This window comes from Ptychodera flava, chromosome 19 (genome assembly GCF_041260155.1).
Source record: "Ptychodera flava strain L36383 chromosome 19, AS_Pfla_20210202, whole genome shotgun sequence".
Classification (NCBI taxonomy): Eukaryota; Metazoa; Hemichordata; class Enteropneusta; family Ptychoderidae; genus Ptychodera; species Ptychodera flava.
This window is the reverse complement of record NC_091946.1, coordinates 35944740-36082775: the sequence shown is the minus strand read 5'-3', so window position 1 is coordinate 36082775 and position 138036 is coordinate 35944740. Positions and strand designations below refer to the sequence as shown.

Genomic DNA, 138036 nt, shown 5'->3' with positions numbered 1-138036 from the left:
CAACAGCTTTGTGAAAATATACAACCCTTCCGCCCTCATTTTGCTGTATATAGGCTCTTGTAATCTGTTTAAAAATGAAAGGATGTACCAAACTCGGATGATGGAAGGGTTAAAGGTCACATACATGACAATAAACACTAGATGGTTAAAGATCACATACATGATAAAGGTCACACATCACAACAAACCATTGTGATAATCATAATGTTACAGACATATGTGTCAAAATTTAGGGCATTATATTCAAAGTCGGTCTTTTTTATTTTTCTGTAGTTCTAGAGTTTTAACAGACTTAAATTTATGTCTGAGTCAGTACATAATTACACTAGGGGATTTGTTGGTACTTGAGGGCATTCCTGCAACATCATAAGAAAGCTGAGCAGGAAAAGTGTCATTGAGAGATGGATCTCCAAATCTTTATGACTCCTCATCAGTCCGAAGTTAGAAATGAATCCATGGAAATACATTTGTGCTGTAATTTGATGGTCGGTCTCATCAATACATATGTTGCTGTAGATTGCAGAGTTTTCAGCCTATGTAACGGAATGCTCTTTTGTGAAACACTGAGAGTGAATGACTAAGAAAGATATGGAATATGTCACGACTTTTCTGCATATCTTCCATTTTCTTTCAGAAGAAAGTCTTCATATTGAGCAGGAGCAGCATAAACTTCTCCTGATAAAGTAAGTAAACCCTAAGCTTTGTGTTCATAAATTGCCAATATGGTGTCATTTCAAAATACTCTGTCATTGATAGGTGTCACATCCCCCCAACTTGTTGAATGGTAGTGCGCCCTCAACGGTGAAAGTATTAAACCAAGTTCTGCCAGCCTACAAAACTCCTGTTGGGGTGATGTGCAGCATCTCGGAAGCTGTTATCAAATGGGGTAGCCTAATCTTACCGTTATGATTGAATAATATAAATGGACTCCCTAAGTCACTGTGAATAGTGACAATGGACCAATCAAATATAATCTTCCGAGCACGCTACACATCAGCAGCTCCTGTTGACTTCTTCCTGTCATCTCTAGTTTCTGTTCACAATCAATAAATTTAATATTTCAGAATTAATTTGTAGAAATAGGTAGGGCTAACCTGAAAATAGAAAAAAATGATATACTTAGACTTCACTGACACTTTTAAATGTCAATTTCTATTTTACTATGTCAAATTGAATTTTTGTTTTGCGTGTCAATAGACAAGAAGAAGAGAATGCACTGAAAACATCCAGCAAAGAAAAGATGGAGAAAACAAGACAGTTAAAAGAAGACTTGGATGCTAGACTAGAGGTAAGTGGCAATCTGATTGTCAACAAATTGCAATATTGAAATGTTAACATGTTGATACATCTACAGACAGTTTTATTTGTGCTGAAAAAATATATAAAATAAATAAATAAATAAATGATTTCATCTCTTTTTCAGTCTGTGTGTGAAAGTTATTCCAAAGGAATTCACCTTTGGTGTGGCCTTGTGTGTTATAAGCCAGTGGCATCATGAAAGCCATTTATATGGGCAGAGAAGAAAGTGAATTAGAAATATTTACTCATTGATGTAAAAATGCTATTAATATTGGCTTATTATATTACACACACACACAAAGAATGACTCAATCAACCGTGATAAATAAATGTATAGATAAAACATTATCACACACATTATACTCACATGCTAGTATCTTGAAGTTATAGACATTGCCAATTCACAGTCTGTTAAATATGCAAAATACTTATTAATATATTCATACGGATGGATTTTCGTATTATGGATTGAAAGTAAGCCATCTATCAGCATTTTGCAGTTGCCAACGATGAGTATGATCACTGAATGTGTTTTGGCATCTTATTATCAGCTGAAATGTTTTTTTCACCTTATGCGGTGAAAGACATATTTATATTTTTGGCAAAGTCACTTAAAGCTGATCAAGTGGTCTATCAATCACCAGTGGAAATCTGTTAAATTTCAATCTATAAATGTGATATTTTCAAACTTACAGATCAAGAAGAAAGAGGATGATCAGCTGTTGGAACATTTGGAGAAGTTACACAGTATGGATGTTGATATTACACAGTATCTGCTCAGTAGAAACCCACAACCTGGTAAAGTGGTACGAGTGGTTGCCCCTGACAACAACAAAGCTGCGATCCATTTCCATCAAAGCTAATGGACTGACTTTTTTGCTGGTGCCATAAAAGTCTCACATCAGACAGGGCATTCATCCTTACTTGAAAACTGGGCTCTTGTGGTTTACATGAAGTAAACAGTTCTCATTGTTACATGAAGACAGGGTTTTCATGGTTAAATAAAGATAGGGTTTTCATGGTTAAAGGTAGACAGGTTTTCATGGTTACATGAAGATAGGGTTTCCATGGTTACATGAAGACAGGGTTTTCATGGTTAAATAAAGATAGGGTTTTCATGGTTAAAGGTATACTGTCACCTGTTCGAATTTTGCCACAGTTACCATGGAAAGAGAAAATCTAACCACAGATTTTGAAGGCAGATGGTTGTCGGAACTCTGCTGAAAGGTTGCCAGGGACCCCCACGACTGATGTAAATACTGTATCTAGGGTACTTTGGCGATTGGTGAAAGTTGAAACATGCTTGTTAACAATGAATATCATTAAAACTTTATATGTTGCAGCTATGTTGAAGTGATGGATATACCGGTAGATATCATGCATGAAATACATTGTTTGTGAACAAGAAAGTTGCACACACGCAGTTCTGACGACCACCCCCTTTAGGCAGGTGGCCGCTTTTTAAAAACAGCGCCCTCACATGGGCATTTTGAATACCAAGGAACACCCCTTTGACCATTTATGGGCATATTTAGATTACAGGGTGACTGTATACCTTTAAAGAAAGACAGGGTTTTCATGGTTACATGAAGACAGGGTTTTCATGGTTACATGAAGACTGGGTTTTCATGGTGACATGTTTAAAATATTTGCTAATGCATACTCTTTCAGGTACTTTTATATACTATTTATACAAGATTCCTTTGTTAGAAAAACTCTTGAAAAACTGATGTCCCAGTGGACTTAAACTAGTATTGGCATTTTAAGCCCCTTTGAGAAGTTACATAGAGAAATAGTGAGAGCCAGTACAATTAAATGTAAGTAAAACATTGTCAAAGGTCACATTTTAGTGATGTAAATTGAGTTTACTGTATGAAATGGTCAAAAATCTGTTGTTTCCTTGGAAGGCAAGAATGCTTTAAAATCATTCATTATTATGGGGAGTTAATTTCACTATATTAATGTTTGAGACAATATCGCTGATTTGTTTGTCTTTACTTTCTGTGTACATGTATTTGGGAAACATGGCTGAACAAGTTTATATAAGATTATCAATTCTGTAAATATATACATTGTGTTGCATTGCTTAATCATAGTCAACATTGTTGTAACGTATTTTTACTGAAAATTTTAGATGTGTATGTAGGTTGAGTTGAAGAGGAAGTCTAGAGTTGTATGTGCCTTCAATATTATTATCAACTGTGTAATATATTATGTATATTGATATGGTAATAGATGTGTACATCTATATATGATTGATGGAATATTTTAGATGATTTTATGATGAAAAAGATGCCCTGTATGATTGTATGTAAAAATGCATTCTGTAAAATAAAATTGCATGCATTTTATTTTCAGATTGTAAGCATGCTCCTGTATTGTTTGCTCACGTGTTCACACACGTGAGCATATGTCGCAGCGATGTCTGTCTGTCTGTCTGTCTGTCTGTCTGTCTGTCTGTTGGTCCGATATCTCAAAAACAGCTGATCAGATCAGAATCAAATCTGGTACATAGATTCAGTTAGCAAATGGCAAGAACTGATTAGTTTTTGGTGGGTGTGGCTTGCATACTTTTTGCTCATTTGCATAATTAATGATTTTAGAAAAAACGGATATACATTAAAACAACTGCACACAATTTGATGAGATTTGCTACAAATGTTGATCACACCAAGATATATCAGCAGTGGGAATCATTAAGGGGTGACATGAAAGATAGTTGCTAATTTGCATATTTAATGAACTTTCCTAATTAGGGATATATATCTGAGTTGACACGATCAAAATTGACCAAACTTGCTACATGTATTGAAGATACTATGATACAATATTATTGAAAGTCATTTAGCATTTTCTCTTCAGCCAATTCCTAATTTGCATATTTAATGAACTTTGCTAATAAGGGATATATATTTGAATTGACTGGACTAAAGTTGATGAAACTTGCTACATGTATTGAAGCTACTATGATACAACATTCTTGAAAGTCATTAAGCATTTTTACTGCAGCCAATTCCGAATTTGCATATTTAATGAACTTTGCTAATTAGGGATATATATCTGAAGTGACTGGACCAAAATTGATGAAACTTGCTATATACATTAAAGATACTATGATACAACATTATTGAAAGTCATTTAGCAGTTTTACTTCAGCCAATTCCGAATTTGCATATTTAATGAACTTTCCTAATTAGGGATATATATCTGAATTAACTTGATTGTAGTGGTTGAAACTTGCTGTATACATCAAAGATACTGTGATATAACAGTATTGAAAGTCAAAAGACATTTTTACTTCGGCCAATTCCTAATTTGCATATTAAATGAATTTTCATAATATTAGGCATATATATCTGAATTGACGATCAAAATTGATGAAACTTGCTATGTACATTAAAGACACTATAATACAATATTATTGAAAGTCATTAAGCATTTTCTCTTCAGCCAATTCCTAATTTGCATATTTAATGAACTTTCCTAATTAGGGATATATATCTGAATTGACAAGCAAATTTGACAAAACTTGTTACATGTATTGGAGATACTATGATACGACATTATTGAAAATCATTAAGCATTTTTACTTCAGCCAATTCCTAATTTACATATTTAATGAACTTTGCTAATTAGGGATATATATCTGAATTGACTGGACCAAGTTGATGAAACTTGCTATATACATTAAAGATACTATGATACAACATTATTGAAAGTCATTAAGCATTTTTCCTTCAGCCAATTCCTAATTTGCATTTCAATGATCTTTTCTAATTAGGGATATATACCGGGATTTACTTGATCAAAGTTGGCAAAACATGGTGTGTACATTGATGATTATACCAGGTTAAAACAATATTGAAAGTCATTTCACATTTTCATGTCAGCTAATTTATAATTTGTATATCTAATGAGCTTTCACAGTTTGGCATTAGGGATATATACTGGATTTACTTGATCAAAGTTGGCAAAACATGCTGTGTACATTGATGATTATACCAGGTTAAAACAATATTGAAAGTCATTTCACATTTTCATGTAAGCTAATTTATAATTTGTATATCTAATGAGCTTTCACAGTTTGGCATATATGGCTTGAAGGACTTGGCTAAAGGTAATTACACTTGCTATATAAAGTGGTGGTACAATGACAGCAGTCAAAGAAGGTATTTTTATTCTAGCTAATTACGTATTTGTATACTTCATGATCTTTTAGAGTTAATCGGCGGCGAATATTGTTCATTATGTCAACTGATCATAATACTTTCAATGAAGTTGCAAACATGTGCCAAAGGTTCAAATTTACACATAACTGCAATAATAATGAAACACGTGAGCATTTTCAGTTCATATCTGGTTTGTATGATTTGTAAGAATGAATATTTGTACCCTGTTGGTTATGAATCACAGAATGACACATGTTAATTTTTCAGGGAGCACTGTCAAATGGATTGTACTTTCATTTAACCCTTTCACCACCATGGTTTTACCCAAACCCATTGTTATCAATGGTGATCTTGGACCTGTTTACAGGCAATTGGGAGTGAACTTGCATTTAATCTCACATTGGTGGTTAATGGACTGAAGAGATCACACCAAATTGAGGGAGTTTACCTCAAAAATATACAAATTGCATCATCAACTGTATAAGCTTTAATTGACTATTCGTAGGGACCTAGAAACAAATTTCCAAAGCAATCCAGCATGTACCTTCACAGAGGTTTTGAGGTTGCTTCAAAGAAGACATAAACCCCAAATTTACATATGTAAATGTTTATGCAAATTTGAACTACATGTAGTGTGGTCTTTTTGGACAGACTGTAGATATGCCTTGTCTGAATCAAGCAATTCACGAGTTGCCATAATGTTGGACACTGGCACAAAACAAAAGGAACCCAAAATGCTGATACACTCTCATACAAACTTTAAAATGTAGTACGTGCATTGGTTTTCAAGAAATATCAGTAGAATACATACATACATACATATTTGCATACATACATACAGATAGACAGACAGACAGAAAGACAGGCAGACAGACTGACTGACAGCAATACAGGCAATTACAATCATTCAATTACTTACAATATTGGTTGGGTTCACCTTTTAGCTTGTCAAGCAGTCATAAGTTGTATGATAAAGAAGTGTAAATTTATGCAAATGTATGCAAATCACCCAATTTGTAAACTTAGTACTATAGTAGTAATTTATTTCAGATACCATCACAGGGTATTGCAAGCAAAATTCGTCTAGAAGTCATGAATATGATCAATAAATGTCATGTATTAAACTTTATTTCATTATACAAGCCTTACCTGTGTCTAGTGTGAGCCTATTACTTTACCCTAGCTATCTGTGTTAAGTATTTCAAAGGAAACAGTCCATATCTGTTAATTGCCCTCCCTAATCTCTTTCATTAATTTGTTCTGCCGATCACTGACGCAGGGGGGGGGGGGGGCTTATCACCCTGACCAAATAACTCGTTAGCAGCCCATCCGTCTACTACCTTATGAGCTGCTAACGAGTTATTTGGTCAGGGCGATAAGCCCCCACGTTGGTGATCGGCAGAACAAATTAATGAAGGGGATTAGGGAGGGCAATTAACAGATATGGACTGTTTTCTTTGAAATACTTTCCAGAGATAGCTAGGATAAAGTAAACGGCACACACTAGATACAGGTAAGGCATGTATAAAGAAAAAAGTTTATAAATACATGTCATTTATTGATCATATTCATAACTTCTACACGAATATTGCTTGCAATACCCTGTGATACCATAGGGCAGTGGCCTCAAAGTATTCCATGACTTATTACAAAGTCTGATGAGAAGAACGCAAAATCAAAACCTCCAAATAGCAGAGAAATTGTATTTAAATAGACAAACATCACGTAAAAAGATTATCAAGTATTTCAGAGCGCTTTTTCATGGCAAAAAGACAAATTTAGCGAGATTGCGCAAAACAAGTTAACTCTGGGACTGCATAAGAGAAATAAATTTATCACAGATCACAGGATGGTACTGCATAAAAGTATCTGGAAATATATTTATCTCGTAAATCTTGACAGAATGGACGTAAGATACATAAATGAATTTTGTCTCCAATGTTATTCCCCTTACAAAGCATATAAATTCTCTCATCACCTTTTTTGCGCAATCTTCGATCTCTTTCAATCTTCAGTGAGTGTGCTGAGATCCTTAGTCGACATACGGCCTCTCTGCAGTGGTCTTTCTCGATAATTCTACAATACAATTTTTGCTCTAAAATAGATTTAAAGTTCCTATTACAATCCAATTTAGGAAACAAATGCAAATTACTTTGCCAGTTTTGAATGTCGATATCCTGACAACGCTCCTTGAATAAGGTAATATAGTTTACATCACTGCCAACCCCTTAAACCATGCTTCACCCATCCCCAGAGAAAACAGCAACATTTAGACGTTATACGCCCACCATGATTTGCCCTTTTTGCTTTATCATATTGAAACAAATAACATTTGTAGGATAACCGGTTTGCTGGCATCGAAAGTAACCAAATCCAATTCTGACAAGCTTGTTGGTTCGAACAGAAAAACGACCTAATTCTCCTTTAACCGCAACAGTAGCTGCATTATCATTCAGTGTTAAGATAAAACGAAAACATTTGTTTTATACAATTTCAACTTGATCGCCTCCGTGTAATCCCCAGATTTCGCTACCATACATTAAGATTGCATTGGAAGTAGTTTAGTGTCATAGATTTTGAATGCCAGGTTAAAATCAATATTACCAAACCGTGCAATCGCTTTCTTTACTCCAAATAAAGCCATAGGGGAAAGAAATCAGTCCCCTGGGGTGGGGAGGGAGGGTTTTTTTGTGCAACGGTTTACCTTATTTGATTTTATTAATTTTGACTGTGATATTTCAAATAAAGAGTTCAACTCCACACCGTCTGACTGTTTTCTTTATTGCTACAAGTAGCCTAATTTTATTAATTTTGACTGTGATATTTCAAATAAAGATTCAACTCCACACCGTCTGACAGCTTTATATATTACCGACAAGTCCTTATCTCCTCTCCAACTTGTGTATACACCACTGTAATTGCTCCGAAAACATTGCCAACTTGCTAATCCGCTGTCCGTATCAGCGGATTAAGTGATTGAGTCAACACCACAGCCGTCCCACACGCATTATTTTACTACGTGTGTGACGTGTGTGACGGCTGTGGTGTTGACTCAATCACTTAATCCGCTGATACGGACAGCGGATTAGCAAGTTGGCAATGTTTTCGGAGCAATTACAGTGGTGTATACACAAGTTGGAGAGGAGATAAGGAATTGTCGGTAATATATAAAGCAGTCAGACGGTGTGGAGTTGAACTCTTTATTTGAAATATCACAGTCAAAATTAATAAAATCAAATAAGGTAAACCGTTGCACACAAAAAACCCTCCTCCCCACCCCAGGGTCCTTTCATCTGTTCCCTGTGATAAAGCCTTAGATGCCTTACTTGCTAAATTACTCTGTGCCCTATACCATAAACCAGAACCGCTAACAGAAGACCAAGGTAGTTGTGTACAGGTACAACTAACCCTAACCCTAACCCCTAACCAACTAACCCTAACCCTAACCCTAACGTGTAGGCAGATGTCACGTATGAGCCACTTGTCACAATAAAATGCAATGTGTGTATGTACTTGAATCAATTTGTTCAGGTAGTGATTTCTTGAACATATTTCTCTATTCTATGTTCCATATGGCTACTTCCCACAATTTGTTCATTTGACTTCGTTTTTTTATAGTATGTGTGTTTGTTTGTCTCTTTATAACCTCGCTCGTTGTGGGAAAGACCGAAAAGAGGGGAGATAAATTCAGTAAACTGAAGACCTCTATATATTCAGACTAGGGAGTGAATAAGTCTAACCCTAACCCTAACCCTAACCCTAACCCTAACCCTAACTTAAGCCTAACCCTAACCTAACCCTAACCCCTAACCCTAACTTACAGCGAACGTCAAAATGAACCGGAGACCAACTTTGATAAGCCCCTATCAATTTCCCTCGTAATCTTCCAATACCCCTTGGAAAACACCGAGGTACTTTGGTTAGTGTTACTATAAACAGGCCAATAAACATACAAGGCGCCTGCTGTGTTACTGCCATTCGATCTCCCTTCTATCTCTGGCTCCCTTTCCGAAGAAGAAACCATTTTGAAGCCCAAAGTGGTTGACAAGAAATGAAATAAAGCATGCGATTTTAAGACCTTTAATTGTAATAGTAATTTCAAACTCGATTACGTGCGTCGATCCTGTTATCGTGAAGTATTTCCCGTATGCAGTCATGTCACACGACATACTTTACCCAAATTGAATAGTAAATTCCATGAGCTTGCAAAGTAAACAACTGTCAGTGTGAGAGCCCATAAAATTAGAAACATTCACATGGAACGACTGAGATACAGCCAGTTAGGTTATCTAGTGAAAGACAATGTTGTTGTACTGAGTGAGGCCCTGATTTGACTCTCGGCGGCTGGTGAACTTCTACTCGTGGAAATGCCCAGTTCTACGGTATTTCATTATGACATCGTTCACAGTGCTGACCAATGCATTTCTGTGTCGATACTGGTTTGGGAAACGCCTGTCAACCATTTTTCTATGATGCTCTTTCTTGCCTAAAATTCCATTGCAAGGCAAATCGATGTCGACAGAAAAAAAATATGCTCACGATTTTATGAACTGGCATACCTTGATTACATCAGGGTCTCTCTATACAGGCCCTAATGCAGTGCACATACTGATTGACAACCATAGATAAGACAGCAAAACTCAGCCGAAATTTCCAAGATTAACTGACACAGTGTTTTATATCGCTGTTTTAAATCAAACTGATTACACAATCTCTGGATACAGAAATGGTATTTTGGTGAAATTTCAGCATAAAAAAATCCCAAAACTTGACATGAGGACGTCATGTGCCGATCAACAGCATAGTGCACGTGTGAACTGGCATTTATTGACTCATGGACTGTAGAGTGTAGAGAAACTGTCTATGATTGACTGCACGGAAAAGCAGTCTGCATCTTGTGAAAACAACAACATAGCAGTGAAAATTGTAATAGTCACCAGTAAAACTCTTCACAGATGAAAGGATAATTGCTTCAAACTAATAAACTTCATGTTCAGAGGATGAAAATTAACATCGCTGTGGTCCGTGAGTGAAAATAAACAATGGCGGACGTAACTGTGTAATGAACTATACTATTAAGGTGACGGGGGTGGGCAGGGTCAAAAGATCAAGAAAGTACTGGGAAAACGTGTCATTTTCCTAACGATACTGTCTCGGGATCTCCAGCGTCCCATTGTTTTGTAATATATAACAAGTATGCCATGAGCTTCGTTGAATACACTGATATCAAACAGCCATAGCTGTAAACTGGCGCAAAATGGTTTGATCCATGCAGAAGCTTGCATAGGGAGATCGAATGGAGATAGCACAGCAGGCGCAGTGTATGTTTACTGACCAAAGTACCTCGGTGCTTTCAAGGGGGTATTGGAAGATTGCCAGGGAAATTGATAGGGGCTTATCAAAGTTGATCTCCGGTTCATTTTGACGTTCGCTGTAAAATAATCGCAATCATACCAATCCATAATCCAATAACACTAGGTCAAAATTTGTAAGACAATAGTTGTAAACATAGACACAAAACAGCACAGAACAGACAGTAAATAGACGGTACAAACAAAGTCAAATTCATGAAAGAAAGATATATGGACCTCTGGCCAAAAGACCAAGAAGTGATGTCAGGTGTTTCGAAAATAGTAAGCGCATCCTGCCCCACATGTGGCACCCGCCATATATCAATCTGTAAGTCAGATAGGTAGTGGTCACTAACTAAGGCCCAATGTCACCGATGCCATCAGTGATCATTTGTCGAAGAGAGATATTGTATTTATCTACCAGCTTGCGATACCTGCCAAAAAAGCGTTTGAAAGTAGAGACAAGTCTTGCTCTGGTGTAACCTTGATTTAAGTGTTTGAAAGAGAGATGGCCATGTCTCTCTACAAAATCACCATATGAACTGCATGCTCTTGCATATCGTATAAGCTGGGAAATGTATACCCCATAAGCAGGTGAGAGTGGAATATTACTGAGGGTGTGGAAAATTAATTATACTAAAGTTGAAATCATCTCTCTTGTCATATAGCCTAGTAGAAAGGTGACCATTGGAGTCAAATTCAAGTAAAATGTCCAGATATGAAGCAGAAGAGGCCGTTTCTGTAGTTTCTTTAATCTCCAATTCTTGAGGATAAATCATAGCGAGATATTTACTGAATTCAGAGTTATTCAATGAAATAACATCGTCTATGTATCTAAATGTTAGGTTGAAAGTACGAGCTACAGAGACCTTTTTCTGCTTGATAAGGTTCTGGATAAATTCTGCCTCGTATGAGAACAGAAATAAGTCGGCAAGTAAGGGAGCACAGTTAGTGCCCATGGGAATTCCTATACACTGTTGGAAAATGTGTCCTCCAAATTCAACAAATATGTTGTCAATGAGGAAATCAAGCATACTGATAATGTCTTTCTCGGTATAAAACACTTTAGCATTAGTTGTATTTTTAACAAAATATGTAGAATTATACCCTAATACCACATATTTGTAACGGCGTGAACCGTTTTTGTAGAAAATGCTTGGTTGATGATGTTTTTCAAGCGTTCTTTCAATTTATCATGTGGTATTGTGGTATACAATGTGGAAAAATCGAAAGTTTTAATAGATGTTATTTTTGAAACAGATCTTGATTTCAAATTTTCCAAGAGTTCCTTCGAATTTTTAATATCCACATTTGATTTATACCACTCCGAGAAAAGACAACATCACAGTATGATTGAAGTCCCCGTTTAACAGTACAAAGAACAGAAGTCAGTATCTTCGATAACTCTGTTGTTGAACATTTTGAAGATCCTGCGATAAACCTAGCTTTGTAAGGTGTTTTGTGGAGCTTTGGTATCCAGTATAAGCTAGGCAACTTATTATGGTCATCCTTTGTTGTAATATTAAAATTATCCATGAATGACTTATGGTTGCCAAAATTTCAGATTTGTGAACATTGATTGTCTGTAAGTGGAGTTGGTTGAGGTCTTAGTTACACCAAGTTCGTCTATAAGACATTCAAAATAATACTTCTTACAGACAAATACAATGTTATTGGCAGCTTTATCAGCAGGGACGACAACATATTTGTCATGGATATCATTCAAACACTTAACAGCATCAGGATCTTTAAATACAGAATAGGGTCTTCTGCAAACATGTGATCTTAGTCGACCAATACGGCCACGCACTATTTTCCTCACAGATTTGACCCATTCTGACAGTGTGTCCAACTCTACATCCTCCCTTTTAGCCCATTTCCTGGCATAATCTTCAACTGAGTCCATAATGATCTTAAAATTATGGTTCCAGTTGATCCTGCGAGGTTCTCTGAACTTGGGTCCACAAGATAATATCTTACGAAGGTGGTGATGTTCAACCAAGTTCAGATCACCAGTGATGACATGGCCAACGGAGTATATTTGAAGGGAGATGTAGAGCAGTCACAGGATGCTGGTGTTTGAAGGAATTCATCAATTTTTAAGTGCCGCAATGCCTTATTGTAATTGAATATTTTATTGGAGATTGTCTTGGTGTATTGATATGACAGAATAGGTACAGACTGGTTCTTAAAGTATACAGGTATAGTTGATGTAACCTTTTTGTTGTGTAGTATATTGCTGATATTAATGGCATCAATTCCTTTGTTAGTAAATGGAAGATGTATGAAATGACGATGATCATCAGTCATAGGTTCAGCACGAACAGGCTTGTATAGTCTGTATAGTGCAATGTCAGCAATAATACTAACCAGTCTGTACGGTTTTTGTTCGGATCTGTCAAAGACAATCCCAATGCATAGACATGCAACCTTCTCAAGTCCTTGATGGAAAGAGCAAATAATGAAGTACGAATGTGATGGAGACCTAAAGGCTTCTGCAATAAAAGAAGCAGTTCATGAAATTTGTCATGGCAATTGGATGTAGCTGATGTATCCAATTTAGGCCTATGGTAACGCCTATGTCCATGACTACTCTTCTACGGACAGAAGACTCAAATAGGCCCATCACATTCACTTCTGAACAACCAGGACTTGAGAGATTGCCTATATCTTTGATGTTGTCATTACAACCATAAGGCATTGCGGTACCTAACTGTCTAATCCAGTGGTATTCTCTCTGTCTACGGAATGGTGAACTAAGTGTGGGGCTGTTGGTTGGATGGTATATCTTTTCAAGAATACGGACACGCATAGACAAAGTGGAGTGATCGTCCTGGTTAAAATGCTTATAAAGTTGCACATCCAAAGATCGATTCACTCCACTGCGATGTCCGTTCATTCTAGATCGTAAGCTGTTTCCTGTTTCACCAACATAAATGAGCCCGCACAATGAACACTCAATTCCATAGATTACGTTTTTTGTTGTGCAATTCAGAGGTTCCAGACATTTGGTAGAATAGGTCTTACCTGTCAAACTACTACTGAACTGTTCTGTAGTGATGAGCATACTACAGGTTTTGCAGTTTTTAATACCACACTTTGTGATAGAACCTGTATAATCACAACCTGGAGATGACTTTAAACAGTCCGTCAGTAGCAATTTGCATGGTTTAATTGTCTGGTAGCTTTCTCCATTTCTGTAAGCCTAACTCTAACCCTAACTTAAGCCTAAGCCTAACCCTAACGCTAACCCTAACTTAAGCCTAACCCTAACCCTAACCCTAACCCTAACTTAAGCCTAACCCTAACCCTAACCATCGGAAATACATATCAATAAACAAACAAACAAACAAATAAATAAACTGCTCTTTATTGACAAATATTAACAAAACAGCTTTTCGCTGTTATTTTATTAAAAATAACAAATAAACAAACACATACACACAAACAAACACAGACACAAATAAACAAGGAGTAAGAGCCCCCTGTGGACGAACGAAAGAAGTTGGCATGATAATTCATACATATTTTCCTGTTGTCAGTCTGTTCGAATGACACGACCTTAAGTCTATTATGGTAAAGTGCAACAAATTCGGACGCGCACACGCTTTAGAACGTTTCTGCGCAGATTCAACTCCAGCCTTCCGCAAATGGGTTATTTTGTAGCGCATGTATTTAACATCACCTGTCATTGTTGAAATTGCGCTTTTACCAAAATTTTTGACCCAGTCTCTTAGAAATACATGTGACCTATAACCTTGTCATATTTTTACCCCTAGGAAGCTGGTTTTTATTCAATATGAGCGAAAAATTAACATTTCTCTCCCATTTACATGGCGCATATTACCTATTCACCTGGAGATATTGTAAAAAGTAGCGTGGTGACACCCTTTTATTAAAAGTGTAAACTAAATGGTATTATGTCAGGATTTTATTCGCCAAGTTTGGTCAAAATGACACCATTCAAAGCGACAGGAAGAAAGTTCGAAAATTATGTAGTGATATAATTTCGATATCGTCATTTTGTAATCGATACTTATGTTAAAATTTCTTTACAAACATCATGAAAACTACTATACATTCGATAGATATGGATATTAAGTCTTGGTATTTATTAAAATTAAATCATTTGCTAAGCGTTTTATAATTGCTTTCTTTAGTTTAAGTGAATTATATCATTTTTATTTATTTCTAACGACGCCATTTTAACTACCGTTTCCATGGAAACGAGCGTGGTGACCCCCATTTTTTATTTCATTTTTGCACTTGTACAACTCCCAAGAATATTTGTGCAAAGTTTCAAGAAAATGACACCACAACCTAATTTTGACGTAATTCGTAGTACTTTACCTTAATCGTGTCTCAACTGCATGTGCCTATATTTGATTTCTTTCAAAATAGCATCACTCTTTGATTGGATGCTTGGTTGCTTCGCCCTCTGATTTCTCAATCTTCATTTGAATTCAAAGTGTAAACCGCCTCATAAACCCTGGTACAACCCTTATGCAGAGCTAGGCTATTTACGCCCTCAGCGTCAAGCGAATATTTTTCTCCTTACCTGTCAGCAACGCTCATGCTATCGTTAAGATTACGGTATAGGTTTCAGTTAAGGATCTGGCGAGGCGCACTGGAAAAGCTTAATTGCATGTCCTAAGTAAATATACAAATCAAACAGCTAAAATGTTCAAGGTTTCCTTTAGGTTACCTTCTGAGCCTGAAAACTCAGCTTGAATGGCCCATACAGGGGCCTCTTCATATGTGATTGTGTTCGTAGAAAACCAATTCTCAGGTATTGTGAGACTAGCTAGCTAAGGATGTACGGCATCTCTGTGACGCATGCTTCAAAAATATGTTATCAAGTTACTTCAAGTAACCGGATAACGTTTTCAATTCCCACAATATATAGTTTTCTCGCTTTACGAGGAGGTGGACCGCCTTCTCTCTCTGGTTGCTAGGCAACTGCCTCAGTATCTTCTTCCTCAGAAGACATGTACGGTAAATACAGTATCTTTCTAACTTTGTCTTTCTTTTTTTCACTACTCATGATTTTTTTTATCAAAGTGAGAGTCTATGTTTGCTCAACAAAGGGTAATCAATGAATATTGAGAATGTTGCTCTGATGATCCTGGGTCTACGGATAGTCAGCAAGGTATCACAATAGATTTCGGTCATGACGAAACAAATTAATCATGCATAAATGTGACTTGAGATTCGTGGTAGCTGATTTAAGCTTATTTGTAGAAACCTAGTGCTTAGTTTAACCCATGGGTTTGTTTGACGAGGTTGTTGAGTAATGTTAGCGATTAAAACGTATTTTGAAATTTAAGTAGTTACGAGAGGTTTTCCAGTCTCAAGTGTGTATCTTGTTTCACGAGAGCTCGCAGTCTTGCCTCTGCGAGCACCTGTCTCTTGTTTGTTTCTTGAGTTTCAAACATTTGACAGTTTTTTTTCTATAAGATTCTATATAGTTTTTGGACAAACAATATATCTCTGTGATTTTGATAAATATTTTATCTGCTAATGATATCAGCCGAAGAAACATGTCCGTGTACCTACGTAATAGGATAGTACCTTCTGTACAGTCACTGTGTTAAAATTCTCCTAAGTTGCAATTCTAATTACTGTGAGTATTGAGCATGAAATAAAATAAGACAAAAGATAGCAAAGTGTCAGAAAATTATGCTTTTATTTCAGTGTGAAGTCTAAATACATGGCATTGGAATTTAATTATGTCAGTGCGAATTAAAAAGCTTTATTAAATTAAGTTACCATTCAAAATAGAGTCAGGTGGAACATACTTTAGAGGCACTGATTCTGACTGAATTGTCCAAATAAAATAGCAATATTAGGAAATATAAAACAGTATCAACAAGGTAAACAAATATCATTTAATTTTCGGTCCCTTATTTCTCTTCTTGCAAGTAAGCTGTCAGTTATGAACTGGACAAAAAGTCATTGAAAACTTTCTTTGCTGGTCATCCTCTTAAATTACGTATTTGCCGAGTCTACGAGCGGCAACAAATCTTCGAAGTAAACAATAGCAAAATCGCAGAGCAATATATAAATTTATGATTAACCCATTGATAGGTTTCCCATTTAGCTTTGTATTAAATTGTTTATGTTGTACAGTTATGTATTTTTCTTGAAATTCGTTTGCATTAGAAAGGTGTGAGCTGACACATTTTTAAAGTCTGTGAAAGTTATACCCCAGAATATTCTTTTAGCAACATCTACAGCCACAGTTCAATGAGAAAGGTAGCAAGAACTTTTATCCTAAAGTCCCCTAAAACAAACCGGCACATAAAAATGTTTTTATCAATCGATGTTGTTTGTTGAAAGTTTAATCCTGTTTCCTTGACGATGTTTTCCTTGGTTGTGTCTGTGTTTTCTGTTCATCCGACATGAATGATATCGCTGGATACTACTTTTTCACTTTACATTTTTCTGTTTCTTATCTTCTTGCTTCTGTCGGACTATCTTCAGTGAATCGGCACTCTTCGGATAGTTTGGATCAACTTGTAGACTTTTTTCCAGTGCATTGATAGCATCGCTAGTCTTCCCCATCAGATCGTATAAGATGCCCAGGTTATAATAGTCCTCCGCCTCGGTCCTTTTATCCATTCCAACAACCGATTTGAAGTACTTTTCGGCTTCCTGCATTGTAATACAGCAAGTCCTGTTATTGACTGGTCATTTGTAAATGTTTAGAAACGAACCAATCAAATCTGGCGTTGTATAAAAGGTCGGGACCCTTCAACATCAAGAATGAACGATGGGTTTCAATGATGTAAACGGGTGCCGCTACATTTCAGCCATGTGTTGACTGAAAACTTAACAATGCAAGGGAAAGTATGAGAAAGCTGTTTTATTAGACCAGACAACGTACTCCCGAGAGGAGTAGAGCGTTGTGCTCTCTGGAAAGACTGCCAGCAGAGTGTAGACGCGTAACCATAACCAAACAGCTACATCTGTTTACAGGTTCACCTTGCAGGTATGATGTTGCATATACTGTATTTACCCCTGTAAGCATCCATACTCGGGTGACCGTCCTTGCCAACTTTCAATGAAAGTTTCAAATCGAGGCACCGATTTTTCAGTGTTTTGGAGGGATTGGAAATAAAACATTCGAAAGCACAGTGTTGTCAAAAAACAGTTTGAAAACCACGAGCGAGGCATATGGTGAGATCCAGTGCACCAAAGTTCGTAATTAAACTAACCTTTCTAACCGAAATGCGACAGATTTCAGTTTTGGAAAGAGAGTTGGACTCACCTCAAGATTATTTTTCATAGCATACATTTTACCAATCATTGCCCGGATGGAGCGTGTGTTCTTTACGGGTACGTGTTGCAGCGCCCTCATACCAATCTCTAGGACTTCGTCGTGCTTTTCTATATATATTATATGAAAAAAAATCCTATCCGTCTTGTTATGTATAGCCAATGTTTTGATAAAACAAAACATTTCCCAGGTATGGAGTGATCTTCTGACGGCTGAAGGTATGTAACATGCATATCAATAAACGTGAATCTTTCATCGATGCCCGGGTACGAGTTTTTTCTTTCACACGTATTTTGTAACCGATGTTGCTCGGGAGTATCATAGATACTAGTAATAGTATTATAAATTTTGAGTCAAGAAAGCGATTATAACACGTTTTAATCATGTGAGCATGTATCAAAGCGCACAACTACTTTATTTTCTGTGTAATCTATGAATGTTGGAACACTATGCATTATCCTGCGATGAACTCAATTTTTCCATGTAAATCATAAACCTACCCTTCATTTCTAGAGTCTCCATCAAAGCAAAGTAAGCCGTGTCGTAATCTTTTTGTAGGTCAACCACTTTGTACCACAATTCTATCGCTTCATCGATCTCACCAATTTCCCTTTTCTGCAGAATAACGAACATTTCAGTTGATAAAAATGATATGGACCATACCGGTGCCCCTATTGGTCACTTTTGGCGGGAACGTTTCACACACATAGGTTTGTCAAATTTACAATCTCCATGTACTCAAAATTTTTCATATTCTTTTGTGACTGGTAATTTTATGGTATTGAGAACAAGTAACGGCATTTCTCGTTTTTTGACAGTAGAAGTTTTCTCGCCAGAACGAAGTTATCAAACTGGTGAACGATATTAATTTTGTATTGTAAGTGCGATCAGCAATTTTTGAAGTTCTTACCAAGACAGCTTGGTTATTGTAAATTCCAGCTATCGACAACCTCTCATCGGCATAGAAATATATCTTAGCGAGTCTTTCAGCCTCTTTGTAGTGGTACATCGCTGCGGGATAATCTTTGTAATGGTCTTTGTAGAGATTTCCAAGGGTAAGCCACACAATTGGTCTCGTCGGTCTGTAGAGGAATGTTGGTAAAGCGGACAGAAAGGATTGTAGTACTGTATTTGTTGCAAGTGTTAGATAAGTCGAGATCTGCTTTGCTTCGGACAGACAACTTGACGGTCATTATGCTATCAGTAATATCTGGTGATTTAAACTCGATCCTGTCTTTATGGAGACCGTTTACTCAAGTAAAAAGGCATTTCTGTTAGTACGCAATAAAACAGAGCTAGATATATTTATAGCTTATTTTTTTCATTTAAACCAATGTTTGGAGGAGGCCGTCTTGCTAATAGCCAGGAAAGATCGAAGACAACAATTAAGGACAAACTTTCGCACCATTATATGATCTTCCAATGCCATGTATAGTATATGCAAAAACCGGCAAGCGAACAAATATGCATCTTACCCAAGCACGCGACATTTCTCTAAGAGCATTTTGGCTTCTTCGGCCTCGCCGTCCGCCATCTTGATATTTGCTAGATTCAACATGGCACCTCTGTTATTCTGATTTATCCTGGCAAAACGAAATATTATAAGTGCACACATCAGTAAGACTGAGACTTGAACTTAGGGCTCAAAGTACAGAGTAACATAAACAGAGTGGCAACACTTGCATGCCTTTTGTTCCATGGTCGTCTCAGTAGACTATTGGCTTTTCATATTAAAATGAGCTTCAAAGGTGTTAAACTTTTTGGAGGCTTTGTTTGTGGTTGATAATTACACGAGATTATGCGAAACATACTACGAGATGGCATCGTACTGCCAGTCGCGTAGCAACCATAGTTACTTTGTGAGCTCTCAGGCCAGATACACTGCTTCACGCCAATCAAAACATAACACGCCAGCAGTTTCATAAACATGTCCTTTTTTGACGCACGTGTAAAAGACGGTATGACTGACCGTAAGCCATTGAGTAAAACCAGACAGTATCGATAAAAGACTTTCAAATTTTGTTCAAACACACTCATTATATATTCATAAAAATATGAGAGGAATTTTTAAAACGGTGACACCCACTTTCCTGAAGCTCAAAACACTCCCGTTTTTGCCAGCACATCGATTCCGATCAGCACCACACGACAACAACAACACAAACTTGTCGAACATACTTTCGCTTAACAATTGGTGAAAATCCGAAAATTACCGAAGGGTGCATGGTCGGCACTCTTCGGAAAAGAGAGCCAAGAGCTTCGTGAGGCGAGGCAAACATGGATTGCTTACGTAACCGCTTCACGCCTTAAACAATAGGTGTTGCCACTCTGTGTATCTTACTCTGGGCTCAAAGTTAACATATTGCTTGATATGTAGATAGTTAAGGTAGTACGAGCCTCGAAAGTGAAATACTTAAAGCTCAAACTTTCCACAAGAAATCTTCCAGCTATTCTCTTTCAAAATCAAGATTCAAATAAAAATCGAGGATCACCGTGCAAATTTTGGTACTAGAGAAACAAACGACCTAAGATTTACCGATATTTAAAATTCAAAACTGCCGCCATCCATATGTTAACTCTATGGAGAAATGTGGGTATATGGAATATATTTTGAGGTGAAAGTACCTTATGGCCTCTCTGTACCATTTCTCAGCTTCAGTTTTGTCACCGGCATCGTCCAGATCTTTCGCAATATTGAATGGAACCTTAAAACAGAGGAAAAATTTAGAAATCACAGCAGACAGAGAATAGACAATTCTCATTTAATAAAAAAGCGTGGAAAAAAAAATAACAAGAAAAATAAAAAGCTACAAGAAGAAAAATCAGATTTTACGTCACGATGTAAAGATCATAATCTTCATAACTCTGGTATCAAGCATAACTCGTCCGCAATGAAGCTAAACTCCTTCGAAATATAGTAAAGAACAATTTCCTAGCTGTGTTTTGTTTTGAAGATGTCACAGAGTGACGTTTTTATTTTATTCATTTATACGCAAAGGAACCACGCTAAGGAAAATATCATAATACAAATGCAACTTTTCAATTACCTTGGAATTCAACGGGCAGACTTTGATGGCCGACAGATGGAGTTGGTTGTCATTTAACCAATCTCCACTACGATGAATACTCCTTAAAACGTACAAGACGATCACTGAGATGAGGATGAAACGAATGATCTGAAATAGATTTAAAAACTTGCCATTTTCGATTCTCACAATCAAACTGAAGCTTATCTTTTTACCACGGACATATACTTAATTGTTCTTTTTAGTACATTTGCGTATCATAAAGTGTTTCATCATATTTAAATTTTCTTCTGCGTGGAAGTTTTGAATTATCGCCAAATCTTTACATTTACATACTCGTAACAGCAAATTGTACCAAATTTTTCGTTCGAGAAAGTCACTAAAACAAGCAATGTACATATCAAGTTCATGCACTTATTCGATAAATTCTTGATTACGAGTAAAACGTATCAATGTGATATTGACTACTTCGTTAAAAACGTATTTATCGATCACTATAAAAAGCTAGTCTGTGATATGTATTCCTTGTGGCTATCACGGGCAAATGCGCCAATATTTTATCTAGTGGGTATTTTTTCCCGTATATATACCATGCAAAATGCGACGTTCTTGAATATTCCACATTGATAAGGAATCATTACCATACAATTTTAATACCCAAACAATTCTCATTAATATAATTTGCATAAACAAATACTAATCCACCTTGAATCTTGCACAAATGCCCATATAATATCGCGAGATTGTCAGTCGAACGCAATGAACAGGTAAAACACTGCCCCAACCCCCAAATGCTCAACGAAATGTCCTCACACGTACATTGAGGGTGCAACGCAAGATGGAAATAGGTTGAGTAATAACATCATCTGGTGACAGAGATAGTACTGTAATATGGGGAAATGATAAGATGAAATATTCTTACAATCACAGTTCATTACACATTATTAATCCGATATTTTCAAGATCCGTCGCTCGAGGGCGCTCTTACGCCCTTCCCCCCTTAGGGGAGAGGAGCGAAGGGAGCGTCCTCGAGAGACAGATCTTTCAGTCTACTTGATATCCAAAAGTACTATATTTTGTTGTCCATGTCTTTCCAGACAATAGCGTCATAACAGCAGACAATTTGAACGAAAACGTGACAAAATGGAAACTTAATACAACGAATTCTACTCACTTCACGCGTACTTGTACCACACTTTTCACAGAGTTTGACGACACCTAGCGTGAATAAAATAGCGTACCCGAGCAGTGGCACGTAAAGCGCCCTCTCAGCGATAACAAATCCCACATAGAAGAACATATTTGAAGCGGGAAGGAACGGAAAGACCAGGAAAAGCAGAGCGACGAAGACCATCCTGTGAAGAGAAATTATCTGACTTTGGTATCGCTTTATACTCGCCAAACACGATTGGAACTTATTTGGGATAATTGGATCTTCATATTTTCCAAATTCTCAAAAATGTTAGGTGCCCTATAACTGAATGTTGCATGTTAAAATTACTCATAAAATCAAGTGTATTTTTTTTAACATAAAAAGAAAATCAGATAAGCTTACATTTGCAGATTAAACCGACATTACTTCACTATCCAATTATCCCAAATTAGTTCCAATCGTGTTCTCGCCAAAAATTGTTATATACAAACAACCAGGAACGTTAACGTTTCTGTTGCATGCGTTACTGGTAAACATAAAAATCACCTAATGTAGAGGCTTTATAGGTTATTGTGGAAAAAAAAACTCTTAAATTGACCGAACAAAAGACCCTCTAGCTATCCGGGGTTAGACTGTGCGAGCGAATTATTCCTAGAATACCGGGTATGTGTGAAAGATTGGTTTAATGTATGGAAGAAAGCCACCACTATCGACATCAAATACACATGGTTTTGTCAACGTTTAACATACCTGTTGTCCGCTCTGTGCCATATTAATGCATAAGTAGAAAAAGACACTAGAAAAACAAAAAACAAGATGACGGCCAGAACTCGAGGGTCTGATGGAGTTGGTAGAAGTTGAATGCACCCTTCGCCCCAGTCATGACACAACCACCATGGATTTACGAGTATCCAGCAATTCAAAGCGTAGAGATAGGGAAACGTCAAGACCTACAGATGGATGAATGGATGGATAAATGCATAGATAGATAGATAATACATTATAAATAAATAAATTAATTTGATAAACAAACAAACAAACAAACAAATAAATATATGTATGTATGTATGTATGTATGTATGTATGTATGTATGTATGTATGTATGTATGTATGTATGTATGTATGTATGTATGTATGTATGTATGTATGTATGTATGTATGTATGTATGTATGTATGTATGTATGTATGTATGTATGTATGTATGTATGTGTGTGTGCGTGTGGTTGTGTGTGTATGTATGCATGCGTATTGTGTATGTGTGGGTGTGTGTACGAATGTGTACGTGTATGCATTCATTTGTGTGATTTAAACGTTTGTTCCAAGACAGCGTTATGGCATAATGCAAAAATTAAACATAACACAATTCTCGTCAAAAGTCAATGGAACACATACCCTCGATAATATTGGAGCATGCGCAGCTGGATTGATGTCTTTTGGAAAGTCAGGTGCACCAGTTGACATGATGACGTACCGAAAGACCAAGAGAAGGAGGACCGATGACGTCAGCATTATGAGACGTAACAAAAATGATTTCAACCATGAAGAATTGTTGTTGCGGTAAGTACTTGAGAAAACGTTGAGAATTTCGAAAGGTGTTCTTCTACAAATGATCATGTAATCATATGCAGCCAGTACGCCCTACATTGACAACAAAAGGAAAATGACGAAAACGGTATCAACAACAGAAATCATTATCATCATCATCCTAATGCAAGTTATAATAATTTACATAATATGCCCGAGGTGTACACTATTGTCGAAAAAAACACAGCAAAGTGTAGCAACACAACTTATCTGCTAATTTCTTACTTATTCTACTTTCATGTTTGATATTCACATCACCGCTAATCATACTCAATATTGAGTTTCACTAAACATCTTCGATGAAAGACCATCAAAATTCAAGAAATGTTACAGTTTTCAGAAGAAGGAGCATCGTTTGTTAGCCAAACTGATAATTTGATTTGAACATTTCTCTACTGTTTATGATTTGACTTGTAAAATGATCACCTCATTTGACCAGATTCAGTAGGCTAAAAGTCCCGGCTCAAACGACATTATACCATAAATACCTCTGAACAACTTACACTGGACAAAGAGTGTTAAGGTTCTGAAAAAGGGTCTTTGGTTACCATGCCCACATGCCTGAGTGTGTGCTGTGAAATTATACAATCAACAGGTTGTTGAGGGCGCTTTCTGTTGAAGCAGGTAACATGTCTAATGTTGAGACGGCAATCGGTTACTTCAATGTTTCTCTTCGCCATTAATCCGGAAAATTCTAAGATCTTACCAGAGCAGTGATCCCCTGTTCTTTGCTGAACATGGCCAGCACAGCCAAGACGATTGCAACCGTAATACGTCCGAGCGAAAAGCGACCCGGGGGCTTGAAACTGTCGCTAGAATCAGTTGGCATTTCGCCAGTTTCTGGTGTAATAGGAAAACATCTGTATGGAACATCAAAATGCACTTCTCTCCAACAGATGATTTGATTGAATGATTAGTGATACTCATTGTAAATTGTATTATCATGAACTTCACGCAACAAACAGAAAATTTCAAATTCTTTGTGCAAGAATCACTACGTCACACTGTGGGAATGCCAAAACTGCGACATGTACAGCAGGCACTTTTTCTGGCAAATAGTAAATGCAGTCGTTTTCACTTAAATATTAGACTTTGTATCTGGATAATGTGAGAAAGTTTGATAATTGGAGAAATCTTGAACAAATATTGATAAAAATACTAACCATGGGAGAGAGATTTGCTGTACATCCACACAGATAGCAGGAAAAACAGCGCACACAGCAGATCCGCTCGGCCAACATTTGCCGCCACCTACGTGACAACAGTATTATGAAATGAATTTGACCTACTTTTAAGTTTTGCTGAGATGACCTTCAAATACTCATAATATCACACAAGATCAGCATGTCATAGTACTTGTTCAACCACTTCCATTTTTGCGCTTAACATGTGACTCTTTGCACCCATAATCATAAAGAGTGCGAAATAAAGTTAAATCTTGTAATAAATGTGTCCTCAGGTAGCATAAAGGTAGTATGGGCCTGGATTCGAATAAAATTTAATTTTTGATCTAAACCTGTGAAAACATTATTTACTCAATGAGTTTCGAATGAGCCCCCAAGCGGTAGACCAAAAGAATATTGTGAACGTTTGGGACTCTGAATACCTGTCCTTGAAGCGCCCCCTACCTTAACGCATATTGATGACGTAAATACCAGCCTGAGACAAAACGAAAACAAAAGTTTTAAAAAGGAGTGTAATTAAACATACATGTTGTAAATCTAAATATCCCCGTACAAACTAGTGTTAGAAGATTTCAGGGATGTCAAAGCTAAAAATAATATTCACAGAATCCAAGACTGACAACTCACACTTTCCGTGTGCACCGGGTGTACTGCGAACAGAATGGCGGTGACTAGACTGGCCCTTGGTGAGTGGAAGCCATTACTGCAATCACCAAGTATTTCCGCGTAGACGATTGACACGGTCCTCAGGACCAAAACACACACGACAGAATGTAGAACGACATTTATAAGGTGAAAACCAAATGGATGGAGACCTCCGGCCATTATATAATTCCATCTGTAAATGAAATGATGGGATTAGTATGTAGGTTTGGATTTTGATGTGTAAGACATTGAACTGTTGACGAAAGAGCTACTTTCAGATTGATCTTCGTTTCCATGTGTAAACAATTGTGGAATTAAACAATGTGATAGTCTGGAATTATAACAGGGCGAGTGTTTGTTTATTCTCTGTTGTATGCCAATAACTGATGGCGGTCGGATGATACGAGAGTGTATTTCGTGGATCAACGTGCCTGTCAGGAAATAAGTGGTATTTTCCCTTCGTAAGAATGTCGGAAATTCGCGTGATTTTGAATTATTTGTTTAGTACAGCCTATAGGGCCTATTATGGAACGAAAGTTGTCATTTTTGTCTTTCTATCTCCAAGGTTTTGTTTGTGATGAGAAAATGGTTTAATGGCGTCGGATTTGAATGGTATACATCGAGTTATTTACAGGAAACGGATACTTTAAATTTTTAGCTTAACTTTTGATATATAGTAATACATTAAATATAATGATTCTACTTATACTTCAAAGGTACGATGGCAGTTTGTCCCTTGGACAGTTGTCACCAATACATTTTCAATCCACTAGTCGGGTCCCTAGTCAGGGAGAGGACGGAGTAAGTGTCCCTTGGGTGTATTTTAGGGGTGACTGTCCTAAAACCGCTTCGAAGACTATTTAAATTCGATTATGCAAAAATTGTTGACATCTCGGAGCTAGGCTCTGAGTGCTTTGAAACTTGCAAGGCATGGTAGTTCGATCCTAGTTCCAACGATTTATAATATGATACAAACATGCCACGTCCAATTATCTATAATGCTGTGTTTTCAGAGATTGAAGCAGCCTCGACGGGAAAACATTAAACAGGCAAGAAAACAACTTGATACCCACCTCAAAGTCAAAACAGTGAGTGGACGATAGGATTTATGACTTCCATTGAGAGAGATATTGTAACCCCAAAAATCGTGCGCTAAAAGTTGAGTTACAGGTGTTTCGGGCCTTAAGTCTCTATTGTGAATGAGAGCTTCACGGTCGTCCAGGGTAAAAAGTGCCCAACAACTCCGATAGAAACAAAGCGCCCCCAACGTGGCAACCAGGGCAGCCGCTGTTAGAAAGGAAAACTTCGGCAGAGGTAAGACGGCGTCCCAGCTGGTATCCGAGTCTTCCTCAGAGACATTAATTTTCCCGTAGGTGTCATTGTCTGCGTATTTTATTTTGCGTCTTGGCCTGTTTGGCATGGTCTTTCTAACCACTTATACGTCGAATTGAAGTCTTCTTTTTCTGCAAACAATGAGCATCGATATTCTCACAACGGGAGCTTTCACACACCAAGGAATTACGTTATGTTAATGATGAGAGAACTAAAATTAAAACAGGACGAAAAGTGCCTCGCTGTTGAACAGATTCCAAAAACGTTGACTCTATAAGTTTTATGCTTTCTTAGAAATATCTATGCAAAATGTCGTATTTATTCCAATAAATTCAATGTCAAAATATTCATTAAAACACTTTCTTATATGTGAGTCTGCCTTTACGCTACAAGCAAAGACGCCCAGACGCTCAAATGAACAAACGTATTTAAGAACATAAAAAACAAAGATACATACACCATACATGCATACTTATATACATCAATACCATCCATTCATCCATCTAGCCACCCATCCATTCATCCATTCATCCATCCATCCATCCATTCATCCATTCATACAGACAGACTGACAGACAAAGAGACATATCAATCCATCCATCCATCCATCCATCCATCCATCCATCCATAACAGACAGACTGACAGAAAAACAGACAGACACATATACACACATACATACATACATACATACATACATACATACATACATACATACATACATACATACATACATACATACATACATACATACATACATACATACATACATACATGCATGCATACATACATTCATACATACATACATACATACATACATACATACATACATACATACATACATACATACATACATACATACATACATACATACATACATACATACATACATACATACATACATACATACATACATACATACATGCATGCATGCATACATACATTCATACATATATACATACATACACACAAACTTTAATACATACATACTAAAGCTTGCATGGTCGTTAGAGTATAATGTATGTCACAGATCCTGTTTATCGACTTTTAAAGTGGATAGGAAATATGAGAGCTTAATGGGTCAATATTGGCCGTTTCTCGATCTGCGTTAATTTCAGTAAAAAGTTTTTAGTTTACTGCCCCAGGTGTAGTACACCTTGGTCTTTCTGAAATTGTGACGTAAAAGGTATGTGTTCTGGACGAGAAGCAGGACTATAAGCATTATATCAGCGAATTGCCACAAACTGGCTTGAAGATAAAGTGAACTATTTAGATAGTACGTTTGCAATATCGGACTGGCCATACGTGCTGCCTCATCTGCAATCGCTGATCGAATTATACGTACAGTTACCGTCTTTGAACAGCATACAAAATGTCTACTTACTTTGTCGACTTTTCGTCGATGGCTACTCTCTAGCGACGGTGAAGGGACTCTTAAATGATAGGCAGAAACACGTGATACTGTAGTTAATAGGAGGAAACTACCCGATTTCGTGATAACCTACAAATGGTGTGGCACCGGTTCTCTCCAAGAACTTAGCTGAAAGCAAGCTAAGGCAGCAACGTGCGCGGCCATTTTGTTTAGATTGGGACCTGACCTATTGGTTCATACTGTTAACCTTTCACGAACTACTCAGTTCATGAATTACCTGGCCTCTGTGTCACCGTGTCTCGTACGTGTGTCCTTGACCTAATGGGAAGAAAGCAGTAGATTGATTTGCCGCTGGAGGGCGTACTTCAACATCGAGCGGAGTCGACACAGAACGTGGAAGGGCAATGCATGTCTACTACATAAATCATAAAATAGTTATGACGTATTATGTTGACAGCTCGGGGATTATCACTGCAGCTGTTACTGACATCAGCAGCATCCCTTGGGCAGACATCAAATGCATTATCATAACTATGGTCCCTTTGATGAAAGCAAAAAATAGTTTTTTGAAATTCATTGATAGTTTAAAATATCCAAAACCATAGGGTACAGCAGTAAGTCACCAGGGGTGGGGGAGGGATGGGGAGGGATATGGTTTTTTTGTGCACAGGTTTACTTCATTCTATTTTATTAATTTTGACTGTGATATTTCGAATAAAGATTTCAACTCCAAACCGTCTAACTGCTTTCTTTATTACTACAAGTCCATATCTCCTCTCAAACATGTGTAATTGCTCCGCAAACACTGCCAACTGGTTAATCCGCTGTCCATATCAGCGGATTGATTGATTAAGTCAACACCAAAGCCGTTTAGTAAAATAAGAGCTCTTATTTTACTACGTGTGTGACGGCTATGGTGTTGACTTAATCAATTAATCCGCTGATACGCCACAAAAATGGGCAGTTTTAGAAGAATATGAACCTCTTAGGACACCGCACTGTCTGAATTTATGATGGAGTAACTTTTGGTCTGCATTCTGTCAGAAAAACGAAAACAAAAGGTTTAAAAAATACTAAAAACTTGTTTATTTAACATCAAAGTGTACATAGAATGAGGATAAGTAAATATTATCGTAAAACATTGCAACCTTAACATTAGAATATCAGCAGCTGGAATTCACGTGGAATTGTTACTAAAGCCTGTCATAAAGATCATTATACATGTTTCAAAATGTTAACATGCTGCAAAACACGGATTACCTGAATGTCCGAATATAACACTAATTCCCTCCATTATCTAGATGAAATTCATGATTTATGTATAAAAATGCGTTATCCAATAAAAGCTGCTTTTGCACAAAGTGATCATGGTTACTCCAAATCGCTGTGATCAATCCCTGCAATTACCGGCATGGATCACTGTTCCACCTCCTCAAAAATTCCGCCAAGCTCTATCTCCTCTCCAGCAACACCGACGTCTTCGTAAGCGACGCCCTCATCGTCGAAAGCGAAATCGACATATTGGTCGTCACCATTGCCGAGATCATATTCCACATCCTCTTCACCCTGGAACTCGTCGTCTGGAATATCAATGTTTTCCTCGACACCTTGTAAGGCTGTGAAAAGAAAGTCACGTATATTTACTTTGGCTCAACTTGGCTGCTATTGTGAGATGGGAAAAGATCTTTGGATATCATGAACATAAGATAACTATTGGCCGTAACACAAGTTTCAGGCCCTGCAGCATCGTCAGAAAGATGAACTTGAACATCCAGTGATAAATTATATTAAGGCAGTATGCGCCTCGAAAAAGGAAGACTTCAACTTTTGCTCGCACTTTCCTCAACGAAACTTTCACACATTCTCTTACGTAATCAGGAATAAAATCAGGGGTCACCGTGCAAAGTTTGGAACTACTGAGAAACAAATCACTTAACATTTACCCATATTTGACATTCAAAATGGCCGCCATCCCCCGTGCTAACTCTATGTAGAAATACAAAATTTTCGATTTTCGATAAAACTAAGACTGAATATTTTTCTTTTTCCAAGAGCTTTAAAATGAGCCCCCGCAAGCTGTACACCAGAAAGGTTTTGGAAAAAAATTGAGTCTGAATAATTATGTGTCCCCCGAGACGCATTCTACCGTAAAAGAGTAGTTATAACTATAGATCCTAGAAAAAGATGTCGTACTTTCGATAATTTCTTCTCAGTTTTAGTTTTAATGTCAAAAGTTTCTTGTTTTGCTCCCTAAAGCACGTTGAGTTACACAGTATTCAGCTTGACAACTCAGCCTGTACATGTGTAAACTGTGTTTTCTTATTGTTGACAAGTGAATTCCGGTCAGGACTAGAATTCAGATATGAACGATTTCAGTGCATTTTACACGTATAAGCGCTATGGAATGATGGTAAGCTGAATAATGGGTCTTTTAACATGCTTTGGAAACTTATATTTGACATATACAAAATAAAGAAGTGAACAAATCATCAACAATAACAGCTACTGATCCTTTAAACGGGAACCTCTCCCATAAAAGCCGAATTATTGAAAGTGTATGCAAATGTAAATAGTCAAGCTACTGATCGGACGGGTTGTGTTTCGTCAAAGACTCGCGTAATTTTATCATGCCTAAGGCGTTAATTATCTTTGAATCTTGCATATGACGTCTGTAATTGTATGGCGACTACAGTCGAGTCGAAAATAAACTGAAAAACTGTTGTCTTTTTGGCCAGAGAACACATATGTTGATTGAAAGATCATTTGACCCCATTTGTAAATGTCTTTAATTCATGATTATTCAAATTTATCACATGGTCCAAGCGATGTTTACCCCGGCTGGTATATATAACGCACGTACTTATTATTAGTGCAATACTCTTAGGTACACGTTTTCCACGCAAAACACTAAACGAACATACAGGCATCTAGAGAATGCACGAACGGATACACGGTTTTCCGTTTTTGGAGTATGCGGCGGTATGGAAAAGGACCGTGTGGGGGCATCTGGTTCTGAGAAGGACCGTTTTTGTGGTTCTCATACCACCTGTGTCCGACACATGGGATGCCCGGGTAATTATTTTTTTTGTCGTAGCCAAACAGGTTTCCGACCAACATACCTTTCCTATTCTCACGAGCAAGAGCATGATTTCAACTCCGCGGACCTAAGCAAAAATTATTGCGGTAGCGCAAAGCTCTTGTCGTAAAGTGGCGCTTGGTTTACGACGATGACCCTTCCTAATATGAGCACGTCACGTTATTTCTGTCAGGCATATTCATTGGTGAAAGTGACGTACATCATTTATATCGGAAGTACGTCAACGGATCACTGTCGGGCGGTGATCGTATCATCGATTGAGTCTTCGGTATTCCCGAAGAATATCTTGACGGGATGTGTACATTTTTACTGTCGTTTCCGTGCTGCATTTCGTTTCACCAAATGTATGTTTCACAGCGCTGTCTTTGTATCGGCCATTTAATTTTAACCTTTAGAAGACATCTGAATACTTCTTTGCTCTGTCTGTCTGTCTGTTTGTCTGTGTCTTTGCCTTTCCCTCCCTCAATCAATCCCGATCAATATTACCCATCCCTTACACCTCTGATGGTAATATTACACACACGTTGTTGGTTGTAAATTCGAGGGATCAACGGTGTAATCATGATCTTCTTAGAACCTATTGACGAAGTAAGTTTAACGGAACTTTTAGCGTAATGGAAGAAAACTGATCCCACACAAAACAAGTATTTTAAAAAGCATTACAATACCTTCAATACGATCAGCGAGATCAGCACCCCCAACGTTGACACCTCCCATAAAGTTGCAGGTCAAGTCACCTCCTAGGCCGTCAACTTTCAAGACAAAATTGTTCATGTCTAATTCACGTTCAATGTTCACCTCGAATGGTCTCGGCTGTCCTTCCTGCTCAATTAAAATTTCTTCCTGTTTCTTCATTACATCTGAAAAAACCAAAACTTATTGCTCAAGGAACCCACAATTTACGTCAATTGAAGAAATTCAAATGATTCTGCTTATTGACAACAAATAACTATGTGAAGGAGAGATGTTAGCCAATATACAAATCATAGATTACGCCATTCGTGATTCTTCTTGTCGTAAGAAGCCTACTGACCAAATACACAAACTTATTGTTGAAATATGACATAAGAAATTACTCACGTCTATACACCACCACTATGGTCACCATGGCAACCATGGCAATTGTGCCAGCTCCTACACCAATGCCAACTGGTAACTTTAAATTTACTTCTGAAATGCGAATATTGTGAAACATTAATTCTCGAAGCATTTTCATGTCATTTCTTATCTTAAATAATAAGAGTTAAGGGAGTATTAATCTATCTATCTATCTATCTATCTATCTATCTATCTATCTATCTATCTATCTATCTATCTATCTATCTTTCTATCGAATGTCTGTCTGCCTGTCTATCTATCTATCTATCTATCTATCTATCTATCTATCTATCTATCTATCTATCTATCTATCTATCTACCATCCATCCATCCATCCACCAACCCACCCGTCCGTCTATCCATCTATCCGTCTGTCTGTCTGTCTGTCTGTCTGTCTGTCTGTCTGTCTATCTATCCATCTATCTATCTATCTATCTATCTATCTATCTATCTATCTATCTATCTATCTATCTATCTATCTATCTATCTATCTATCTATCTATCTATCTACCTATCCATCTATCTATTTGTCTGTCTGTCTATGTATCTATCTATCCCTGTAATACACTTATATATACAAACACACCCCTGTCAAAAGCTTTCAGATTCAACCAACCTGTGTTTATTGCAGGCCTCACAGTCACTGTCTATCTATCTATCTATCTATCTATCTATCTATCTATCTATCTATCTATCTATCTATCTATCTATCTATCTATCTATCTATCTATCTATAAATCTATCTATCTATCTATCTATCTATCTATCTATCTATCTATCTATCTATCTATCTATCTATCTATCTATCTATCTATCTATCTATCTATCCATCCATCCATCCATTCACCCACCCACCCGTCCGTCCGTCTATCCATCTATCCGTCTGTCTGTCTGTCTGTCTGTCTGTCTGTCTATCTATCTATCTATCTATCTATCTATCTATCTATCTATCTATCTATCTATCTATCTATCTCTATCTATCTATATATCTATCTATCTATCGATCCATCTATCTATTTGTCTGTCTGTCTATGTATCTATCTATCCCTGTAATACACTTATATATACAAACACACCCCGGTCAAAAGCTTTCAGATTCAACCAACCTGTGTTTATTGCAGGCCTCACAGTCACTGTCTATCTATCTATCTATCTATCTATCTATCTATCTATCTATCTATCTATCTATCTATCTATCTATCTATCTATCTATCTATCTATCTATCTATCTATCTACCTATCCATCTATCTATTTGTCTGTCTGTCTATGTATCTATTATCCCTGTAATACACTTATATATACAAACACACCCCGGTCAAAAGCTTTCAGATTCAACCAACCTGTGTTTATTGCAGGCCTCACAGTCACTGTCGATGCTGAAAGTAAAGGTAAAGAAGAGCATGCAACCTTATAAGTTCGGCGAAACTGGTCGTTGGCAGCTCAGTTCATTTTTGATAGTAAATTGCTAGACGTTTCACTTTGCCTTGATCACAGATAGCTGCCTCATAACGTCAGCGTCTTTTTAAACAAATTCACTTTACCTCCTGGAATGTAAACGACGACTAACAAATGCAGTGTATAGCGAAAGAATTGACTCGAAAAATGTATGACTAGCAACATAGCGGAAAAAAGGCAAAAAAGTCGATTGGAGAGTTTGGCCTATGTATGAGAGAGAGAATAAAATAGGAAAAGAGTGGACGAAAATACGGGCCATTTATGAATACAGACAATCGGTGACTGTGCTATGATATCACATACCATGCTCAGTCTGTGTTCCCAGTTGTATGTAGTACTACGTATTGTCAGTTTATTCAATGGCCTTGGCCAAAACTTCAGATTAGTTTTTTACTGCGCAATATCGGTGAAACGCTGTTTTAGCGCGATGTTTGGCGTATCAGCAATTTACATATAGATGTCGTTGGGAAATCAATGTCAGTCTTTTCCATTTTTTTGCATTTCAGGTTGCAAACTTCTTGCACACTGAAATGTACGTTAAATTTGCCAACCAGGATCTTATATCTGCATCTTTTGGAATTTCTTGTGTCTTAAAAGCGTAAACGATTTAATCAAACCAGAAACACATTTTTAAATCCTCTTAAGGTAAAGGCTTCTTTCGGTCATTTAATGACGTCACATACCAATCGTGTGTCTGTGCCGGTCATGTGATTAGATGTTTAGTACTTTGCAAGTCACATTCCAGGAATTGAGAGAGAGAGAGAGAGAGAGAGAGAGAGAGAGAGAGAGAGAGAGAGAGAGAGAAGACTCACAATTTTTACATTATTCACTCCCGGGCGCCTGTAGGGGAGGGGTAATTTTTGTGATGGGAGTAAACTTACTGTTGACTTGTAGGAAGGCGCCCTCTGACGTTGCAATACCTAATAAGTTGGCGACGTGACATACGTAGTTTCCTGCGTCTTCTTGTAATGTGGAATTGTAGTAGAGATTGCTCACAGTCCTTTCTCTTATTATCGTGAATCGTGTACTGCAAACAAGAACAGAGGTACTTGACGTCAAACAGTTTGTCACACTATTCAGTATCGGTAAATGTCTTCACCATTTATAGTCACATATAATATCCCTTATTATCTTTGGTTCATTATAGAGACGTACTGTTTTGCGTCATTATCGTATTCACATAGAGAGAAACATCCGATATTCTTCATTTCCAAATGACGTTAAATCGTCAGCACAGGAGTGTTGTCATTGTAAGCCGGGGAATCACGACTTTTACATTTCACAGCACAGCGTGAATGTCTGTTTGATCGTTGTACAGTAGACTTGACAAAGCAACGGTGGTCTGCCTTCGGGAAACAGCACTGTACCAACGAGGATCGTCAAAACATGAGACGAATCATATTGCTGTGACGCCCTAAATGAAGATATGATATACTTACAGGCACACCTGTCGATCAAAAATTGGTTGTGCCTAAAATGAGACATGGAAGGTTTCATCGAACTACAGCAACTAAGATGCAAAGGAGGAGGAAAGTTTGGCATACCATACCCTAGAAACTGAGGCGATACTCTTTGAGTACTTTTAAATCTAGCTTCGTGTTCATTCCATCGATCGGGGGGGGGGGGGGGTCATGAAACTTCATTGCTGGTGAATATCATGCGTACCTGTTGTTTTCGACGAGCAACTCTCCATCTTTAAACCATGTGTAGTTCACATCAGGGAATCCAGTTGCTTGGCATGTTAGTTTTGATTCTTGTCCCAAAACAACAGTGGTATTCTTGGGACCCAACACTATTTCTGGTTTATGGACATCTTCAATGACAAGATGGAACAAAAAGCTGCTTTGTTATATTGTCTGAAGCTTCTTTTGCGAGGCCTCGCCAACCCACGCACCTTGAGATTTCATATGTCTTATCGTTGTCATATGACATGACACATGCATGAATAGACAGTGACAAAACAGAGAAACGAAACTCTAGAACTAGCATTAAAACAAAATAAAACGTGCAAAAAGGACAGAAAAGCAAACAAACAAACAAACACTCGTATTTACCTGCTCACTCCACAAACGTACATGCAGTACTGTACACAGATGCATAGATGCATAGATACAACCATAGATACATACATAGATAATAGATACATAATGGATGCCATAGATAGATAGATAGATAGATAGATAGATAGATAGATAGATAGATAGATAGATAGATAGATAGTTAGATAGATAGATAGATAAATAGATAAATAGTTACATAGATACATAGATACATAGATACACACATACATACATATATACATACATAAATATATACGTACACACATACATACACATATACATACATACATACAGACAGAGACAGACAGACAGACAATAATACATACATACATACATACATACATACATACATACATACAGACATACAGACAGACAGACAGACAGACAGACAGACAGACAGACAAACATACAAAACGTGTTACATTTCACACACTTATGTCACTCACCTCGCACATTGACGTTGACTTCGGCAAATCCATGTACATGCCTGCCGAAGGATAACTGTACTAGACAATAATACCGATCTGAGGAACTTTCACTCACGTCCGACATCGTGTAATTCAAACTTATAAACATGGAGTCTCTCGTCTGAACATACTTTATTGGGTATAGTGTTCCTTCTGATTTTGCCGTCGTCTGGGGGCACAGACACTGCGCAAGCGTGTCAGATGACTCTTGACACAGCCACATGGTGACAGTGTACCCTTCCTGCAAAATAGAAGAATATGTACGTTTTAAAATTGAGCAGCACGATCTCAGCGAAATAAAGTTGCAATTGTCTTTATGTGTTTCTGAAACCTGACAATGTGCTATGTGCATATTGTGCTTTGTTATTTATCGGCGACGAAAACGATCCCTATGTGTTTTTTTTTTGAAAAAGACATGACCGTTTCGGCATCCTGCCTGTATCAGATGATCGACCTTCCGGATTGTGCCTACCAATCCTAGGTCAGAATCCGGGGTCAGAATATGAACAGAATACCCTATGACATATGCATTGATTTGTTCTGAATACGGTTTCGCAGGGTTAGTATCAGTTCAACCTTTTCTATGGAATGAATCCTGTTTCCTGTAGCGATTTTTACTCTGTATAAGGCCAAGAAAACTAAAAAGTTTGTTTCTCATCCTAAACATATTGCAAAAATTATGCGGTGACGCGGTTTTTCCCCCTTCTCAATGTTGTTTTTTTTTATTCTTCAACCAACAAGAACGCGCAAAAAACATGAAAACAGCATAGGAATGGACGCAGAGATAAATGCACAGCAGTGTTGCTTTAGTATTTTTGTATAGCAATAGTTCTGTGGTTTGACTTTTAAGTGCAGAAATGCACACTCATGACAGCATAATATAACATTGACATATGTGTACAGTTCTGCATGGAATGTTAGTGTAAGTTATTTTGTTTACAGTGTTCTGTTTTATACAGCACTGTGTTATGCACTATCGTCGCGTATGCTGTTTTTTTCATTTTATTTCCGCATGAGCAGAAAAGAAAAGTTGACGCGGCGGGTTTGAATTGACGCGCGCGAGGATGAGAAACAAACTTTTTATTTTTCTTGGCCTAAAAATCCACATTTTTGTGTAAACATTAAACGGGCAGATACAACGTTGGACAAGCGGCATCTTTATATCGTTTTACGTCAAACATAGGGAGAATTACTGCGATTCGAAACTCGGTCTGTCTTTCATACAGTTCGACTTATATCTACTCTCACGTGAAAGATCACGGAGACGATGGTCAGTTTTTTTCCGGCCAGGCGGTCGATGGATTGGTTGGAGAGGAGTTGACCACGCTTTTTTGGAAAAACTCGGTGAGGGTGCTGTCAACTTTCTTGAGTAATATTCAGTGGAGGGGTCACTTTATTATTAGTCGCGCCAGCGGCTTACTGACTACGCATGCGCTTATTCATAATATACTATGCGAGTAACCGGAAGTGTACCCTTCTTTCGTGGGCATGGGCGCCGCCATGTTTTTTTTTTTTTTTGAGTACTCGTAAATAAACAAAAACGAAACAAATTAATATTATATAACATGCATTTTATAAAATATACCTCTTTTATTAGCCAGTAAATGTTATTATGCACCTTGTCGCTGATACAAAATATCGTTAATATAGATAAACGGAGAAAACTGTCGTGCATATGAACGGGGGCATACACAAAGAATGCTGGGATTGAATTATAGAAGCGCGCCCCCTGTGTCAATAATTAGATTCAAAAAATTGCCAGTTTTTGGACGGAACGCTATAGTTTTCAGCTTGCAAGTGGAAGGTGGGCAGTGCGGTTACCATTGCAATGATAATGATTGGATAATACGTCCGTTGTTTATCGCAATAGGCTGTTATCATTGTAAAAATTGCCAATTTTTGTCCAAAATTTTTACACGCTACAGAAAATCTATACCTGACCTGCTGCAGGGTTTTTGACGTCGTGTACGTACTACTGCTTTCATCAGAGGGAAACTGGGCATAGTTGTCATATAAACGTTTATGAAGTAACAATTACAGTTTATCATGAATCAATACAAATAACATTGCCAATCTTTAATAACCCCTGGCGCGACACCAAGGGCTTAGCCCTATATAATATTATTATTATGGAGTATAAATTTCATGTCATATAAATCCATAATTGGATCACATGAATCATAGTAACCATGTATTGCATAATTCTGTTTCAATTTTGATCTGCCCTTCAAGCCAGTGATTATTCAGATTAGCAAATAGAGATGCGTACAATTTGTTCCTTTGTTTAAGCAGTTAAACTGCAAACATGATTATTTACATTCTCTGCTATCATATAGATTTCACTTGTCCACCCCAATTCCCTGTAAACAGGGCCACAGTAACCGTCGATTACACTAAAATTGGGTCAAACCATTGTTTTGAAAGGGTCACTCTAAGACGTCGGCTTCGTTTCACCTATCCCCTTCTTTTTACGTTGTACAATAGTTTTAATGTATTTCTTGAATATTGTCATCATTTCAGTGCACATATTTCTAAATTGTGCAAATCTTTGGAGGGCAACTTCAACTTGCCAGCAAGCCAACTCCGAACCAAACAGTTTCAAAGTAGCTTTTATAATACTATAACAATGCAACTTACTGTAACGTTTCTTCATGTCCTTAGAAAAAAACTGGATTGTGGGGAGGGGGGTATTCAATTTTCATGAAGGGATGGGGTCGGATATTTTTTGATAATCACAGTATCAAATTGACGTACTCTCCTAGGCCGGAGAAACTGACCACTCTTTATCGAGTGGCAATAAAATACTTGTACTCACAATTCGTGCCTTGGCCTCGCAGTAAAGTTGTAGTTGATCACCAGTTTTTACGTCAACATCGCCTCGACCAACGGAAGTTGAGAAGGACACATACTCTATATATTCGATGTAGTGGTTACAGCTCGGCTTCGGATAAATAAGATCTTCAACGCTGAAGTCGTCGTATTCGTCTTCCGCCGAGCAGACGGCGAAGTCTGTTGTAACTTTATTCCAGTCACAGTCACCGACTGCAATGCAAATCAATAGACATGATTGTTTCGAAGTCAGTGCACTAGTGTTTTATGCTTACGTATTTGTATGGAGAGAGAGAGAGAGAGAGAGAGAGAGAGAGAGAGAGAGAGAGAGAGAGAGAGGGGGAAACTGTGGACAATCCCTAATAGGTTTACACGAGTAAATCTTTACATGTTGTACTATGGGACTCATACGACCTGTGTAAACACCCTATCCAAGGTACATTGATGAAAGTGAAAACATGTTTTCCATAATAGAAACGTTGCAGCCACGGTAAGTTGATGTGGTACAGCTTGATATCGTGCATGAAAAATACATTGTTTGTAAACAAGAAGGTCGTACATACGCAGTTCCGACGACACCCTTAGCCCCCCCCCCCCTTTAATCATACAATCTACAATCATAGAGGCCCGTACTCAGAGCCTATTGATTGAAAGGTCCAACACCCGGGTCCATCACCAGACTTAGGGATCACCGGGCTCCATTTATACTTACTTGAAGTACCAACATGTAGCGAAAGATAAACGAGCAATGAGATCCTGATCCACATCCTTCTTCGGCCACTCGATGTCTTTTAATAGGTAAAGCTTACTCTCACACAAGCCCCAACACTGGCAGGAAATAGTCCGTGAAATCTATCGTTGTGTGCCCTGTCCGCTGTGTGGCTGAATCCTCTGAGTTGTGTCTATACCTGTTGGTTCTAAATCTTAACCGATACACAATCTCGATCCACAATGTCAGTACTCAGTATCCAAACCTTTCGCAATCTAAGCTTACACAGGAAATGTTTCACGCAGGTCTCTCCAGTCACTCTCTTCGGAGGTAAATGGACACGCCCACGCGCACTCACGGAACTTCCGTGTTCTATTTATACGCGTCTACGCATCAGTCATTCATTTGCATCGCCTTTCATACCGCCCTCTCAGAGAGTCGTGACTCTACCATGGCTGCCTGGAAGAGGGTAAGTGTTTACGTTTATATCTATAGTTATTTTTATGCGTTCTTGCCCCCCACGTTCGTTATCGAATGACATCTGCTTGTCACATCGCATTCGTTCTGTACGGGCACGGTTTGGGTGGGGTGGAGTAACAGTGATACGGGCAGAAATACTGTATCGTGATCGTGGCAATGAGAGCATTTAAGTACAGCGTCCACATAATAGCCATACCAAACAAATGAAAGACGCGACAAACAGATCAGTTTCATTTTAAAAGACAAAAAGCCCTTCTGTTTGGTTCTTCGGAAGTACATCACACGTCAGAGTGAGCCAAAAGTGCGCCCTCGTCATCTTGTAAACTGTAACTTTGCATTACAATTGAAGTCCCGTGACACTGTGGTTACAAAAATGTTCCCCTATACCTAGGCTTTCAGAAAAGGTATAATTTACAGGGGTTCTGAGCTTATTAACCACCAGAGAATTGTTAGATTAAAAAGGTCAATTTCTTGTCTTGGAAACTTAATGTCACAAGTTTATCCCAATTCCCTGTATAACAACAATATACTTTGGTCAAACCGTGACGACGTGTTTAACTATAGATGAGCAATAAAGCATGATATTCAACGTCAAACTGAGAAAGACTCAAGCCGTCCCAGCAAGCATCACAATTCTCAATTCTGGCAATCAAAGTTAGGCAACAGCGTAGGCAGAAGTAATCGTATCGAAAGCTTTGTGCGTTTTATTTCCAGCTAAAAAGTACAACCACGTGACAAAAATGCCAGGATGACAGAAAATACTAAGAAGATAAAATATATCATTCCTACAAACATTGTGATATATAAAGTGTTTTCTTGTATTTCTTGAATTCATATTATTTTGTTACCTACAGATCTTTCTGCTGGACTCGATTATTCTCACACTCACATAAATTACTATTCTCCCTCCCTCCCAATCTTTCTTCATCTGTCTGTCTGTCGCTCTCACATGGTAAACTTGAACCGACTACTTTTTTCATGTACTTGAAATATCGACCTAACTTACGTACTATTGCGTGCGATTGTGCGCGACGAAATATGTCTGACATCAAGACGCTTGTATTGCATTGGTTTTACTTGATGTATGTAAATGATTGGCGATGACGAAATTTTAAACTACGTAGCTTTCTGCAGGAAAAAATCATGCTCTCAATTTTTAGATTTGTCTTATACATCTTTCTACAATGACATATTTCTTGTGAACAAAGATCTGGATAATCTGTCAATAATGCACTACACTTACAACGAAATTGTGTTTACCGTTGTCATGAGTTAGTCACGTGATTTGTATATTGTTAAGTAATGATAATGTTACTCAATGCAATATTTCAAAAATATCCTTGTTTCCGATCGGAATACACCAACGTTTTCCAGATTTTTAGATGTGTAGCAATATTGGGAAAGGCAGGGGTTTAGAGCTCAATCAGAGAAACTTTGCATTACTTCCATATGACATATAGTGTAGGACATTTTGCTGTAGTACAACAGTGGTGGCCAACTTGTTTCTGCAATTACTGAATCTTCTTTATTCACATCTACCGGTTGCAGGAGTGTATTCAAGAATTCGGGGATCGCGGTGTGTGATATGGTTGTTCCCTTTTCGCACATGGGCATCGACGCATTCGTCGCAATATCGTGTTCTGTTGAGCCTGGGGACATGTCAGAAAATAGTGGTAGTGGAGTGATTCCAAATGATCATGATAGTTAACTATAGTTCCCCGGCTAGGATATCAAACTGTCTGTCTATTGATAGGTCTTCGTCGTTCCATGCCCTGCCCCCCCCCCCTCTCTCTCTCTCTCTCTCTCTCTCTCTCTCTCTCTCTCTCTCTCTCTCTCTCTCTCTCTCAATTCCTGGAATGTGACTTGCAAAGTAATAAACCTCTACTCACATGACCGGCACAGACACACAATTACTGTGACGTCATTATATGCAAATTTTAGTACATTAACCGAATTTTTAAGAGCGTTGCTATCGATGTTTAGGAAATGACTAAAAGAAGCCTTATCTTCGGAGGATTTTAAAAAATGTATTTCTGATTTGATTAAATCGTTTGCGCTGGTTAGGGAACGAGAAATTCCAAAAGATGAAGATATTACATCCTAGTTGTGCAAGAAGTTTGCAACCTGAAATGCAACAAAGTTGAAAAGACTGACATTGATTTCCCAACAACATCTATATGTAAATTGCTGATAAGCCAAATACCGCGCTAAAACAGCATTTCACCGATATCACGCAGTAAAAAAACGAATCTGAAGTTTTTGCGAAGGCGATCGAATAAACTATTGGCCAAGGCGATCGAATAAACTCAGTCTGACAATACGTAGTACTACATACAACATGGGAACACAGACTGAGCATGGTATGTGATATCATAGCACAGTCACCGATTGTCTATATTCATCAATGGTGTACTTTCGTCCACTGTTTTCATATTTTTCTCTTCCTTGGGATCGTTTTTACTAGATCGTCGCTTTTTCTCCTCAGCTAGTGTATCGTCCCCCGGTCTTTCTACATCGCCTGCGTCACTGCTGACGTCATCCCTTGCGTCACTTGCGGGGATCATTTCATTTAGTGTCTCCTGTTCGTCGTTTTGATTTGGTCCGCCATATTGATCTCCCCCGTGGTCAGTTGGATCACCAGCGACTTCGTTGTCTGTTGAGTCAACTGAAAATAAACAAGAAATTGTCTTTTATTCAGATGACAATATTCAAGACCTGCGCATGACCTCACATTCGTATACTTGTCCTTGTATGAATCCACCTGTTTGATTCATAATTCTGCAACAGCCATCAAGAATGTTGTACTTATTTGCATCTTTGAACATTCATTATTTCTCTCAGCCAATCTTGAAATTTTGAAAGTTTCACACCACCGAAATCGTAAACTTGAAGATATACGGCTACATACAAATCGTGGAAGGCCTTATAGAATTCACAATCTACCTAGCATTGTAACAAAAAACGAAAGTTCGGTTAAGGACAGAATTATTTATCGTCGCTGCTGTAATAAACGAAGACATCAAAGACAGTGAAGTAATGTTTTGTTACAGTTCAGAACTTGCAGAAAACCCTAATTTTCTTCGTCGTTATCCCTAGAGCTCAGGTATTTTGCAGAAGACACAGTCGGACCTGGCATATTTTGTTCGGCCTCTTAGTACTTGACCAGTACATTGTACTGAGTTCATGGCGACTCTGAGTCAGCCGTTTTTTAAACAAAATGTGAACATTATGTCGGTCATAGGCCGGTCTAATTCATGTCGGGTCTGCGGTATGGTCCTTGGCCTGAATGTGAGCATAGCAATGAAAGGTCATCGGGACTGCCCGGGTACCAATCATTCAAAAGTCAACCATTCAATCTTGGAGGGGTGATCCAAATGAAAGAAAAGAAATCTGCAGAGCTAAAATAGTAAAAAGAGTCACATTCAGGCTGCTTGTAATTAAATATTGACGCAAATGTCTGCCGAAAACAGATAGAGCGTAGAAATATTTGGATTCAATGCAATATTCAGAAAACGATAGCCGGTCACCATATTCACCGTACCCCTCTGGTGTAATGGTCATCCCTTAGATGGACGGGGATTCTTTCTTGAAGTTTGCAGTCATTAACTGCAACTGTGGTCTTAAACATACCCTTACCGACTTTGTCGCCTAGAGTTTTGCCTCCTAAAGTGATGTCCCCTGTAATATTAATCTGCGCTCCATCGCCCTCCACATGAATAATGAAATTGTTGGCTTCGACATTCTGGTTAATGGTTGTCTGGGCTTCACGTTCACGCTGTCGCTGATTTTTCGCCCTCGCTCCTCCTAAGAAACGCCGAGAAAGACAGAACAGAGGTTTTGCAGATTAAAATATACTTTGTTGAGTGTAACCGATGGATGTCAAAGTATATCCCAAAATGCATTTGTGACCATCTCCAATGTAGGTAATGTTGGCAAGGTAGACATAGCATAAGATGACCACACACAGTCTGCAGTACTGACTGTAGAACGGGTTTATAAAGGTAACGTAACTGTTTAATGCATGTGTATCTTCATATACATTATCAGATGATGACTGTAAATGGAGTATTACCGAGATGTTTATTGCCGATAGGCGGCGCTAAAAGTCTATGGGGCCCGTGCTTCCATACTTACACTCTAAAATATAGGTACAAACTATCAAGTGGCAAGAAACAAACAGACAGACAAAAGCTGGTGACAAAATTTTCATCTCCGTGCCCAATTTTTACGACATAGTTACAAATGTTTGTTTGACGGTTACTCACGTTTGCGAACGACAAAGCCCATTACAACCGAAAACAACGCGACAATCACAACGGCTGCTGACCCGCCAATGCCGATAGGTAAGGCTGAGGGTGCGGGAAAATAAAAAGCAAAATATGTGTCAATGTATCGCCTTCTCTTCCTCCAACGCAATGATATGCTGATGAAATGTAATTTTCGCTTATATCGAGGACACAACAGAATATATATTTTACATGTTTGATCAGGAGGAATAACAAGTCATGAATATTGTAATTTATTAATAATGCGTGACTTGGTTTTTTTTATTTCATATCTATCCCCAGTTTCTCACCTTTTTCTGACGGTGATGGCTGGGCTCTGAAGAACGATCAAAATAATTTGACAGTAGTCAGCCTTACCTAACGTTTCTCGGCCAGTGACTGGTGTTTGACTTGGCATGCTGTCTGTAGAGAATTCAGAAAGATTAGTAAATTAGACCACTTCGCCATGAAAGTCTGCAGAATTTGAATCAGAGTTTCCACAGCAACGATCTCAAACTCTTGTCCTACAAAATGATCCTGCCACGAAAGGATCACCACGAGTCGGAAAATAACACGTTGGGAACAGATTCGAGACCAAAATCCGAAATACTTTGCCTCAAAGCCCATCACTATTTAATCCAATGGATTGAGACCTGTCTGAAGCTGAGCCTGTTTCCAGTCATTAATTCACCGTTGCACGGTCACACTATACCATTTGAAATGGCAGAAATGAGAAATGCATCGCGTTGGACAGTAAAATAGGTAAAGGGGACAAGTTTATGGCAGAGTAAATATTAAGAGGCGAATAATGAATATATCGGACTAACTTTCGATTTTCAGAACAGCGCCCTCTGACGTTTCATTGCCAAGTGAATTTACAGCTACACATGCGTAGATGCCTTCATCTTCTTGTGACGTCATATTAATTTGAAAGATGCTCATCGAAGTATTAGATATTATTGAAAGCCGAGTTCTGAAAACAATGGAGTAAGGGATAGCAATAGTACATGCTACGTGCACAAAAAGCAAGGGATACCATCGGCGACAAAATGTTAACTCGTTTTCAGAGATATACAATCACATGACATATTTATACAGATAAAAAATCACAAATTTCTGAACCGTTTGTTGAAATACAGCTGACTTTGAAAACTACATTAAAATATCCCGAACTTTTCCTTATGAACAATTTAGTCTGAGTCTGTCGAGACAGTGACAATCGATTAAAATGATGAAGTTTCAGCGATCGAGTTTTCCGATCCAAAATATGAAAAAACCAATCTATTTATGTGTAGGTAGGTAAGTATGTATGTAAACCATACCACTATTACGAGACGAATTTTTTAGTTTCCCTATCATAGAGAAATCACCATGCGCTGAAGATGAAACGTTTAACATTCTGATGAAATACTAAAAGCTACTATCTGGCAACATTGGTTCAACAGAAAGTTACTAAAAAGAGTCTATATGTCTGACCTGTTCTTGTCATTGAGAAGGTCGCCATCCTTCACCCACTTGTAGGAGACTTCTGGGAAGCCAGTCGCTTCACAGCTAAGTGATACTGCTGCGCCTACCGTACTACTCACATTCTTAGGCCCTTTTGTGATTTCTGGTGTGTTTGTATCTACAAATAGAACCATTTGATAAAATAACGAACCCAGTTTCGCTCTTTCTCCCACATCATGTTCAATAATTTTAATTTATGACCATGGATTATAAAGAGTTTCATAACAAAATAAACATTTGCGTGCGTGCGACGTGACACACAATTAGGGCAAACATAAACTTTGAGGGCGTACTAACATTACAATGAACAGAATTACAATACTCGACATACAGAAGCTCTGGTCGTTGACTTCTTACAAAGGTGATGCGATTTTCACTGCAGTTCTTTCTTTAGATAACCGCTGTGGTATCAGAATATTACCACAACAGCCATTTTTTATCAACTGTATGCACTTTCTCTCCAATCTTAGTTTAGCTTGGGGGTATTTAACTCCTCACGATAAGTGTAAAACATTTATTGATACGATCGGCAAGTCGTCGTTTTGTGGCCATTTGTTTTGAAATACTATGGCAAGGATTTAATTGAACATCCCTATGAAGAAAACACAAACAAACAACAAAAACAAACAAAAAAGCAAACAAAAACATGGCATTCATATTGCAAAGTGTTGGGCGTGATGATTAGGAACGAATTCTGTTTTGATCAAACGGAACATTTTTATGCAGTCAGTTTCCAAATTTCTACTCACCTCGTACGTTGATATCAACATCCACAAATCCACTCACAGTTCGGCCGATACCGACTTGGACCAAACAATAATAATGATCTGTAGAGTTGTGGGTCGCATTAGTTATTGTGTAATCCAGACTAAGTGTCGTCAAACTTTTGCTCGAATTATACGCTATGGTGTAAATTGCTCCCCTACCCCTACGGGCTGTTGTTGGACAAAGGCACTGCTCCAGGGTCATCGACGATCTTCGGCAAAGCCACATCGTAAAAGTTAGTCCCTTCTGAAAGATGATCGATATGATATATGGTGATATGTATTGTATATTTGTTATATAGGTATATATACCCTGCTCAGTTGACTTGGTACAAGTACGTGAATGAAGCTATTTTAGACGGCTACGATGTAGAGAGATCGCGACGGAGTGGATTTATCGCGGGATTCCGGTTGAAACCATCGTGTTCACCCACACATGTGCAGATACTACGCGTCTATACACAACTCAGTGAAGATAGTCATTGTAGTCATCCAGCTCCAGGTTTTGCATGGCGAAGTAACGAATGCGTAACAACTCACTGAAATGACTTTAATTTACCCAATAACCGAACTGAACCAAATCTGCCTATTCAGTTGAAATGGATCACGCCTCATTGACTTACAGAAAGCGACATGTCGCCGGTTTCTACTTACTATTTTTGTGTTAACGTTTGCTTCACAGTGTAGCCTTACATCGCCGCCAGTTGCTATGTCAACGCCCTTGGCACCGTCTACTGTGAACGACATTTCTTGAATTTCTATGGCATCGTACAAGTCACATGATGGAGTGGGAAACACGACGTTGTTGAAATCGTAATCGCTGTCATCTTCCGCCGCGTCGCAAAGACCGCCGGGTATGATTTCGTACTGGCCCGTTGCACAATTCTTCACTAAAAAGCAAATGAAGCGATAGACACTCATTGAGTCGGTGAATTAAAGAAGAAGTCGCTAGAGATAGCCATTACTGTCTCTTTATTATTTCAGCTAAAGCCCTTTGACTTGGGATGAAAGCAAGTTTGCAGTTGTGCAAATCATGACGAGGGCATCAGAGCGGAGTCTGCGCATTAGTACTGAGTGCAATCTAACCGATAACTCCAGGAGAAATTGCTAAAATCACAAAATTGAGCTGAGACACATGCATGAAGCAACTCAATGGAGCTGACGTAAGTAGGAGGAAGCTGCAACCGTGTAGTGTGCAAGATTATTTTTTTACCTCCAACTATAACACAGCCATGACGCCTCCTCAGCAACGCTTGATAGCATAGATTAATTCATCGGATGGTGGGATGAATTTGTGAGTTTAGTTCGTTCGTTCGTTCGTTCGTTCGTTCGTGAGTTAGTTAGTTAGTTAGTTAGTTAGTTAGTAAGGTATCAATGTATCTATGCATGGAAAAACAAATCAACAAACAGTATCAACGTTATCTAACATCGGCCGTAGTGATAATAACATTTTCCCGCAGGTTCCTTAAGTTAAGTACACATACACATCGTGATCGAAGAAACAAGCATGGTGCCATTGACTTGAATGTACAACATAAGATGGGTGTATTCTTAATTTTCTCTGTCACGTGATTAGTTTTCGAAAATGGCGAGAAATCTAAAATCATGTTAAAACTTTTGAATTTACATGCCACTTTCGACACTGATGGCAGTGTTATACACTTTTTCAGTTTTAATAGGACTTATTCAAAGAAAACTTTTGGAAAACTGTGGATATTTTTCAGATTGGTTTATTACACATTCGCAACTATTGTGGCTTTAATTCATACACTGTACCCGAAATTCACTCGCTGTAGTGTCAGTTTCTTCGGAAGAGATTACAATCAACCAATATCCTGTTGAATGTCATGTAGCCGTGTTCATACAAATATTGAATTGCCAAAGACGGATTTCTTACTAGTTTTCACGTCGTTCTTTTGACTCATAGAAAGATTATATTCAAAAATAGGTCAAAGTTCGATGAAAGGTTTCGTGGCGTATTGTTTTAGTTTTATCTGAATGACACATATTCCTGATTGTTTCTTTCATTTGAGTATGGAGGAGAGAGACAGAGACAGACAGAGATAGACTGACAGACAAACAGACAGACATACAGACAGACATACAGACAGACAACAGAGACAGGCAGACAGAGACGGAGAAGCAGAGACAGACAGACAGACAGACAGACAGACAGACAGATAGCCCGTAGGAATGACGACAAGACATAGTTACAGCAATAATCCGGCAGATGCAAAACAACGGTGTGTTTTATAGACGAATGGGGAGGCAGATAGGAAAACACACAGGGAGACACACACACAATAAAAGGTAGGAAAAACATTACGTGCCTGGGGATTAAGTATAGACACTGAACTCAACACATAAACAAACCGAGCTCCTCGACAGCGCTCTGTTCAATGACGTCAGTGCTCTATGGGTTGATCACCTACCTTGAACTTTACAATGGACGGAAGTTGCCCATAAAACAAACCCGGCGATGAAGGAAACGCGATTCCACACTCTTCCCATTGTCCAGACTGCACAGGCCCTGTCCCACGGAATACCCCAGTCACGTGGACTATCACGAGATTCTCATTCCTCCGATGAAGTCTTTCCCGTGGTTTCTCCTCTTAATAACTACCAAATCGACCTGAACGAATAGGCGACAATTTACACAAGAGCAACGTTTATGAAAGACGACCACCACGAAACTTTGTTTTGCTGTGAAGCGTCTTCAATCCGGGTTAGCCGGAACAGCCTACGTATAGAATAGTGTAATTGAATATTATGAAGTCACTTTTTCTACGAAAAGAGGTCACTCCAATACTAGGACCTCTTCCGGGAAATGATGTTTATTCATGTTCTCCAGAAATGATAAACTTAAAGGGTGACGTCACAACTGAGGAAAGTCTTGGTAGATATTAAAACAATCGGTTGTAATAAACTTTATCTCAGAAACCTAAGAGTTTGCATTTTCTAATTTCGGTTTCTTTTGCTATACAGCCGTTTACGAACGCCGGTCAGCGCTCCTTCATTGACACCGTCTTTGACCTCAGTAAACCGGTCATCAACAAACTGCCTCGTCCCAGACAACTATATCTGTATAGCCGAAGTTTGACAAAAAGTCACCCCGACTTTTAAATGTACAAATAGTTTTGTACAAGAAGTTTTAGGAGCGATCATGAAGATTTATTACACTGCTTTCATGTTCCTGAAATTGACATGTTCTGTTACGGCGAGTAAAGCAAATCCAAGTCTGAGAAGTTAAGTATGAGTGTCGTAGGTTGACATCGGTGAAGCCACGCCTTGCATTTACAGACATTTGTTTGCTGTAGTGGGAATTTCCCAAGTCATTTCATTGAAAGCGAAAAACATATAGAGTCTAGCCTGAATGCAGGAAGCTGGCCAATATCCGAGTCGTGTCTGTGTTGTCACAGTAATTGCGATAAGTCCTAGAAAAGCTAAAAGTTTTACCCATTGCAGTCGCTAGTCTGGTTCGATGAACTACTTGCACGCTACAGTCATACAGTCTAGGCGCAGCTGTGGGCCCGTGATTTCATCGAGCGGTTTTGGTGAACAGAGGACAAGGTCAATATCGTGTGATCGGTAAGGTCAAGGAAAAATCGTATTGCAGACTAGTCCCCATGCGCATGAGTGCACTGCAAAAAAGGTATGTCAATGAGTTTTTGCCTGTGTGTACAGGCGTGAGATATAACCCTGGTATATTATATATAGCATCTGTGTTGAACAGCGTATACATGTGTGCTTGATTTAGCAGGATATGTAAATGTTCATAATATGGCCAGTACCCCATCAAAGTGTACTGAACAATATCAAAAACATGACTGCATGCCATCAAAATGTGTTTATTTGGTTTTAATTGAGTTTTTATGACATATTATAAACCTAGCGCCTCATAACAATTTAGTACAAGTCAGATTTCGCATTGTAATCAAAGTTATCAGCGTGACGGTACCTCTATTTAGTACGGATTGTTATGGGAGACAGATTTTGCCGGAGTGTGATATCCCAAAATTGCAAGCCCTGAATTTTAAACTTAAAAATACTTTCAACATGTGTAGACAAAGTTTACATTTGAAGTGTTTGCACCATGTTTGCTTTGCTTAATCAAGAGTAAATCAGAAACTCAATATACAAACCTGATTGGGAGTTTGATTGTGGAGCACTCGGACGGCCAAGACCGTATTAGCGACTCTGAGAAGAATATTTTCCTATTGATTTTGCGTGTTATAAATATTTTTGATTGATCGATTGATTAATTAATTGATTGATTGGCGGACCAGTTACAAAGTTATCTTCAGTATACACCATTTCCTATCATCTTTTTTTTTTTTTTGAGAAATGAAAAAAAGAGACAAAGTTCCCAAAAGTTTTCCGGGTTACGGTGGGGTCACCTGCAAACAGTGCTCTCTATTGAATAGCTTCATTGTTTTCTGCCTCTACTCAACAACGGAACGCACCAGTGAATTTGATTGGGTTTTAAACGCTAAATGCCTCGAAGAGGGTTCTTCACTGTTTAGGCTAGCCTACGAGTCGCTTTGTGTTTGTCTTCTATTGACTTGCTTCCTGATTTCAATAAAGATCAGGGAGTGTATACTTTATCCAACCATCTTCTTTGTATGGGCTTCCTGTCCTTCCGCTGCGCAAACTTTCACTTTCATCACTTTTGACACACGTGGGCTTGTTGTATAATTTATACATTGTCGTGTCGTTTTTATTTTTGACAAATGATTAACGGTTTGTCAACTTTGTTAAGGAGTGTTTCAGTAGATCTAACATATTCTAGTGTATCGAATCCAGAAATTTCTTTCACCAGCGAACTTTAAGGTCATTGGCAACCGGGCGTTCCATTGTATTGTTGTAGATGGACACAAGATGTTATTCCGCTTGCGATTGATAAACTGAGCAAATCTACTGCAATTGTCATGAAATATTAATCTGTTAAAAATAATCATTAGTTTTAATTCCGTGGCCTCGCCTATCCTACATGTTGACATCAGCATATTGAAGGTAGTACAACTGATACTACATAACCCGTATTGCCTACGATCAACCAGGAGAGAGGCTGTATGGGAAACCATGGATGTGCCAAAATAATCGCTCTAGCATTCAGAAATTCTTCTCATGTTTACCCCAATAATATTCGATTACGGCTTGTTTATAGGCGGGGATTTTTTTTCAAAGTGATTTTATGTTTTCTCAAGTTCTAGAATTATTACAAATTATTAATGATAAGGCCGGCCCAGTTCCCATTTACCGTTTGTATCTTTCAACTCAAAACTGTTGTGTACAATCCCTTTCTATAAACCGATCGGTGCAATGACAAGAAACCTTTGATTTCCAGTGAAGCAAGTTCCTGATCACACAAACGGTAATAATGAACCAACTATCGAGGGCGCTGTTTTCATCGGTACGTTGCATACCTGCTGCACTGACGAGAAGAGATACTAAGTTAAGTCGCCTTAATCCTCACCAACGGATTCTTGGCAGGCGTGCATGCTCAACCGGTGAAGATGATCAATCAAGTGTAAGTTATTCTTTCAGACACACTTTTGTTACACCTTTTAAAACTCCAGTAACTATACTAACATTGACCGTAACTCATTTTCCACTAATTTTAAACTTTTTTTCTTAACTGTTAGCGAAACGTAGCTGTATGTTGTACTCCAAAAATAATGCCAAAATGCTTGCTTCTTTCGACTCAACAAACAGGAACTTTATTGGAGTAAAATTCAGAGTTATCGTTAACAACAGGATTTCCTTCCGGACTGCAATTCATAAATCAATAATAACATTCTATATTGCACAAAACGTAATGTGTTTGCGTGGCCTTTTTATGTATGTCAACACAATATTGACCTCATTCTTCAGGAGGAATATGTTGTTGACGTGAAGATGAAATATAAAGCGAGAAGTAATACGTACGTTATATCTTTGACACCTGAAACCTATATGGTAAGTAGAGTTTCAATTTTTACTGTTGTTGGTCACCTTGGAGAAGAGTCGTGAAGGGTAATATCTTTTCAAGGAAAGAAATCATTTTGAAATAAAAAAAACACGGCTGAAGGCTATGATGTAACTTTAAAGGTATTCGGTCATCTGTTTTTTAATAGACAATCACAGTTTTTACGCGGGTGGCCGCCTTTAAAAGGGCGCCTCCACACGATCAGCCATGGCATACTCAGCAGCGTCGTCTGCATATTCTTTTCAAATATGGAGGACCGACATTACAGGTGTTACGGGATAGTACGCTAAGCCCCACCCCTGTACCATATATGGAAAATGCGAATTTACGGTGACCGTGTACCTTTAAGCTTTGGACAGGACACCGTATATCACAAATTTAATAGAGTGCTTTGTCAGTCATCACGTGACACTCACCAAAAGGTGAACTCTGGTTGATTAAAATTTGAACCCATGTATATTTTGTTTCTATCTCAATTTTTTCTTCTTTCCATTCTTTGCCGTGTCACGTGACGGTAATCTATGACTATACCGATATTTGTGCTTGTGCTAATCTTCCCTATTTTGCTATCTTTCTCTCACTAATTAGCCATTTGTTCCCGAACCAAAGGTAAGTTTGACACTAAAGTTTCAAAATCATTGTTCAGATGGATTAACCGGCAATAATCTCAAATGAGGGGAAACAGACAATGCACTCAAACCAAAGTAACCTGGTTATTTCATTTTTTCAACATTTTCGTTAAAACTGTAATTTGTTTATTTGAATTTCACGACAGAGTTATTGGGTTATTGTTAAGTTGTGTCCGCAGTTCAATTTCATAAATTGTTAACAAGCTGCTTTTAGCATAACAAGCTGCTTTTAGCATCCCATTTTTTTCAACAACGAAGAAAATTGAAACCGTACTAAACAGTATAATTTAACACTATCTTGGAGGCATCTTCCTATTTCTTTACATAAAAGGCACCCTCAGACTAGCAGTAATTTCTACCGTTAGGTAGGATGTGGCTCAATGTCCTCAACTTTGCCTCGGCCCGTCGCCCATTCTGAGACAGAAAAGGATAAGACAAACAACAATTGCAGTTCAAGGGACAGTAACTGCAACTTTGATGATTTTTTCACGATTTCTGTTTTGTGTGTAGACCAGTTTTTCCTTCGAATGCCCAAACCATTTTGAGATACATAGAACATTCAGCTTGTCAACTCAGCCTCAGCATATGTATGGACTGAATTTAGACAATTAGCCTGGACTGAAAGACAAATGCAAACAACAACGAATACATGGTACTCGTGTAGATGCTGTGTTGATATGCTAAATAGTCGGTTTTTCAAAAACAAGAACTTTCAATTGACAAACAAAAAATTATTGTAAATAATCATCAAAAGTTATAGCTACTGACCCACAGTGACGTCACAATTGACGTCAATACATTTATGAATCTTTCTTTTACTGACAAATACAAGTGTTTTCTCGAAATTCTGTGAGGTCTAGGAGTGAGTGATTAAGAGTTTGAGCTCGAGTCTGTAGAATTTGACATACTCAAATTATTAACGCAAAATTTTGGGTTGGCTAATGTGTGAGACCAATACATTTAATTATCTTGAAACTCATCCACTAACTTCCATATACATTTCGAAGAAAACAACTGTAGATAACATGAACTAGAAACGACAAAGTAGTATTTGCAACATAACAGTATATGCAACATAACAGTATTTGCGAAATAACAGTATTTGCACTATAACAGTATTTGCGACATAACAATATTTCGACATAATAGTATTTTCGACATAACAGTGTTTGCGGCATAACAGTATTTGAATTTGCCACCTAACAGTATTTTCCACACAACAGTACTTGCAACGTAACGGCATTTACAACATAACATCATATGCGACATAACAATATTTGCAACAGATCTTGATAAAACTTCGGTTGGTTGATTCACAGAAATTCATCGCCGCATTACTGGTGTTTATATGCCAACTCCTAACAACTCCAACCATATATAACTGTTGTTTACACTTGGTTCAGACTCTTGTCAAAAAAGGAAAAAAATAACAAGTGTCCGCAAATCTGTCTCTTGTGATTTATTTTTCTAGCCCACCTACCGAATAATCTTGGACGCGTTGACAAAGTCAGAGGTTCGAATCTGGTCGTGTCTTAGCCATAGTAACGATGGTTTTCTGAGAATCAGACAAGGCGATGCCCCGGGTGATTCAAGCGATTACAAGATCGACGCTTGTGGGTACCTTAACACTGCGGATGGTAAGCACGCGATAGTTTGTACGCAATTTACGAAAATCTTTCAATGATATGATATGATACGGTATGATGTGATGTGATATGATATGATATGATACAATACAATACGATACGATATAATATAATATAATATAATATAATATAATATAATATAATATAATATAGTATAGTATAATATAATATAATATAATATAATATAATATAATATAATATAATATAATATAATGTAATGTAATATGATATGATATAATATAATATAATATAATATAATATAATATCATATCATATCATATCATATCATATCATATCATATCATATCATATCATATCATATCATATCATATCATATCGTATCATATAATATCATATAATATCATATAATTATTTGGATAGTATTGTGGATATTATTCCCGTACTAATCTTGGTTGTTCCATTACCATCGCAGTAGTGTAGCATCTTGATTCTTGGTTCGTGGAAAAACGAAAGTTTAGTCATCTTCACCTGTTCGCCAAGAAGAAAAAGGTTTAAATTTGCTGGAGCCTCAAATTGTACATGATGAGAACGCTTTGTTTCGCACAAAGTGATTAATGTGGGTTACTGCACAAAAGTAAAAATAATAAGGGATTGTTATGAATTGGCCACCTCTCGTGGTCTGTTTTTTCGAGCGATCTATTAGTTTGATAATACCCATACAAAAGAATACATTTCCACAACCAATTAAGAATATGCAAACTACACATTCATATGTAATTTGGCCATCCCTTTCGTTTTGCAAGATAGCCGTAGAGAACAATGCAAGATAAAAACACGATGAGAAAAAGTGGTGTTCCCATCTGATTTCATTAGATACATCCGATAGAATTACGCTATACCCTATGATTTTTCATAGGTCTCGGTACTTTAAGAAAATTTCAGTCCTCAAACATGTTTGGAGCTGATCGAGACTGAAGCGTTGCTATTTCCAGCTGCGAAGAGTCCTAAAATATTTCTTTACAAATGGGTTTTAGATTATTATGTGTGTTGTTGATCACACAATGAAAGCAGACAATAATATATTAACCAAAGCGGTACGAAAAATTGCTGAGACAGCATTTTTCACAGATCGTATATTTGGGTACAAAAAAGGAGTGATCTTGCCGTTATATGCTGAACCTAGCACTGTACAATGGCACTACTGTTTTGAATACATTTTTTAAAAATGGGACTTCTCTTGGTGAAAGTTTCAAGAAAATTACAATAGTATAGAAGGATGTTTTCCTACATTTCTACATTGCAATGCACATTCTCTGGAGAAGTTATATTTCTGATGTCTTCCCAGGTCTGTGGAAAGTCTACAACCAGAGTGAACACAAATTTTCAGCCACAAGACAGCCTGAATTGACAATTCCAATCGCGGATGCAAGATTTTCTCTGGGCGTTCTTGGTAAACACGTTGACGAGAAATATAGAGACCACGTGTTTCTATTGAAGGTCTGCGAGGGACAATTAGTCCCTGAGGTAAGATTTCAAGATCATTTTCTCTTATACTATGGTGATTCTCTTCCGCTGTCTATGGGTCTAGAACTGCTCCGAAAATACTGAACGAATAAGAGCAATGGTTGCGAGCCATAATCTACGATATATATAGTCATACGTTCCATAGTGACAAACTCGATATGACAAACACAAACAGCACAGAACAGATACACAACGAACAAGTACCGGTACATAGAACAAAGTCAAATCCGCAGAAGAAAAATATATGAGTTCCGATAAAGAAAACCGAGAAGTACTGTCAGGTGTTTTGAAAATGGTAAGCACATTCTGCCCCATATGTGGCCCCCGCCTTGTATCAATCTGCAAGTCAAAATAGGAAGTGGTCTTGATCTACAGATAAATGTCACTGATGTCATCAGTGATCATTCGGATAAGTGATACATCTTACCTATCTATCAGTGCATTACACCTGCCAAAAAAGAGTTTGAATGTAGAAACAAGCCTTTTGCTTAGGTAACCTCTGTGTTATTTGGTACATGTATCTGCATATTTAAGGTTGAACGCGCCTCGGGGACAGATATTCGGACTCTCAAACTTTTGCAATTCTTTTCTCATCTACCACTTGTGGGGGATTATTCTAAAGCTCTTGGTGTAAGAAAACTTCACCGATTTAGTTCTACGAAATTCGAAATTTATTTTCTCCACAGAGTTAACACAGGTATGGCGACCATTTTGAATTTTAGATATCCGTAAATCTTGGGGTATTTGTTTCTCTAGTACCAATATTTTCACGGTGACCCCCGATTTTTATTCTTGATTTGGAAAAAGAATGGTGGAAAGAGTCCGTATTGCAAGTTTGAACAAAAGTTTAAGGCTTTCATTTTCGAGGCGCATACTACTAGTACCTTAAATGTCACAGTCTTCTTTATGTCTATAGCAGTGTAATTATAGTCAGAAATTTTATGTCACCTATTTGTACACCTGTTGTGATTTTTAAACACGAAATAAAACAAGGGATAAAAGCTCGACAAGTGAAGACATTTACTCCAATTTGGAAGTTAGAATGCTTGAAGTTCTTCGACCAAAAATCCTTAAGCAAAAATCCTTAAGCACTGCTTGTGCCAGTTTAGGGTCGGCAAAATTACTGATTTAAATATGTTACCAAGCCTATGGTGTTCTGATGTATGCGCACTCTTTTCCGTCAGATGTCGATATAAGTGAAATATTTGTGCATTTATACTACAACCGTGTTGATGTTGAAAAGAATACTATTCTCGTTACAAAAGTCTGTTTTAGGTAAAAAAAAGAGATTGAAATCTAACAAAGTAACACATGAACAGAAATACCTGCAATATTCGACATGTACATACATACATAACATACATACATACACACACACACACACACACACACACACACACACACACACACACATATATATATATATATATATATATATATATATATATAATGTATATATTGTATATGTAAAGGTTTCCCCCGCCCTCTTCCACACGCGCGCGCACACCCCCCCCCACACCCCCACACACAGTGAAATGAGTAAATTGACAGTAACTTCTATTTCTGCTTGAAAAATAGATAGCAGTTGATTTCTTTAAATACCAAAGAATGTCGATTTCTTATGATGTCTCTCTTTTCTTGTAAAATATATCTGAGATCACACTTATGCCTGATGCATACATTGTGCCACATGAACTTATATTCTGATTTCCTTTTTTTCCTGCACAGAAAATGAAAATTGGTGAAGGCGAATGGTGGTTGAATCTTAGTAAAGAGTATGTTTTCAAAGTTGTATACCACTACACCAAAGACGCTTTCACCATAGTACAAAAAACTGGGAAAACAGATCTGTATTTTAGTTCGTCTGGAAACGGTGACGTCACCCTGCTGACACTACGCAATCACACGGAATCATGGCTTCCTATTGGCTTCAAAAACCCTGAAATATTGTTTTCCTTCGTGACGTCAGACATCTGCCCGAGTATCATTTATTCTCAAGAATGACCATGCGTGTAAAATGTTGAATGACTTCCGTCGTCATCGATAGACTTCTTGCCGTTGAGCCAATGTCATATGTTAAATTATACTTTTATGAGTCCCACTCACAACCTGTTCACAGCTTGTCATAGGTATACTGTCACCTGTTCCAATTTTGCTAGAGTTACCATAGAAAGAAAAAAATCTAACCAATCAAAGATTTAAAGCGGGTGGCCGCTTTTTAAAAAAAGCTCCCTCACATTGGCATTTTGAATACCGAGGAACGCCCCTTTGACCATATATGGGCATATTTAGATTACAGGTGACTGTATACCTTTAAGCATTCTGAAGACCGCCATATTACTGTGCATACTTCTGACATTTTCTTTAGTCAATCCATTTTAATGTTCCCATCTCTTAGCAGCACAGATTAAATTCACTTTTTCTGTCATTTATAAACTTGAACTCTTATTCATTGCTCTTACGCAAACAACCAGGGCATGTGTAGTAATCCTTCTAGCAAAATGAAAAGTTTTTAATCGCTCTCCTTAGTTTCGAATTAAAATATCTCGAGGGAAAAACAATACACAGTATTTCACGAGTTTTCTGTTGGCTGTATGTTAAAAAGACGCCCATCCATTATTCCCCAAGGACACATTTAAATAATTTTGTTAGTATTTTCGGAGATATTGCGGAAGTAACATAACTGAAGAGCGTGTGTTGTTCCCTCTAACCGATGTTCTGCCGAAACGTATCTGTTGTTTTCGGTATTTTGTGAAGCGCCCTCAATAGCTCATCACGAAATTCGAAAGCGGAAAATGACAGCAGACCACTTATTTTCCTCGTCTGATAGCTAAAAATACTGGTAAGCTCCTTTCAAATAAAATACAATCTTCCGCTTAAGGTGTTGGTGGCAAAAAAGATATAACTTCCCTCTCTTTGAGAAATCCAATGAAAATGTACGTTAGTGTGTGTCTGTGTGTGTGTCTGTGTGTGTCTGTAGTGGTGTGTGTGTCTGTGTGTATGTGTAGGTATGTGTATGTACACAACCAACTCTACGCCATTCTACTCTTCATATTAAAATTATAATTATGACGTTTCATGTGCTAAGTACCACTTCATCAGATTCAATGCGAATAAACGAAAATCACAGATAGCACACAGAACGTGTAGGGAGAGTAATATTTAAAATACAAAAAAATAAAAAAATGAAAAAAATATCGGTAACATGAAACAGTACGGAAAGTTTTGAATTCTAATTAACATATTTTAGACGTACAGAATAACCGGACAGTAAACATCCACATTTCTCAGAAAAACAGCAGTGTGCTTGAAGTGTGATAAGGAGGCCGGTATACAGAGGTGTTCAGCTGACGTAGAAACACAACTACTTTGAAGATATTAAATACTTTGAACAACGCACTAACAATTTGAAAGTCTAACGGTCGTCGACGAATTTGGATAAAAATCTAGAGACGTGAGAAAAACATCTGGGGGTTTATGGAATATATATATATATATGCAAATACTTATATATACTGCTCTGTGTTTATACTTTTAACGCAGCTTCGCTTTTGGGATCGAGACACTGTAATTTCTCACGAAGATGTCTGTTTACTGAGAGAGAGAGAGAGAGAGAGAGAGAGAGAGAGAGAGAGAGAGAGAGAGAGAGAGAGAGAGAGAGAGAGAGAGAGAGAGAGAGAGAGAGAGAGATATAACGCCTAACAAGTCCATCCCGTGCAAAGTACATGTATATTCAGAGAGACTTTCGTGATGGACTGATACATCGTTGCTCGTTCAAAAGTTTTCGGAGTTTAGAAAAGTGCCACTTAGTTTTATTGAAACAGCTATTTCAAAAGCAACGGAAAATACGGATAGCCTGTGTCCTGCCTGATTTACGTCATTTTCAGGACCAACAAAAGCAGTTTTACCCAATGTCAAATATAAGCCAATTCGTGGTAAAATACCGTGTAATCAACCTTTGCACGATGATCCCTGATTTGAATGCTTGGTCATGAAAGCGAATATTTAACAGTTTCTTTCAGCCAAGTTCAAGTCAAGATTAACTCTCCTATTGGAGGTGCGATTTGCCTTAGAGGTAAGTTTTGAAGGGCACTGCTAATATTTGGCAGGGGAGATTAAAAGTGCAGCTGATAAAATAGAATAATAGATGTACGTGAGAGTGAACGACTTTGACGGGATTTTAGCTTACTTGTAATCTCCTTGGAATGTCAGGTACAATCAGACTTAGTATTCACGAGCGAGGACGACCAGAAATTTGCAGACTAACGTCATCGGTTTTGTCTTCAACCGAATGCTGCAGCAGATTGCAGAAAACTGGAGATTACCTAAGCGGGGAGGTTTTGATGTGCTAGTATTAAGGTAAGATATTGTACTCCGTGACCTTTTATTGGAAGAATGTGTAATTCTACTGGCAGTAGTAACGGATACCGTTAATCAAGGTGAAGTCACAATCTGCTGATGTTGTGATTTATCCTTAGGATATAGCCATTTTCTGTGTTCACCCGGTATGGAAAATTAAATTGTCGTAAACCCCAAGCACAGTAGAAAGTAAATTTTTGCCTCCAGTTTCCAAATGAGTGCACGTATTCCGTGGATTAGTGGCATAGTGTAATTGTTAGAGTCACTGCAGAGATAAGCACCCTTAAGATTGGCGTTTTTGGTTCTAGCCTATGTATGTGATACGTATGAGAGCGCCCTTGGAAATCACTGATAGAAACAAGATGGTACACGAATTTCGTATTATCTTCTTTTTATTACGGTAATACACCAGTGACATCCATCTACGTAAATAAATACCGAGTCTTTGGGATATAGGCACCTAAAAGGAAATAGGTTGTCCGTTGAAATACCACTATACGAGTATTGAAATGGCCCACATGGTAATACTACATAATCCCGACGATGCATTAAAAGTTAAAGTAGAGTTTAAGTCGGAAACCACAGAAAACACTGTCACATCGGCCATGGAAGAACTAGGATGAATTCTGAATATGTAGTCGATCTATAGTAGCAAGGCAGTGATATATATCAGAGTTTACATGTACCGCAGCAGTTTACCTCCGGGTCGTTAAATTTGTGTCTGATTAGAAAAAAAGAGAGTAGATTCATGATCCCGTGTTGAGAAAGTTTTCGTGACATGCCCCTCACCGAGGATCGCAAAGTCAAAGAAAGACTAGAGAGATAAGGTTAGAGTACAAGTTTATTAAAGTCAGCAATAGGTTCTACGGTTACAAGAACAGTTGGTTTTTTTATGTGATTTAACGACAGAAGTGGTAAATTCATGAGTGTGTGTTAAAAAGTAACTTTTGGGACTGTAACATCAAAGAGAGATGTTAGGGTACAAGTTTATTCATGAGTCTGAAAAATTCTGTTTGCTCAAGACTTTGACAGAATTATAGGTCCCTGATGCAATTCAGAAAGAAGCTATAAAACGTACTCATCCTCCTCTTCTAATTGTGACAGCTCGGCACGTAGCCGTCGACCCCGCGCCATGAATAACCCATCGTCCTACTTGAGAATTTGAAGGTCGCCATTACTAGATTTTCTACCGCTGTGATGATTACGTTTTCAGACAATGGGTCTTCCTGTTTTCTGTCTGCTTTGAAGGGCACTTCCTTTGTACACCTGTCTCAGACGATTTACTTTGACAAGTAGGTTGTCAGTATTATGAAGGTAAATAACACCCAAGAATGTGGCATACGGACTTTGAGTTGAAGTTGCGTCTGGTCACGTGGCAGTCCGTCTGCCGTCTGGTAAATGTGGATGGCACGAGAAAGCCGGCATTCGCAATACTCCTTAGTCTGGACAATGTCGGTGATGTCATGAGAAATAGCGTATGCTATTGTCACTGCAAGCAAGCCAGCCTGCAAACAAGAAAGCAGACAAACAAATAAACAAATAAACAATAAATATATAAATAAATAGGGTAATAATTGGGTCCCAGTGGTTTAACGCCTTGTTTATTTTTTTACTGAAGATTTGACATGATTAGTATGAAGTTGTAAAGGTCGATTTACATACAGTTCTTCTTGTTTGTGATTTACGTTTAAGCTAATGTTGTACCTTTTAGAAAAGAAGAGAGAGAGAGAGAGAGAGAGAGAGAGAGAGAGAGAGAGAGAGAGAGAGAGAGAGAGAGAGAAGTATGGAAAGAGTATTTATAAGTTACCGAAGCAACAAAAACAAGTAAGACCAAACCATTAAGCTCGAGTTCACTTCAGTGTTAAACTCCAATGCTTGGCTAGGACAGCGAGCAAAGTAAAGTTGTAGGTATCCTTGACCGACTTAACCTAACCATGGACCGGGACCATGGATTTCTTTCACTGCATCCATGACCTTATAGAGTTTAATATTTCACTTTGGCAACATCGGCGACATCGCATGTTTTCACGTTGACGTAGTTTGTGTAGACAATTAAGTATTATGCGGCAATAGTATAGATTGGATTGGGTGTATTCACCAAAATGACCATCACAAAACATAACTACGCATGATGTTGTCCGTATGTACCACGTTACTCTTTTCTCCTGTATATTTATGAATTTTGTCAGAATGGTACGGGTCGAGTATTAACTGTCGACTTCAGCATTTTGCTTAACAGATAAAGAGATAAACTTTAAATTATCGATGGAGGATGGAAGAGGTCTCGCTGCTACTGTCTGTGATTGAAGACTTTTTATTTTGTTTTTTTTTGGTACCGGAACGTTGATAGCAGGCCTTAGACTATGCGTATGTTGGTAAATGTTGGAAATTGAATCATCTTGGTCATAGTACAAACTCTGTTCAGTCGACCGCAACGTTCAATGAGATCCATCGGAGCGGAGGGGCGGTTGATTGCTAGGGGCTGTACTTGGGCCCTTCAGGAAGTCATACTTTTAGTTTGAAGATGCGGGCATATTACATTAAGTACACAAAGGTGCTAGGGCGTGTCATAATGATAATGTAGGCTCTCTATTTAGGTTGCTGATACAGGTGCTAAAATTATGAAAGAGTAAATATTGATATGATGGATGGAGGGAGGGGGAATATCCGGTCTGACAGAATAGCAGCAGTAAATTACTTTGTTTCAAAGGGCTATTGTGTCATGAGGGCACAAAGTACACCTGGTTGCACATCGCTTGCTACCTCAATGGATGCAGGCACACCTTTGCTATGCGGTTTCACAAAAACGAGCACTTCGATGCACGTCGCATAATCACAGAGGTGGAATACAGTATAAGGCATGTATGATTTCATATTACCCATAGACATTAGAACACTTCACTGAGCGCAGTCATGTTCACAACTTCTATCTATATTTTGAAGGGTCAGGTCACTCATGGAGCTAAAAGCTCCATGGTTCAGTGAAAAGTAAAATGCGTCGTCGCATTGAGAATATTGTAGGCTGAAGATAAGTCTTGAACTCGTCGCCTCACTTAAAGAGTTACTTCAATCCTTGGAGGTAGTGCCGAGGCCCCCATGTGTCAATCATAGATATGTCGACAATAGTAATTAACCGAATTGCAAGTCACTGGAGACTGAGAAACTAGTCATGCGTCTCTAAACGGACGGACCCTGGAGATACGGAGTTTGAATCAACCATTGAACTTGTACCGTTTGGACAAACAACATCAACACTAACACCAATTAATGAAGATAAACGTCACCATGACAACAGGTTGTACTCTCTCTTGGCATTGGTCGGCTATGGGCGCGCACACCCTTATATGGGGAGGTGAAACGCGATATCAGTAGTCTTTACCCTGCTTGTGCCAGTTTCAGGTAGTAGTATATAGAAGACTTGTGACAGAGCAGTTATCAAGCATTCCCTCTGGTGCCAATCAGGGCATAGGTGGGTATTGTTGGTTCGTGAGTTCCACCAGTGGCCAGTTTTCCGCGGGAAATCCGAAACGCTGTTACTTTGACCCCACATAGCGCCTGCCACGTCCTATCACGTAGCCAGCTGAAAAGAAGCCTGCACAACCGGTTTCAGCGGTTATCCCGAAGGAAGACAGACTTGAGCAGAGCGTACCGGAGTAGCTAAGACTAGCCGGAATCTCTCAGTGTCTACCGTTTGACCTGTGCCTACCCCGTGCAATTATTTGCCCTCCTCAGGTAACGGCAACAACAGGAGCACGATGAACTATACCACAGCAGTCTGGCTATGTTTGCAAGTCGCGTTGTTAGTCATCGGATCACAGACACCGGCGACGGCGAGAGGACATGGTGCCCGGGGCAGAGAAAAGGGGCTAAAGTCGCCACGAATCCATCGCAAGAATCACCAGAACAACGCGTACCGAAGCCAACACCATAACAGAGCACAGTTAGCGGACGATTCAACCGAGATGGTGAACGTCATTGATCCGTGCCCGGCTGAAGGTAAACATCTACCGTTTAGCAGACAATCGAATATCTCGGCTTTTTTAACAGTAATCTTTTAAAACTCGAGGTCGTGTTTATAGAAACTGCCAACTACATGTGTATTGTACCCCGATAAATGTACAACCTTGAAGGGGTGCCTTTTGAAAGCCTTTTATGTCATCTTATTTTGACACCTGTCCTTAATGTTGTCGATTTAGTGTACTTTATTCAGAGTATAACAGGGATTTGTCTTTCAGTACAACGTATTCCAGATGTCGAAATGTTTACAAAAACGTTGACGACACTCTTGTTAGATTTGGCACGATTCAGCAAGCATACCGGGAGCCGGTGAAGCTCGTCGAAGAATACTGGGGAGGGGGGGGGGGGGGACGTTTCACCGCGTCACGATGGTCTGTAGGGACCGAAATATGATGCCGGTTTCAACGGGTGCTTGAAGCTGAGGTCAGTGCGGTCTGGGCAGCTGACTTCATTGCATACGCAGACGTTTATCGTCTACCAAAACACTATTGCAAAGCTTTAGTCAAAGTGACTCTGGAGGTGAACAGAATGCCTTCAAAGGCAGACGTTGCCATCACGCTTCCCTACCGACTGTCTCTCACCTTGCACACCTTGACAAGGTTTCTGCAACCTTTTCATATTGTCGTTTATATGTTAGAGTTAGGACAGGCTCTGTTTTTGCTTTAATGCAAAAACACTGGCTTCAACGTGTTGACACATTTACAAGTTTGTCAACACTGCATTATGTGTGGTGTGCATTTTTCTCAATGACATGACTGTGTAATCAAGAGCATGATCCATTTTAAAAAGTTAATTGACTCATGTAGATGCTACATACAGAAACATGGAGGCAGGGTCGCTGTGATAGAAGCATGGACGTAAATGGTCCATGGCAGAAGCAAGGCTACTAATAAAGGATACAGACTATATCTAGTATATGCAATGGTCTATCTGGCCAAGGAGGTAGAAGAAGGGTGAGCTCTCCCTTCCTTCATCCATGGTCTGGCTGATCTATCAACCCGCAACGTAAACCATGCAACGTGGCGTTTTTTCCACATTCTTTCTATTTACATACTTTTTTCTTTCATTGCTATTAAACATTTCCTGTTGACATCCGACCGGGCGTCTGTCTGGGACAAACACTGTTTTTCTTGCTTCCATTGTTCAGTCGACTCATGGTCAGCCCCGCTTGGCAGTCTTTGTGCGTGATCACGTGAGAGTGTTGTCAATTTCGGAGACCTTTAACTGAGACACGTATTGTGGTATTCGACCTTGCTCATCCCTAAGTCGTCACGAACAACGCGTCATCTGCTACATATATATTATTTTGTTTTCTTCCTTAGTTTTCCTACGTAAGTACGTACTGGTCCATCATCGTGCATGGTGGCTGTACGCGCCCGTTAGTTGCCAAGGAAGTTACAAACTTTTGTCCGTATTGTTTCTGCATGATAGGCTTACATCATTACCGGACTGTCTCCTCAAAGCCATGATATTTAGACATCGACCCAAAGATGTATGTTGCCATGGAAACACACCATTTGGAGATGTGTTCACAGATCCCCATCATTTTGTAATATTTCATGAAAATAGTTCGCTTCGAGAGTCCCTCCCCCATTCTACATTGGGGGATTGGGGACAGTGACCAGAGCACGTATGAAAATGTGGATATTTTTTCAGTAAGGTGAATGCAACACATGATGTTGTGAACGTATGCGGGTTAGGAATAAGTTCCTGAACAATGCCACAGAGTAACATCATAGACAGTCTATGTTACTCTGTGACAATGCTTATTGCACTGTGTGTACTCTTCGCTTCTACTCTCCATGCTCAGCTGTAGAGAGTATTCACACTACTGTCCATGCTCTCACAAAACCCATTGTGAATTATAGGGTTTTCATTGACTGTAAACATTTGGCGAATACTCACAAGAATGTTCCGCTTTCCGGTCTTCACAAAATAGGCCGGTGTTGATTTGACTGAGCGTATTGTCGTCTGCAGGTGTAGGGCCTTGCTCCGCGCGGTTCAAGTAAACTTTAGACGATGAACGCCTTAATGGGGGTAACTGTAAAGATCTCAGGAATATGAGTCTGTGATGAAGCGTCGGTTGTAAATGCGTTGCCATAGGTACGTTGACCTTTAACCTGTATGGATAACGAAGAATGGTCTTCAAACCAGTGTACATCAGTAACCGTATCACGTTCTTATTGTTTGAAAAGTAACCAACGAAGTTGCAGCAAATCTGAGATATTCTGAGAGAACATCTGCACCGAGGCTTTGCTACCGAGACAAACATACGTAGCAACGGTCACATCTCCATCCCTGAAAAATTGTCATCTATGAATGATTTTCAAGATGATAAAGATACAAAAGCTTAAATATCGCATCCCTACAAGGTATAATCTGGCTAAGCCGTAAAAACTTTGAAATATTTTTCTGAGCCAAGGTTTCTGAAGAATAAAGTAAGACCCCAGCAAAATGTACACATAATTTATCCGAAACCAAAAAAGTCACCAAGGTGTCCAATAAGTTACGTTTTACGGGAGTTTAAGATTAATGCCATTCCGTGATTTTGATGACGTCATGGTGTCACATTGATCAGAAAACAACGTTTCCGTGTTTTCCATTCGCGATTATTCTTTGAGAAGAGACGCGAAGAACCTCACGAAGTTGAACAATCTCTTAATGTGCCACCTTCCTTGACGTGGTACACCTATTGTTAAAAATGTGTACACATGCATGTACCGTAAGCCTTTGTTTCCTATGGAATTTTTCATTCCGTTGAAACTATTTGCTTTTTCTTTAATCTCATATCAAAGAAATATTCCTCTTCGACCGCATGAAAAAATTCTGCCATGCCGGGGATATCCGTGATCATCCGATGTCTGTACAATGAAAAATGGCCTTTTGTTAGTTTCATTGTTCAATGCTTCATTTCACAATCCGTGGACTGAGGAACATTTAAATTTTCATATATCCATCCAACATAGCAGCCCTTCGGTTTTTATTCCGGACCATATGTATTTATTGTATTCAGACTTTGGTAGTGAACTGATAAACTAGAACGTTGGCTGGTGTTGCCATAGTTTTACGAATGCGGTCCTATTGTGATTTGAAAGTTATTGGAGTGACTGTTTTTGAAGTTGGTGGTCGCACCATGGTCTCACATAACACCCGAACTACCTCACTCAGATCTCTGCGTTTTGCTTTGGATCATTGCTGAGATTTGACAGTTACTTTCCAGCTGATTTAATGCATTTTTTTGCAACTTCAAATTCAGCGCAATATCGATCAGCATGGCATGTCGACCAAAATTAGATTAGACCACGTTATTGGCAACAAAATTTTTTCAGAGCACAAAACAAGACGATGGAATGTCATTTCACCCCTTGGAAAATTTAAAGCTATGTCCCCGTTGGCGGAAAGCCTGGAGCGATACCTGCCCCGAGAACTCCGAGTGGTCACTGAGACCTGGTTGGTCACGTTAAAGGAATGATCGTGTTTGGAATACGGAGGAATGCACGACTCAGGGACCACACACAGACCATAATTGTTCACCTTGACTCGTTTATGACTTCAGCACACAGCAGATCTCATACAACATATGCCGACGAGCTTTGTCATTTCGTAATATCAGATCGATATACCTTGCAACCGCCCAGCTTTTCCCAGATTTTACCATCACTATATTATTTATTTGATTGACAAGTGGCGCTGACAATAAACAAAGATCAGGTGTTTTTCCGATTTCTGCCACACACTGAGGCCATGACCTAAATTTGTCCGGATGGTCATCCACTTTTATTAGAGATCATAAAATGAACTTTATAAAATCAACGGCAACAAGGAACATGTGTTACTTGTAATGATGCCTACGAATATGACAGCTTTCTTAAGCCTTCTGTTACGGCTGCAGAGATTGTCATTTGAAGTAGTACATTACCATGATATTGAAGCCACTTACCGCTTCTCTCTAATTAGAATTCGCGATGCATCCAAAACGAATTTTATTTACGCACTAAAGCGACATATTAAGGAGGATATATATTTTCGCCAATGTGTAGTTAACACTAATCGATGAAATTAGCACCCCCCCCTAAAAACATCGAACAGTGCATACACGCACGTTGTCAAGCACGCGCGCAGAAACAACAAATGAGCAGCCGAAGAACAAAAAAGTATACATTGTCATCACTCTGGGTTTCTCTAACTTAATTCTTTGTCATAAATCTTGCCACTTTGACGTAAATGCATATATATATATATATATATATATATATATATATATATATATATATATATATATATATATATATATATATATATATATATATATATATATATATTCCGTGATCTAATGAATTTGCACAATAATATTTCTCTTGCAATAACTGTGTAGTATAGCCTTTACCTCGAGTAGGCAGGACTGATATTGAAATGCCTAACAAGGCGGACAATCATTTTTACGTCAGGTATACTTGAGTTGGCAGGAAAAGTTGGCCCCAAACCCAATGTGAAGGAGCACTTCCGGAAACTTTCGACTCTCGTTTTACTGTGTCATACTTTTATTCGACTGTCTCAATATGGCGGCAACATACAGATTTATTCTCAAGAATTTGATGCCGTTCTCTCGCGTGAATATTTAGTAACAATTATACAAGATGCAAGAGTTCGAAAACATTCGTCCCTTGGTTTCAATTTGTTCTCATTGCATTACGTCATCAGCGTGTAAGTCGATGAGAAGCGGCTGGCGGTGTGAAGTCGCTAAACTGCTGTGGTGTCAAGGACGAAGGAGGTAAAAGGGCGAGAGAGTTGCTTCGAAGCATTCATAGTGTTAGGGAGCGGGAACAATAACATTACAGTAAATTATGACGTGTTTTGACACTTTCCACGTAAATCTGCAAAACCCGCATGCGCATACCTCTTTCGTTCTTGCTTCAGTATCACGTGCATGGACAGTAATTGACGGAGATTTCTGTCACAGTTATCTGTCGTTTGCGGGTGTCTGTGGTGTTTGTATCTATTATAGTAACTGATCTGAGAGGGGATATACATGGAGAAATTGTAAAGTCTATATAAGTTTTTGATAAAAAAAATTGACTGTCATTCTCACCGCCGCTTTTCACGCCCAGGAGGCAAGTAAAACTATGAAAGCATTGTATCAATTCCCGTGTTGGTATAGACCAGTAAAGTATATAGTAGTTCTTAAGAATGTGTAAAATCAGAAAAATCGAACTCTGCTAAAAAGGGAAATAACTGGCATAGTTCAGACGGGAAGTTGGAGAATAGGCCGTTCTGTCTGTATCGTTAAAAGGTCGGACCCGGTCGAGGTCGAGAGGTTTGGGACCGACAATGGAATATATTTTTACCGATAATGCTCATTGATGCAAAACAAGTGGGTCTCTCACTTTCCGACAGTAAATTAGTGATTGGATCCTGACCTCTTGACCCCTTGAACGTTTAAAACTTGTCCAGTCGTCTGCCTGGAGTTCCATCAGCACTAATGAGTTCCAAATTAGTTTCTTTGAGTTTGCGGGTCGGTCTGGCCTCCACTTACTCAGCATGTAATGCTTTCATCGTAAATGTGCCCAAATGCCTACATTCAGCCAGACAGGGCATGATTTCCGCTCCGCGGACCTTCGCAAAAACCAATACCTCTTTGCGGGTAGCGTCAAGCAGTTGCCGTAAAGAGGCACGTGGTTTGCGACGTTGAAATGCCTATCGTTCACTCACACAGCTTTCTAAAGTTTGACTGTTCGAACTATGACGTTGCAGATGTAGCCCGGTGACGTATCGGGTGAATAGTGGTGATGATAGTTTCGTGATTTTTTAAAAATTCAAGTATACGATCTTGAGGTTTTATAAGTGAAAGTTGGTTACAATAATGCAGCTCGCATTGCCATTGGGCTATGAGAGACGCAGTAGTGCAAGCTCTATGTTTGTTTCTAATAGGATTGATAGTTTTGATGCTCTTTTACGAAAGCAAATTTATAGTCTGATGAAAAGCGTATCTTACAGTGAAAATACAATTGTAAGAATGATTAATGATGTACTGTTTTACAGTTCTGACTTGCGTAACCTGTGGAGAAAGTCTATGTTTCATGGTTAGTGAATGAATTGATACATGGATAGTAAATCCAACACCAGTTGTATTTTTGTATCACAGTATCTGTATTTCCTTTGTGTAATTTATATGGACGAATGTAGTCCGAAATAAACAAGTACAATACAATACAATAATCCAGAACAAGATGCAATTTTTCTGTGACATTAAACGATGGATAATCGTATTATAAATTTCGATGCCCATCGGAGTTTTAATCTTGTCTTCTTTGCTTTGCTTTGAGACCATCTTCTAGCGATCTAGAGTTCTATATCGCTACGGATCTTGGCTCTAGCTATTTTACCCCGGCCACGTCCTTTCAGAATATATCAATTTCATACCCGGGGCAGTGTCTGGTAATTCTAATTACACTTTATCAATAGTCTGCATGGAATTAAATATTGCTTTAAACTTGTATCATATTTCAGCACGAAATATTTCAATTTTACATAATTTCATTTCAGCTGGTGTCCCTTTCAATTTTGTGGATGGTATTCATGCAAATTTTTTTCACAGTTCAATGTCCGATATTCGTTCAGGAACTCAATATGTGTATAATTAACTCAGTTTCTCACAGATTATTTAAAAACGCCGGTCCTGTCTGATGGACGGTCTACAACCTTCCACCGTTTCCAAAACATCATTGGCGATTTTTTTTCCATTTACATAACAATGCTAAGGCCCAAATACTCCACGTGATAGTATTATATGCGCTGTTCACGATAAACACCCGTCGTTTGCTTCTTCTGTACCCATCCGAGTCTGCCAGAGACGTGATCTCAACGTCACGTGACATGAGCATTTTTTCTGTCGTTGGAGACTTATAAACGAACACTATATCTGCAGGTCGCCATGTTTAACACCTCGAGTCTGATTGCAAATACATTCTTTCATTACATTGTTTAGATATTTTCTCTGCCATTCTTCACAATTTATCGGCGCCCTTTTCACCCACGACCAACCTGAATGCAGTAATTTCCAAAAGAATCTTACATTGATATATCGGAAAATTTTCCAATCTATCTTATAATTCTTATTCCACTAATAATCGGATAAACTTCTGTGATGATTTTGACCCGATCGGTTTGTTAATTAATTTTTATTAAATTATATTTCGGATCATATTTGAGGATGTAATGCTATGAGCCAAGTAAACACAGGTCACGCTGCATTTCAACGACTATGAATCTTATATGGCAAATTGTATTGTCCCATTGTTTTCATTGAAAAGCAAGTACATTCCCTATCTACATGAAAAGTCTGGAGAAAACATTGCCTCTTTACAAGCGGTATCTTTTTTTTATGCCTCCTATGTTTTAAGGCAAGGCAACCAATGACTGAGTCTTAAAAGGATTCAATCGTCAGTTGCGCTTGCGCAGGTTTTCTGCTTCCGAACTATGATTTTGAGCGCACGCTGAAGCATTAGAATGAACATTTTGTAAGCGGAATATTTGGTAGTCATTAACTCGATAAAAAAACCTGATAATAACCTGTAGATAACCTGAAATATCAGTTTAGTATACTGATGAAAATGCTACTATATCATCGTTCTCGCATGATTTCGCATTTTCAGTGTATTTTCTGAGACTACTAAGTCAGGGACATTAGACGCTAAGTCCGCGAAATTGACTTCAATACTTCAAAATAACAGAGTGGATATGAGAGGAGGCATCTGCTTGTTCTTGTCGAGTTCCATTGTCTCTCTCCAAGGTTGTAAATTTGAACGAGTCCTTTTGCGAACTTCGTGGCTTTGTAGTAGTTGGCGATTATTGTGACTATTAGCATGATTGCGTAGTTTAGAAGAGGGCATCTTCCGAGTCGTCAAACTAGAAGAAATCACTAAAAGATGAAACATCCAATCGCTAGTACAGAGCATCGTCATTAGGCGTCACTGAACTACGTCCTGAGCTTGCGTGTTTTGTTCCTCGGAATGCTAAAGCTACAGATGCTTCTGATATCTATCTATACCACTTATGTCTGTTTCGAATTCAAAAACACTCTGGTGTTTTGAAGAGGTTTAAAAGATCCCCAAATAAACCGAATAAGATATGGGACAAGAGCTTTTCGACCTCTCTCGGAATGATACAGTCTTAGATTGTGTAGATAAACTGAAGGCAGATTACGGGTCTGTATTACAGCTCAGACGTTCTAGTCTGAGGTTTCAATATTGATTGTGCTTTCGGCAAGAGTAGAAAATTGACGAGAAAGCTAGCAGAAGAGGTGCGTGACTTTAATACATTGTAAAGATCCATTAGAATTTCTTGATAGTCGTGTGACACTGAATGCCTATTTTACATCCATGCTGCCACGTACCAGGGAAAGAAAAACAAACAGTGTTTCCGAAAAATGACTTTGTGGATGCATGATAATACTGATAATGTGATGCGGAAGTACTTAAGGCGAACCCTGTGGCGCAAGGTACACCGACCCCGCCCGCGGTAAGACCAAAATAGTAAATTGTGTGTGTTTTCTGTAACACGACTCCGAAAAATGGGGTATGTCACTATGACCCTAGGAGAAACGGATAAAAACGGCAAGGTGACGCGTTGTTTGAGAAAATGCGCGGAGAAATGTTTAGGGTCAGGAATACAGAATAGGGTTGGTTTGACCAAAGTTCCAATATTATTGGAAACTTTGATTATACTGCTCCCTCTATGAAGTTTCATTCACTGTTTTTCGCCGGTTTACCTTTTATTACCCTTACCTGTGGCGTTTGGAGGTGGTTCTGATTTAATACGCGAACCGAATGTTCGGGATTTAAAATACTCCTCGTCGACACAAAAGAAATATCTAAGCGATCCATGGGGATTCCAAGCATCCATCAATAGCTGATGTGGGTTCCAAAGAAAATGCCGAGTACGTCCCTCGAGAAGTGCACTTTAGCTATTTTAAGAAAAACTCTGCTTGCAGCTCAGTGATAAGTGTATATGCGTAGCCGTTGACAACAGAGAACCCTGGCCTGTGAGCAAGGTATCTTAGGAAGTTTCGGTGTAATTCGAGAAGCATGCACACGGGAAAAACTACACTGAAGTTCTTCATCCGTAAATTAAATTTGATATATGGATCTGTAGCTATGTATATGACTAACAGTGTATCGAATAGTACCAATTCGAACAGACAGGGATGAATATTGCTCACCATATTTTATCAAAGTCAACTTATTCTTACAAAAAAGAATAATCGGCAGACATGCCAAGTGAGGCTTGGTTTAATGACAGCTTGTGTTTGTGGTAGTCGTCGAGGCGATGGTGAGACAGTATAGACAAACAGCCGTACACAGTATCGGAGTTACCGTTGTGTATTACGTGTGCCGTTCTAACTTTCGATGACAGGCAGTGAGCATTGCAATGTCGGCTTGGTATTTCAAGTACCACGTGTATGGCTTCATCCCAAGGGCACCGGTAACGCCTCTTTGTCCTTAGCAGAACATAATTGTCAACAGCGTGAAGTTGTGTAACGAAGATTTCTTTCATATTTTCGATAGCATGGGGCGCTCAGATGCAGAGGTTGTCTTTTGTAAATAAGAAGGACATACGCAATCGATAGGAATTTGTCATGTCATCTTTCACAATGACTCTAGCGAACAAGTAAAATTTTTCATGTTTCGCAGCGTGCAACAAAAGCTCTTATGAATTCCTCAGTCATGTAATGTGTCCTATCAACGTAAATGCCTTAATTTAATATAATTAAATTTTACAGAAATTGAAACTTAAGTTTTAACCACTGCTTACATTTTCGGAAACATCTCTTGAGAATCTTTGAGTTTTCTAACTTGTTCCATGTAAAATTGCCAAAAAAAGTTGTTCAGCCGGAATGGAGTACTGTGCTACGACCTGTCATATGTAACACGGGTAGGAATTGTGCCTCAGCCACTGCAGAGGGGCTTTGATTTGGCTTTAGGAAGCCTTCAGACAAATACGTGTGTTACTATGGGACCTCTGTTGACTATACCCTTTGTAATTTCGTAAACAGACCCACTGTGTTGACATGACTCGTAAACCTTTCCTTTCCAAACCAAAAACAACTACAGCATTCCATTCCTTTTATCTAAGACAGTTTCAGTAATTCAGTTACAATGTAACGCGGGTGAATGACTTCAAGAACAAGCATGAGATAACTTTATAATTGTGTTTTGTGGTGTCACTAAAGCCAATTAGAGTGAAATCGTCTTGTTGTGGAAGATTGTCGGAATTGTAAATCGATGGAAGGTCTTTTTGAACAATCTCAACGGCAATGCAAAACCTCATCTATGACGTTTGATAACGATCGAAAACAACGCACTATAAAGGCGATTTGCTCATCCTTGCAAATTCCATAGCGGTTGGATCTGTGATGCGCCAATCATCTATCCAGGACAATTTGTAGAACCCGTTACATTTCATCGGTAACTTTCTTAAAAGTCAGGAAAAGCGACAAAGTCATCGACATTCGGAAAGGATAAGAGTAAGCTCGACATTTTGGCGAAACAGAGCATGATTTCCGCTCGGCGGACGCACGCAAATCCTCTTTACGGGTAGCGCCAAGCTGTTGCCGTAAAAAGGGTGCATCGTTTACGACGATAAGTCTCAATGGCTATCTTGTTTTGAAAGTTTCGTCCACTATCCGAAAGTGCGGTTGTTTTTATCGGAAGTAAAACCACAGGACTGCTGTTGATGTTTGTCTATCATGAGTACAAATTAAATATCTAGATCCCTTAGTACTTTCTTATGCAACAGATTCTCTCTTGAATAGGTAGAGAGATAAACAAAATTCCACCTGCCGCATTCCTATGATTTCGTCTCAGTTGTCCCATTGTCTACGTTAATTACATCCAAGGGGAAATACCTTCTCAATGTTACCATTTGTCACTTTTTTGTGCATCATTTATTGCTTATGTTTATTTAATCCATGAAAGTAGATTCCATTCTTGTGTGCTACATCCTATTTCAGCGTAAACTCGGCGCTGAAGTACACCTTCCCCAATCTGTTTGTACACTTTGTTCCCAAATATATTAAAGTTTCTTCAAAGATTGCCCGTTGGCAGAAGAAATCCTAAAATATCGACACTACATCAAATTGTTTATAAAAAGCAAACTATCAAACAAGAAAACACCCCTTTTTATCATTTCTGTTCAATTTGTTGAATTCTTACAGCAGCACACACAGACTGAGATAATACAGATAGCCTGCTGTGTGTATTCGTAAGTTTGAGAATCTGCAAACAGACAATAGTTGAAAGAGCTTTCCCAAGTGCATTCGACAACAAATTTGGTTTATTCATTCTTGAGGTAACGTGTTACGAATCCTATCGTCAAATTTAGGCTGAGACTGGCTGTAATTTCCTCTTTACGCAAAGAATCTTAAGAGGCGATCTTCAATTTCTGCTTCTCGCATCAGTGATTGTTGACATTGACTGTATGCGTGATAGAGTTTATTGTTCACCTTTTCATGTTGTGTACAGTTAGTCAACTTGCTCAGAAATGAAGCTGATAAAAACACCCACAGCTTGTACGTTTCTTCACAATTTCTGTTTTTAAATGTCAACTGCAGTTTCTTGTTCTACTCCCCCAAAGCATGTTGAGATACACAGTATTCAGCTTGTCAACTCAGCCTTTACATGATTGTGTAGACTGCATCGTTATTGCTGACAAGTGAATTCCGGTCTGGACTAGAATTCAATTGTAAACAATAACATTGCATTTTACACCGTATAGACGCTGTGTTGGCAAGCTAAGTAATAAGTGTTTTAACATGCTTTGGGGGTAGAACAGGAACTTGAAATTGACATTCGAAGCAAACAAAATGGTGAAAAAAATATTATATAGTTATTGGCCCTCTAACTAACAGCGCCGTTGTCGTGGTGTCAAAATGTCCGCAATAAACACTGATTGCTTCCTGTTCATTCTGTGGGAAAGAGAGTACGGAAGTCTAACATTTTATGAATTTCTTTTCAAAGACTCGATTGACTCTGCAACAGTGCCCCTTAGTTTGATAAACAAGCTACATTGCGACGATCGTCCGAGAACCGATTATGAAAAGCTGCTACATGGCACAGAGGTCATTGACATGAAGTGGGATGCATGCCGCAGTACTACAGAGAAGGCGTCTTTTATCGCGCGGTGTCTATCTCATCATTGAAAATCCCAACCATTGTCAATATTCTTAGCTGTTACACCATATACATGCCATACAGTTAGAAAGGTCCCCTACATCTGTAATGTTATTTCTCTTTCATCAAATACAAAAAAAAAAACTTCAGTTCCATTATTTAAGATAATCCGCACTCGGCTGCGGCTTGTTTTCTTACCAAAGTTTGACGGGATCGGTCAATTGGAAACAAGTATCCTTTGCTAATGATGGATTAAAGTAGCGTGGAATAGTTTGAATATAAGTACACAGTGCCCTAAATACCAGCACTTAATCCGTCTAACATCCGACGGTAAAAAGTTAAACGCTTACCACACAGTTCATCTACTTTTAACCAGACCGACACTACGTGCTCGTGTTTTCGACTAATCGGTGAAGTGGAATATGCATTGACGGTGGTTGGATAATTGGATGTTTGCATTCCTGGGCTCTGCATGTGACAAGCCATGTGGGCATCACGCCGGTGTGTTTGTTACCGTACCCCTGCAAGCTTTCATTTCTTTCTACGGCCATCCTGTCATGAATGCCATCATAGAAAGTTACTCATAGCGGGAACATTATGTAAAGTAAAGTAAAGTAAAGTAAGCCTTTATTGAAATCGTATCCCAGTTGGGATCTTGATCATAAAGTACAATAAAGGTTTTGCAAAAAACATCAATGAAAGAGTGTTTACTGAAAAAATCATGTCTAATGCCTGTGTAGCCTTTGCAATGAAAAAGAAAATGTATCTCATCTTCTACTTGTTTGTTTTGGCAAATTGGGCATGCTCTGTCTATTACATCAAGGTTTCTCATTGATAAATCTCATATTTAAAGGATAAGACTTACCGTTCAATTACAATTATATTTAATTACTGGTACTGATATCGTATTCCAAAAAGGTTGACATTTAGTTATACTTATTGCATTCTCGGATATCCAAGGCTGATGAAAATGCGTGTCTGAGATATTGTCACGTTATCAGTAGGAGCTAAAGACAGTAGTTGATAGCTAATCCGTACTTCTGCCATCAAATAGTTTCTTGCGCTTAAGCGTTTGCCACAGTTTCCTAAATCATTGACAGGGGAGTCCTCTTCTCCTATGCCTGAATCAATTTGCTATATAATTCTTCGTAGTGGATACTGGCGCTCTATAAATTCTTCTGATTGACTGATTGACTGATTGATAAAAGACCTATACACCTTTATCTCTGGTATTTACGAAGGCAAAACAATCGGATTCAGTGCAAGACTAGTCTAGTCACGTGGCCATTAGGAACACCAAGCTATTAGTTGATGGCTTCTTATACCGTCACTGTGGGATGACTACCAGGGTGTTGAACAAATTCCATACTTATGGCAACCCATGATAGGTATGACCTGGCAGCCTGTGATGACTGCCGACGAAATCACTCAATTTTTACAACAACTATTAACAATTAAAGAGCCGAGAACATCTGGGGTGGACGTCTCAAGTAGCGTGCCATAATTGATTATGGTAACCATGTCAGCGGTTTATGCTCTGGTCGTGATTGTTTACATCGTTTCCGTTTACGATCTCTATCAATGAAATGATATGTACATTCGCATCGTATTCTCCCAGTAAGCTTTTCAACACGAAAAACACTTCATGTGCCACTGAATTTTTCACTGACGAATGTTGCCTGCGCACAATCTGCCATGCTTACAAACTAAAGGGTAAATCGGTAAGCTACGGTGGCCCAAAACTACCTGTTCTCCGCATTCAAAGTCTGCGTCGCAATCAAATGTTTTTCTCTCACATATGTCTCTGCATTCAAAGTCTGCGTCGCAATCAAATGTTTTTCTCTCACATATGTCTCTGCATTCAAAGTCTGCGTCGCAATCAATTGTTTTTCTCTCACATATGTCTCCGCATTCAAAGTCTGCGTCGCAATCATATGTTTTTCTCTCACATAAGCTTATGTCTCCGCATTCAAAGTCTGCGTCGCAATCAATTGTTTTTCTCTCACATATGTCTCCGCATTCCAAGTCTGCGTCGCATTCAATTGTTTTTCTCTCACATATGTCTCCGAGGTATGCCTCAGTGTACGTTATTCCGCGAAGCATAATTTCTATCGAACAGCGCTATTGACAACGACGAACATTGTATCAAGTTATTTTCAATAGATTATCGATCGAAAATTTGTTTGGACGGGCCGGGCGCTCGTGTGTTGAGGTCACGTCATAAACATTTCCACAATAACCCATATATTGACTTATACACTTAAATATCAACATTGAAGGTATCCGTTGGTTTCCTGTACTGAAATTAAATCGACGACAATTTTTTTAGTTTTGGTGATACTTTTACGTACGTTTCGGCACATTTTGGCGCACCTCGGCGTAGTTTGGCGCCATTGTGAACGGGGGGGGGGGAATACACGCGAGTGAGCGAGACAACAGTGTATCAATTTCGGACAAAAGGATATCGATCGATAACGTTCACTGCACGATTACAGTGGAGACTCTACGCCCGTTCGCCTCTGTTCTGTGTTATTCTTGCAGTTTACTGGGATTTTCATAGTTAATATTCGCCAAAATTTGGTATAAATTACAACAACCTGACTGGTATTTGGTCTGTATAATTTAAGAGACGCTAACCGATTAAAATGGGTCAATATTAGACCCTGATTCTGCATATGCAAACGCTGTAAGATCGCCATTTTATTGAGGGCAAGAGCAAAAATTCAGCGATCGGAAAAATAAAATGCAACTAAAACAAGTTTCGTCGAGAAATTCAAAAAACTAAAACGACAGCAATTTTGTATATATATCAAGGAAACACCGTGCCACTTTTCACTATAATTGGTTCAGAATTGAGAAATTTGAACGAGCGATAGTTGTACGGTCTGTTCTGTACATTAAACGCAATTGTTTTCTATGGGAAATCGAGCAGAGTAGACACATCGTAAAATGAAAAATACATCTGAAAAAAACCGTTGGTTTAACTTTTTCATTTCGCTGCACTACGGCCCAAAGGCGCCCCATTTTGTACGGTATATAGCGTCCCGAATTTTTGCCACACATACGTGGAGTGCGCGTTCGGAGAGTCAATTTCACCTCCCGCGTCATGTTGAAAATTTCGCCGTATTTCCTTGCTGCACATCTAAATATTAATGAAAGAGCAACAGGTCCTATTTCCCGTATATGCTGCCCTTACAATTATAATATTTTGGGAAGAATTTCACAAGGAAATTCCAAAAATACGTAAGCGATAAGAGACATGTGCAAAATCAAGTAAAAACACAGTCAACAGCAAAACGATCTTCAACTCGTCATTTCATAAAAAAAGAGGGAAACTAAAAAAAATAAAACCATAGAGTTTTAGTTACCCTTCATGATATGTGTCATACCAAATATTATAAAAATAACAGCGAAATGAAAAAGTTAAACAACGGTTTTTTTCAGATGTATTTTTCATTTTACGATGTGTCTACTCTGCTCGATTTCCCATAGAAAACAATTGCGTTTAATGTACAGAACAGACCGTACAACTATCGCTCGTTCAAATTTCTCAATTCTGAACCAATTATAGTGAAAAGTGGCACGGTTGTTTCCTTGATATATATACAAAATTGCTGTCGTTTTAGTTTTTTGAATTTCTCGACGAAACTTGTTTTAGTTGCATTTTATTTTTCCGATCGCTGAATTTTTGCTCTTGCCCTCAATAAAATGGCGATCTTACAGCGTTTGCATATGCAGAATCAGGGTCTAATATTGACCCATTTTAATCGGTTAGCGTCTCTTAAATTATACAGACCAAATACCAGTCAGGTTGTTGTAATTTATACCAAATTTTGGCGAATATTAACTATGAAAATCCCAGTAAACTGCAAGAATAACACAGAACAGAGGCGAACGGGCGTAGAGTCTCCACTGTAATCGTGCAGTGAACGTTATCGATCGATATCCTTTTGTCCGAAATTGATACATTGTTGTCTCGCTCACTCGCGTGTATTCCCCCCCCCCCGTTCACAATGGCGCCAAACTACGCCGAGGTGCGCCAAAATGTGCCGAAACGTACGTAAAAGTATCACCAAAACTAAAAAAATTGTCGTCGATTTAATTTCAGTACAGGAAACCAACGGATACCTTCAATGTTGATATTTAAGTGTATAAGTCAATATATGGGTTATTGTGGAAATGTTTATGACGTGACCTCAACACACGAGCGCCCGGCCCATCCAAACAAATTTTCGATCGATAATCTATTGAAAATAACTTGATACAATGTTCGTCGTTGTCAATAGCGCTGTTCGATAGAAATTATGCTTGGCGGAATAACGTACACTGAGGCATACCTCGGAGACATATGTGAGAGAAAAACAATTGAATGCGACGCAGACTTGGAATGCGGAGACATATGTGAGAGAAAAACATTTGATTGCGACGCAGACTTTGAATGCGGAGACATATGTGAGAGAAAAACATTTGATTGCGACGCAGACTTTGAATGCGGAGACATAAGCTTATGTGAGAGAAAAACATTTGATTGCGACGCAGACTTTGAATGCGGAGACATATGTGAGAGAAAAACAATTGAATGCGACGCAGACTTTGAATGCGGAGACATATGTGAGAGAAAAACATTTGATTGCGACGCAGACTTTGAATGCGGAGACATATGTGAGAAAAAACATTTGATTGCGACGCAGACTTTGAATGCGGAGACATATGTGAGAGAAAAACAATTGATTGCGACGCAGACTTTGAATGCGGAGACATAAGCTTATGTGAGAGAAAAACATTTGATTGCGACGCAGACTTTGAATGCAGAGACATATGTGAGAGAAAAACGATTGATTGCGACGCAGACTTTGAATGCGGAGAACAGGTAGTTTTGGGCCACCGTAGTAAGCTGTCAGTTTTTAGAGTCCACTGATTTGATGTCACGAAGTATGGTGCTCCATACCTGATACACGTGTGCAGGAATTTGAAGGTTAGCGTAAGTCGGTAGGAAGGAAGTTAGGGGTTGAAATGAGTAGGTAGGTAGGTAGGTATGTATGTAGGCAGGGAGGGAGGAAGGGAGGGAGGTGGGTAGATAGGTAGGTAGGTAGGTAGGTAGGTAGATAGGTAGGTAGGTAGGTAGGTAGGTAGGTAGGTAGGTAGGTAGGTAGGTAGGTAGGTAGGTAGGTAGGTAGGGAGGGAGGGAGGGAGGAAGGGAGGTTTAATCTATGTTAGACTGTCTAATATTTCGCCTAATGTGAAATGAGTAATACTGAATCGCAGAAGGATATTCATTAGCCTTTGTCTCTGGCCTTCAGACATCCGATTAATCTTAAAATTCCCTTTTTCGATTCTTCATCCCAACGTCAGTAAAACAGTGCGCACTGCCAACTGACAGCTGTATTTGTAAGACATACTCGCTTGTTTCTTTACGCAGAATGTGAGAGCTGAAGCGGCTCCAATATGATGTGTTTTCTTCAGTGTAAATAAAACATGAACTGTGACCTGTTTATCGGCAGGAAAAGTGCGATGCCCGCTGAGGGCAGATTAAGGTTGCATAACACACGATCAAAACAAACCATTGGAAAGCACGAGAATGGCATAGCATGGTAGTGACTCAACTACTTATTTTGGACGCCAGCATTGTAACTTCATGGTTACATGCATGGAACCACGTGGTCATTTATTTATCATACCATTGATGTGTAAGCATACCTACATTACATATATTACGAATGCTATTTTGGTCGGAATTTTCCTGATAACACTTACTCATGTGTACATAAGCTCTTTCTTTTTTTCTGGATGCAATCCGTACATGTAACTAGCTATCTGTATTCAATATTTATGTTACAGTTTGTACATTTTGACCGGAGGCCATAAGTACTGAAGTCAAATAGAGTGGAAATTATTTATCAGACCGATCAGTAACATGGTGTCAACGTATTTTATCACGTGTTGGGAAATTAATCTCCGTTAACTATAACTTGCGATGCATTTTCCAGTGTTGTTCTATTTGTAAAACGAAGTTTCTTGTTTTACTGGCAAAAGCATGTGAAATACCCAGTACTCATACTGTCGACACAGCGTTCATGATTTGTTAAACGTCAAATGTGTTGTTTGTAACCTAGTTTTAGTCCTACAAAAAGCATTGTAGACATCATTATTTACACATGAGTTGGAAAATGCTTCGTGTTCAACGTGCTTCATGGAGAAAGATAAGAAAGAGTGCTCGTTGAACAGAACAGAAAAGGATGAAAATATTGTAAAAGTTACAGTTATTTCAATCTTAATTGGATTTAGGATGCCTGAACAGCTCGACAATCGCTCTTTGAACCTTGGCCAGGCAGATCGATGATGAGTCTGAGTATCCGGTAGATTTGTATACTGAGAGAGCAATCACACAATGATCACACTCAATGAATGCAGTTTGCAGACGGCATGTATTCATCAATAAAAGAAATAAATTAGAATAAGGGAATGATATAGCATCAGAAAGTGGGTGTGTTTGCTTTTAGTAGTCGCAGGTCTCTGAGACCCCGAACTTTGTCAACTTCATAAGCGGCGAATTTCCTTTATGTCTATGCGATTTTTTTTCCCAGTAGTGTGAAAGTGCGATGAACCGAAACATCGACAGGATGTAGCGCAATAAACAGCGGCAGAATTAGACGTTAATAGGAAACCTTGGGTCGTTAATTACCGTAAAAGCGACGGAAGAAGACTATAGTCTGATACCCGTTATGGCTTTCCCACCTACGACCTTTCTCTTGTGCTGCTTCGGTCAAGCACGGTCACTTAGGTCACAGCCCTGTGCCTAGGTCAAGGGCGGGGGCTCATTTCAGTGACTTCATTGAAGGTGAACGCACGATCTTCACAGCACGCACAACATAGGTACAGTTTTTGATGTTAACCCCCACAACTCCAATATCTGGGCCGAAAACTACATGTAGTTGATGCACGACTGGTTTTCAAATGTCTATTATTCAGTATGGATGCATTTACCCCTTCATGTTTATTGTATGCCTCAGGTATCGGAGGGGTGAGTGTGTCCCAGGTTTGACGTTCCCGGTTACACGTGTGCCACATGTAGAGTAATCAACACAAACCCGGGCAGCCAGATTATCTTAGGTTACAACTAGCACCAGCCCCCCCTAAAACAGTCTCAAGAAAACAAACAAACACATGGCGACAACTTCAAGTTCAGCAACAACAATAACAGCAACACAAAAACAGTATCAACAACACTTTTATTCTGAAATGACCATATTGAACCGTGAAGTGTTGTCGTCCTCTTGCTGTCTTTCGTAATGCAAGCGTGCACTCGTAAACTAGACAGCCCACCTGTCATTTCTCCCATACAGCATGTCCTGAGAAGTGCCCTGAACTTTCCAACCTTCAGCGTATTCATGCATAGAAAGTCTACCTTTTGACAGGTCACGGTGACGTCAGTGTTTTACAAAGAGTGAATGTCCGGTCTCTGCAGCGATCATGTCACCGTGTGATGTGCTTCGTCCATCTTCCTACAGTAAAAGAACAATACTGGCATCGTATCAACAAACTGGAATCGTCTTTTCGGTCCAAAACATTTCCATCGCCATCAGTTTTGGCACAGTTACCTACTTACAACGTGTGGTCAATGACTGGGTATTACCATGTTGGGTAAAATTAACGTCAATGAGGGATATACGAACAAACAAACGCATTTGGTGATTGTGTAAGGATAATGAGATAGTGGTTTTCATTTTCGAGCAATCTCGATTTTTGGTCGTAAGTTTCAGCAAATCAATCAAACCATGCTGTGCACTAAATGATCCGACCAATTATGGAATAACAGATTTGTCCATTAATGAATTATTCGATGAATATGGACCAAGTTGATGGAGGTGCATATCGGCAGGCAGACTAACTTTATTGGTACTTGCATTTGCCTTGTCTACTTCATAGACTTTTACATCAACGATGTAAATGGCCTGCAGCTGCTACTTTTCATGAGTTTATCACTAATTTTGTATTTAATGTCAACCACAGATTCTTGTTTTTCTCCCAAAAGCATTATCAACTTAGTCTCTGCATGTGTAAACTGCATACATATTCTTGACAAGTGAATTGTGGTCCGGACTAGTTTTCAAGTGTAAAAACAAATCGCGTACAGACGCTGTATTGGCAAGCGGTATTGTTCAGTTGTTGCAACATGCCTTGAGGAGTGCAACAACATGAATTTGACATCCGACACAAAATAGTGAACACATCATTCAAAGTTACTCTCTATGAATGTATTATCCAGTGTTTTGTGTTTTGTCTGTAGAATGCAACTTCTGGCTGTTCTCTAAAAGTCACGTATAACAAGTGTACAACATGTCAATAACTCATGTGGTATTTGTTGGCCCATGAATTTGAGTCTGAAGCAGAATTTATATGTCAACGATATACGATGCACTCTTTGCAAGGCGCCGCCAAAAGCTTGCATTTCAACATAACTGAGGGAGAAGAAAATGAAAATGTACATGTTGCATGTTGAAACGGAAAATTTATTATTTTTGTCAGAGAAACCACATTCTTTTAACTGTTCGATGGTCATAGAACTAATGTTACAAAAATAAACGTCAGAAAAGTGACTTGTACCGAATTACTTGTATGGATTTTTCAGGATTGACTCTCATTTTACATAAGTCATGGCTTGCAAATCATCAAGATATGTTAGACTTGCCGCCTTCAGTTGAATTTGTTAGCTTCTGTCTCCGCAATCGGACAGACAAACCAATAATCTACAAAACCAAGCGATATTTCTCTCCGATATACCGACACCCGCCAGACTGAGTCTCCAGATAGTTTTGATGAATCCCACCGCCGTCTTGCCTCCTCGTCTCTTCACAGTCTTCCCGATTAGGTCGTGTTTATAGAACACCACAGGCTTCAATTATTCTTTATTTTGTAAATGTTATCTGTCTACGAGCTGGCGTCTCTCGTCGGTCACAGAAATGATTTAATGGCAGTGTGTATCGTGATCAGTGCAGCTAAAGTCTGCTAAAGTCGTGTCGTTTGATGGTTTTAGCGGTTTTAATACCTAAATGTTAAAAATGATAAAAAAACCAAACCACTCCCCCAACAAAGCAAGGAAAAACGGTTGCTAATCAGGCAAAGCAAAACGCAAATGATGAGTTTTTTATTATCATAACCCAGCGGAAAAGTCAGGCAGTGACGCACATCGAAAGATTACGCTGTACCTGGTACGATGATTTAAACGTACTTTTTGAATGATTTGGCAATTTTTGCCGATAATTCCGTTCTTGTAGTTTATATCTGCAAACGGAACTTGTCCATAGTTCAATGGCTCACCCCTTCTCAATGCAGCACGTCCATTTATGGGTGCTACCAAAACATTCTTTGCAACAGATAAACTGCAATACATGTGATGGTCATGGTACAATGTTTGCTTCCGTTCTGATATTTGCTCCCTCGTTCTGGTTCGAACTATCCTTCCCTTCATAATGTAGCGACATCAATCATATTTCATTTCTTTCTTTCTCCACTTTGCAGATATTTTCCAACGGGACATTTTACTCGACTATTCGACCCTTGAGAGTGTTGCAGATCTTTACAGGGAAGAGCGCCATCTTCGACGTCGCTCATTGGGCTACACATACAAGAAACAAGATAATCACACACCTGACCTTCGTCGTCACCGACGTGCAGCAACCTCAATCCAGACCCGTCTTTGGCCAGGGGGGATTATACCCTATACCATATCGAACGAGCACTCAAGTAAGCTTACACAGTAACCACGGTTACTAAAATGTAGATGACGGTTCACCCGCCTCAAAAAGATTTTAGTCCCATCAACATCATACACATAGTCATTTTTTCAACCAATGACAATAGTTTGAAGATAGTTTTGCGATTGCAGAACTATCTTCAAAACCATAAGATCAAATATATGCTATTTGGCCCATAATTTTTATCATAAGCCAAAAGGACGGTAGCGTCAGATTTTGTTGCGATTACGACTATCATTGTTTAAGAAAAAATATCATATTTGCTTATACATATATATACATATATTCTTCTAGTTAATGTATCTTAAAATACAATGTACATGTATTACCCCTACAAACATTGCGCATAGTGTAAAAATATGCAACGTCAATATTGACAAATGAAATCTAGTCTGCCTAACCTTGTGACAATAACACACAGTGACGCACAGTTTGTCTCGACAAGTCGAACACCATAGCCATTTCGACATAATTTTGGGAGTGGAACAAGTAACGATGTTTTACAAACGGAACGAAAATGATTGAAATACATTAAAAGTCACTATTGACGTATGTCATTAATCAGATGCGTCATCACTTCCGTTGCCACCATTGACTCGAAGAAGGTAGACACAATGAGGGCGGTTTACCTTCAACCGTCTTTTGCCCGATGACACAAATCAACATCAGTATAATTTAAACATGACAAATTACTAAAGCTTTACCAGACCAGAACGAACAAAGTGATTACTAATGCTATGATGACCAGTCCGAGTGACAAGATAGTCGGAAAGCTATTACAGCAAGCCTAATGAGCCATATGGTATAATGCTAGGGTTACGTAGTCTTTGATAATCACCTAATCGGCCAATGGTAAAGAGGGACTAAAATACGTAGATCATCCTTAAAATACGTACTTCATGATTAAAATACGTACACGTTTATGCTTGAAATATTCAGCTCACGCCTAAGAATGCATTTTATTCCGTGCTTAAATACGAAGATCATGCTTTAAGTTCTGTTAAATTTCTACTTAAATATTAAGTTCATACTTAAAATACTTTAATTCATGCTTAAAATGCTTAGTTTATGCTTAAAAGACATTGTTCACGTTCATGTTCATGAACCATTAAACAGTTCACTGACTTTAAACATCAAACTACGGAATGCTTGGATTCCTGCTACATAAACTTATTACGCGTTAATTTGAACTGGAGAAAAACGTATGTTTGTGACCGTTGACACACTGATCTGGGAAGAGCATGTTTGATAATTCAAGTCTGGTTGATAAAGACGGGAAGAACCGAGCGACCACAAATAAATCAATCGATGCGAAAGATATACATTATTTTCAACTTTAACAATTCGGGAGTACTTCACCTAAATGACGATGATTGATGAATTGGGTTGTAATAAACAACCACTCATTGACATCTGACCTCGGAATAACTTATTTGCTCCGGGCCTATACCAACACAGACTGTTTTGTTTCATTCCTCACCCTATAGACTCGACACGTCAGAATATCTTTGACGCCATAGCGCACTGGGAAGAACACACTTGCATTAAGTTTGTGACCAGAACCGACCAGAAGGATTATGTTCACTTTCATCGCGGTAACAGGTGACTTGTTATTCCGTAGACAGTAAAGGGCGGAAGACTCTACTGTCTATGGTTACGCCTTTCTCTGTAAAATGTCTGTGTGTAAAGATTCAGTGTCGTCCGTTGACGAGTTACAAAGTCGACGTTTACCTTTCAACTCTATTGGCAATTTCTTCCACAGAAGCAATAAGATTAATTAGCTAGTAATTTATTTTATATATATATATATATATATATATATATATATATATATATATATATATATATATATATATATTGTGCAGCCACTTTACATCCTGATATGTTCTGCATTTTCTTCCTCTTGTTTGTGTGTTAGAGAGATAAAATGAGATATTTAGGAGACAAAATCGCCCACTTCTTACGTTATTGCTATCGATTGGATTGTTAGCGACTTCAATTCTACATCATGAAATACGCAGGATAGACTGGTTCGCATAGCATGTCTTCAACCACAACTCTAAACATCAGTCTAGCCATCACAGAAAGAGACTCTCGGCAGTTTTAATGTTCTTAGTCGACCGACAAAGAGTCGGAACTGTTTGTTCTTGAAACAAATTACGATACTTGCAATTTCGTTTGATATTTTTTTCCAATTATGGCATTGCTTTGTAAACGACCGTAAAGCTGATCGGGCTTTTTTATCCATGCACTTTTCGCATCTTCAAGGTTACGGCTGCTGACTGTTGGAGTTGTGTATTAAAGCTTGAAATATTGCGTACGGGCACACTCCCTCCACACACCAGTGTGTATGTGTGGAGGGACTGTGGTACGGGTAACTTCGACTTTAATTCTCATTATCGATGAAGTTAGACCGCCGCGCATCTGCGCACTGGGAACGGACATGGAATTGTATGCGTTAACTAAAACAGTAGCTGTTTGAATGAAATTGACTCTGAGAAATATCAGCAGATAAACCGACCGTGCAATTCGTAAGGAAACAAAACACATACACGCAAACACCGTTTTTGGTTCAAGATAAAATTCAACACGGTTCACCGACGACTTACCTACAGTTACGAAAATTCATGTCGACTATTTGAAGGGTGCTACATTATCGCTAACTAGACATCTGGAAATCATGAGTGCAAACAGTGAGGCGTGATGAGTGATTGAAACTTGATAGTTGTTCGTGTTTTTCGTTTCAGCTGCTGTTCCTATGTGGGTCGTTTGGGGGTCGGAAAGCAGCTCCTGTCCATCGGGCCAGCTTGTGACTCCTTCGGCATTATATTGCACGAGATCGGCCACGCCGTCGGTTTCTGGCACGAGCAAAGCCGACCAGACAGAGATGACTTCGTCGAGGTCATCTCGGAGAACATGCGCAGTGGCGCTCGGTACAATTACAACAAGCTGAGCAAGAGTGAGGTGGGTTCAACAGCCACACACGTCAGCTTGTATCAGTTTCATGTGTATCATTTTCACATTTTCCAGGCTAGTGGCGTCTAATGTTGAAGAAATTTTGTAATTCAATGAGTTTGCTTATCAACATTCCCTGTGTTTTCACTGTCACGAGCTCTTCCTTCTCGGAACCATGTTGGCTATGTGAACACAGGTATTACCTTCTCATACTTGTTGTATAATATTTCATCACGCTTTGGACGCCACATCATCTCCTTGGCAAATGATGACCTGGCAACTCTAATTTTATTATTTCCTCAAAGTGAATTCGGTTGTTCAAGTAAATTATGTTATTGTATGCAAAGCTAGCGTGCAGTTGTCAGTACTAATGTAATATTTTCGATTTATTATCCGATGAAATGAAGAGAGAGAGAGAGAGAGAGAGAGAGAGAGAGAGAGAGAGAGAGAGAGAGAGAGAGAGAGAGAGAGAGAGAGAGAGAGAGAGAGAGAGAGATCCGTTTGTCCAATTTTTCAGCGAACTTTCTGTCTTTTTTCCCCGTGAAGGTCAACTCAATGGATCAACCGTACGATTACGATTCCATTATGCACTATGGTACGCATTACTACAGCAAGAACCGTCTATGGACTCTGAAACCCAAAGTTCAAAACGCCAGGATAGGGCAACGTAAGAAACTCAGTGATTTGGACATCATACAGACCAACCTTCTGTATCGATGTCACCGCAAAGCAGGTGAGCATGTGACATTTTATCGCAATGGTGGCGCTGTTCTGTCTCAACTACATCATAGTCTGCGCGACGGCGGCATCAACTTTCTGGTGTAAGCCGATTCCTGAATAATTGCCTTGTCTTCGCGATACTCAGCGTGACCTGCGTCCAACTTCTGAATGAAGGATTGAACAACTGAACAAATATTGGGTAACTAATATTCAGTCAACCAAAAACACGACAAAATGACGAACTGCGGCATGATTACCGTTTTTACACCTTTCGTTCGGTGACTGCATGGGCACACCGAAGTACATGACTTGTTTTGTACGTTTGCACTGTGCAATGCAGACTGGGGACTCTGATTTATCTTCGTCTATTCACATTGATCCTCTGTAGATGATATGCCGATTGGAACAGATGTGAAAAATATCACACACAGAGCTAGACTGTCTAATAAACGGCCAGGCGAATTTGGCAGCAAAAGTTTCCATCTACCTGTCGAAATAATTGTTGGCCGATGATTTTTTGACAGATCATGGAGCTGAGGAAGTCTGTGTGCTACCTCCATGGACAGATCTATCAATTCTTGGCGTGTTTGTTTGTCTCATGTGTTATCGTATTTAAGACATCACACTAAATTTCTTGATAGGTCGTGAATTGGTATTGAACGGATATATTAATGAATGAATGAGTAAATGATCAATAAATAAATAAATAAATAAATAAATAAATAAATGCATAGACAAATAAAATAGATCACACATAGATACGACCATGGAGAAAGGAATAGACGTACTTCACACGACCTCACCGTCCGAACAGACATGCTATCTGAGGATCGGTTTCTGAGAAACTTGCATATATATATTGATCATTCTTGTGTTTGTTTTATTCCTCTTTTTCTTTTAGAGTGTGGAGGAACGTTATTTCAAGCCGAAGGTTACATCATGTCTCCAAATTATCCCTACAAGTATCCAGGCAACAATACGTGTCATTGGGTCATATCCGTCCGTGAAAGTTTTACCGTTACCGCCGAATTCCAACATTTCGACCTACCAGGTAAGATAATTTTGCATTCTGGAACATATTCTGTTCCTACCAACTGACAGGACGGGGCAGTTTAAGTTTTGACACAAGTGTCAAGAATCTCGCGAGATTTCCCTTATGCCCCATAATGCTTTGCGAGCAAAGTCTTTGAATATTAATGCCAGACATCTTTTCTATGTAGATTGCGGAACTTTTAGACCTGCGTTCACTCTTCCAGATGGGAGATTTCTCTTAAGCTAAATCCGTGATTTATGGGCAAACTATGCACAAAGTATTATGCTTTGGTTTCGTCACAAATTCGTGATAAATTCTCCAGTCACCTGTAATAAAACATCTCATCGTCATAGACCTAATATTTATTTATTTTTCTCAGATAAGGTGAATGGTGAGTGTGTAGACTACGTCGAATTGCGTAATGGTAGGGGTGAACTCTCACCCCTGATAGGTCGTTACTGTGGCAACATACCGCCCAATCGAATCATTGCTGATGGCGACAGTCTGTGGGTGAAGTTTCACACAGGGGATGGCAGATTTCACGATAAAACTGGCTTCTTTATAGATTTCAAATCAGGAGGTAAGAGATTGTCTTGCTCGGGTCTCTGCCACGATAGAGAAATAAAAGATGTAAAATGCTTAATCGATCATCGTGTGAGTTTTCAAACAGTATGAATAATGCATAATTTGTCGCAGTTTTCGGTATTAAAATATCCCTGATAAAAAACAAACAAAAGATAAATTATTATCATGGATTTAATACTGAACGGACAACGAGGTGTGCATTTAGGAAGTAAGTACTACCATAGAAAAAAGTTTTACGTCTAAGAATATGCCTCTTAAAATTTAACAAGCCTGGCCTTGAACACAGAATACTCAAGCGAACGTCTTCAAATTTAGCGAAACGTTGTTTTATATGAATAACCCGTAGGGTTTATTTTAGAGAACAAACGCTCTTTTGTACATTCACACGTTATCCGTGCTAAAACGAAGACAACGGGCCTCCCCATACTATTTTTGCAGCCCCTTTACTCTAAACGTGGCACATTAAATTGGTAACCATTGGAAAAATAACCATCCCGTGTGTACTTCCCAGCCTGCAGACAGGTTCTGACCGACAAGAGAGGGTCCATACAGAGTCTTGGCTATCCGCTGCCTTTCCCCGCAAACATGGACTGTGTCTGGCAAATCTCCGTACCACATGGATTTATTGTCACTCTGGCGATACGGGACCTGTACATAGCAGGTAAGCCATCGCTCTAGAGACAAGATAACGTAATTTTGATATCATTGTGACTGTACACGGTACATCGTTTTTGGTGATGTTCGAATTGACAAGTCAGAACTCGGCGTGTTCTCATATTAACAGCATCGTTGACAGAGAAGTAGACGAACTCAGAGACAGCGGAGGATAGAGAGAATTTACAGAGCTGCTCGGCAGATAGACTGATTAATTATACTGAGGACGAAACGCGGACAGACTAAAATAAATATTTCAATAATTAACAGACTACAGGTTAAATAGCAATCAGCATGGCCGCGAATATGATCTGAAAGCGTTTATACTCTTTACGAGCGTAGAGGTTACTTGTAGCCAAGGGAAAGTTAGCATTTTGGATTTTACCCTCATGTATACAAAATGTAATAGCATTAGAACGCCAGTCTGCCAGGATAGCCTTTCCCCTAGATTTCATACGAGACTGATTGTACAGCCTTTCCCCTAGATTTCATACGAGACTGATTCTATAGCCTTTCCCCTAGATTTCACACGAGACTGGGTCTGATTCTTTCTGACTGGCATACTAAACTTCATTTTTGTCTCCTGGCGTTTGTAGAGAGTGGTCCCGGATGTTCCCGTAACTACCTCTCAATCATCGATGGCGATGACGACACTTCGGAAATGATCACTAAAATTTGTCAGCCTCAGAGTAACGTTGGAGTCGCCACCAGTGGGTCGCATCTTAGATTGAGATTGCATTCTGGTCTCAGGCCAAATAACACTATTGGAGAGTTGCCAATGAGATTTGACGCCACCTACGTCGCTAGAGGTAAGGTGAAACACTCTACAGTTAAACTTCAGCCGGCCAAAACGTGTACAACATCATTCATTGTCGACTTAATCGCCATAGCCGTTCACACCCCATGACAAATACGGTAATCGACACAGCATCTTCCCAGCCACTGCCATCACCATGGTAACCACCGTCAACAAGTCAATAAGTATCCAAATCACTACCATTATCATTACCACAAATGTCACCATCACGTGACCACTTTCACTGCAAGCATTACCACATCACCCACAACTAACATTCAAAACAGGAACATAACCATCGCAATGGTAACAAGAGAGATACCGCACTAACCTCGTAATACGTGTACAGAAATAATCGTCTCCGTCGTTGTCTCGAAACTACCGTCACCATCGTTACTAACATCAGCACGGCAACTGTCAGCACCACCTTTCATGACCATCATCACGCACGTCACGTCATAACCACAGCAACTATCACTTCCATCATAATCATACCAACATAAATATTAACACAACCCCTCATAATACCTCTCAACCGTCATCACAATTTGCAGTGAATTCAGAGATTGCGTATTTATTTGTTTGTTATATCATTGCTCGACCACAATATAATTCTCCTTTCTTTGTAGACATTGACGAGTGTAGCGTCAACCAGGGTGGATGCGAACAAGCTTGTCTCAACCTCATCGGTACTTACGCCTGCGGATGTAGATGGGGTTACCGTGTTGCCGAGAACAACAAAAACTGTACCGGTAATTGGCCGTTATACCTATAAATAGTTCGAGATATCCATAGCCTATTTTGCTGAATGTCAAACAATGCAAAACGTGCACTAATTCAATGTAATTTATACGTTATGACGAAGGTAAACGCCCGTATTTTACATCCAGGGCACCTTCATTAGCATATAATGCAAAACAATGTTTGTACATAGACCCTAGATAGAGTTTTTCTCTAGGGTCTGTGGTTTTTATTAGGTAGCTAGTTCACAAGATGTGTTTCAATGGCATTGTACAAAACATTGGAAACATAAGCCGCGTGGCCAATTTCTAAGAAATCTAACATCTTTTAGAGCACATTGTACGTTTTCTAAATGTGACTATATCATGTATATAAGTCGAATGTATTCACTGATAATAGGTGTGTAGTTTTGTGTCTATTATCGAGTGAAATTTATGAAATACTGGCACGGCACAGTCCTACTTCTCACAGGAGTATGATGATCGGCCAAGAAGCAGTCGATTTTCTTGTACACGGAGCGGATTTGGCATTCAGGTTGTAAAAGAAAATACATTTTGTGCATTGATTTTCCTCAAGGATTTCTATTTCTAAGATCTAAGACCTACTTTTTTTCAATTCACGTTACAGATATCAATGAGTGTGAAACTAACAACGGCGGATGTTCTCACACGTGTAAAAACTTGATTGGTGCTTACGTCTGTGAATGTCCCACCGGCTTTTATCTTGCACACAACCAGAAGGAATGCATAGGTAAGCAGACTATAATCGTCATTTCATATGGTTTTCTTTTGATTTATTTCTCCATCTGTCGATTTGATCGCAACTCTTGTCACTATTTAAGTAATTTCTCTCACATATTTAAATTTATTGATCTCTGAGTATTCTATGTGTTCATTTCCTCATCCGGGTCATCTTTATTCTCCTCATAAAAATTCTCTGAACACGGTCTATCTGTTCTATGATCTGAAGTCGCTTGCTCGGATATTTTGCTATTTGTGATGTTTTCTAAGTTTTCTGGCGACTCTTGCCTCTCACTCGTTGCCATGGAATCTTTTTCTCCATTCTCCTCTGCATCGGTCGCATTTACATCCGACTCCGCTGCTGTAGCAACGGAAGCGTCAGACTCCGCGACATTCGACCCATCGTTGGTGGCAGTAGCATCGTTATCAGCAGCTGCACTCTTGGTTGTACCAGATCTATCCATTTCGTTATCTGCACCAACAGAAACAGCTGAACTCGGGTCGGAGCCGAATAGCGTTTCAACTAACGCGTCTTGCTGGTGTCCCCTTAGTGAAGTCAAAAAGTCGGGGCGCTTTCGAACGCAGACAAATGCAACGACAAGACGAAAAGTTTCGTTTATCTCCTTGAATATGTCAGAAGTTGAGTCAGGAGGCGAAAGTTCCTCGAGTAATCTGAGGGCCTCCGCTTCGTCGAATTCGAACTCACGGTGTACATGTGCTCTGAACATATCCAACTTTTCACAAATGTCTTGAAACCATTTCAAATGTTTCAGCCTGTCTACACCGAAACCGATTCTTTCGGTGATTCCAGTCACCACAGATCTGACTCGTTCGTCTTCGTTTATTCGTAACCATAGCGACTGGGCGTTTTCGACAAGTATCTCGCCGCCACGATGAGTTAACTGGTTGACAGTATCAAACAGGATTTTGAAAAACTCCATACAGTAAAGAAATGTCTGTTTCATTATAGTTGATAGCGACGGAAGTGGCATACTTAAGAAATCTGTTTCAAAAAGTTTTTGGAGGAAGAAGTTGGAGTTGTCCTGGGAACGTCTCTCTGCGTCAGACAATGTCCTTTCGAGGATACCATGCCCCGAACCCATTTCCTTTACGCCCTCTATCACGCTTTCAAATTCTTCCGTTATTTCGTTGTTCAGTTTGTCGACGCCATCGTGCATACACTGCACTACTTCCTCAAGATCGTTCACTGTTGAAGTTATTCGGCTGAACTGTTCCCTCACCGCCTCTATCTGCATCCTTAGATCTTCCAAACCATACTCTGCATCTCCACAGTCCATTGTATAAAAATACAGAAGATTGTCAAATCCAAGCGATTAGTAGGGTGTCGACAATTATGGAAAGATATTCAATATTTTAGCCAGGGTCTAAGTTTCCTCTGTCGCTCTTCCTCTTCTTCTTCTTCTAAAAACTTTTGTTTCAGTTTCTCAAGTTGTCCTTTCATCTGACCAACCTGCGATGTCATCTGACAGATCTTTCCGTCGATGTTCTTCAATCTCTCTGTTTTTCTGATGATGAAGTCTTCGTTGGATTGTAAGTCTTCTTGCATGCGATGGAAGTCATCACACAGCTGTACCAGTCGCTTTTGTGTTGCCTCCAGTCTCTTCATCGATTCATTGGCGTCTTTGACGTGTGTCATGACTATCGACAAGTAATGCCCGATTCAGGACAAACCGTCTAGTGTTCGGTTCCATTGTTCATTCACTGATTCTGAAAATTCGTGGATTCTCGCGCCGAGAACGTATGTATCACCATGATCACGGCGCTTGTCTCGCGTGCCGCGTGAACGTGATACACAGCATGCACAGGCACGCCAACGCGGAACGTTGTGAGCAATGAGAACGTGGGCAGACTTTCCACGCTAGTCGTGCCAATCGACCACTATAGCGTTTCTCCATCATTCAGTGATTCTTCAATGATTGTTGCAGTGACTTCAATACTTGTTTCAATGACTCGAATTATAAAATTGTGTTTCGAAAGGATCGTCATCGGAGGCGTTACGATAGAAGGAAGGTTTATCAGCTAGACATCTGATGTGGTTCACGTTGCTTCTATGTCCGAACAGCGTTTGTGACAACTACCTGAGAACTGTGTTTGAATCCCTCGGTCAGACTCGCTGATATGCTCATGCAACCATCACGCGGCATTTGCACGATGGACCCTCATTACACATTTCACTAATAAAAATTAAATTCTTGCCGTTTTACTGACGAGACGATCGCGTAATAAATATTTCATGCGAGACAACGAAGTAACACAGATATTATTCACCTATATCCCGTACCCTCATTTCTGTTGAATCACCTTCATTAACGCCAAATAAAAACTTGTTCATTCAGCATCAGTTTTCACGTCTCGAGATGACAAAGAAAAATACAGTACTTACCGGCGTATGTTTATTTCCGTAGATGAGAACGAATGCGACGTTGAAGAACGCAATGGTTGTGACCATCGTTGTTCTAATACGTTGGGGGCGTATCAATGCTCCTGTTATCCTGGTTACATCCTACGTGCCGACCAGAAGAGCTGTGAAAGTAAGCCTCTACGCATGTCAAAGTTAGACTAACACGTAGAGCTTATGACGTAGCAGTTTTTGCGTATGACGCAGCAGTTTTTGCTTATGACGTAGCAATTATCGAATGGTTGTTTGCTTTTTGTGTCTATGTTCTCCTAGCTCGTCTTTTGTGTTTGTGTTTCTCTCATTTGTAGAAGTTGTCTTACTCTGTTCCACTTTGATTATTGTGATGTTGTTTTCATATATCTATAATAGCTTACAAGCTCAGGCTCGCTTGCGCAATAACTTTAATACTTTATTTGTTTTAGTTTTCAACACGGCAAGAAGCGTACCAACAGAAAGAAAGAGCCTTTCCGCTTTCTAAAAGTTCATTATCTGCTCATTATAGTGTGGTATGTTGGGAAATACAGCACAAAAAGCATTTACTAAGCTTTGTCCGTTAATTATCAAATGATGTTCATTCTTTTCAGAGATTCAAAGATGCGGAGGGTATTTTACCGAGGCAGAGGGTACGATGAAATCGCCCGTGCTTTCAAAGAACAACCACAATAATAACACCATTGATTGCGTGTGGAGTATAGCCGTAGGTGAAGATAGCAGCGTAGCGATTTCGTAAGTAGCGCCAAGCCGTATTTACGAATGCTCGCTGATAATTTATCCCCGTAATTAAACAATAATTTACCCCCTCCTGGTCCGTGATAGACGAAAGCAAACTTGGCATAACATAGTGTACTCGGCTTCGCCTGCTACATGGAGCAAAAATTACAAGAGTCCATTATGGGCTGGCAGGGGGTGCATTATTGCTATTATTTTATAGTGATGGCAATGCCAAAGAATTTGTAGATATGGAAAACATCTGGGGGTCACAGTACTGGATAGTGAGATGCGTTATCAGTGTTCATCTAGGGGGTTAATGTCACGAATTGCACTGGTATTGACAAGGCTATAATATAATTTGTGATAAAGAAAACAGACCAATTACTTAGCGGTTGGTCGACCGCAAGACTCCCAGGTAGAGATTCATGGTTGAAAAAATCGGAGTTGTCGCCTTCCCCTTTCTCGTGGCTCGCCTACTGGACATCAAACCTGCTTGCACTGCTAACAAAGTGACCTGTGCCGACTAAGTTGCCGTTGGTCAGTGCTCGCGACCTGCTTTGCGGACAGTACAAGAGATTCTAGGCAGAGTTGCGAGACCTCCTGTTCCTAATCCCTAACCCTTAACCTCCCACCCTAGAGCGCCAATGAGCTTGGATATTAGACAGACAAATATCAGACACGTGAGTGATTTGGTACGATTGGTACAGTTCAATATAGCAAGGGAAGCGAACGATCAAACAGCCAATGAATATTGACAATCAGTAAATAAATGAAGTTCGTTGCATCATTTTGCGAATAATCCTGAAAATTATGATGTAGCTAATGCAATTTGACTTCTCTCTTCATCTACAACTAGAGAAAATCAGTAAAACTACGTACAGCTTATGTGTCATCGTCCTGTAACAGCGAACAATTTATGCGAAAATGATGTCCTATCTTCTATTGTCTATTTTCGCAAACGCAGAACCGTCCGAAACCTTTGAGGTGATAAGTGACAGAAAACGAAGATTGCGTAACTTTCAACATATTGTTCAGCGGCTCGAAATTTCTTTTCATTTTCCACCCGAGAGTACGGCGACTTCCCAATTCTTCCGATAAAGCTTATATAGGTGCCCAAGTAAATTGACGTCCATATAGTATTTGTCAGGTCGATTCGTACCATTTGCTCACAAAGTTATGCATTCAATGAAGCTGCAACTGTATAAATCCTTTAATGTCACCCCGAATTGAAAAGACACATACAAACACCAATCAAACTTCAAAGAAGAATTTCCTTCTGAAATTTTAACCAATCGCATTTGTTAATCTCTTTGTCGATAATTTTAAATATGTAGACTTCATATCGATGATTGGCCGAAGAACAACGAAGACTGCGTCGACTACATAAGCGTCCGTCAAGGTCACGGTCCGGAGGGAAGGTCATATCGGATCTGTGATCCGTCTGATTGGCCGGGCGACTACAACACTCACTCACAAGTGGTCTGGATAAGCTATCACTCTGAGTGGCCGCATGGGGGCGCATTCACGATCTACTATCGGGCGGAGCGGAGAGCGAACGTGGGATCCCATTGTGGAGGTGTTTTCAATGGTAAGAATCCAGCTGAAAGAGACCATCACTGTTTATTTCAATACTTGTTACTTTCTGCAATCCATGCTTTGTAGCGAGCACTGAAAATGAATTGCGTAGAAACCATAACAGGCTGCAGAACGACATCAGAATATTTCTCTCAAAGACATGACATGTTTATCTTTGTTGTTGCTGAACAGGTACGACTGGCACTTTGGAATCACCCGGGTTCCCCAACAATTATCCGAACAAAGTTGACTGTGTATGGAAAATCACCGGCAAGACGATAAAGTTGGAGTTCGATGTGTTTGATCTTGAGAACCAGGAAAACTGCCGTTTTGATTTCCTGGACATCAGTGACGGATCAGACAATTCGATAGGAAGGTAATTCAAGTAAATGGTGTGAAAGACGTACGATTGAGGTCATTGTATAAAATATTGTGAAGTAAATAATCACAACGGTGACTAAGATGATGAGATGGTTGTAGTGATGATGATGATGATGATGATGATGATGATGATGACAAAATAATCATAATGGTGATAATGTATGAAGGCGATGACGTTGATGATGCTTACTAATGATAGAAAAAAGATGATTACTCCATGATTCTAATCTCAAATTAATTACTTCTATTTATCTAATTAATTTCTTCTTTAAGAATGATTTTCATGACGAATATTACAAACCCCTTTTTTTATTTGTTTATATTCTTTCCTCATATTTATTATTGCAGGTTTTGTGGTGTCAACACGCCACCACAGATCTTAACCTCGTCCACGGGTGAATTATGGATAACGTTCCAATCAGATGCGTCTGTTCAAGGACAGGGATTCCGGGCGTTTATCGAGGTTGAACTTTGACCTAGACACTTCATAAAATGATACCTGCCACTGGAGATGCGACCTTTGACATTTATAGGAACTATTTATTCCCTTTAACTGAAATATGCAACATACGTTTTTTTGAACCCATGCTGATGAGCCGTACAAAGTTAACTTGAAATCAGCAAATTTGTCATTCCAGACTTTTTCAACGGCTTTCCACACCAGCGTACAAAAAATGAACACTACTCAATATACTAGCTGCGCTAACATTCTAGCCGTAAAGTACGATTTTGCTTCATATGCAAATGATAAACTAACAAATGTAGCTTCTTGTCCGTCGACGAAATTCATCAATATGTCGGATCCAGAAAGCTCGACATTGGCCGTGCTTATGTATTGGTAAAATTTTGGTCGCAATTTTAACATATTTATTATGCTTACACATGACGCAGTTTATCTCCAAAAAGGGTAGGAACACTGGTTTAGTGACTAACAATTAAGTGAAACAGAACTTGAAAACAATTTGAATGGTTAAGATCTATAGACCATTCTTTTTCAAGAGTTATTTCACGTTTCGTCAGAGAACGTGAAAATACGAAAAAGGAAACTTAGTTTGCGCTTTTCACAAATGATTATGCAATAACAACTCTATGACTGAAACAACATTCTGTGGGGATGGAATGAAGGTAGAGACATGATACGCCATCAGAACCGTGACGTCATTGGTACATGTACTGAATTTTTGTTGGAACGAGCACGGTACGGTACTGTAGGTACAGCAGTTTTCTTGCAATACAGTTTCAGTCAAAATGTTACACAAACTCCACAATCGCGTTGCCTCATAGACCCACTTAAACCAAAGAGGGTCTAAGATTGGCTCGATCTGACTGTCAGCAGGTTCAATGAAATGCGCCAGTATGTTACGAAGGCCAGCAGTCATGGACTTTATTTTCTTTCTGTGTAATTTGATGTACTGTACGTATTGATTGAAGTCCACATAATGGGAAATTATGGCCAATGATGAGATTCTCCATTGAATGAATCATGACAGAAGACTTTGTACAGCTGGTTGTTGTGTTGAACTGTAAATACTTTAAAACTTTTGTCTATTATGTGCCTGCTACATCATCCTCATTTAAGGATCACTAATCAATACTTCAGAATCATGTCAACATTTTAATAATCCTTTTTGAACTTTCCACAGTCGGGTACACATGGTGCTATTTAGAGAATATTTTCAGGAATCGTGCGACGAGTGTAAGGAACATTTATGTAGAAATGATACACAAAATCCATTTCTGGGTATTATACATTTTTATATAATTATTTAAGTGCTTGAAAGTTATTGTACAACATATGATGCAAGCATGAGGTTTTGGCTTTACGCTCGTACACAGTAGATCTCCAAGGACAGGTGGGTCACTGCTCATGCGCAATAGTCTCAAAAGGACAATCAAAGTTATGTGGAAAACTTGACGGAGCCATTCTATCGACTAAATGTAGCGAGATCAAGCAAACTTGCTTAATGTCCATTTTATTTTGACGAAAACAATTAAAAGCACAGTTTTTTGATTTAATAAACCGAGTATTCATGTAGCGATTAACGTGGTTTCTATTGCAATACATAACTACTGGAATTTGCCAAGTAATGTTCTTGCAATAAATTTATGAAGCGTAGTTGAGGTGTCACAGCGCCATCACTCAAATAAAAGCATCTATTATACATAGTAATCGGTGTCATGCGGTTATTATTCCGAGTAAGATTTTGATGAACACATTTAGAATGGTGTAACTCAAGAGTACAGTGTTCTCGTTCATAACGGCGAGGCAAGGAATTCTTTCTAATTAGACAAATTAAAAACTATGTACCTTTATTGATTGTCAGTATTTACAACTGAAGGGCATGATAGAATGAATTCATTGTAGAAAGTTACTAATACCCTGTAAAATTTGCTAAAGCCAATCAACAGAGTGAGTGTGATTCATACTCTGTGCCGAGTGTTACGACCATAAAATGTTATCATTGTGTAGTGTCAATGATTTGATGGATACTTCGTGACATAATTGGACATGCGCCTTTCAGATTACGGATCCAGTAAAGCGTGGTCAAATAGTAAAGGATTTACCAGAATATGGCACACAGTGTTTTAATTTTATCAAACCAGAAGGTTGTGTGAATATATTTCACTCTTTTATTCAACCCGAGGATCCAATGTCTTAGTTTTGCCAAACATGTCCAACGGTGTATAATTTCATTTTCTCCCTTTTCCATGTCCGTGTATATCACTTCCATGATAGTCGAGAGTTATATTCCTCAACTGCCATGAGTCTCCTTCACTTTGGGTGGACGGGAATACTCCGGGCGTGCAAAATCTTTTTCCCGTTGTTTTGGACTGTATGTGTATGGAGCGCGAAAACCCAGAACTGGACCTTGCCATGAACTGAACATATCGATGAAATACATGTGTTTGTCGCTCGAAGCGTTTTGATCGAATCAATTGAACGAGAGATGAAAATTACCTATACACGAAATTTCATATCGTATGATACTTAGACTTGCAGGAGAATCTTAAAAAAACAAGATATCTTATTGAGCACTTTCACAGGCATCGCGAGTAGGTCTCACCTATATTTGCAAGGGTTTAACTTTCGAGGCGCATGCGCGGCACGCGTTCTCAGGCTGTTCAAATCGGGTTTCAGAGGAAAAAACCCTGGTTCAAACATCAGTGCTTCAGTATTGACATTGATTACTTACGTGATCTGTTGTTCATCACTCTCTTTTGATAACTGTTTCTGGTTCATCAATTTGATAAACAAACTGCCCCTTTAAATCTCACTTTCAGGGAGGCAGAAATAATTAATCGCTGAAAAGCCTCCAAACAACCCCCCTCCAAAAAAGCCCCAAACAAACGAGAGAAATTGTGAGATCAATTCGAGTCCGATTCCAATTTCAGTCAAGAAAGGGGTAGCTTTTATTAAAACACTACAGCAATCACACAGTGTTTAAATAAACACTTCCATGTTCACATTAAAGAATCAAGGTTGGCCGAAAGGCAGATGTCGTAAGTTTGGTATCAGGCAAGATTATGGACGAGCAACCAGTCCGTATACGTCTCAGGCAATGGTTTGCTCAGTGCAACAAGGGAACGAGCGAAACTGATGGCATGAATATTTAACATCCCTACACTATCAGTAAAAAAAAATTAGAACTCTGCAGCTCAAGAAAAATATCACAATGCCTTTGCTCTAGGCTCATTAGCAGGCAGTACACAGAGTAAGTGTAATTAACACGATTGGAACTAATTTGGATAATTGGATGGTGAAGTAGTGTCGGTTTTATCTGCAAATGTAACCTCATCCACTTTTTTTTAAGTTACACACTTGTTTTTATGAGTAATTTGTAATATCGCAACATTCAGCTGTAGGGCACCTAACACTTTTCATACTTGAAAAATATGAAGATCTATCCCATATTAGTTCCCGCCGTGTTAATTGTACTGTGGGAGATCAATTCATGATATGCTATATTTGAAAGCAGAGTCTGCTGAATAAATTTGATCTTCAAAGATGATTAAGTTAACGCAAGTTTCAGTCTCTAGCAAGATATTCAGTGACTTCTTCGGCCAATGGGTGAAAGCAAAGCAGATATTTCTTTCGTCTTATTGTGGCTACAAGTCGGAAAACTGCATTGCCATTACAATTATCAAAGGCTTGCGATGCAATTTAGACGTGAACTGACAGTCACATTTCAACACTTTCTTGTTTTACTACAACAGAAAAAAAAGGAAGACAACTTTATAGCAGAAAAAATCTTTTCTGTCAAAAGGCCGGTCTGTTTCTTATTTTAAAGGGAGGAAGTCGTTGGAACTGCGCCTGTGCGATTTTCTTGTTTACAAACCTAAGTTTCATGCACGGTATCGTATAAAGATGCATCACGTCAATTTAGCAGCGGCATTTAAATTTTACCACAGACGTTAACTCTGTTTAGGGTCCATGATTTCACGATGTTCATCATGATAAACAATGTCACGTTTCACGTTTCATCAATCGCCAGCGTACCTTTGGATAGTGTGTGTATATTGGTCGTGTGTGCATTCCATCCTGATTGCAGTTCCGACCTCCCCTCTTTAAAGGTATACAGTCGCCTGATCTGACTCAAAGTCGTATGGGACATACAACCAATGTAATTACTGTATCCAAGGAACGATGGTGATTGGTGAAAGTTAAAACATGTCTGTCATTATCTACATTGTACAATTTAAATGTTGCAGCTATAATGATGAGGTGCATCTAGATATCGTAGAAGGAATACATTCTTTGTAAACAAGAAACTCGCGCAGGCGCAGTTCCAACGACCGTTTCCTCCCGTCCTTTTTTTCTCTTATGACTCCTGTTTGTTTTAAGTGGCTAGAAAGATGCTCTTCTGGGACTTCATTATTCGTTCATCTAGCACCTTGACGAAATAGCTATCTGCTTGTGTGAAGGCAATTTTATGAGACTTTGTGTTCCTAGGTCTGTCATGTGACATAATATATAAGCTTATTTACTTTACTATATGTCCATGTTTGTTTCGACAGCGTGCATATTGTTCCTTAAAACAATAAAAAGCAAAACAACAGCAACAACAACAACCCTCTTCATATTCCAGTCTTTATCCGAAGTCCTCAGTGAAGTGTTGAGGAGATGGTCATTCAGACGTGCGTGTCCCTGCGGTCACGTCCACTGCTTTTCTCTAGCAATATTCACAAAGCCGTCCACGCGTTTCATTAAAAGTTCACAAAAGTCACTTGCGTTCCTGTACAGGGCCAGAAACCTCTCCCTGGGATCGCCCAATTTGCCAATCCTATGTGGGTCTACGCATTCATTGTAGAGCGCCCTCTGTCGGTTTCGAAAGTGTTCTAGGTCTGCGTCGAACGACGGCCCATAGTCTTTAACCTTCTGCCAGAGTGTTCTATTGAAATGGTCGTATAGTTTGACGTCTGCTTTAGTCCAGTTCAAAATCTTGTCTCGTAAGTTTCGGTCGACAGCATAGCGTCGTTTTTCTGGACGAATTCCTTTCGGCAGGTAGAAAATATCATCCTCGTCCCAGCACAGCAACTTCTTCATCAGCAAAAGGGATTCGTCAAAATACTCAGTGAGTAAAACCAAATCAAACTCTTTATCAAGTTCTCGTATCTTTCTGTCAACTTTGGTCTCGCTGTTATGATAAATATGATTAAGACCAAGGGAGAAAAGCATGCCATTCTTGAGTTGGAAATACATGAAAGGTTTCTTTTTAAAGTAGTGATCGGGATTTTCAAAGAACTTTTCTATCGGATTCGGGAACTTATTTAATTCAAGGTGTTCTGCTACCATGTAATAACCAAACACAGATTCAAATCTCGTCACAGGGTCTCGCAGAATCGTGAGATAACGTGCGTTGGGAATAACAGCATCCATTTCCGGTTTGTTAAACCGGGCGTGATTGGCTATCACGTTGTAGACGGCCGCAGTGGCGTTGGTCTTTCGTTTTCCCGGCGGAGAGGCAACCATCTTCCGATCGAACGGGCTCACCAAAGAAAACTTCCCGCGCCATGTTGGTATGGCAAATCTCAGGTTATGTTCATAGCCATATCTTTGGATAATTGTGTTGGCTGTTGTACTGGCTGTCTTGTGTGTTTTCAAAAAGACTATCCGATTGCAAGGCTCACAGGTAGAGTTCGTCTTACTACTGTCCTCTACTGTGCGTATCTTGTCCACATCACCGTGTTCAAGGCCAAGGGAGGTGTTGTAGTTACCCTTCAAATGACTCGTTTTTACCAGGGCTGTGTTTCTGAAACGCGACAGATTAAAATTTTGTGGAATTAGATTGTCTTAAGGGGACACGGTATGCAATGGGTGTTGTTAACTTAATCGGTCAGGCTGCACAGTGGGTGAAATATCCCATTATACAGTCTGATCTAGGTAAACGGAGGTCAAGCCTTGAAATGTTAAAATTTCGTCAGTACAAAGATTTAGTTGAATTTTCAAAACATGACCTACAAATCTTTTGCCATCCGTATCCTTACCATGTTTCACTATCTTGAGGAATAACAAATTCTGCTCGGAGGAAGCAATTTTACTAAATTTTGAAAAAATGATATAGTCATCGCAAGTATGGTACGATGAAATAGGGTATCTTACTGCACCTGTGTTTTCCAAGTAGTATTAAATTTTTTAAGTGGTTATTCTAATTTGACCCTGTTGGATTTTCAATACTCATTGACTCGGTATTTGAATAATGACAATTTTGCGAAATGATATCAATATGTATAAGCAAGAAGAATCATGTGTAATTTCACATGCAGTGAGCGGCACGGACGGGTACATAAATAAACAGACGAAGGAGTGTCAACATCGTAATACTTATAAACCATCAACACAAATAAATGAACTAAGTAATTTGCCATAAAGTTTACAGTTTGCCTATTTCACCGGCGATCCAAATTAGGATTCTATCAGTCATTTGCTCGTCGTTTTCGAACCGTGGCCAGGGTATAGGCGCCATGCATGTTGCTCTGCCCATTGCTTTTAATATAAAACAATTAATGCGAGCAAAATCTATTGTAAAACGTGGTGGGCGACTAAAATTATTCGAAGCACTGAGGAGTTGCATCTCTAGTTTCGGTTGTCATGAAGGGACGTCCTCACCTTATCACTGTATTTTCTGTCGACCTCGCTGACTGCGTTGACAGATCGACAATATTCTTCGATCGATGGACTATACTATCCGTGTTCAATCCCAAAAACCTGCTGAATGCGAGAAAGGCGACGATGCATGCTCCGTAGGAAAGAGAGAGGATGAGAAACTTTCGTGAAACCTTCATATTGTCCGCCCCTGTTTGTCAATCTTTGGCCGATGCCGTTTTGGCGGGAACCTGTGGCAATTAACAAGACAGAAAAAGTAGGTTGTTACTCTGGTCTATCGTTGAGGGAGCTCTGTCGTTATCACTTCTTGGGGACATCTATTGGTATATAAAAGGGAAATGACGTAAAGCCATTGGCATCGTTGCCTCTCGCCAGCAATATTTGTTTTACTGTCAAACTCAGTCAATATAATGGATAGTTAAAGTCCGCTACGTAGGTAAACATCATGGCATTCATCGCTCCTATAACTGTGATTTCGTGTACATATTACACGTAGAACACATCACCAATCGGGGAACAAAAAATTCAATAAACCTCACTTTCCATATCTACAGAAATGCACTTAACGGAGAATAAGTTGTTTTTATGTAAATAACCACACAGTGTATGGATGTTAAATATTTTATGACAACCAATTGCAATATGAATTTAAATTCATACCATCGATGATTCGAAACCGCCTTGAAAGCGTCACAAGCTGTAATGTTGAGGAATTTTCACTATATTTATTATGCTCTTAAAAAGTATATTTATTATCCTGTCAAAATTGTCGAAATTGCCTCTTCAACTTGTCATCAGCAGGTTAGTGTGTGTGTATCAGCAAATATAGATTTATTGGGAATTGAAGATAAACCAAAACGTGCATTCAAACACTGCGGGTTGTGTTTGCAAAGCCCAATGTTTTGGATTTCGGCATGTCCAAGAAGAAGGCGACTACGGAGGATATTGCAGGGAGCATATTTTCTGGAACAAAATGAAAGTATCGTAAAAAATATACAATTATTGTCCCTTTAACAATGCTGCTAATTAATAGCTTATTGGTATAGGGACTGTGGCGATACTAAATGTTGACGAGCTGAAATTAAATACGAGACCTTTGTGTGGCGTGTTTTGTATGCAAATACTAACAGAACAATATTGTCAAAACTTCACCAATCGATTAGATATTTCCGTATTTCATAATTCTCTTCAGCGTGTGTATCAGCCCAAACGATCCAATGTGCTAAATTTCGATTGGATTTATTTTTTATTAAATAAAATCACAAAATGATATTTATTTTACTTTCTACCTTCAGTTTTCGTTGTATGCAATCTTCATTGGTAAGTGTTTCTGACGTAAAACAGAATTTCATAAGTAGATCAGTAAAATTCTCAGAAGTACAAACATGAATTTTGTTTGGATGCCATTAGACTATGAAAAAAAAAATGTGACGTAGCACAGCATTCTTAGGGACAATGATGTTATTTTAACGAGTGATGCAGTATATCCTGCGGCAGTACTTTTCACCAGCGAAGCGAGTGAAAAGTACAGCGGGATATGCAGCATGACGAGTTTGACCAATAAAATGATGATACTGGCCTTTTTACTCCAGTTTTTTGCCTCCAGCATGATTTTGACCCATCGTTCAGTAGAAAATGAAGTATTTTGACGACAGTATTTGGGAAGTGTAGACTTTTTGAACCCTAATTTTCCGCAAAAAATATAGAGTTTGTGATTTGTACTGCAATTCTATTCGAACTGTCCAAGGTACTCAAATTTGGGATGTGTCCCCCTCCCTGGTAAGAAATATAACAGCTCGGCTTGTCTCGACGACACGTAGTCATTACGTCACACGAAATGCAGAGTCGACTTTCAATCCACAGCTGAAGATTTAATTTCAAATATGAAGTTGGTTTGATTTTGGAGAAGGTAAGATATCTAGCTGATTTGGAGTACAATGACAATGTTCTGTCGTTGGCTAAACAACTTTGATGCAGCATGACGTCAAATGTTCTGAATCAATACTTCAGCTCTATCCTATAATGATGGGTAGTCTGCTCAACACAACATGCAGTACGGTATGACTTAAATGGCCTATAGTCTCGGTAAACATGTGTGGTTCGGTTTTGAGATGTATGCATAATTGTACACAGCTGTATCGGCAGTGACAGTTCTATCTCCTGTGGCATTGAGGTAGCTAGCTCAATACTTGTGCTGTTTATGTCTTTCGTGTAAGACATAAAACAAAAATTTAATGGCAAGAGGCTCACCTGCTGGGGCAAAATAAAAAATAAAAAATATGTTTCCGGTAGACCAAACTACACCAGTAAAACCAGTCGTCCCTAGATGTTTTCTTCGCATTTCCAAATAAATTAGTAAATTCTCTAAATTTTACCTGGTTCTAGGGTCTCAGCTAGCAACAAGAAAAATAAACAAAACATTGAGCCCTCCGATCTAACCTGATTTTCTGAGGCATGTTACCGGAAACAAATACTTTTTTTTTTTAATCGGCCCGACTATTAGCGAGCCAATCACTGCAACATTTTCAGGTTGAACTTAAGGTACTGTACGTAGCTGTAATTTTTTATGATTTTTTTTCATTATTTTTGGTTTGTATACCATCTAAGGTTTCTTGTTCAATTCCCATAAGAATGTTGCATATTGAGGTAGAGAGTATCCAGCTTGTCGACTATACCTGTACATTTACAAGCTGCATGGTTGTTATTGATGAATGACAATTTATCCCGATAAAAATATTAAACTATAATATTGGATTTTACTCGTACTAGCGCTGTGTGATTACGCTGAATAGTGGGTGTTTCAACATGCTTTAGAGAACAGAGCAAAAATTTGCTGTTGTCATACAAAACTAAACAAGAGTTTGAAAAGCATATCATCAAAAGATACAGATTGTCCCTGACGCATTTTTTGTTGGCGTGAATTCGACGATATGTCTCTCAAGCAGGTTTTGTCTAACGTGACTTGTTGATTGATCAGTTGACGCGTAATTTGAATAAAGTTTGTTCCCCTTTTTGTACCATAATGGGATCCATGGTACCATGGACGTAAAATACGTTCATGGTAGCATTGGTTGTACTGGCACACGGTGATTTGTCTTCGTGAAGACGATGTATATCATTTGTCGAGCAGATACGTGTCGTGGTGGGGGGTTTGGGTAGTTCCCGCGTAAAAGTTGGGCCGATAAACGTCTTGTGAGAAAAAAAATGGCAATATCAATGCACTACTTCATTGGATTGGTCAACATAGAAGGTAACTCAAAAGCCCTGTAAGACTTACATGCAACTCTACTAAAACCGCCTTTTGTTGGATTTCTGTTCGTGTTTTGTTCTACGAGAAAAAAAGTCACCGGGCATAATACAAAGACAATGGTACGACGGTTGGGACTATGGACATGTTAATTCCAACGTTTTTGTTGTAACTCGTTGCGACAGCTTACTGACATGCCAACGCGGACTAGAAGTGGTACGGTCGACTTAAGTTTAATACATGGATTTGCCGAGAAAACAAAATACATTGAGGTAGGGGCCAGATTTGATCATAGACCCCCAAAACATCCGTTTTTGGGGGGTCTATGATTTGACCATGGAGGTAGGGGCCTGATTTGACTACCTCCGTGATTACAATTGCCACATACTTTTTGACAACCATCTATCTGCGTGCCATATCCATGAATCGACTATGATCAACTGAACAGCACGGAAACGTGTTTTTTTTTTGTTGTTTGCTTTTTGAGGGCGGCGGAATGTATTAGTCAACGATGAATGTTCAGAAAACGGAAGGCGACGTCTTCCAATCCATGGTCCTGCACTGCTCGTGTCTTCAGCCATAAGGTAGGCTATCGGGCAATTGGACCCCGCGCCGATTGGACAAGTCAAACGGATTTAATGATAGAAGATATAAATTATTTCACATTTTGTTCGTCATCTAACGTCCTGTACCACTGACGGGCATTATAAACACTAAGCAACGTGGCCTGCAGCGCTGAACAGTGAGTGAACATGGATGTAATGGAGTGAAGTACATTACCTGATTACGAACGGTACATTTGCGTGGCGAGCTTTCGGGCCTAAGGCCGATACACAGTGTTCATCTAAGAATTCATGATTTGCTAGCGAACTCAAAACATAAAACTACGTATTCTAAATCAAAGCGATGAACGAATAGATTGTATGAGTTTATAATTTGGTAAAACCTCGCGGTCAATCATGGGGCCTAATTGATTTGGGTCCAATCTTTGCCCACGTCTTAGAATGCGTAGACAACAAAAATAGCTTCCATTTTCACAGGATTATCCGACTCCGCCGTACCTCACTTCAAGATTGTTTGACACGTTTGCAAATTGGCAGCTTCATTACTGACAATTCTGGTTCAATGAAACCGCGATGCAAACTTACAGTATATATCACGCTTCTAGTTCCACGTACTGTCTGTGATACAGCCACGGTCCCTCCATCACGGAGATCGATACAACAACTTTGAGTTAGCGAACAATATCATGCTCCAATATTCACACGATACACTTATTTCAACGTCACATTTACCTTAGAGGGGAGGCAATCTACATTCGCCTCTGCAAGCTGTGGTGTGTCTCCGCTGTATCCTTTCCCGGCAATGGTGTATAGTGCTAACGGTAACTACATCGGGTGGATAAAAATCGTGCCCTTGCTCTCGTAAATAAAACACTGAGGACGCGATACAAAAAAACCCCACTGTTCAATAATCTTTGATATGTTAATTTCTTTTGTTATACCACTTTCAGTGCTGTTCCTCTGGTGCGATGACGTAACGCTCCCTTCGTTTGCTCCCTGGGCTGCGCGCTGCGTTCGATTATGATCCTCGGGGAGCCCTAAGTGACATCATGACGTTACGATGGGACTCCCCGGGGAAGTGGGAAAATCGAACGTTACCGGGTGAACAAAATGTCAGACGACAACAACAATAGAATGACTGATTATATTATATCAGTGCAGCTGTGCCACGATACATTGTTATGAATATGATTGGATGAGAACTTGGGCAATTTCTCGTGGTATAACCGCCCTCAGCGGGGGGTTATTGCTTAATTCTACCTTTTGAAAATGCTACCAAAAGCCATGGCGTTTATTATTTCCAGTTGTTTTTTACATTAATCAACTTATTAAAATCGGAAATTTTAATTAAGATGTAATTAGAAGTCCACCTTAATTAACGAATCTATTTTTAAATTAATTTGCTGTTTGAGTGGGACCAAAATAACTGACTTTAATTTTGTCTATGGGTGAACTTTTTCAGGCATTGTCAAAGGCGTTGGTTTGAATATTGATAAGTCCCATAATTTGCATATGATTTATGCATTTAGGCAAAATTTCCTCAGATAAGTACACTCATTAAAGCGCAGGCAGTGGTCTTCCGCTTGACTATCTATATTGTTCAGAGTAAGGTTTTTTGGTCGTACGCGTTAATCACGGTGTACCTTCCTTGAAGGAGCGGGTAAGGGAGATAACATTTAGGAAATGAATGAATGAATAAATACTATTTAAATAAATAAATGGGAGTTGAGTACTTTTTAACAATCTCTTACAACTAACTTTGCGTTATTGTTATTGACCTTCGCCGTGAAGCCAGCAGAATACAGACCCTCATCCCCCGTTTTCGCAACACATCATCCATGTCACAATCAAGCAGGAGGGAAACAAAACTACAAAAATATAAAGACAAGGCTCGTGTACTGAGAACGTACAAGGCAATATTTCGGCTGAATTTGTCCATCACTCCCATTAGGACTCAAACTTGAAATCTGGCCAAGTTGGGTTTTAGCTGAGTCAAACCTGGGCCGGGATGGTTTTTGACCATGACAAAATTTTGAATCGGTCGGTTTTTGGCCTAGATGGTAAACGTCGGTTTGGTTTATGCCGGGCTGACTGGAAACTCGTTAAACCTTCTGAAATGCTCGAGAAAATAATGTAATATGTAATGAAATATGTAAACTGAACCCGAAAATTGTAAACAATATTTGTCGTACCTTATTTTTGAATCCCTGTTAACTGAAATTAAATTCTAACGGATAATCAGAAACTTCATATCTATTTACATTCATTTGTATTTCACTCGCCCACATGATCTCAGTAAAAATCATTTTTTTATTTCGCGATGTAAGAAACTTGACTTTGATGGAAAGTTTATTCTGTAGTGATGAATGCCAGTCATAACTTAAACATAAAAATCACAACTCTTAACTAGGTCATCGATAGGGCCTAAAAACAAAACATTGAAGTGATGAAAGAGTGGCATCACAAACGTTTAGAAAATTATTAAGTAGTGCTAAAATCGTTTGAAAAAAAGGCAAAGGAAAGTAAATTGGCGTTAACGCAAATATCTAATGAGGAAACCATTGTAATAGTATTGTTGAAGACCAGAAATGAGAATATTGACTCTAAAACTTTGTGATAGCATCATGGTAACATAAGAAGGCACCAGATTTGACTTGAATTTTCAAAGAAAACTGAATTTCTGACCGTTCAAGATGGACAATTTCCCACCAGGGATGACTACTGTGGCGACCTAGTGAATGATACAGCATCATTCTGAGCATGTGCAGTACAACGCATGTGCAGTTTGGGAAACAAATCAAGCTACGTGAACATGTTTTAAAAAAATTGAAAATGTATATGACGTCAAGTTTCAATTAATGATATTACATAAAATGCCTTTGCTCCAAGCTCTATCGCTTGCCTAGCTGCAATAACTTAGGTCCTCGGGCCGTGCACCGGCATCTCCTTGTTTGCTCTGTAGCATCGGCGATACACAGCCAACAAGGCCGTCTAGAACTTGAAGATGCCGGCGCATGGTCCGAGGGCTATATACCAGGCTATAGTAACTGGACATTGTCACACATTGCTGCATGGTTATGACATCATCATCCTCCCGACATTCCTAAATGTGATGCATCCCATACTTTAGAGTCATCCTTTCTGTGGCATTCGTGAATAAGAAAGTCCATTTCAGATAACAGACTAATCCAATATGAAGCAGCAGACTTTCCACACTAGGTGGTCAGTTCCCGCTACTGATACCAAAGGTGTGTGTCAAGATGTCGCCATACAGTAAGACACTTTTTCATCAGCATCGTTTTCCAACAGGGCATCTGGCCTCCTCTTCCTCCATCGGATATTGAATTTTCATGTTTTACGCTCACGTCACATTCGTCCTGTTTCAAAATGACCCACGATTTATATCCCAGACACATGTGCCGACCCAATGATTGGTGTTTGTGGTCACACTCATTGGCTGGACCCTGTCTCTTAGGTCCAATTAGTATGCAATATTCACATCACGGCACTGTGATTGGTTGCCTTGTGTCCTTGTGTTAGCCTCGTTCTGTAGTGTTCACTGCCTCGTAATGGAGTGTCTCATGTACTTCCTGGCGACCGTTGTGGTAACCAGTCATTTAAAGTGTTTGCACCTGGTCACAACTTACAAAGACAAAGGCAGAAGGCTGAGTTTGCCTGAGAAATATTCACTCGTTCAAAAAAATGCGTGTCTATTTGTCTCCAAATACTTGCCAGTAACAATTAAGTGATATTTTGACGGTCGCTGGTGTGAACTAAAGTCTCTTCTCTTGTAAATTTGTTCTGAACAAAAACATTCTGAACAATATCGAACATATCAACAGTTAAGAAATAGGGTTTGTGAACCATGTAACACCCGTATGACGGGCCGTTTTCAATATCCGAGCATGCCCGACTGCATACCACGAATTATATGCTAACATTGCGGATTGCTATAGATGTACTGCGATTGGTACTTTCACTTTTGGTACGCTGCTGGCTAGCCTTAAACCCATTGCTGAAGTATCGGGCGACCGGAGAACCTTCCAACATTTGTTCGCTTTTTGGTTGGGAAAAACAATTAATGTCAATAATAAGCGGGGAGTATACACGTTGTCATATTCTCATTGCAATATTTCAATCCATTTTTGTGAAACTATATAGTGGACTTCAAACTATTTCTAAGAGATCATCGCCAACTGACTCAAAACAGTATGCCTGTTTAATTTACCCTTTCTCCTTGTTTTGAATGTTATAGATATTTTCTCGAAAGGAAATCGAATTATCAGTAAATCGACCACATCGACACCGCTCCGTCCAATATAATGATATTTACAGCATTTTTATTGAACGCCCCAAGTTTATTGGTGATTTACTAGTAATGTTAAATCGAAAGGGATGCGATGTTTAAAATTTGTTTCCTGTAGAGTTTTATGCCTCTTTGTCTTATGTGTGCCTTCTGAAAGTTTCAGCCTAACCCTTTCCTGGTCATCCCTCATTGCCAGCCATGGAGGCTTTCCTCATTTGTTTCCTCAGCTCTCTAACCCTTAAATTTCCTTGTTTCTCTCTCTCTCGTTTTCTTTATTTTTGCAGTTGCTTCGCCTTTAACCCTGTTATAAAGTTTTATATCTCAATACAGCACCGCCAAGCTTGTCTCTGTGTTTCATCCTGTAACTTGTGTAATAAATTGACTTTGGTAATATCGTGAATTACAGGCCAGTGTATCTACTTTTTTTAAAGGGACTAGTTGAGCGCCCTCTACGGAACCTTAACACAGCAGCCACGCTTGTTATTTTCCCATTTTACATTCGTTTTCACCCATCCATCACAACCCTCTTTTCAGGTGTTTCAGTTTACTGCATGCCTATAGTAGGTTTTTCTCCAATGTTTCTATTTGTGTCATATCGTAGTATCTTCACTTACTGTATTGCTTTGTCCAATCGTTCCATGCTGTGGTGCATTTTAAGTCTGTCATTCAATTATTCTCTTGACTGACAGTCGTTGTTAGCCATTTCTGAGTGACAGCAATCCATGCCAATTTTCATGCAACTGATACAACGACATCTGTATTTCCCTCAACTTATGGTTCAAACGTATCTTCATTAGAAATCACCCAAAGGACGTTATTAACGATTCCCGGATGTACCTGGAGTATTAGACTAATTTTCACAGGTCATCGATCTTATTACACAGCTATCAATTTCGTTTGATTCACTCGCATCTTTTACTGACCATGAAGATTAGCTGATAGGGGTGTCTAGATTTAATGTATTACAGTAATGGTCGTATCAACAAAATGATTGTAAGGCGGTATTAATCCCTTTCATTTGATTGCTGATGATTTTTCATGAATTGATTTCATTTTAATGGCACAAATATTCACGTCCGAAATCATTAATTCTTCTGGTTAATATAGCGTTAATATAGCTTCTGATGTAAGTCTACGAGCCGTAAGGGGAAGGTATAAATATGATTGTTCCTTTGGAAAATGAATTTGCAAGTTCTCCGTATTATTTCTCTTAATAAAAGAAAACTGAAAAATATGTTTTTAGGATCATAAGGAAACAAAGTCTGGGCGACTATCACAAGGACAGCAAAGAACAAGTAAAGCTAAAAAGGGAAACACACCCAAGTTTGAAACCATCTTCTTGACAAAATTCTTAAACGAACATTCGGATTGTAGATTCCGGCAGTGCAATTACGATTCGATGACCAAACGTTCTCATTGCGATATTATATGTGGTATCTCATAATACCCATAAAAATCTCTTCCCTGCCGAATAATTTTCATCGTGTCCCGACACCTTCCGGACGGTGAGAACATGTGCTGCTCTAAGAAGGCGCCCTCAAGCGACAGATCTCGTGATCAACCTACCCTTCCTTCCCTTAGACTATCCTCATTGAAGAATTAAGTTGTTGTCTAAAACCTCTACCTAGTTTTGGCATGATACCTCAAAACTTACGTCTAGCGTCGTGCTTTGATTTTCTGCCAAAGTCATAAAACTGCATATTCGACTGTGGAAGGACTCAACCGCGTTACTCGCACCCCCTTGATACTAAGTCGATCATTAAATTTGCCCTTCAAGTAATTAGTCACGAATCCCATGGGAAATACTTTATTATGCCCAAATACGGCACACGGCTTAGTCTCCTCGATACTGGCAGTGTATACAACATGCATCTCCGCCCAAATAAGTCACATGGTGACGCAAATTATGTAATGATGTAGCCTACCAGGGTTGTGACGTCATAGACGTATCTATTGGGAAGACGAATTTTAAACTAAATGTGACAGAAAATGTGTACATTTAGAATTCGACTTTTGGTTAATTTGTCATGTTTGTTGTGTGCCTAACCTAAGAGCTCGAAATACGCTGGTGCACAGTGCACTATGCATGTCAGTCTTATCTCAGTGCAGGTAGATTGCTTATCCAATATTAATGTGTACACTGTGCGTTTTTAAAATAATACAGCATATATTCTGACTTGCACCTGAAGATGTCAAATCTATCTGCATTTGGTTGTTTTAACTGGCAAAGATTACACTTTTAATTTTAGTTTTAAAGACAAATAAATTGACTGACTGACCAAGAGATCTGAGAGAAATTTCAAAACACAAAAAGGTAGATATACATGAAGCACCATACCGTTCGAGACTAAGAAGTCTCATGGAAGGAGATACGCTACAGATACATCAAGCAAAAACAGGACACTGTATGATAACTGGTTGATGCCTTTTGATATACCATTGATAACCTACAGGAATAACGCGCTAGGCGTGCAGGTACTAAAAAGATGGTTAATGATGATGCATAGATTGATAATGTGCATGATGAAAACAATATTTTTCAATCCCCTAGCTGTGCCAAGACAATCGGACATTCGGCTGTAGTCAAACTTCGATACTAACCATACTAGCATCGAGGTTCGACGACGCTAGAGTCTAGAAGTTGCCAATGGCTGTATTGGTTGAGTATCGGAATGTGAGGATAGTGCATAAATGTAAGAGTGTATGTATATATATATATATATATCCTGTGCAAAGTCGCATCCCCATGAACGACAGAACATATGGCCTTGTCGTTTGTCTATACTTGCCATCATTTCGCAGCAAAGTCGGATGTTTAGAAAGGGATATGGAAAGCTAGAGCCAACTTAAAGAAACTTATGGGTTAAAATACACTACTCGCAATTTGTGTGTTAATATACATGATTTATACAATTCGGGAACTGTAACATAAAAACTATCTACTGTTGATTGACCAATCAGAGTGCTCAATTCAGGGTGTTTTATCTACTCGTAAAGCCTTGGTCACCAAATTCCAGAAACGAATGACAGCGCCGTAGTAAAGTACTGTCCAATCAAAAGTGAACATGTCATATTCTGTAGACATCTGGTACGTTTTAATATTCAAATTTGGTAACACAGCGGAAACCAGCTGCAACACAAAATCTGCTGTGCCCTAGGGCATTTATATAATGTGCCTTAGGGCATTTATAGGATGTTCCATTACATTGGAAGGCTATTTCACAAATAAATGTGTTAATTCATATCCTAAACATGTTACATTGACAAAGGGGACGGTTGACGTAAACATATTGAAAACGAAAATATATCAGTTAGGGGCGATAGTTTTTAAGTCGGATAAAACCCACGTACTCGGGCTCTTCTGGTATATAAAGTCCAACCCTACGATAAAATGTCTCGGCCTGCGGCCTCGACATTTTATCGTTGGGTTGGACTTTATATACCAGAAGAGCCCTCGTACTCGGGCTTTATCCTATACATAAACCACTTACACCCATGGCAAGTATGTTTCATTCGGCAAGACTTGTGATAGCTTGGGTCTATTTTGAACAGATTAGCGAACGTTAAATTTGTTCATTCAGATAGTTCAGCGTCAGTGTGAAGACTGGTTATAGCCTCTATAAGTAAATAATCTGCAAAGAACGCCCTAAAAATGAGCTTTAAGAAGAATTGACAAATGACAAAGCATTTGGTGTTCAGGGCATGGGTTGCGTCAATTCAGAGAAACGCGCGCTATTTTCCGAGTGAACTCAAAATATGAATTCATCACCCCTAATGCAGCTACGGAATTATCATCTCAAATTGATTTATTGATTCTGTGATAGTTGTAAGAAAACTGTCAGGTTACGATTCAATCTCTACGATTTTCTTGAAAATCCAAGCTGACGTCATAGCTATCGTTAAAGGCAACATCGTTTGAAGGATTAACAGTAACTAGGAAACCCTACAGTGAGCAATGTCAAGTTGAATTTCGATATCATGAAGTCTCAACAAGCAAGACTATCTACTGAAAGTTGTTGATTTAGAAGTGAAATAGCGCAGCTGTAATGAAGAAGACAACTTTACGATCTAAGAAATAAAACAGAAACATTCAAGAGGCTTGCGTGCAGAAAATCAACTTGTGTGAACGTCATACGGGTACGTCACATTACGTCATAACACTGGTGACCTATCCAATGACCAGTTCTGCCGATAAATCGTTGTTTCTGAGTCATAAATACTTCTCGGCGGTCAATTGTATTACGTTTGTATCGTCCATGAATTTTTTTTTACTTTTGTCCGAGCAAGTTAACTGATAGATCCGTCGGTTCGCTTTACCTGTTTAGAGCCTCTTTGGGGAAACTAAGGTTCCGCGCATCGGAATCGGAGGCGTGTGGAGGCAATATAAAATTGTTTACTCGGACAGGGGGTTTTATGGATGAACAGAATTACGCACTTGCTACTTCCTTGCGATACGAGCTTTGTACTTATCAACGGACGGTGAAAAGTTTGCCTGTAGAACTGCAGCTGTAGTAGTAGCGCAGTCTGAAACCACAGTGTAATCTTCCTGACATGCGGGAATTATGTGAAAATCTGATATCGTCTATTAATTTTTGTCTGTGCACAAAACTAATAATCGAATTAAAATACAATACGCCTCGAGGACAAAATATTCGAACTCTCAAATTTTTACTTTTCTTTTCTGGTCTACAATTTGTGTGGGCCAATTTCTGAAGCTCTTTGGGTAAAATATTACCCGTCAATACGATTGGGACTAATTTGGGATAATTGTATGGTGAAGTGATGTAAGCTGATCTGCTTCTCTTTTTAAGTTCCACACTTTTTATGCAGTAATTTGTAATATTGCAACATTCAGCTATAGGGCACCAAACACTTTTGGGACATATGAAAAATATAAAGATCTAATAATCCCAAATTACTTACAATTGTGTTTATATTTGTAAAAATCAATCAATATTTTATCCCTACAATGATGACAGGCATGATGGCCATTTTGAATATCAAATGTCGGTAAAGTTAAGATAATATGTTTCTCTAGTAGAAAAAATTTGCCCGGCTAGCCCTGATTTATATTTTTGATTTTGAAATAATATGGCTGAACGTATCCTTGAAGAGACTTTGAGCGAAAGTTTAAGTATTTCACTTTGGAGGCGCATAAAGAAAATAGGATGATTTCGGACAAATTTTTTCCACATCCTACGCGAAATACTAAGTTCAGATATTTCATAGAGTAGAGCTCATATTGGAGACGTCGATAATTCATATTCCAGTCAATGATTATAATTTTGTCTTATAACTTGCACGTCTGACAGGTAGAATGCCCATCGGAGTTAGTTTCCTGGGTACGGACAATCGATTTTACATACTTATACCTTATGTGTTCTGCGTGTGTGGAGGTATGTGACGTGTTCACTGTCTGAGATCTTGTTTTTGAAAAAAAATGAAAAGTTAATTTTGCTCAGAGATTTCACATAGGCTATATCGGCAATTTCGCATTTCAAATACTTTTGTTATTTACACAATGCCCTAGTGCAGTGTGGGTATATTTTACTGTTACTTGGTGTCCCATCCAGCGCTAGGCTTATTCAACAAAAGAGGAAACATTGCGGTAAATTTTAGGCATTTTTTATCTATTCATAAAATTTACACGTCGACCCTTGATTTTTATTCTCCGTCATAAAAGAGAAAGATTGAAAGTTTATCAGAGGAAGACTAGAGCAAACGTTAAAAATTTTGTTTACCATGAGCTCGATTCAATCTCATGATGGCGCTCTATCAATTGTAAATACTACGCGGTTTCGAATAGGGATGCGAAAATTTATGCTATCTTGAGTACTTTTAATGAACTCGTAAATGCGTTAATGACGAATCGAATTCGTTATCTATTGCATGGGATTAATCTCGCCTAATCTCTAAAGGTATGGTCACATTATCATTCAATTGAAGCGACTATGTCGTTACTATGCCGTGGCATTGAATGTAGATCTTCATTCCATCTCTACGGTGAGGGACCGTCTCAGATCGTCGCATAGGTTAAAACAGTGTTTTTTGTTAGGGCGAGGGGGGGGGTGCAATTGACCTCAGTTCAATTAGTGAACTTACTCTCACATTTATTTTTAAAACCGCATTTCCCCCCTTTTTGATATCTTTTCTTTATAGTTTAGAAATTACACCATGGAGCCAAAAATGGAGCCCGTGATTGCCGATGCCACGGTTACACCGACTACTTGAAGATGCTATCTGGCCAAGGGAGTGTCAGAGTAAACACAAATAACCTGGTCTTTATTGGAGCTACAGCGCTCGTTATCAGAAACCCATCGTTATTCCCCGTAGGCCAAGGAGTATAGCGATGTGTTTCTTTTAACACACTGCCACGAGGGGTAATAAACGGGAGCTATAGCCCGAATAAAGACCAGGTCATAGGGTTTTAAAACGCACCACACGCTAATGCTGTATTATGTTATGGTTTTTAATGTGTTTTAATATTACGCACCGCAACAATCTATTGTCAAGGTGAAAAGATTGCTTCGCGATTTATCCACAGCGGTAACATCAATACCACTTCCTTGAAGAAATATTCTGAGCATACCTAGCAACCGTTGCACTTGAACCTTTTTCGTCGATGAGCTGTTCAAGACCCGTGCTGTTGGAATGAAAAGTCTTGCTGTTTAAAGAGAGTCTCGTCCCTCATCCCGGGCACACATTACGTTTCACCCGCCATCGTTTCAAGCTGCAGACAACACCATAGTCATGTGACTGAGCACTTTTCCAAATTTGGTCAAAAACTATTTCCCTCGGGAAATAGTTCAAAAATACCCTCTGACGTCACTCTTGTCGAATCAGTGGGGACTACACATATCTATTTTCTCGTCACGTGACGTATTAACAACACGCAACAAGGAATGAGCATCTGTCGTGTTATAAAAAAATATAGCAAATTGTTGCTTTACTCCGCGGACAACATCAGTACTTTTTAAGTTTCGCTTAGCCGGGGTTTTGATCTCCGAAAAAATATTCTGTTGACAAGTTCGACTTGTGCAACAATGTGCGACGTACCCTTAGTAAAATCTGTAACTATATCAGCGAAAACTACTGTGTAATGAAAGTAGTGAACTTAGAAAACGAGGCTAATACTCAAGGCATAAATTGTTCACCAGGGAATCGTTGATAACGCCTGCATGGCGATGGATAATGAAGGTACGTTTGAAATATTGATGAAGGGAATTACGGATGTCATTGCATAATGAAAATCGACTTGAATTACGGTCACTCAGAAAAAAGGCTAACAGCTGATGATGTGGGTAATTGGAATTTATGAAGGCTGTCAATCTAGACAGTAAATATAATTGAATGACACTCTGGATGATGCACCATCGGAAACGGGAAGTGCAAGCCGCCTTGGGATGCGTTACGTGACAGTTCATATAGAAGTAGAACGGAGGGGGAGAAACCGGGAGAGTGGGGAGAAAGACCTTCAACTGGGTTAAAACGCGTACATGAATACATGGATCACTTCAGAAATTAGGTAGACATGCAGGCAGATAGAGATATGTGGACAGAAGTACAGCAAGGCGACAGTTTGATTGGCGAATAGACAGACAGCCTCGCACATACAGAGTAGATAAGACGAGAGATTAATGTGCACACTCAACCTTGAAGGAGGAGGATGTACTCCGTGAGAAAGTTGAAATGCATTTACCAGTGATGAGTGGTCGCTTCAACACGTATGACATGTCACGGGTTCAAACTTAGTTTTACTGGAAATGACGGTGCATAGTATACTGAATGCTGGTTTATACACAACATGAAAGCTGCTTTTCTCGATCGACCGAGCGAGTGAATACATAACATCGACTATATGGCAAAGTGAACAACCTTGCACTACTTTCATCATCACTTTGACCCCGAATTCACCGTCGATGCTGCAGGGATTTTTTCGTTTGTTCGCTTGTTTGTTTTGTTTTTTGATTTTTTCAAAATAAGTCTCATGAAATGGAACATTTTTGACAAAGATGTTTCATTGTTGCTATAATGACCGTTTTAATCGAGAAATTCGGGAGAGTCTTCGAATTTACCCATACCGTGGCCATCAAAACCCGTTTCCATGGCAACACGTCCGATTAAATGTATAACGACCACTCTTGTAAGGCGGGGCGTTAAAAACACTTAACTGATGTGAAAAACCTCAGAAATTCATAGCAGCACTTGCAGAGAAACACCTTGATTGAATTATTTCGAAGAATTGGTGAGTAGTTTAAAACACTGCTCTGAAAAGGACGGACTACGAATTGCAGAAAGTGCACAAAGAAGATATCGACCCTTGCAACCTCACAGTATCCGTTTAACCTTTTCAATCCTTTACTTAGTAGAATCCAAATGTGTTTTAATGGAGTAGGTGGACCTCTACACTCACGACGTGGGGGGTAGATCAAGAATTGCTCTATGCGAGAAGAAATCCAGTTGGCGAGTACAAGGCAAATAGGAATGAGGAATGAAAGGATGAAAATATATCTCCGTTTTTGTGTGATTGAATTGAATTCAGTAAAACTGCCGATTCCTTTAACGTCCAGGCTTGTCACGGCTGCCGAGATAACATTGAGAATTGTTGAATGCCTTACGAGGTGATTTTTAGCGCGAGGGAGATAAGCTTTGAGAATGAGTATGACACTTCCGAAGATAAGCCGTGCTTTCTGAGATTAGAAACGATGAGGCTGCATTCACAAACATTGGGGGGGGGGGGGGCCTAGAGGAATCGCGATTGAAATCTTAAGTTTCTTTAGATCACCCCAATACCCTAAAAATTGAAATCCCACCCCCACTATTACATGGTCAAACATTTATTAAACCAACAATACTAATTTACAGTAAAAGTTTGATATTTTTTACAGTAATTTTACTCTTTGTATCAACTCCAATATCTTGTTTTGCACCCTATTATGTTGAAATATTGAGTATTCAGCTTATCAAAACAGCCTTCATAGATAGTTGCCTTGTGCACTTCTGTTAGTACTGGCAATTGCATTTCAACATTTGTAATATGTTAAAATGTCGATGTTGAAAATGTTGGGAAAACTATCGAGTTTAACATATACTAAACATTCACATTCTTGGTTTCTCTTTATTAACAATGTATTCGTTGCAAATTCTACCAATCAGATTTTTAAAACTGATTTCTAATCATTTATAGTCAGTCATAAGTATCTAGGCCTAGAATTGTTGATCAAACATCCATATTTCAGAAAGTTTGATTCTTATTCTCCTTTTCAAGACACTCTGTTGTTTCAATCATGTTTTATTTTTTCTCTTTTGTTTTGGTGAGGATTACGGCAGATTGCAGCTTCTGTGTAATAATTACATGTTCTGAACGAACATTCTACTCGCAAACCATGCTGCTATGCCACGTATCCAAGTTGTTGAACACTGCGTACAAAATATTTACTTAATTGATGACATGTGAAAGAGACAGAAGCTGCAAATTTTGATACATGTTTCTATATTTTCTGTCTGTCAAAAGTTTGTTTCACTCTCTCAAATAAGTATATGGCTTGTCAATAGTTGGTATTGTATATAGTCATAACTAGCTTGGATTGCAATTGAATTGTTATGAAAGCTTAATGGTGATGTTATTGCAAGCGAATACTTGATATTTCGAAACATGCTAAGGAGGACAATAAGAAACACAGGTTTATGAACAGAACAAAAGTGTGGAAAATGTGTCTTTAAATTCAATTGCCGACAAATGTTGCCAAGCAATATAGTTGGTGTTCTGGCGTGCTCTAGGAAGTAGTAACATGACCTGATATTGACCAACACAACAAAAATATCTTTAAAATATTACAGATACTCTCTTTTTAAAATGATTTTACATGACATTGTTTAACAGTGCTTCCTGCTTTTCTTCTTCCAAAATCAGCTTTTTTTCACAAAGCATGACTCAATATTTCACTAAGAGGTAATGCTTACATAGCAAAAACAAAGTACTTCACCGTTGTCATGGATATGTGAAGGCCCTGGTACAATGCTGATGCAGGTCTTTGTCAACAAACAGGGTACATGATTAGATGCATACAGAGCTGTGAGAACATGCTGTATACAGTGCTAAGTGCCACAGGTGTATAGCAAGTCCTGGGATGGTTACTCTCAATTTTTACAGTACCCGTAGTACATGACAGTGTACAGAACTTTCAATGTACGACAGTTGCTTGATAATTTCGCTTGTGTGCACGCATTAAAATCGCTGTAAGGGACAGGTCAGGGCCATAGACACCAATGGATTTCATGTTGCCTATATTAGGGCACACTGATCTTTATTTGATAGAAAATTGCTGACAAAAATCTTACATTTCAATCACTTATATACTGGGATAATATAAAAATGGCTGTTCTGTTACTATTATTGTCATTGTTTATATTATTTATTACCATTCCGTTTGCATAAACAGGAACAGTAGCTTTATTATCTTTGGTAATTTTGGCAATTTTTGTTCCGTGCATCAACTAGGTTCTTGTTGTACTCGTTTTAGCATGTTGAGCTGTCCAGTATTCAGCTTGCCAACACAGCCTGCGTATTTTTACTGTGCAATAATTAATCGTTGACAAATAGCTTTCAGTCTGTACTCCAATTCAATCATCAACAATGATATGTAGATATACAGGCATTGTTGAGAAGATGAATATTGTTTGTTTCAGCATTTTCAGGATGCTGTAGGATAATAGTAAGTAGTTGATACATGGAATGGACACATTGAAGAAAAATTATCAAGAGTTGCTGCTTTTATCCGTTGATACATGGTATATTTGTTGTTTTTCTTATGCAATAGTGGCATTCATATTATTTCTGTGGTTTTCTTCAAATAACAGTCATGAAATGCTAAAAATGATTCCAGAATTTGTTTAATTTTTATTAATATTAGAGATATTGGATGACATTGCATCGTCATTATTTTTTATTGAATTACCTACCAAACTGCGGAATCTGAAAATGTAAAAAAGTAGGGAACCAAAATATGTTCAGATCCCCCTTATACGCAATGCAAACTTTTCAAATCCCTCTCTACTACCCCAGAACCTTCAAATTCCCCCTCGAGAATTCCTCCAGCCCCCCCCCCCCTCAGTATTTGTGAATGCAGCCTAAGTACCAGACGATTTAGAGAAACAAAAAACGCCCATATTACTGCCCATCTCTTGATGACTGTCTGACCCAGAGGCAAATAAACAGTATATCAATTGGTTATTTGAAACACTCTCCTTAAATTTATTTGATGTAATTTATCGCTGTCGTCGGTAATATTTCATCGAAGCCCTTCTTTCAGTAACGATTAGAATATATTTTTAGGTTGTTTACCATGTCAAATTGGTGTTATCACACTTCTTTTTTTTCTCGGAACAGTGCATAAATATATCATCAGTACTCGTGTAGACAAAATTATCCACTTGTGACAAACGACCACCATCTGTTGTTTCAATCCAACGTGGTCTCATTAGCTGCATGTATCGTATTCTACTCTCACCATCTGCTTATACACATTATAAACTGTCGACATGTCATCGACTCCATCTCATCTCATTGATCTCAACTCATCGATCCCATCTCTAACTACTTGCAAAAGAAATGCCTGACGTAAAACCAGGATGAGAATGTTCTAGTTTCTGAGAGTTCAAATTATGATCATAGAAGCAACCTCGATATAAAACTACAGTTGAGTCTCCTTTAATATATTTTACTATGAATCTCTATTAATTAGCATTTTCAGTGAAGTATATAGCACATTTCAGTTCTCTACAATGGAGAGGTTAGGTACATTTGATAAAGCCCATGTAGCTGTCGTTCATCGCACGCCTTTTCCTTTATTTCATATATTTCATTTTGACGATAGTGTATCTCATGTCACACGTTAATAATTTATAAAATAATTATGAAAACTATATATAGATCATTGTTTTATTTGTTACGTCTGATACAAAGAAGTGTTTCAAAGTAAAATAATTTCCTACAAATTTCATTCGACACTGTAAACCGGTAAGTAATTTATTAACCACTGCTGGCCGAAAGGATGCCTGAGTGGGAAGCTCTCAAAACATGTTATTCCGTGTTGCTATGTTTGGAAGAAGCGACGTAGAGATGTAACGATGGTTCAAGGCGGCCACGTTATCGGCTCAGTGGATTTGTAGATAACGTCGACTACTGTGACCCTAATGACTCGCTATATTCAATTATAATTTCCACAGAATAAATACTAAATATTTTATCACTGTACTCTCTCAGTTTTTCAGACGCCGTGCTGAAGTTAAGCAGATGAAAGTCGCTAACACAACAACAACCTGACCCAGTTTCAGTTGACATTGTCGTCACGGGTATTTACATGATATACGTAAGCCGAATTACGTCGCCATCTTGTGCCTGGATTATGCGCTTTCCTAGCTTCCATCTTGACAAAGGAGATGGTGCGTCGCAAGCGGTCACTGAAAGTAGGTGGTGTCGCGAGCGGTCATCGAAAAGTGTGCCAAGGAACCACCAGACATTCTGTCTGCGAATCACTTGACTGATATCAGCATCTCTCGAGAATTGACAGTGATCCGTTACTCTGTGACGTACTGTAGGTAAACGAAATATAATTGGGCAGTTAACAATAATTGCACGACCATGGAGACACATGATGACGACATCGACAATAATATTGAAAGTGACGAAGTCACTAATATTAAAAGACAATAGATTTAGGGTACTCATCACAAGTTCCAGGTTATGTTTCACACAAACCACATCTTTTCGAAAATAACAAACTTTGGTAAAAATTTACATCTGGCTTGTGTATTTGCAACCTGTGATAATCTTTCTTAAGAGGGGCGAGGGGGGAGGGTGCGTCCTGAACTGCGGTTGAGCGTATTGCACCAATACAACGGGTCTGTTGCTATGCACAACATATCCCAACATCTCTTTGGCATACCCTGAATTTTAAAATGGCGGCCGTGGTGATCACGGCCGAAAAAAGCTCATATAAACAAATGGACGTAACCAACACGATTGGAACTAAATTGGGATAATTGGATTGGCGCAATTTCTCAAAAATTTTAGAAATTTGTCTAATTTACACCATATTTACTTACCATCTTTAAAATTTTATTCAAAATTTACAGTGCTGTTGAAATGTTATGAGTAAGAATCAGTGCATGACTGTATCTAATGCAATATTGTTCAAAACATTTGAACAATATTCATATTTGAATGAAAATATGCGAGCTTGTCTGGAGTTTCTTCATTACTGAAACACTAGTAATAATCTCAGTTTGTCACTTTTCCTCGAACAAAATGAAGCTTTTCGATTGATTTAGAGTTAAGTCAGTCAGGGTCATTTAAAATGTGCCCTGACTCAATTTAATGTTTTTGAAGCCTTAAATTCACGAAAAAGTCAGGGGCATTTCATAAGTGCCCTGACTCAAAAGTCGTCAATTAGAGAAATTTTAAGCATATTGTCTCGTTTCTTTAGAACATTACACAAAATGAATTTTACACAAAAATGAACTTTTTTCATAAAAATGAATCCAATGAAAGAGTTATGCAAAAATCGTTGTATTTTCGTTGTTTTGTTCGATGAGAAAAATATTCCACGTTTTACACTATTTTATCATTTTGTAAAATTTCAGCTGTAAAAATTTGGATTTCGTTACATTTTCCTAATAATTACTCTCATCCAATTTTCCCAAAATAGTTCCAATCGTGTTAACCAAAGTTTATTTTGTAAAGTCTTTCAGTGATTTTAAAGATGCAAAACTTGTGAACTATGAACATGTATCTAATGTTGAATTTTATTGACATTTGTCAGACATTCATTGGCAATTTTTTGGAAGAGGCAAGTTTATCATCAAGCAAGTCGCGCAGCCCGCCAACGGGACGACCCTGCCCTTTAAAATCATGGTAGTCACGTCTCTCTTCATGGCACCCTTCTCTATATTGACACGTCACGTTTCTCTACTGTCAGTGACTATGGTCTTACCCACGACTCAAATTACAATCCCACCGAGTTTACAACGAACGAGAGTATTCCCATAACTCTATTGGTGGTTAGACATATAAATGACGGTGATAAAACTCAAACTCGCGATGAACTTATGGCGATTTTTGACATTTTTCAACTTGCTTTCAGACTAACTCCATTAATTTGTGTGAATTTTACTTTTACATTATCTCCGGCATAATGATAATTTCATTTTTTTCATAAAGCACAGCTCCTCTCAAACGAAACAGAGTTTACAAACCGGCTAGTTATCTGAGAAGAGCCTGAATGTCACCAATATCAAGGAGCTTTCAGACCTTTAAGTCATCTATCTGTCAACTTCGCTAGCCTGACTTAGAGTCTAGGATGTTTATTCGGACAGGGAAACTGCAGCATGCCGATCTAACCACGGTGTGCGGACCAGACGATGGCCGTCAGTTTGGAGACTCGAACAACGGTATTAGTTTGACCGACACATCACGTGGCATTCCAGTGCTTAATGAAAGCATTTGACTGATTTTGATAGATTTAACCCTCAAATATTTTCGATTATTTTCTATTATGTGCATTTACAAAAATATTTCTGGAGATATTTTCATATTTGCATGAAAATTAGGCCGAAGTAATTAAAATGTTCTGTTTTTCGTCCCCGCGCGCGTAGGTTTTTGGAAATTTTCATAAAACAAACACAGTGTATAGTTTATTATGGCTTTAAAAAGCTTAGCTTTTCTGCCTATAAATCTTTGTTTGCAAATCATGTAAAATTACTTAAAATGCCTGCAGTCTTTCTCGATGTCATGTTGAAGTGTAAATCATAGATGTGAAAAATAAGTTCCTCCCTTGATTCGTGACTGGACACAAATGTTACGTGCAAACGACAATGTTAAAATAAAACTTGCGATTGTGTGTGTTTTTCATCCGTTTACTTGAGTGGACGCAAAACAAAGAGTTTACCTACTGTGGCCTTACTGTTGATTACGACAAAGGAGGTCTGTTCAGGATCTCCATCGTTCAATTTGCAAACATGTTAAAAAATGATAATGCACTGCACAGGGCATTATTTTACATTTCTAAAGCTGTAGTCGATTTCAGATAAAGCTGATAAAACGCTGCCTGTTTATCACATGCATAATACACTGTCAAGGACTTAGATGTGGAAAAACTGACAGTCGAATGAGTCCAAGTCAATATCGAGATTGTATCTCCTCTATTGTGAAATAAGGTTACCTTCTAATATTTGGTGCAATTAGTCATTCATGATATACATTGTATTCGTTACATACACACATAAATACATACATACATACATACATATATACAAAAAATATACATACATACATACATACATACATACATACATACATACATACATACATACATACATACATACAAAAAATATACATACATACATACATACATACATACATACATACATACATACATACAAACAATAATACATACATACATACATACATACATACATACATACATACATACATACATACATACATACATACATACATACATGATTGAGCATGTATACATAAAGTTCTTTTCTTGGTGATAAATTTCAGGTCAATTATTATTATATCGTATCATAAGCTGTAGCAATGTCAACAGACGGATGATCCCTTGAATGACAGGGATTGACATTTTGATCCGTTGAGTGACAGATATAGACTTGGAGACTTAAAAATCCTTGTAAGTTCTCCTATTATATATAAAGTCGCCTGACTGGGACTTAAGTGGATTTAACTGCACTGTAGAACACGGGCGGTCGTGTCAGTTTTTCGTCTACGGAAGTAAATTGTGCGACGACCGGGAAACTGTACTCGTTTATCGTCCGTTGTACTTGATTGTAGTTTGACACTTGGAAACATATGACCAATTCTAAATGTTTTGAAAAGTGTACCTAAAATGTTGTCATAAACACATCTCCTACCTCTACGCATCGCGACATGGAATTGCCATTACTGCTGATCACGTGATCATATACACATATACATTCAGGTCGAGTGAAGCAGAATGCGCTTCGAAGACGGATATTCAGAATGTCAATTTTCTGTTTCAAAACTGTTCTGGTCTACCGCTTTGAGTACTCATTTTAAAGCTCCTTGGTAAAGTGTTCACTGTCTTACTTTTTCAAATATCGCACATTTTATTTTTCCCATAGAGTTAACATAGGGATGGCAGCCATTTTGAATTTCAATTTCGGTAAACATTGTTTCTCTAGTATCAAACTTTACGAGGTGACCCCGACTTTCATTTTGAATTTGTAAGAGAATACTTGAAAGTTTCATTAATGAAAGTTTTAGCAAAAGCTTATCAGTCTTTCACTGTCACTTTCACTCAAACTAGCTAATGGACAACAGATTGAAAACATATACTCAGACGAATCTCTACATTTGACGTCACAGTGAAATGACAGCAGTGTTCTCCAAAGCTTAGAAAACAGAGGGATGGCCAATTTACAAAACAATGCTTAATTTGCATATTCTTTTTGTTGAGGAAATATATTCTTTGTACAGTTATTAACATATGAAAAGATTGCTCCAAAAACAGAAGGGTGGCCCGCCCCTACCCCCACCCCCTTGACCTGTTGAGAACCCTGGACAGGTAATCTGGGGTTGCTGTTGTTTATCAGCAAGGCAGGAAACTACGAATCTTTTGCCAGTATTTTGTTCATGATCAATTTCTAGATGCATCATTTGATGAGACAATGAAAAGGTCAGTAACATTCCATCATCTAATTGTTGAAAGAACTCGTACTGAGAAATGCCAGCAACAGACAAACGTTCAAACTTACGCATGCGCACGGTGATTTCCTAGTCAAGGTTGCTGCGCTTTTTGCTCCGGAGCTTTTTCTCCCCACTGAAAATGAAATTGCTTTACCTACAAAATTAATTTCACGATATGCATTGCGATTTTAACGCGCTGAAAAACAAGACAGGGTCTGACCCCTTCTCTGAACGGAGGAATGTCATGTGCCATTTTTCATGATCGACGACCCTACAGAAAAATTCAATGAAGAATTTGAAGAACACACTGCCTTGAACCCACCAATATAAAATGGCTCTCATCTACGTTAATGCTACAGGGAGTAATGAAGTGTTTATTTCTTAAAATGTGGAATGTTGTAAATGTGCTGTATTCCTTGTGTATTTTGAAATGACTAGTGAGTTAAGGAGCTTCAGTATATCAGGAGAATGTAGACGGGGTTGGCAGACGTCAGTAGTTTTTCCCTCTTCTTAGCAACTCCGTGAACGTAGAATTCGCATCAGGAACGGACAGACGGACTCTTTTTTAAATTTCAATACTTTTTTGTTCAAGTACTTGTGGGGGCTCATTCTGCATCTCATAGAGTAGAAAAATTTTCACCGACTTATATTTTTGAAATCGAAAATTTTGTCTTTCCCATAGAGTTAAGACAGGGGTGGCAGCCTCTTGTAATTTCAAGTGTCAGTAAATATTGGCTATTATATCATACCAGTATATTGATGGCGCAAATACAGCGATCTGATTGGTCGAGACGCGAAAAGAACCGTGGTATATTGGCGATATATAATGGCTGGCATACGCACGAGCTCTCAACTTGAGCAAAACTCCGTTTATGACGTTCCACACCAGAATTTCAATATACTGTTATGATATAATAGTAACAAAGCACACACAGCGACGGTATATATGCACGAGCGATAGCGAGTGCATATATGAAGTGAACTGGTCAAAATCTCGTGGTATACCGTCGCTGGGTGTGCTTTATTGCTTAAATATGTTACTCTAGTAGTACGGAATTTTGAAAGGTGACTCCTCATTTTTATTCTTGATTTCGAAATGGAATGTATGAAATTCCCCTCGAGGAAAGTTTGGGCAAAAGTTTTTTTTCAATTTTGAGGCGCGTCATACCTTAAGAGAATCAATACGTCTTCGTGTATTATTCTGCAAGGATATCTCTGCTAATAGCTTTAAATATCAACCATATTACCCCATCATTAATGCATCTTATCTGATATTTCATGACATTATTGAATCAGCCGAAAAGCGACGATACCAGATGGATGCCCTGCGGTCTTCAGAGATTGTTTGCCAAGACTACAATCTGACAAATAAAATCCATCGGAACGTTTTACTACCAGCAATTATAGGAGTCCTCGCTCTTGGCAACTTGTGTTTAAGGTCGTACGTACCTCGAAAGTAAAAGCCTTAAACTTTTGCTCAAACTCTCTGTAACGAAACTTTCAATCATTATCTTACCACATCTCGAATGAAAATCGGGGGGGGGGAGGGGGTCACCTTCACGTGCAAAGTTTGTGACTAGAGAAATTTATTGCCTAACATTTACCGATATTTGAAATTCAGAATGGCCACCATCGCCCAAGTCTGTGGGAAAAATAAAGTTTGTGATTTTCGAAAATTTTCTTACTCTAAAAGCTTTAAAATGAGCCCCCCATAAGTAGTATCAAGTAGTATCAGCAAGAAATTATAAAAGTATATATATATAACATGATTGGAACTAAATTGGGATAATTGGATTGGCAGAATTTCTCAAGAATTTTAGAAATTTCTCTAATTGTACACCATATTTGCTCACCATCTTTATAATTTTATACACAATTTACGATGCTGTTGAAATCTTATGAGTAAGATATCTAATGCAATACTGTTCAAAACATATGAACAATATTCACATTTGAATGAAAATATGAGAATTTGTCTGTAGTTTCTTCATTACTGAAACACTAGTAATAATGTCAGTTTGTCACTTTTCCTCGACCAAAATGAAGCTTTTCGATTGATTTACAGTTAAGTCAGTCAGGGTCTTTAGCCTTCTTTTAAATGTGCCCTGACTCAATTTAATGTTTATGAAGCCTTAAATTCATGAAAAAGTCAGGGACATTTCAAAAGTGCCCTGACTCACAATTCGTCAATTAGAGAAATTTTAAGCATTTTGTCTCGTTTCTTCAGTACATTTACACAAAAATGAACTTATTTTCATGAAAATGAATCCGATGAAAGAGGTATGCAATAATCGTTGTGTTTTCGTTGTTTTGTCCGATGAGAACAATATTTCAAATTTTACACTATTCTATCATTTTGTAAAATTTCAGCTGTAAAAATTTCGATTTCGTTACATTTTCCTAATAATTACTATCATCCAATTTTCCCAAATTAGTTCCAATCGTGTTATATATTATATATATATATATATATATATATATATATATATATATATATATATATATATATATATATATATATATATATATATATATATATATTATATATAAATATGAGAGAGAGAATCTGACTCACGATCGAGATCGCAGTGACTCTTGAAACCTGACTTGCGGATTTAAGATAGCCACGTATATCTGGTTACATACTTTAATGTTTGTGTGTGTGTGTTACATTATCTATATGTGTTATTTTTTGTATCTCAATGTCCCTCTACCCGTCTCGTTGTCTAAAAACAATTTTCCAGTTTCATTGCGATACGAGGTACAGGTATGCCGTTGTTGAGATTTACAATTTCTTTAATATTTAAAAGGCCATGACGCGAATCGATAAAAACCGTCAGTTTTTATTATGCTTTAACGCTCTTTTTGCCATTAACTGCAAAATTGCCCATTTCCGTTGGTCATGAGCTGACTAGCAAAGCGAAGATACAACCCTCGCTTTGAGCAGACCATATCCGATTCGGGGGGGGGGGGGTTGTCTATATATAGACTCGATGCGGGCACAGAGTGCAGTTGAGCCGGATATATTTCCTGCCTCTAGAATGATAAAATCTTCTTGCTCGTAAGTTTCACAGGGTAATAGATATTTTATATTTTCAGTAACTGCCCGGTCGTTTTTACAAACGTCGATATTTGATACGCACACAGAATATTTTTGCGCAGTTAACAGGATGTCGCAAGTCTGGTATACTTTGAAGTTTCGAGTCGCTGCTATCTTGAAAGACGCACGTGATTGTAATTTTCCTGGCAGTAGAAAGGGTAGGTGTTGCCTCGTTACTACGGGAAAAACACAGTGCCACCAACGCTACCATCATCATCATCATCATCATCATCATTATCACCAACATCATCATCATCATCTAATTGGCAAATATTGTGAACTGTGAACCGCATTCATGATATAGAATGAGTGTTCCTATAGGATTTAGATGGAAGGCGAGAACATTGACGCCATGTGCAGCAAAGCAATAGCCCTGAGTGTTGATTATCAGATCAATGGCAATCAGCGATGATGGGTTAATACGCCAAGCATCTAATTACTTCCGCTATTCACAGATGATATCTTCCTGACACTATCAGCCTCCGCTGGAAGTACTCGGTGCGTGTGATTCCATCGCTCCTTTCATTCCACGGCTTAGTAATTTGAAAATTCAACCAATCAATCCATCTGGTTAGGCTTGATCGACTAAGCGGGCAAAGTAAACGAGGAAGTGATGTCAACAATTCGGCCGAGCGATCGTCTTTAAAATTTCAGTTTTATCTTTCCACACAATTGACATCCAGCGCGAGTCCTCTAGTATTTCACATTGATCAGGGACTTGTAATATAATAATACGGCTGTGGTTACGAATATACTGAAATGCTTAAGTATTGTAAGAACGTTAAAGAAATGTGAAAGGTGAATCTATAACATCTTCCGGAAAAACATGAATTTCAGACGTAAACGTTTGCTCAAATTCTCCTCAAAAACTTCAGCTATTCTCTTTCAAAACCGAGAATAAAAATAAGGGGTTACCGTGTACATTTGATAGCAGAGAAACAAATAACCAAAAATGTACCGTTATTTGGATTTAAAATGGCCGCCATTCCCTCTGTTTACTCCATGGCGAAAGTATTTTTTTACAAAAATAAAGATATTTAAATTTTACTCACTCAAAGGCCTTAAAAATGAGCACACAGGAATGGTAGATCAAGGTATTGTCATATCTAAGCTTAGAATCCGAGTATTTGTTCCCAAGGCGCATCCGTTTGGTAACATTTTTAAAACACCTTTTTTTAATGCCAACGGTCGATATTTGACGTGGCGACTGCGCATGGATCGCGAGATATCGATAAAAATATGTCCTCAAAAAAGTAAAAGTTTGAATTACGGTGGCCCACCTAAATTCAGCTTCCGAACATCGAACGTTCGGCACTGGGGCAATTGTCAACTAAGCTATGGAGTACGAGTCTACGCTGACGCTGCTGTACGCCACAGTCATGTCCCGTGGGAGAAAGTCGAGTCTTACTGACTCGGCAAAAAAACGAAGAACAAAGTTTGCTGATTCCACCAGAATTCCATCAGAATTCGCATAGATGACTAGCACGGTTACGTTTGGTTGATACATAGCGGCTGCCGCGTGGTATGCAGACGCATACCACCTGGCGACCGCTATGTATCGAACCACGCGTAACTGTGTGGCAGACGACAAAATGTAGTCATCAGAGGCGGCTGATATTTTACACGTAGAAACTTATATCTATGTGGTATTGGTTAAAAATCTAATACAACTGATCGAGAATAATGAAAACAACAAAAACTAAGGAGAAGTTTTGAAAAATTACCTGAGGTAAAGGCATAATGATGTATATAAAGTCTTCGCAGTGGGAGGTAAATTAATTGCGTCATTCGAACGCTTATGGACTCCCTAGAATATCGTTCAGCAGCACAACAACAAACCTTCGGGGGATTTCGGGTAATAATCAGAAACTTTGGGATGTAAAAATACGCTCGGGAAATGACATGTTCTTATCGATATCTCGCGATCCATGCGCAGTCGCCACGTCAAATATCGACCGTTCATTGGCATTAAAAAAATGTGTTTTAAAAATGTTACCAGGTGGGAGTGCCACTTTAAGGTAGTACGCGCCTCAAAAGTGAAAGACTTAAACTTTAGCTCAAACCTTTTTCAGGGAATTTTTTAACTATTCTCTCACCAAATCAACTATGAAAATCGGGGGTCACCGTGCAAAGTTTGGAACTAGCGAAGCAAATTACCAAACATTTTCTGCTGATGTGCAGTGGCTCGGAAGGTTATATCTGATTGGTCGATTGTCACTATTCACAGCAACTTGGGGAATCTATTCGTATTATTTTTGTGATAACGGTAAGATTCAGTCACCCAATTGGATATAAGATTCCGAGACGCTGCACATCAGCCCAACATTTTGTGATGTTTGAGATTCAAAATGGCCGCTATCCCCGTGTTCAATTCTATGGGGAAAATCAATTTTCGATTTTCGAAAAATTAAGACTTTCAAAGTTTTTCTTTCTCCAAGATCTTTACAATGAGCCCCCACAAGTGGAAGACCAGAAAAGAATTGTAGAAATGTGAGAGTCCGAATATCTGTCCCCGAGGCGCGT

The 138036-nt window shown here is 38.7% G+C and overlaps 7 protein-coding genes across 15 annotated transcripts in view; 3 read left to right on the top strand and 4 right to left on the bottom strand.

Annotated features, from left to right (window-relative positions):
* Positions 1-3650, top strand: part of LOC139119431 (major vault protein-like) — a 20276-nt gene extending 16626 nt beyond the window's left edge. Inside the window, exons 10-13 of one of the 3 annotated variants that reach the window (XR_011548928.1) lie at positions 635-683; positions 1198-1288; positions 1995-2327; positions 2427-3650. Coding sequence is in view for 2 of the 3 variants with exons in the window: in XM_070683240.1 (XP_070539341.1) it covers positions 635-683; positions 1198-1288; positions 1995-2162 (308 nt within the window). In the remaining variant the exon portion in view is untranslated. Of the gene's footprint in view, positions 1-634; positions 684-1197; positions 1289-1994 lie in introns of all 3 variants that reach the window. The other 2 variants (XM_070683240.1, XM_070683241.1) reach the window with 2 other exon arrangements.
* A 12836-nt stretch (positions 3651-16486) lies between these two features.
* LOC139119408 (protein O-mannosyl-transferase TMTC4-like) lies at positions 16487-28617 on the bottom strand. The gene is made up of 15 exons (XM_070683209.1): positions 28407-28617; positions 26766-27155; positions 25675-25885; positions 25027-25114; positions 24570-24703; positions 23672-23917; positions 23028-23227; positions 22299-22479; positions 21146-21274; positions 20724-20803; positions 19574-19681; positions 19009-19180; positions 18599-18713; positions 18090-18208; positions 16487-17473 (listed from the first exon to the last, which is right to left on the bottom strand). The coding sequence occupies exons 2-15, from the start codon at positions 27110-27112 to the stop codon at positions 17249-17251; spliced, it is 2355 nt and encodes a 784-aa protein (XP_070539310.1). The 5' UTR covers positions 27113-27155; positions 28407-28617; the 3' UTR covers positions 16487-17248.
* Positions 28618-29456: 839 nt separating this feature from the next.
* LOC139119406 (vascular endothelial growth factor receptor 2-like) lies at positions 29457-40276 on the bottom strand. Its single transcript, XM_070683201.1, has 9 exons — positions 40114-40276; positions 39388-39614; positions 36552-36813; positions 35711-35858; positions 34927-35072; positions 33931-33966; positions 32572-32661; positions 32160-32351; positions 29457-30010 (listed from the first exon to the last, which is right to left on the bottom strand). The coding sequence occupies exons 1-9, from the start codon at positions 40166-40168 to the stop codon at positions 29811-29813; spliced, it is 1356 nt and encodes a 451-aa protein (XP_070539302.1). The 5' UTR covers positions 40169-40276; the 3' UTR covers positions 29457-29810.
* Positions 40277-40426: 150 nt separating this feature from the next.
* On the top strand, positions 40427-59415 carry LOC139119407 (uncharacterized). Of its 6 annotated transcripts, none has more exons than XM_070683205.1 (7): positions 40427-40579; positions 52473-52655; positions 53000-53083; positions 53682-53702; positions 55194-55359; positions 56674-56852; positions 58581-59415. In XM_070683205.1, exons 2-7 carry the CDS (start codon positions 52506-52508, stop codon positions 58854-58856), a joined length of 876 nt encoding a protein of 291 aa, XP_070539306.1. In that variant the 5' UTR covers positions 40427-40579; positions 52473-52505; the 3' UTR covers positions 58857-59415. The 6 variants fall into 6 exon arrangements, with proteins under 6 accessions (XP_070539306.1, XP_070539309.1, XP_070539305.1 ...); XM_070683204.1 differs by lacking the exon at positions 40427-40579 and adding an exon at positions 50590-50713; XM_070683202.1 differs by lacking the exon at positions 40427-40579 and adding an exon at positions 50640-50777.
* LOC139119405 (uncharacterized) lies at positions 41888-50146 on the bottom strand. Its single transcript, XM_070683200.1, has 9 exons — positions 49558-50146; positions 47780-48015; positions 47111-47372; positions 46332-46479; positions 45683-45828; positions 45234-45278; positions 44856-44939; positions 44227-44394; positions 41888-43255 (listed from the first exon to the last, which is right to left on the bottom strand). Exons 1-9 carry the CDS (start codon positions 49634-49636, stop codon positions 42972-42974), a joined length of 1452 nt encoding a protein of 483 aa, XP_070539301.1. The 5' UTR covers positions 49637-50146; the 3' UTR covers positions 41888-42971.
* A 4940-nt stretch (positions 59416-64355) lies between the features above and the next one.
* On the top strand, positions 64356-102630 carry LOC139119402 (bone morphogenetic protein 1 homolog). 2 transcript variants are annotated; one of them, XM_070683197.1, is made up of 16 exons: positions 64356-65207; positions 86915-87139; positions 88638-88752; positions 89898-90114; positions 90652-90838; positions 91727-91876; positions 92238-92438; positions 92955-93104; positions 93694-93906; positions 94523-94645; positions 95262-95384; positions 97801-97926; positions 98378-98519; positions 99839-100092; positions 100272-100455; positions 100809-102630. In XM_070683197.1, exons 1-16 carry the CDS (start codon positions 64967-64969, stop codon positions 100933-100935), a joined length of 2778 nt encoding a protein of 925 aa, XP_070539298.1. In that variant the 5' UTR covers positions 64356-64966; the 3' UTR covers positions 100936-102630. The 2 variants fall into 2 exon arrangements, with proteins under 2 accessions (XP_070539298.1, XP_070539299.1); XM_070683198.1 differs by lacking the exon at positions 97801-97926 and having other exon boundaries at positions 64582-65207.
* A 2625-nt stretch (positions 102631-105255) lies between these two features.
* On the bottom strand, positions 105256-112247 carry LOC139119403 (galactosylceramide sulfotransferase-like). Its single transcript, XM_070683199.1, has 3 exons — positions 112108-112247; positions 107569-107795; positions 105256-106711 (listed from the first exon to the last, which is right to left on the bottom strand). The coding sequence occupies exons 2-3, from the start codon at positions 107742-107744 to the stop codon at positions 105613-105615; spliced, it is 1275 nt and encodes a 424-aa protein (XP_070539300.1). The 5' UTR covers positions 107745-107795; positions 112108-112247; the 3' UTR covers positions 105256-105612.
* Positions 112248-138036: the final 25789 nt, after the last annotated feature.

Excerpts from the sequence above, each read along its gene's own strand:
- LOC139119402 (XM_070683197.1), top strand. The coding sequence starts at position 64,967 with ATGAACTATACCACAGCAGTCTGGCTATGTTTGCAAGTCGCGTTGTTA. Across the intron at positions 91,877-92,237 it reads CCAACATTTCGACCTACCAG|ATAAGGTGAATGGTGAGTGT; the intron begins GTAAGATAATTT and ends TATTTTTCTCAG. Across the intron at positions 98,520-99,838 it reads GATAGCAGCGTAGCGATTTC|ACTTCATATCGATGATTGGC; the intron begins GTAAGTAGCGCC and ends TTAAATATGTAG.
- LOC139119403 (XM_070683199.1), bottom strand. The coding sequence starts at position 107,744 with ATGAAGGTTTCACGAAAGTTTCTCATCCTCTCTCTTTCCTACGGAGCA. Across the intron at positions 106,712-107,568 it reads ACAGAAAATACAGTGATAAG|AAACACAGCCCTGGTAAAAA; the intron begins GTGAGGACGTCC and ends GTCGCGTTTCAG.
- LOC139119405 (XM_070683200.1), bottom strand. The coding sequence starts at position 49,636 with ATGGGAAGAGTGTGGAATCGCGTTTCCTTCATCGCCGGGTTTGTTTTA. Across the intron at positions 47,373-47,779 it reads CAAACGTTAACACAAAAATA|AAGGGACTAACTTTTACGAT; the intron begins GTAAGTAGAAAC and ends ATCATCTTTCAG. Across the intron at positions 45,279-45,682 it reads CGCTGTTCTGAAAATCGAAA|ACAGCATGCCAAGTCAAACA; the intron begins GTTAGTCCGATA and ends AATTCTCTACAG.
- LOC139119406 (XM_070683201.1), bottom strand. The coding sequence starts at position 40,168 with ATGTGGATCAGGATCTCATTGCTCGTTTATCTTTCGCTACATGTTGGT. Across the intron at positions 39,615-40,113 it reads GCTACATGTTGGTACTTCAA|TCGGTGACTGTGACTGGAAT; the intron begins GTAAGTATAAAT and ends TTTGCATTGCAG. Across the intron at positions 36,814-39,387 it reads GCGAGGCCAAGGCACGAATT|GAAGGGTACACTGTCACCAT; the intron begins GTGAGTACAAGT and ends TCTATTTTGCAG.
- LOC139119408 (XM_070683209.1), bottom strand. The coding sequence starts at position 27,112 with ATGCCAAACAGGCCAAGACGCAAAATAAAATACGCAGACAATGACACC. Across the intron at positions 25,115-25,674 it reads ACCCGGTGCACACGGAAAGT|GTGGCGGCAAATGTTGGCCG; the intron begins GTGAGTTGTCAG and ends GTTGTCACGTAG. Across the intron at positions 21,275-22,298 it reads GTGGTACAAGTACGCGTGAA|ATCATTCGTTTCATCCTCAT; the intron begins GTGAGTAGAATT and ends AATCTATTTCAG.
- LOC139119407 (XM_070683205.1), top strand. The coding sequence starts at position 52,506 with ATGAACCAACTATCGAGGGCGCTGTTTTCATCGGTACGTTGCATACCT. Across the intron at positions 52,656-52,999 it reads GTGAAGATGATCAATCAAGT|GAGGAATATGTTGTTGACGT; the intron begins GTAAGTTATTCT and ends CTCATTCTTCAG. Across the intron at positions 56,853-58,580 it reads AGGGACAATTAGTCCCTGAG|AAAATGAAAATTGGTGAAGG; the intron begins GTAAGATTTCAA and ends TTTCCTGCACAG.